Genomic DNA, 144,179 nt, shown 5'->3' on the forward strand with positions numbered 1-144,179 from the left:
AAAAATGAGAAGTCGAGAGAGAAAGATTTGCCTTGAGGTATAACGCAGATAACATGATTAAATGCCCCAACAAGGACAGCAAGTAGTAATAGAATTCGAATTCTGAAAATGAGAGATGAGGGAGCAAATATGAGGCAGCTTGTATCTAAAGTGGTAAGGCTTTTCTTGCAGGAAACCTTACAAGTAGCAATATCAATAGGGTTGATCTGGTATGACGAAAAGGAGGCTCTAGGACGGGGCCAATGAGAAAACCTTTTCAGAGCTCAGCTTGAATCAAGGCAGCAATCATCTCAGGTTCAGCAGTAGAGGAACGAAGGTTAGGACAAGAATAAGATGAAGGTGGAATTGAAGATAGGCCAGTACAAAATCAATTTTGTAGGCTATCTTAAAAGTACTTTACAAGAAGGGGGACTGGAAGATCCTAAAGAGTGAGTTCCAGGACGGGAATACAGATGGGTGTATGGACATTTTCCAGCAGTGGGACAGATGAGTGTAGTGTGGGTAATGCTGCAAAGTTACAAATGGGCATACCTTAGCTGGACAGGAAGAATGGTTAAAATTATTACAAATCTGTTTAGACAAAAAAATTTAATTGGGCATCCATTTTTGTCCAAACATGAGGAACGAGATGGAGGAACAGAAGAATGAATAGACGCAGGAAACGAGGGGGGTCAGAGAACAGAAGAGGTGGAGGAAGAGGCAGATGCGGGAGATCTAGAGCAGAATGAGCTGGAGTGAGCTGGAGTGAGCTGTAGAAGCGCAAGTCCTGCAAGCGTGAGCTCTAAGGACACTAAAATTTCCCAAGGGTTCAATTTTTGAGAAGACATGGGGTCCAGGATTTTAGGGTTAACAGCAAGATCTCTACAATCCATTCATCAGTAATCAATAAATTCAGAGCTGGCTAATTAGAGATAAACAAGATTGACATCTTTACCTTCGAGAATCTGGTGGTGGAAATGAGGAGCGCGAGCATGAAGATGAACTGTGGGTGCAGCCAGAGAGCCTGAGGCAGTAGGTGTGCTGAGGGTGAAATTTGACACAGGGATGGGGAGGGAGACTGGAGATGCTTGGGGCTGTTGTAGGAGGCAGAGTTGAAATTAAGGAACTTTCAAGCGTGCGCAGACTGGAATTGATCTCAGTTGCAGAATGAGAGAGGGGTTCGAGAAAATTTGAGAAACCTTCTGGGAAAATTAGATTTTCCGCTGGGTGGCTATGCAGCAGGAGGAGAAGGCGGAGGAGCTGTCCAATTTTCAGAGGGCAGATCTGAAGAACCTGCAGTGGAGAGAGAAGGAGGAAGGACTGGTTAAGCTGAGATGGAACTGCATAAAAGTAGAAAAGGGCCTAGATGGTCAGACTGAAGTGGAATAGGAATAGATTGGTCGAAAAGTGACTTGAGGAGTTTAGAGAGAGGCCACTCCTTTACAAAAGATGAGTCGCTATATCCGTGGTGGTGCAGCGGGATTAAGAGTGGTGTAATCCAGGAGGCTGGATACGAGAAGAAGAAATGTCAGCGACCGGCGAGAGAGGTGGATTACATTGAATCTCAGGAGGGTGATGGGGCAAAACAGCAGAAAATGAACAGTGAAGAGAATCTTCAAGATACTGAAGAAGAAGAAGGTCATTCGAGGGTGGCGGAGAATAGGCATGCAAACCAATATACAGTAGGTCTGGTGCTCAGAACTCAAGAAACCTGAATTCAAAACTTTAGATATTTAAATAGGAAAGAGAAAACTGAATGACCCCCAGCTTCTCCCCCTGAACCTTCACCTGTTGGTTTCCATTTCCTGAACTGATATCTGTACAGTTCATGCACTGTCTTTTGTAAAAATGATCACAAAGATGGAACACAAACACCTGTCAATCTAAGAGAGATTCCTTGATAAGCCTCATTTCATGATTTACTGTATCATTTAAAAACTATGTTTGGCTATAACTATAACTCCCTGACATGTTAGAAACCAGAGGTCGCAGAAACTTTAGACAGCAAGTGCCAGTTCATTCAACATACCACTGTCAAGAAGGCCTTTTTATTTATAAGCATGGGACACTGTGTTTGTGTTTCTTGCTTTTCACCAGGCTTAAAACTCAGCAGAATCAAACACCTGTTACTAATCAACTTTTCCACTAATGATGTGATTTAGTTCTGTAGAAGTCAAAGTCTCTCTGGTGTATCATAGTCAGTTAAGAATAATGAATCAAAATAATGGCTAAAGTATTTGCATAATATCCTAAATATGTATGCTTTATTTTTTCTAAAAACACATTCATAGAGTGATGAGTCTCTTTTGATGCTGAGTATACATACCTTGGAATATGCAGCTTCAGGGAGTTAATTAAAATGATTGAATTAAAAAGTTTTTCTCACAGGTTCAAGTAAACAATTACTCAGCTGTAACAAAAATACACAGAATACAGGAACCCTATGGACTAGGTCTGAGGTAACACAAAACAATCTGGGATTAAGACAAGTAAGCACGAAACCCTAGCAGAAGTAGTGCCTGTCTAGAGGACAATGAAACAAGAACGTGAAATTCTATAAAATGTGAAGACAGAAACCTTGTAGACTCAGAGCACCAGAATAGACAGACTCCTTCTATTGTAGTTCTACAGCTGTGTATATCTCCTAGATTCCATTTTGCTGTTCACACAAATTATTAAAGACAAAACTAAAGAAAAGTATATCAAAAGAAAGTTCAAACAATGCCTTATAAAAACCTGAATGCTCAGACTGAAGAGTTTTCTTAAGGTGAGACGTGTAACATTTTATTGTCAGCAATCACTTAACGATTGAAATCTATTGTTTAGGTATTTGGATCCATGGACTCAATGTTTGGTGGAAACATGGTTGGCAGCTCTTGAGTCTTTTTGGGCAAGTCTCTACTAACTTCGAACACCGGCTTAGTGTAATTTTTACCCATTCTTGGCACTTCTGAAAGATCCACTTTACCATGCTCAAAGAGATATTAAACTATGACTTGCTTTCTTGGTGCTCTCCAAAGCAGTTAAGTTGAAGCAAAGCGGTCTCCCTGCCTAAGATTTACTGATTTTCAGAAGAGGTGCTTGTGGAGCCTCTGGAGACCTCAAAGCAAGGATCTAACTGATTCTAGGTTATATGTGTTAACATAACACGTAACATGTGTATCCAACATTGAAGGCACTCCTGATTGAAAGAAACTGGTCTGACTAATGTGGATTAAAAAATACATTTGAATTCAACACTGAACAACGAGCAGGGGGAATTACATATTATGAATAATTTTTTGAGTCATCACAAATGTTTTTAAACAAATCGAGTTTATTGAAAGTAAACATACATAAGCTACTATTTCCATCACTAGTAAAAAGCCAGAAAAGCTGATTCATTTGCAAAAGAAAAAAAGCTGTAAAAACAATACAGAAAATATTTGGCCTCCGTATTTTTTTGTGGCAGTATTTACATTATATACAGTACTGTCAAATTTGCCATTACTCTGTTTCTAAGGCACGAAAGGCTAAGTAGCAGAATATTTTCGATATATTGTGCAGAAAATACAAAAGAAAATAAAGTAAAAACCATTCATCATAATTCCATGAAAACTGAATAAAAGCAATATTGTTCCAATTTGCTTATGATAATGTTAATGTGATACTTTCATGTTGGTAATCAATATATATGAGTCTGTAGTTTTGGTGTCACTGGTAGATGTAATACTTTTTAGTGCAGATTTTTCTTATATAAAGAGATCTGATACATAAAGAAGATACTATTACACCACACTGAAAGTAGATGGAAAAAGGCACATAAAAGAAACGGGGTCCAGATGAGTGCACAAAAAAATCACTGATAACTCCCTCTCATTCAAGCTTTGCCTTATTTTCCTTTAAGTACTAAGTCAATACATTTCAGGTACAGATTAGCTGTTAACATTTTTTATTCCATTTTCCATTTAACAGAAGCCAGATTAGCTTTAAAACCTATCTGTATGTACATTAAAATAGTTTAACGTGTCCATATTATCAAATAAAACCTTTGCAGTTTGACAGGACTAAATTACAAAATGTTTTTATTTTAAAATCGTATGCATTAAAATATGATCAGGTGTTGTCAAGTGCACTAGCTTGTAAAGTCAAGGAATCTGTAGTATGATGAAAACTTCACACATTGAGGAAAACCCACTAAGAATTTATTTCCTACAAGAAAATGTAACTAGTATGCTATATCTCTATAGTGTTTGGTGATTAAACAAATAATGCTTTTTAGAATATAACAAACTAAACAGAGTCTACAGCAAGACGTGCCAGGTGAAATTGGATGATGAAGTCCAATGTGACCGAAATATGTAATTTGCATCAAAATATTAATAATAAATAGAAGCAAAAACTGACCTTTCAGTGTTAATTAAACTGCAATGTTGTTACTTTCTTTCTAACATAATTTGATTTTTTTTTAATATGTAATTATTAAAAACATTGTATAGTAGTAATAAAACATAACAGTCATGGCAAAATTGGAGAAAGCAGTTAACATATTAAACACTAATTGATGAACCTAGTACAATTTCAAACTCTTGAATTTACTCCTCCTGATTTACATATCACTAATAAACATTTATGTGTTAGGGAATGAACATAAAATGTTTTCAAGTAAAGCTACACATTTTATTTCCAGAAATAATACAGAACAATGCCTGTAACCGATACATCAATGTCACAAACATGAAAACAAAATAGCAACAGGATATTCCTCCTTGCACATTACTGTTTTAAATTTTCCAATTTACAGTTGTATTTGTTATTTTTAAACAGCCTTAGTTTGTATACTCAAACAAAGAAGGCTTTCTGAATAAACTCTGAATCTAAGATTAATTCAATGTAACTATTAATTAAATAAAGAATTCCAAAGTGTCTGAAGTCCAAATATTCTGAGACTTAAAGATTTGGAGATTTTTACATCAGTGCAGAAAATTCTGTACTATCATTTTTGTCATTTTTAATGCTGGGGACAAAGTAAACTTGACAAACTTGGGTAACAAGCAAATATACATATATTACTTTTATCTCCCCCAAATATATTAATTTTGAATATACTTTTAAGTTTATTGCTTAATTGCTTAATCTAAAAAAACCTTTAACATCTCTTACAAAAACTAGTTCTGTGTTCTGAAGTCTGTTTAAAATAACATTAACATGAAAAACAGGAACAATTACAGATATCAGATGTATTTAAATTCAGTCAGTGACCATGAAACAAGTAATGTTTTCAAATAAAAGGAAAGCCTGTGCCTAAACCTCATAGTCGAAATGTGAATTTCCCAATACAAGTGAGACCCGTAAAGTTATGTTGAAATATGGACATCCATAGGAGACACCAATAAAACAGCAAGACTTAACTGTTAGAGAATAAAAAAAGTAAAATAATTGTAAATGTGTACACTTTTCAAAGATGCCTGTTCTAAGAAACATAAGTTGATATCTTCCCCATTAATGAGACTGTGGTAACTATATTTTCTTAAAGTGGCTTTGTATTTGTAGTGTCAACTAGGCATATTATTCCACTTCACAAATGGCAAACAAAAATGTTCTTTCTGGATTGGGCATGGACTCATTCATGAACTAATATTTTATAGAACAGCACAAACAGACAAATGCCAAAAATCTAAGAGGACAATTCTACATGTATTTACTATTTAAAAATGGAAACGTCATCCAATATTAACTGTATTACTAAAAACAGTACTTGGGTGCCAACCTTTAAGAGATAACTGAAAATGTACTGTACACTTCTAGAGAATTCAAATCATAATAAGTTCAGAGAGCTCTTCAACAGTGTGCATTCTTCCTTGTTGTTTCCCATTTGAAAAGGGAAAAATCTGACAAAAGTTAAGTATCAAGCAGCAAAGGAAGAACTGATTCGCTGACCAGTTTCTGTACACCAGCTGCTCCTGGAATACAAAGCAGCAACCATTAATTCTTGGTCTTATTTCTTTACGCACATGTGAAGGAAATCAAAGAGGTAGGGTGAGACCTCAGATCATGAGTACCAAAAACATTTATATCACCAGCATTATCTTACAACACCAGAGCCAGATCCCAAAGGTGAATGGTGAATACACTTAACTTCCATACCACTTTGTGACAAAAACCTTTCTAGTATCTCATCAGCATTTTCTGTTGTCACTCAGAATTTTGGTTGGATTTTACATTCTTTGATTCAAAGGATCCACAAACATTATATACTGTTAAGAGTAAAATGCCAAATTAAGGATCTTTCATTATTAAAAAGCAACATGTGGGGGATAAAAGCATTTACACAGCATTTCATTTAACATTTATTATGTTATACACAAAATTCAATTAAAGTGCATATTAATGCCTTCAAATTGATGACAAGTGGATTGCAATTAAAAAAAACTCTCTCATGAATAAAACAGGAAGGTCTGTTTTTTGGAATTGTATTTCACAGGAAGAAGGGAACATTTCCCAAACAGGCCAAACAACTAGAAGGTTCAAAATGGTGAAAGAAAGTGTATTACCAATTTCAATTTTTGCTAAAAATAGTAAGTAGATTGTTACTCAAACTGTAAATTCCTGAATGGCTATGACTTTCTTAGTTTCTATAGTTTATAAACTTCTTATTCAAAATCGTACTATCTTCTTAAGTCACATTCACATAAATGACATTGTTAAAGTACTAGGGGTATAAACAGTGTAGCTCTTATTTTAGATTTCAAACATACAAATGTTTGATAAGAGTGTTTCATGTGTTACAAATTAGATAAATTCACTTTTTCAGATCAAAATCCAGCTTTGAAACTGAAGAAAGTGTTTTTCAGGCAGCAAATTCATCATGATTCTCTATCCCGTTGCAGTTTGATTGCCTATGACTCGAAGTATCTCCCTATGGATACTGAGGTCCTGCGTGTTGATGCTTGAATCACCAACTTGCCCATCTTCATATCTGAAAGACAAGTAAAGGTGTTTTTACTTCAAAGGAATACATCCCCTAACTTTAGGTTATTAATTCACTTTCATTATTATTTTCATAAACAGATGCTTTATCCAAGGTGATTTATTGAAGCTACATTTATCAATTTATATTTTTGAACACAAATATTGGTAATTTATGAACATTTCTCAGTCCCAGAGTCTTAATTTCACATTTTCTAATGGCCAGTTCATATTTAAATTAATGTTATTAATAAATGTAACACTTGTTGACAGCAGTTCAGGTGGGTAGCTGCAACAGTATGCGTAGGCAGCAAAGGAACAAGTAATAGGTTTATTCCATGCTGAAAAAAAGAAGAAAGAGAACACAATGTTTCGGCCGTGGAGCCTTCTTCAGGTGTCTTCACACCTGAAGACACCTGAAGAAGGCTCCACGGCCGAAACGTTGTGTTCTCTTTCTTCTTTTTTTCAGCATGGGATAAACCTATTACTTGTTGACAGCTGTGAAAATAGCTTAAATAAAAATATTGTAAAAGTGTGTATGATAAAAAAATAGAAAAAATAAAAACAAATTATTTTAAAAAATAATAGAAACAAACAGGTTTTTGTTCACATTTTAGTTATTCTTCCTACTGAGTCATCAACCCCTTAGGTCCAGTCTTGGTAACATAATCCAGATAAGCTTTGGTAACTTTACCCAGACTTCATCCATATCAGTCAATGGATCTTCACCTTTTGTTTATAGTAAATATTTTAGTGTTGATTCATAATTAATAGTGACTGTTACAGTATATGTCAGATGGAAATAAGCAAAAGAAAATTTTGAAAAGTATATTTATATATAAGGGAGAATTATATAACTGAGTGTGTGTGGGCTGCTGTATGGTAAGACAGCTTTTCGAAAGGGCTGTAATATGTGTACTTAGCTGTGACTTTTTAAATGTGAACCTAACATTATTGTGTTAAAATAACTTTAAAAAGAGCATAGCTTCAAGGATAGCACTATTTTAAAAATTAAAAAGAGGAAGATTTTAAAAACTTTTCCCCTTTATTCCAAAATAACAGTACCCTAACAGGAAGCAGTATATGAAATGTACTGTATCCCTTCAAGTGATGACATTTTTTTTAAATTAATGTACTGCATGAATTGGATAGCCGATCCCCAGAATGCAGCCTACCTAGAAAAGCTGTCTGGAGAATGAGATGTTCTACCTCAACAATTAGCAGACTTGTATAGAGAAACCATAAAACCAGTTCTGTGAGGGACACACAGAAAACAGAGGGTCACCACATTGTCCCTGGAGTGTCACATGTATCTATTTGATCCATCAACTGTACAGTATGTAATAGTTTCAGACAGCAGTGGCTACAGCACGAGAATTTCCAGAAGGAAATATTAGCTAGAATAAATAGCATAAAATTCATCATCCACATCTGAGATAGTGGCAGTGGGAGTGTTTTACTTATCCACAAATACTGTTTTTTCCATTGTGTGACCACAATGTAGCTAATAAGAGTTAAGAAATTGAGAATATTCTGTACAATGGGTGTCATCATATTACATAAAAAATATTGCTGCTCTGGAATCACAAGAGAGAAGAGAAACCAGATACACTGCTAGTCTTAAATGAAAGTCTTACACTGACAGGCTAAAAGACCTGAACCTTTATAGTATGAAAAAGAAAAGTGGACCTCATTCAAGCATTTAAAATCCTTCAAGTCAACTCAATGTACTGTAGGATCAACTTTGAAGATCAAAACCGAAGCACACAAGTGGAAACTACAAATGTACTTACGTAGACTAAACTTAGAATAAGAAGCACTTTCTAACGTTGTGGGTTCTGTAAGTGGAACAAGCTTAAGTTTCCTTAATGTCTTTGTATTGGACCAAATACAAATACATGCAAATACACATTTAATTGCGCTTGTGCATATGACACTGAACTGAAGGACTTTATATCCAATGCAAAATTTGTGTGATGATGATTGCTTGGAGTTTTTTTCCCCACAATTTCTGTGTTATTGTTTGATATCTATTTTAAATTATGTTTTTTTTTAATTCAGTGAACTGAGAATTTTTTTTCTTATGTGCACCACTGTAGATTAGTGTGAATAACAGGCATGATTTAAAAATAAAATGATTTAAAAAATTATTAAAGAATACTGCAGGCATTGCTTGGGTTCACCCTGCAAGTAAATCAACCTACTTTGGTTTTATCTGTTGTGAGGAAAATGAATAAATCTCAGTAACACATTACTTACACAAAGAAAAATCTGGTACAGACATGATCTGTGTTTGGAACTACCCAGATATCGCCATGCTTGTGCAGATCAGGAGAAGTAATAACTGCAAAAAAAAACATAATTCATTTATTCAATACTTTTTTCCTTTAAATTAATAAAATCCAATTAGAAACTACATGTAAAATCAAGACTGAAACACGAACATACCTTCACATAAGGCTATGCACTTCAAATTACGGCTTTGCAAAAACTGTGGATGCTGTCCCTTTTTCTGTGACTGTGCAACAAAATAGCAGAAAATAAGTACATATTCCAATACATTTAAATGAATAGAACAAGAAGATCAGTTAAAATGAGAGCTGATCTCATTAAGCAATGGTTAAATATCTATAGAAGCACTGGTAAACATGGAGCTGCAAAATTAATTGCAAACGAATTTACAATTTGAGAATCTTGCTTAGAGTGATAGAGCTTTCATTACACACTGAAAGACAGTATAAAAATAATCAGTTTATTTGGGCTCAGGCTCTACTGCTAGTGTCCATTCCTGGAAACACAAAGCGGGCAAAATGAATTGAAGTTCCACACAACATGCTCCAGAAGACAGTATGCCAAATGTACAAGACACGGTGTTAATACCAAATACTATTCTAAAAACATATTGTTTTAGAAAGATACTGTATGTATACATGAAGATACAGTAGTAAGTACTGCATCTTTAAGGAAAAGAAAAACTTACATCACCTTTGAAAAGTATCTACACAGTCTGGTTGGGACATAAAAGACTTGCATCCATATGCTCATCTTCACAACACTCTAATAGATCAGGTGCCTATTTTCAGCAAACTACTGACATCAATACTGTGAACACACCCAGAATGACTAAAGCTGATGCCTCAAATCATCAGTCATCAAATTTAGATACATCTTAAAAATGTACAGATGCAGCCATTCAAAATGGGTGAGGTATCACATGGTATCACACGGTATCACGCAGTGTCACGTGGTTAATCGCGCGTCATTTGACGCTCTGCCAGAAACTATCCGGCGTCACCTTGTAAAACCGCCAGGGGGAGCTTAACCTCTCATGTACAGCATTTGAGCCTTTAATTTTGAACTGTGTATTACAGCATGTTAATCATCAGTCATTAAAATGTTGGTATATTTTATGAAAGCAAGATTGCTCAGTTGGACAAAAGTACACAACCTACCTTTATCAGAAATATTTATGCATCAAAGCCTTTACTGAAGATATTACTAATAGTATTAATAATGGATGACTTTGGACAAGCTGTATACTCAAAGTATAATTTCTTTAGCACATTTGTACAAGCACTTGGAATCTGTCCAAGCCATACTTTGTCAGGCATTTTGTTTTACTTCAACGGGCATAAAAACGTCCTTGCTTTTAACCGGGGTGTTTCATAATTTCTAACTACAAAAATGATTTAAAATGCGACACTTATCATTCAACTAGAGCTCAAAATATCACAAGGATTCTCAAGAGCACAGCAAAGAGTGTATTAAAAGACACTTGTATTTATCAACGCTTTCTTTTCCGTATGCCAGATTTTATGGAACCACTTCAGAAGGGTGTCAGCCAGTCAGATTCCAGGAATCGGTACTTTAAAGGAAAAATACACACCGGTATTCCATTTCTCCCTAACGATTTTAAGCATCGAAGTATTTAAATAGCATGTGAAATAGCATGTGAAAAAGTGGTAGTTTTAAGCTTTTCTGCCAATATAATATGAAATCGCGTATCTAAAGAATTTAATAACGGTATGATTATATTCATGTACTGCGACAGGGCTGTGTAGGGCTGTTTCGCCTCCCTGTTCATGTGAGTTGTCTTGTAGCCTACTGGTCTACGTGCCTGACTAACAATTGGTAGGTTGTGTGTTCAAATCCAGCTGGTGCTGGACTTTTCTTTTAACAAACATTTCTTCGAAAAAATAGAATAGCGATATTATGGACAATCCATTGACTTTTATATTTCAAAATATCACAACATGATCGATTCTAAGTCATTTTTGATAACAATGAATAGTCACCTTCTTCCCTTCTGACAACGGTCCCTGCTTCTGCTTCCTGCTTCTATTGTGTGTGTGCAACAGAGTAAATTTTTATAGAGAAATGGAGGCTGGACAGTATGCGTTAAAATATAAACATTTATATTGATTTAAATCGTGTTCTGATTTAAATCGCAAACGCGTGTTATCCTTTAATACACTCTTTGCTGTGTACCAAGACCAGCTATATACTGTATGTTTATGTTCCATAATTAATATCGTTTATGGCCTTCACACGCGTTACAGTATGCTCCTATTCTTTTTATGCTCAGCTACTAAGATTTCCCTTCAGTGGTAAAATTCAATATCTACAACGGGCACAGTAAAGACTTTTACAGTAAGTCTTTCTACGACAGACCAACGGACCACGAGTGCCCCTATCGGTCAACCAATCACGTACCGCGGTACCCAGCGTGATCTTGCGTCATGATACGCGACACCGCAGCCAATTACCTGCGGTACGTGTCTGTACCGCGCACTTTGAATGGCTGCAATTGTATGTATAAATAAAAAAGTGAATGGGGCTTGAATTTCTGCAGTCTTCTCCCAATGAACTGTTACATATAAATATGTATACTGTATCTCACCTGTCCATTCACATTGGCCTTACTGTTTGATGCAGCATCATCCTTAGAAGTCACTTTCTGCTGCTTTTTGTTCATCCCTACAAGTTCATAAGGAGCATTTTCAAAATCAAAGCTAATAAAAATTAAACACACATTAAATATCAAAATTAACCACACTTAATCGTGTTCTGTCAAGATCCACAGCTTCTCCATAATTTAATTTCTTATATGATATCCATTAATAATGAAAATAAATCATTTTTACCACACACTCCAGTGTGTGACTTAAATCTTTCTTTTGTGAAGTAGTTTTGGACTGTCACTAAACACGTTATTTATGTATCCCAATGTTTTTCATTCAAAAACTAAGTTTGGTCTTGACAGATTAAACTGCTAAACTTGCTAAACTTGTATTATACCAGTAACTTAACAGTCAATACAGAATTATGTTCCTGTATTCCGAGATTTGTCAAAGGACAAGCTTCATCATACCAACCTGAGTAACCGAAGGAAATGCTTGACAATGGGCTGAGATAGATTCCACTTCCATAGATGGCTCCATGAAGCTACACAATCATAATGGAACATTAGAACAGTCTCTTGATTGATTACTTCATTCTCCGAAAACATACTTTCTGTTGTCTTTTTCAGTAATAAAAGCAAAAGTCTCTTAGATATTGTTTACATTTTAACTTCATAAATATAAATCTTAACTCAGCAATTGAGCTATTCTTTATTTCAGTTGAAGTGGAATTTTGATTTGTCCAGGTACAGTATCTCTTGAAAGTTAACTACAATCAATAAAGACACTATAAAAGTAATTGTGTGAATCAAGGAGACATGCAGGTGTTCATCTGAGAGTATTCAGTGTCTGATGTTTGTTTTAGGACTTTAAATAACTTGATTAGTTTGTGAGACTGATATATTACTGGAATTTTAATTTTTACTTCTTCTTCATCTGTACTCAATTACCTGCACTCTTAAGAGATTTGCTGCTGGTTTATGATAAAAGTTCTACTTGACTGTGCCTACAGTATGATAAGTATTTCTAAATAAGTCCTGAAAGTTAAATGAATACTTTGAACAAAACAATTAACTTATGATGAGTGTTTTGTCAGCATTTTTTGGCATGTTTAGTTTGCACACAGCTAGTGTTGTATAATACCCGACATGAAAAATAGGAATACATTTAAATGATTTTTTTAAAGTGAATGACAAAGCATTGATGTATTACTAGCTACAAAATAAACTCCACAAAGGAGTTTGTAAAATTTGGAGTTTTATTCAAATTATCTTACCTGCATTCTTTATAGTGTGCCCTAGTTACACTTTTGTTTTCAAAAGGATTACAGCATCCATTATCAACACATTCCTAAATTTAAATTCTCTTAGAATAATTGCTTCTCATTGTTCTCTAAAAAATAGATTTATTCTCCTATGAATAGATACCCCAAACCTCCTTGCATCCAATTCTTGATAAGCAGTGGCATATCTATAATGTACATTAAACCTTTAAAATGTAAATGTTGCCTGCAAAGATTTGCCTTGTTCCAATAATTACATTTTTTCTCTGCATCATTTGCTGGATTAAATTAGAAATGAGGACAGTGTGCATTCATTTAGTGAATATGGGCAGTTGTAAATTATGTATGTTGGAAAGGACAAATCTGAACTGAAAAGGCAGTCGGTTACAACAGTGATGAGTTTTTGAACACTTTAATCATAACTCAAGTTTTTTCATTTATTTCCTGCCCATCCAAACTTAAAGAAATTGTTAAAAATGTATTTTATAGGTTAGTATTAATACAGACCATGTACAGCTGTTAGTTTGTTTTGCTGTAAATACATTTACAACTGTTGCAAATCCAGTTAATTCCTGGTTTATCATTGTGAATTTATATATATAATATAACACTTAATAAAGAAGACACTGTGCCGATATCAACTGTTAAATCAGTTACTGTATCTACTGGTCAATTAAAAAATATTTCTTGTACAGTTTCTAGTCTTGTTCTATACTCAGTAAAAACATTCCAAAGATTAAGGGATGCACATACTGTACAAGGAAAATCTAGAAGTAAAGACCTTGATCAATTTATTCCAAAAATTATGACAATACTGGTAATCTGAGGTAGCAGACAATTATCCATCTGATAATAACATTAAGCTGTAGTCTTACTATGGGGAAAAAAAGAACATAGTCAAAATGAAAAACCTAAAAACAGTATCATTCTCACTTTTGTGATAACATCATGCTACACAGTTTCTGCATGCACTGTCCATGTCTTTTCTCATTTTTCTGCCTCTATGTTTAAACATGCTTGTAACTTTCAATAAAAATGATTTTACTGGGTTTTACTGATATTCAGGCATTTATGAAAGCACTATTTTACCTGTAGTCTTGTGTTTGATGCAACTACTAAACCATTCCTCAGTATGGAGTGCCAGTTCTCTATGTGTGAACCACTGAAAAACAGAAAACAAATCCATTTTTTTTCTAAAGAATGTCAGTTGTGAAAGTATTGCAGTCAATAAGGAGACAATTTGAGTAGATATGTAATGGATATCACATGGCACATATAAGTATATGGAGTTAAGGATGTATAATTAGCAGTGGAAAAAACAATACTGAATTGAGCTAAGACATGTCAAGAGGTTGCAAAGTGGTCATATAATCATGTCTCCTTCAATTGCAAGCACAGCATGTTGATCAAGGCCATACATCATACTGGTCCAGGACATGTGATCCTTTATTTATCCCCATAACCAACCAGAGGTCTATAGGATTAAGGTCAGTTGATAGTGCAGGCCAAACAAGTTATCATGTTATCATAATGTATCATGATGCAACTGCACGTGCATGCAACTACTTTTTTAGGCTGATTTGAAAGACTTTATAATGAAAATCTTGCTCGGAGGTATAATTGACAAGACGTATATATCCTTGTGTTCATTTACAGCTGCCTATTCCTCTGCATCATGCAAATCCTTAGCTTATAACGCTGATCATCATAGTATGAGTAACAAGTCTTGTTGAATAATTAGACAAAAGGTGGCAGCAAAGTCTTACAAGAAGAGCTTTATTCCAAAAAGTCTTGGCTCTAAGCAACTATACCACACATCAATGTGTACAGTCCAATTTTTGGAAAATGTTTTTTAGTAGTTTAATTTAATAAAGATATTAGTATAATATCTTTTCAGGTAGATCAACCTTGATCGTACAAGCATACCCTGTGAATTGCCGAGATGTGGGTTAATCAGTGAAGAGCAAGCTTTGTGCTTGTTCATTGTTTTTTCATTTTTTTTAAATATTGTTGACATTTGTAGAAAATCTGAGAACTCTGATGATAATGAACTTAAAGTATTTAAATATGCATAAAAAGTTACACAAAGTTATTTTGATTTTGCAAAACAAAAAAAATGCAATTGAAACAATGGTGAATCAATTCTTTAGAGACAGGTCCAAAAGAGAAAGGTAAGAAAACCCACTGAAATGCGAAGGTACTCCCGAAGAGTTTTTTGGCAGCTCTGAAATTGGATTCTTTGGCCGGCGGACTGCTGAGCAGAAGGAACTGGTGAGGGGTGTGCATGAACTTCAGTTGCTGTCACCAAAAAAAAAAAGAGATGTTAAAACTTCTCAAAGAGCTTTGTTATTTTTAGATGTGCACTGAATCTCACACTTCGTATGACTTCAGTGTCATACTTACAGCAATTAAAAAAATGTTTGACAGAAACCAAAATTATCCGTGAAATTTTTTTTTCCTTATACGATTTTTGCCATTATGTTCTCAAATTTTGCAAAGTGTACAGGTATAGCAAACTGAAAATAAAACAAGTTGTGTATTATTTCGAAATTTTTCACTTCATCCATAACATTGTGGAGTATAAATTGTATTAGTGACCTGTATTTATAGAATAGTAACATTCAATAATAGTCTGCTATTTATCGTTTAAAGAAAAGAAAACACCAACAATTATGTAAGAAAATCCATCCATTATGAGAAAGCTGCTTAGAAAGACTTCAACCTGGATAAACCAACACTTTATTGCTGGACACATACCCACAAGTTCATAGATACAGTTTAGAGACACCAAACCAGCCTAACTTAACCAGCACGTATTTGGAAGTAGGAGTAAATCGGAAAGAGCAGTCAGAGGAAAACTACACTAAAGTGAAAACTCAATAAGGTGCCCCAGACAGGAATTGAACCCAGCACCAGAGCTGTGAAGCTGTAGCTCTAACCAGAATGCCATCCAACTAAAAAAACATTCCAGATAATATACAACCCATTCTTCATTTATTTTTAAAACCCACAGAATTGTCAAAGGTTTTATAGTGTTAAGTTTGGGTTTATAGACTTTTGGTTTTGGCACTAGCTGTTCCAATCTACTCCAAAACCAGACTATATCAGTTTTCCTCTCTTCTATAGTTTTTATTTCTTAAATTGTAGTTCTGGAAAAGAACTCCTGAGTACCTCCTTGTAACTTCCTATAGTCTGTCACAAGACTTTTTTACACTATTCACTTTAGCTACATGTTCATATGTGTTAAAGGATTAAAATAACTGAACTGCAGCTGCTAAATAAAGTGAAAGATTACCAACCCTTTTTTTAGATGTCTTGACAGATAATAAATGTTTCCAGAGAAAACCTCATTTTCATACCTGGCTCTTTGTCAGTTATAAAAACCAGGCTTAAATCCACAACAGAAGTCTGTTAATGACAAGGTTTTACTTTCTTTTCAGTAACATTTTAGCCATTAACGTCACATGAGCAGTGTCTAACAAATTCTTTGTTGAATTCCTTCTCACCACTGAACCCTACAATTATCAGAAGAAAAGTCTGATCCACCACTGCAAATTTCTCAAAATTTTTAATTTGATTCTTAATAAAGAGTTACGTTAACAACCATTGAGGTTAGTCTGTATGATGCTCTTGGCAAGAAATTACAGAAAAATGTTTCAGTTTCAAAATCAAAGCTAAACACTGCAGCTATGTAATCTTTCATCTGTATTGATGGATATTATGTAGAACTCAATAAAAAAAGATATCCAATATGAAAGAGCTTTCTTTTTTTCTTTCCAAAAAAATACTTCTTCGGTGTTATTGAATAAATTGTAATATATTCAATGCATAAACTGAATTTTCTAATTGGCTCAAAATAAACATAATTAATTTGTAATAACGAAGTAGCCTTTATGTTTCATAGCTTCCTATGCAAATACATTTAATTGTACTAGCTTTGCTTGTGCTCAAGCCACTAAATTTTTATTATTTTTCAGGGTATGCAATTGGATTCAATTTTAGAAATCAAAAGTGGAGAGCTAGCTATTACTTATTAATATGATTTAATGGTCTTTAAACACCTACACAAGTATTTCCTTCCAGATAATTATGAGCAAATCTCATGCATGACAAAACAGACAGCATTTCAATACATTACTAGCATTTCCACCTAGTAGCTTGATCCCAGAAGCTAAGAAAAGCTGGACCTGACTAGTACTTGAATGGGAGACCCCCAGAGGAAAACCGGCTGCTATAAATGGCGATGGTTCACCAATTGGTGGCACTCTTCCTTCTGGATAAGAATTTCCAAACTAAGACATCAGAATGGTGACAAGACATTGCAGTATAGATCTCTTCCTTGTCTACTCCTTGAATACTTGGTAATTGAACATCTGACAGTGATTTTCATAAGAGTAAAGGTGTCCTTGTTAAATGCCACTTCAGACTTGCACAATCTATACAATTCAAATGATGATATCTAACTTATTCATCTAAGGTGCTGTATAGTGGGTAATAATAGACTGCTAACTATTATTAGCAGTCACACCACTGTGTTCATATATATAAAACAAAGATTTACCTGGACAACAAAGTTTCCTTTGCCCAACTGCATATAATATTAAACATATTGTAGCATACAGTGATATCAATCATATATTATAATATAATAAACAAACCATTACTATGTTGATATTTAATTAATTTTATTTTGAATGAAGACAATGTTAATGGATTTTCAGTGAACATATGTTTAGAAATCTGTTTTACTTTGCTTTTCTAAATTGTTCAACTTTGATTAAAATTCTTGTTGTAGAAACTCAAATGAAGAGGTGACTTACTCTGGGTACTGGTAGCTTGACTATGTGAGACCTGTTACTGGATATCACCCTAGAGAAAAGGAAAATTAATTAGTTCACTGGATGTTCATAGGAAGATTCCAATTTGTGTCCCTTGCTTTCTCATTTAAACATATTCAATAAAGTAACAGCAAGCCTAACCTCAGGAAAAATAAGAGGTACATGAAAATGCAGAATTCAATAAAAAGCTTTTTTTGCTGAGTGGTTCTCCTCTTGCCCTTAATCTTTTTTTTTCCAATAAAAAACTCAAATGTTTCCATTTTAGAATAATTTATAAGAATAACTGTCATCTAATCAAATGATAAGTCAACCTGTTCCAAACAGGAAGAAAAAGTGTGTTTTTCTAAATAATTATCTTTATTTTACTTTTCCTTAATCTTTTTGTATGTCCTTGCATTCTGCTGGATAAAAAATAAATAAAAATGAATTTGAATTAAACACTGCAATTAATCTTGTATATCCACTGGAAATGTAAGGTAATTTAATAACACTAAAATTATTTAGCTTATTCAGTGATAAATCTCAGTTAAAGTCACTAAAACCTTTCATTTTAGACCAGGAAATCAAGACTTCTTGTCCTTCTCTGGGTCTTTTCTGTGGAGTCTTGTGGAGTAGAGTGAACTAATGAATTATGCATAGTCTTGACTCAAAGGAAATTAAAATAGTTGACAAACAACATAATTCATTACAAGGAGATATTAGTAGGAGTTATTTTCAAAGGTAAGCAGCAGTTTCCAGTCCAGGTTTTCTTGGGCCAGACCACTTATGCTTTAGCTCAGAAAGACATTAGAGAAAAAAATAACAGCAATTTCCAATACTTTAATCCACACTTTTGATATTATTTCCACAGTTGCTTTTAAAGAGTTAAACACCATCCCTTACTCCATAAAACATCACGTATGCCCTAACTTTACAACATTGATTTATAGGCAATCTCACACAAGACATATAGACCTATACACAAGATAAAGTCTTATCTACAGTATATCCTTTTATATGACTATTTGACCAATTAAAAACAGGCTTCTAGATACGAAGACAGTTTTCTACAACTTCACCAAAGTCTTGTGTTCTATAGTTGTAAGTTGTATAGTTGTTCTATAGTTCCAATGATTTCTGTAATACTTCTATAATCTGCCATGCTAACTTCTGCCACCCACCCACCATCTTCATGCTACCAACAAAACAAGACTTTTATAGAAATCTTACTGCTGTTGTAGTACTGATAGTTCACAGGGATGCAGGTTGTAAATCTAGAACTTAGCTCATGACATGCTCTGTTCCTCATCATTAGTATTACCTACTGTAGCTGCTACGTTTTACCAAGTTATGTAACAATTTGTATAATCTGTTGATTGAAACTGTAAAAATTCAAGTACCAATATTTTAAGGTAATTTTATTGATTGCCTTCTGAATAGCCTTATGCAGAGTTAAAGTCTGTCTGTTTACAAGCACAGTCAAACAAAATGATAGCTATTCACACTTGGAATCCACCTTCCCCTGAAACTCCTGTCTTCAATACTCCCTAATTTTATGAAAAAACAACAGATTTCATACCATTGTAGAAGGGGGTGAGCCAATGGATCATGTTTATCCATCTGTTTCTTTATTTCCAAATATGGTGCCTGCAAAAGAAAAAAATAAAACCTTATTTTATTCTGTGTGCTGAAAGTCTGGGCATTTTAATTATTATGTATTAAGCATTATGTTAAGTATTTGAGTATTGAGTATTTTAGTATAATTATATACAGTTGTTTATTTAGCAAGATAAATGGGTAATAATTTAAATATAATTGTATATTTACTGATTGAATGACGTGTAAATTAAAAATGAATAATTCCGCGGTAGCTATTTATCTGACACCTATTTATGATTACAGAAAACTTGTTTCTCCTCCAAAAAAAAATAGTACTACAAACACTGTATTTTGTATTTTTCAATATTTAATGTATGTTTAATATCATGTTATCATAAATGACTGATCACAGACCATAATTTTTTGTTATCAATTTGTAACTTGATAACAAAAAATGTAGCTATACTGTACATAGTAATAGTAAAGTAGTATTAAACACTAAAAACTATCGAACTATAAGTATATGAATGTTGCAGAATTACCTGTGTCATCTCTCTGATTGATGTAAGGCTATCAAGGGCTCTCATCACTCGATCATAGTCCTTCTTCTGTAATGAAAAAAAAATACATATTAGCTGTGTACAACAAGCACACAGTGTAAAAATATGGTGGACAGTATTCCCTGTCCAGTTCCAAGAAATATATTAAGTTTCTCTGTTCACAGGATAGACAATAAAGGATTACACAGTAGTTTATACGTGAAAATTGAATGGCAGCAATTTATCACTACATTTCACTATGATGTCTTTCATGAGTTTTTTAATAAAGAGTAATACACCACTCTTATAAAGTTTGTAGGAGTTACATTGTAGAAGTACATGGAGTCAAGTTACTTAGCCATTTTACATTTTGTTGTGTAAACCGTATTCAATTAATTTCAACACAACTGGCTCCAAAGTTGTAAATCTGCTGAAATCCCAAGCACAGGTAAAAATGCATGGCTGTGCCCAATCTTCTATCTTGAAGAACGAGGAGGAGGACAGAAGGAGAAGCAGCAGAAGAAGGATTATAAATTATACCCGTGGGTTGAAGGCCAGTGTCTTAGAATCATTAGGATCAACCACTGAAGGATATGGCTCGAAAATCACAACTTTCCTTGGGGATTCCAGGGCTGATCGACACATGGAGACCAACAAATCAACAACCTGCAGGAAAATCAAAAGAAAAGTGTACATGACTTTTAAGCAGAAAGTGTAACATCTGGCTTATGGCAACAAGGAAACTAAACTGAATATACTGCATTGGACTTATTTAGTATTCACATTTCAGTAAGCAACTAATTATTTAAAGAAGAGTTTATTTAATATTTATACAAATGTAGTTAATGTGTGCCCTATACATCTTAAGAATAAGAAATGACTACCAAGAGCTTCTTTATGTAAAAGCTAAGCTTTATTTTTCACTGTAAACCGCCACCAATAACATAAAATCAGCATACAAATCTGTTAAAGTTTGTTTTTTCCTGAGGAGTTGATTTTTTTCATGAGTCAGTGTGGCATAGGAAATGTAAAGAAAACAGTACATGTACTCAGGAACTGATCTAACCTTCTGAAGATCAGCTGAGAGACTATGGGATATAATATTATGATAATGTCCATAACACTATGATCATTTTAAATTTTAACACAGTCAAATTTAAAATGATCATAGTTAAAACATATATAAAACAGCTAAAATGTTAAAAAAATTAATTATATTACAGATTACTATCTAGAATGTGTTTATCTGCTGTAAAGCTGCTATATTCAAGATGTAATCTTGACAGGACACTTTTTTAAAATGTGTTTTCTAAAGAATACACACATTTCTCAGCATAACCTTGCAAAAAAAAAAGGATCGGTTTGCATCTGGTTGTTTGCTAACATTTTCCAAGTATAGATGCTTGTTGGATATTACTCTTCAGTTTGGCAGTTAGCAACACTCAAAGGTAACCATGGTTAATTTGGAGATGACTTTCATTGCCAGTATGATCATTTATGTACTGTATTTCAAAATCTATTCTTTATCAGTATTGCCAAATGCAAATTGATAAGAATAATAAAGATGTATTTGATGTATTTTGTATCTGAATGATGTGGCTTGTATACTGGCATTTACAGGATATTGCAATTCCACGTGTGCTTGTGAACTGACAGATCCGAATGAGCACCCACTTACAGATAAAAACATAAACTAAAATTCGCAAAGTGAATAATGCACCGTTTTACACATCTTTTTTGTCTACCACAGTTTAGGAGAGTAGAAATATTGTAGCAATAAGGCCTATTATTTCCCTTTTAATTAAGGGTTATTAAATATTTTTTATAATCTTTGTGTTCCTTTACCAAGCAGCCTGGAGCCTCTCTCTAAATGCACACAGAGGCCCCTCTTCATGATCTCAGTCACAGAATGGCTTAGTGTTCTTTTTTTGTGGGAAAATAAGGGAGGTGAGTTTGTCTTTTGGATAACCAAACCTTATGGTATCTCAGCTACTTACTAACTTTTGTTGCCCCTTATAAACTAACCCAACACATCTCCATTGGCTAACCACTTGCTCTCTAAATCTCTCCATCTAAATTTGCAATCTGACTTTTACAACCACGTGACTGCAACAGTCCAAGTCGGAACTTTTGTCGAAGATGCCAGGCTGAGAGAGTGTGTCCATAAAGTGCGGAATTCTATCCGATATATTCTTCCTAAAAAGAAGAAATCTTGTGTTCACGAGCCCACTGTTATTTTCGCCTGATCAACAAAATTAGACTGTTGGACTCTTTCTTTTTGTTGACCTCCAGAATATCTGAGTTTTCTGAACAAAAACTATAGCTGGAATGCATTGACTTTCCCCTTGTTTAACTTGCCAGATGTCATGAGAACAAACTGTGCAGACCGTTTTTAAAAAACAAAGTCAGCAAGAAGCTACTTTTGGCACAGGTGCCTCAGCCTACGGAAAAGCTCTCTCTCTCCTCTGTCTGCCAATACCTGTGTTGTGTAGTTGTGCTGTAATTTAAATTAATGTTTGTTTTTAAGCTTGCCACCTGAGTTACTTTATTACCAAGATGAATTACAGTAACCAAGAAACTACATGCTGTTTTACACTCCGCATTCAAATTCAAAGGGCTTCATTGGCATTAGCGATTAACTCCAGTGGTGTCAAAGCAGATGCAACTAACATAACATTTACAGAATTTACAATAAAACATTTTATTGGACATAGACATACTGGACATCATATAAAACATTATTGTGAGACAGACTGTGACAGGACATGACATACTGGGCTGCCAGCTCAATTGAGTTTCCCCATTCCTCTCACAGTAGGATTGGAAGCTATTCTTCTTTTGGCAGGTGTGGGAATTGTGGGATTAGATTTGTTATTTTAATGAAGAATGGGTGTCTAATCTCCATTCCCTGACTATAGGAGGTGTAATACTGTTATAATTTACTTGCATAGCAAGCTAGTGTCTGGATCTGATTTTTGGTATTTGCTGATTATTGGAAAATCAATACTTCTTAAATTTAAATTACAATAGACATTTTTGTCCTGTGGCAGCACAGTATCAACTTAGCCTCTTGTCACTCAGCATAAAAAATATTTTAAAAAATAATCATGCTGTACCTGGGCTCCGGTAGCAATTTCATCCGCAGCTTCATTCATTACTCCCAGTGTTTGGAAAGCAAACACACACAGCTCTCGCTCACATACTGTGGGCTACAAACAAGAACAACTGTTACAAATACTGATTAGCATTTTTAAAGTTTCTAATGCACAGGATTCTTGGTGAGAAATCAAAGCCTTTAAAAAGTTCTCTATAAACCATTCTTACTATAAAAGACCAACTAGCCCATTTGGTTGTTAGAAGCTAATCAATCCAGGGATTTCATATAGCCAATCCTTAGAAGACTGCCGTCCCAATTTCTATGACCAGTTATCAAATCTTGGTAACAAAATAATTTCATAAACGTTATAGAAAAAAAATCAAATTTTAAATTAAGCACAAAATCATGAACTTTGTAAAAGTACTGTAAGTCACCATGTTGCCACAAATGCGCATTTGAGTTCCCATGAATTGCGATGTTATGCAGCCCTTCCTGCTCACTAGTCACAACAATGACTAAAGTAATGTGATGTACAGGCGAATTCGTACAAGTTGTGCCGCAGATATTTCACTGTAGTTCCAATGTGGTCCGAGTTAACAAGTAAGTAGTATTTCTTGGCAAAACCGTCTTGAAATCGAAAGCAATATTTTTATTGGATTAAAAGAGATGTATTCACAAGCCTATTTGTTTACAATGTGAAAAGGCTGCAGCACACCATCGGACGTTTTGAAGCCTCGTTCTGAATCGCAGAACATGGCACTGTGAATACCTGGAAATGCCCTCTATTTTGTAATGTAAATTGAGGTTTTACAAGTTACTGTATACATTTTACTTTTACTGTAGTTTGAAATGCACTCATCAATGCTGATTCTTGGATTATTGGATTCAACAACAGACAGTAGTTGTGTAGCTTGTTCCATACTTCCACAACACTTGTGTAAAGTCGTGCCTCCTATTCATGGTTCTAATTACACATCCACATAGTTTCCCTAGCTTGCATTTGCCTGTATATTCTGAAGACGTCCATTGGGTTGAATTTCTATTTACATCTGGTCTTCTTTATTGAAGACTAAAAAGGTTCAGTTATTCAGCCTGTCAGAGTAGAACACCCCCTTAAACCCCAGAATGTATCTAGTAAGTTTTCTCTGCATTGATTTCAGAGCAGCAATATCTTTTTAATAATGTGTTGATAAAACTGTACATAATATTGTAAGAGATCTTACCAGTTCAAGCTTGAAAACTAAGGGAATGCAATACTCTGCAATTGTCCATAATAAAATGGAAAACATCTGGACAGTTGTATATTTACCTGGTCAGTAAATACTGTACAGTATATACAGTAGTATCTAAAATAAACATAAGTACATCAGAATCTGGATCACGGATATAAATTGAGTAGAGCAATGGATCCAGTGCAGATTCCTTTGGCACTCCACTAATTACATCGACCCAGTTTGAGCATTCACCTCTTACTTGTGGTCTTACACTTATTTTCCCAAAGATAAATACAGAGATATGTTGGTGATGCTAGGGATGTGTTTTTGAAAAGTGCACCATATAGTGAGTTAATGGAAAATTAATGTTTTTTTTTTTCCAATTAGGGTAACTATAAAAAAGCAGGAGTGTTGGTTTTAGGACTTAAAAAGACTACACACTAATGTTAAAAGTATTTTGGTACATTTTTTGTTTTTCTTAATACATCACCAATGCAGAAAATGAAAGAAAATAGTTCTCATGACACATAAATATGTGTTACAAGTATAAAAAAAGCATACAAATAGCATACTTTTTTTAGCTCTGTTGAGTAGAACTGTAAAATAGTGATGTGAAAATCTTGGACTGGAGCTTGGCAATTGGATTTTCGTGTTTGAGGAGTCATTCTGCTAATGCATTTCCCATATGGCTACACACAATATTTAATACAGTAGTAAAGATATCACACTATAATTGTTTACATTGTTAATAATTGTTTGCTAATGTAATGTATGTTATATATTTATGAATACAGTATGGTGACATACATAGTGCTTTAGAGTGCTGAAATGAAGGTAACATGCTATGCCAGTGCTTTTTTAATCCTGTCATAAAACTGAGATAATGTGTCATGAAAGATGCCGTATAAATTTAAAATGGTCACAATCACTATCAGCCTCATCATCAGCATTCTTATTATTGCTATGAAAAGAGACCCAATATCTTTTAGTTTTTCAGATGGAAGTAAATGCTCCAGTTAACAGCAATGAACAGCTGTGGTACTAATATCTCATTAATTGCTCTTTGATTGTACTCTGTGATGTCTTTGCATCACAATAAACGCAGTCTTTGGACATGCTGATGACTGCTTTGTATAATTTATGTCTGTTTGGAGTTGTGTCCCTTTCATAACTCACACAATTTTAAGCAAATTAAGTGAAATTAACAACGATACAGTTTTGATTTTAAACCCCTATGCACTCAGCATACTTCCAGATTTGTATTAAATTTTATTTTTGTATTGTATAAAAACATAATGCCAGATAGCATTATTGAGGCCTAAGATGTTAAAAAAAAGTTCCTGATCAAGCAGATAAATAAAATAAAATAAATGTGTTGATAAATATAAGCACATATCCATGTAATAACAGTAAACTGCAAAGTGCTCTGCACATTCATGTGATACTGCACAGGAAAGATAATTCATAAAATGGTTCATCGACCACCAATTACAATAAATATTAATATTCATTATTATTTATTATCATGTATTTTGGGGGGGAGTGCTAAAAACCCATGGTCATGCTACATTAGCTTTAAGATGTAAGATAGAATTAATCAATTTTACACTTCAGCTCCTGACATAAAATTAAGATAGAAGATGTTTATGACTATTATTTTGCTGGTGTAATTAAACATCAAATCACATAAAGTCTATATTAATAGAATACCCTCACACTGATGCAGGACATTGCGTTTTATGGTTTAAGAAAGCAGAAGTGGGACATTTTGACCATTCAATATACAGTATATGTACCATACAGGGTATAAATGAACAGAACTGAAATCCTTAAATAATAATAATAATAATTGCTTACATTTATATAGCGCTTTTCTGGACACTCCACTAAAAGCTCTTTACAGGTGGGGACTCCCCTCCACCACCACCAATGTGCAGCATCCACCTGGATGATGCGACGGCAGCCATAGTGCGCCAGAACTCTCACCACACATCAGCTATCAGTGGGGAGGAGAGCAGAGTAATGAATCCAATTCATAGATGGGGATTATTAGGAGGCCATGATTGGTAAGGGCCAATGGGAAATCTGGGAGTTTTAATGACCACAGAGAGTCAGGACCTCGGTTTTACATCTCATCCGAATGATGGCGCCTGTTTACATTATAGTGTCCCCATCACTATACTGGGGCATTAGGACCCTCATGGACCGCAGGGTGAGTGCCCCCTGCTGGCCCCACTAACACCTCTTCCAGCAGCAACCTTAGTTTTTCCCAGGAGGTCTCCCATCCAGGTACTGACCAGACTCACACCTGCTTAGCTTCAATGGGTTGTCAATTGTGAGTTGTAGGGTGATATGGCTGCTTTAGACTGAATAAAGAAGGCTTCAATCTGATTTTTCAGAGAAGAGTTATTCATTTTCCTGAATGGAACAGGCAAAGTCAATCTAAACTGCTGGACCCTGTGCCAGCTCCAGTAATTTTAAAATATGTTGAAAGAAGAAATAGTATCAACCTCAAAAACATGACTAGGTAGTTTTTTCCAGATTTCCACAACCCTATATCCAAGTGCCTCTCCTGCTCTTTATTATAAAGACACTTTGCCTTTGTTTCTATTTGGGTTGTCTGGTTCATTTTTATTGTTGATTCTGAAACATTCTTGGGATAACATTGATCAAACCATGACTATTTGAGGTGAAGTGAATACCTCCATGAATGCCAAATTGGCCAGTTAATCCATTGCATGGTGCTCTTTCAGGTCCTGTAACGTTATCTTCTGTTCACTTTGTCAAGGCAGAAATGGATTTGCATAACTGTAGTGTAGATTGTGGTAGTACTCCACAATATTCTTCAGGCATGAAGTCCAAATCACAGGCTTAAAGACCTTGAATAACTCATTGTTATCCACACTTAGTAACTTTATTACTAATAGCCTTGCACAGATCAGATGTCAGAAATGGAAAAACTGTGAAACATACTTCTTTAAATAAACTTAATTGTGGTTTGATATATTTGAGACATGATAACAAGAAGCCAGAATACAGAATTAAATGCCAATTACTGTTGCTACATCTGTTATTTACATTAAATATGTTGACCTCCAGATGTGAGGAATATACTCACAGTCACATATTGAGGATATGAATTCTCATTATTTTCTACAGAAATCTCAAAATACTTTCACATGTAGTCTTGTTAACCCCAAAGAGAAGTTCCTAGTCCACTGTCACTCTGAATCACTGAGTAATTACTGGGAGTCTCTTGTATTTTATCACTTATGTAAGACCTTCTAGACTGGCTGTTTGAACTGTTTCTTATTGTTGTATTGACCTGAACTAATATATAAGACTATAAGAGTATTTGATATTTATTAATTAGCTAATGCACATGCTAATGAAAATGTGAAAAGGGTACAATACTGTACAATCACCTTAGAATAGAGCACTTGAACATAACACTACGCAGACTATTTCACAAACAGCATCAAACACGTCTTTCATGGGTCCTTGCATAGAGAGACAGATGTATTGAATAAAACACTGAAGAAACTTCACCACTGCTGGTGCCACTCAAAACCCTTTAGATGACAATGGAGGAAGCAGGTTTGGTTAGGTATTGCTTTACAGCAATGAGCTTATCTGACTTCTTGGTTCTAGACATGTAAGAATTGCTTTCTAGAATACTACCATTAAGGCTCCCCTGAATTGAGTAAATCTTGATATTAAACAATAAAATTATTGTCACAAAATCTGAAATATAAAATATAAAACAGTGTTTGCAAACCTTTGTTCTAGAGAGTTCTATGTGCAAAGTAAGTTGATGAATACACAAATACATATCCCTATAATATTAAGACATTAAAAAAATCTATACAAATCCTCTGTGTTGGCAAGGAGATTTACAGATTTTTGGAAACTTAAATTCAAATATCAAGGCAATGAAAAAAGATTTCTAAACAGTTACACAAAAGAGAAAAATAAACTAAAGCTGTAAATCATTTTTTTAGTATTAGTAAAATATTTTCTATAAAAATGCTTTGGAATTACACATTTCAGTTCATCGAGATTGGTTAATGCAAGCAGACAATCCCTGCAAATACAATCATTCCAAACTCCCAACAATGCCTTGTATAAATTAGCTCACCTAAAGCACTCACCTTTCACTCATTATGATACAGATATTTACCTGAACGCTACTTAAAGGTAGCTTTAAAAGCTATACACTCAAGATGAATGTAGAATATTGCTGCTTTTAAATTTATGGGACTGCTTGTATTGCCCTGTGTCATTCTATGTCTGAAGCATTTCTTTATGGATGTTTTAGTGTATCCATGGACAATGCAATGATGAGTCAGTACAAGCTCTCTCCTTCCTGTACTAGAGGAATGTATCTTTTGTGACTCAGGAGTCCATACTGAGAAGTATGATTTTCAAAACTGGCAATGTAGCACACAGATGTTTTGGGGCACATGGCTATCATACAGAGAGACATAAATCTCTGCTTAAGTTGTGCCATAGCTCACTGGAGATGAGCTCTCAAATCTAGAATGTTGGTGCTCCAGAAGCACAGCTCCAGCAGATACTCATGAAATGCAAAATTCAACATACACATTTCCAAATTAAATAAGCCTACAATATACTTGAAGCACCAAAAAAACCTGTTGATATGCTGCACAGGCTGCCAGGGTGAACTGCAGAACCAACAAAAAAGGGCACACAAGAGGATTGTCAGGCAAATTTCATATGTCAGAAGTTTATTAACTTTTCTAAAAGCACCTTTAATAAACACCACTAGTGTACATTAGGCTTTGTTAATTGTGAATTTGCAAAACTGTAAAAATTTCCAAATGACAGGAAAATATACTGTCCATTAAAACTACCAAAACATTTTCCAATGAATCTGTGTAAAACTGTGTCAAAAAAGTTTGTGATAACATAATGGATTATTAAAGATGGTGCTAAAACATTTCATAATCATCTGGTTTTGCTTTGACAGAAATTTTTAAGTGTTTGCATTTAGGTTGTAGAAACAGTATCGGTGGAATACTGCATTTATCTCTTTAAAACAAAAAGTTACATTTTCATTCCAAGTTGACTAGTGATAATTAAAACACCTAATTTATTCAACCCTGGACTCTTGTCACTTGCACCATGGTATTTTAATGAAAATCCCCATGTCCTTGTTAGCAAAATCACTCTCTGCTCACCATGTTGTTTTTGTCACTGGATGAAACCAAATGATAACAATAGTTTTCTCATTAAACTGCAAAAAAATATATGAATCTAGAACAATTATTATAAAAATCACATTTTTCATTTCTTCTATTAAAATAATTTACTCTGTGATAGTGTGAACATGTTTTCCTATGAAAACCGAGCAACAAAAAACTAAATGAGAATTGGTTTCTAGGTTATCTAACTGTAAAGCCATCTGAATTTGTTTTTGATGCAATCAAACAGAAATTTGTAAGACAGGCCCTATAATACCCTAATAATGATAATGATACCCTATGATATGATACCCTATACAGTATATACAGTATCACTGTATGCATATTGGATCTGAGATCTAGAAAACTGTCAGTGTATATCATAGAGTTGGACAGATAAATATCCATAAAATGTAAGTTGCACTGTATATTCACATCCAACACATTTATTATGATAAAAGTACAATTTCTACTTTGTACTGTCTTTTTGTGTCTACAGATTCACCTCAGGAGATCAGTAAATGATGTTGTTGATGTCCTTGGTCCCCAGAAATATCATTATTTGTTAAATCTATTGATTCAAAGTATTAGAAACACAATCGTTTGTACAAAGCTGACAAAATGACTAATTCTGATTTATTGTAAAATACTCACTCTCAACATTGGTCCATTCTGGAACACATGTGGTTCATCACATACCACACAATATTCATTAAGTACTGGTATTCTCTGTTCAGCATATTCCATGGTCTAAAGGCAAACGAAAATATAGATGTTTTTTAACAATTAATATTTATAAAGTTAAGGCTAGTTCAAGAAGCATCATTACTAGAACTTACCTGAACAAGAAAGCCTCGATCTCTCACTGGGATTGACTTTGCTCCACAGTTTGGCTACAATGATAATGATAATATTCTCAGTCTTAAAATTGTACGACTAACGTAAATGAGGCAGATTTAGGTTCCTGTAGAAATGTCAACACACTATACATGAGATATTGATCACCACCTTCTTCATTCACTTCTTGAACTACTCTCTCACTACTCTCCGTAAAATGTAATAAAATAACTAAATATATAAACCAAACATTACAAATAACAAATGAATCTAAAATATACATCTGCAAAAATACACATCTTCTGTAGTATTATCAATTTGAGCAAGATTGAAAAATTCAGCACACTATTATTTAGTTACATTACACTTAGCGAAGACCAATTAAGACAGTGAGTTATTATTATTTAAAGGAGCACATTTACCAAATTATCGACTTTAAAACATGTTATACCGCAAAATGTAAACTAAAGTGTAGTTACAGTAATGGCTTTTGCTGAACTGGTGTAAACTTAAACAGGATATTTCAAACTTTTGTCCCAATCGATGGCGAAAACACGTTTAATTTTTGGGACAATGCTCTTTTTCAATTCTAATTAAACTTACTTTTTATTAGGGAAAATAAAAAAAAATCTTAGTTGTTTTCAAGAAAAACAAAATATTACCCATTTCCAAGAATTTCCAAATTACATTATGCTAAAAATCACAATAACTCCCTGATGGAATATGTATAAGCATGAACATGATAAGCCAAATACTTCCCAGTTCCACAATCAAATGTCTGAAACATATAGCATCTTTGTGTTTCAGTACTTACAGTTGGCTGAGAGGACAAAGATGGCGCTAGCATGCCAATAAGCCCTGAGGTAAGAGAGAGTCGCCTGCCCTCAGAAACAGGCTCCTTGAAGAGCTCGGTTTTGCCCATTTTGGTGTTGCTGGAGTAGGACCGGCTTAACAACTTGTGGTGCTTAAGTCCGTCCAGTTCCTCTGTCCGAATAGTGCTTGAGCAAGATCTGCTCAGGAGCTTGTGGGGCTTAAGGTTGCTGTTGTGCTCACATCTGGGATCTCCTGAACATGATCTTGGTAGAAGTTTATGAGGCTTCAAAGAGGCACAATCATCCTGCTTCAAAGAGGCAGAACAGGGCCGGTTCAGGAGTTTGTGGGGTTTCAAGGCCACTGTCTGCTCAGCCCTTGGGTCACTTGATAAAGAGCGCCCCAGAGGTTTATGGGACTTGTTAGCAATTCCATCTTCTGCCTTAACTGTACTTGAACAAGTCCTGCGCAACAGTTTATGAGACTTTGACACTCCATCTTGTTCTGCCTTCAATTTTGTTTTACTCTTTCCACATCCAGGCGGAGGATAGCTTGGTGATCTGGAATTGCATGATATAAAAGAGAAAAAAAAGTTCCACTTTTACAGAAGTTCCCTGCTGAAACTAGTGGTTCATCTGGTTGAACTATATCTCAGTTTTTATTAATTGTTTTTTAAATTATAAGTGGACTGAGAGCGTATGTTTCTCCCAGCTAGTACATCATGCTAGTAGTACATCATAGGGTTACTCTCAGCAATGCTAGAATTCATTTATACGGCTGAGTGGACTAGAGGCAAGCTCGAAGGCAAAACAATGTCCACAGTTGGAACATGAACCCAAAACTACCACCCTTCACAGCCCCAAATGGTAATCATTAACACTATATTAATAAATATTGAGGATAAACATACAAAAGGAATGATAAACAAGAAGTCATTTTAACACATTCTGAATGTGTTAAAATTATTTTGTCTTGGGCTGCATTACTACCCATTACCTAACCATGTTTTCTGTGTTGCTTGTTATTCCATAATTATAATTTCATGCTTAAAAGATTATTTCCCATAAAAGATATGTCACCACTGCAAACCTCCACTGAGATTCATTCATGGACACAGATTAAATTAGCCTGTTGAATTTAGCAAAGCCACAAAGAGAGAACAGTCGGCAACACAAAGCTATCACAGTCTGCAGTGTCTTTTGTATCAGGCTTTACACTGTCTGGCTTTTGATATTGAGATTAGTACTTTTGTTTGTTCATGGATCACAAGGCCTAAAACTAAAAACAAAATTTACACCTCCTGCAAAAAATCATACTTGCTTTTCTCCAGAGAGCTTTCATCGATGCTTGTAGATGTGACAAAAATGAGATTCTGAATAGTGTTAAACAACTTAAATATGCTGTAATTTTGTAAACAATATACAATTAAATAATTTTTAGAAAATATGCAAAATGCACTAAAATATTCTCATTAAATATTTTCAACTGTTGCCTGAAAGATATTTTGAAAGATATAATTAAAGCAAAGCTTTAAATGTATAAAACAGAATATTAGTACATTAAATATCTTTACCTGCGCAGAGTTGAAAAGATGTGCAGAGGAGACTTCACTTTCTTATCTGTCTGTTTTTTGCTATGTGGGCAATTTATCTTTTCTTTACTTTGATGCTTCCATTGCTGAGTGACAAATGTCTGCATTATCCTTAAAAAAATACATAATGATATTTTATATTGTTTAATAATGTTTTACATAATGTCATTTACATGACTAACATATAGATACATAGAATTTGATTTCTTAATGCTGACAAACACTACAGCTCCAAATGCCTTTTGTTATTATTGGTACTGGTACATCTAAATATTGGTCCATTTACTGTATATATATGAAGAAAATATTTTATTCCTCTCATAAATATAAATATGCTTATGTGCACCACAATGTGTAAAATATAGTAATGAAAGCAAAAGGCGGTGCTGTGTCAACATTATGGTAGTACTGTACATTAATTGTTTATGAATTACATTAGGATATAAGGCAACCAAAGATAAATAATTCTTTAAACCTCAGTCACACTACGGTAAATACAAGTGATCCTGTAAGATAATTAGCAGCTTTTTTCTAGGGTATATTTAAGAATGAGAATAAGGTCTGCACAAATGGGATATCATCAAATAAAAAGACAGAAAGATAGACTTTCTTACTTAAACCACAACAATTCCACAGACCACATATGAGGACTATTATTACTATTATGTCTAATATGCATTGAACCATAATTCATATCATTCTTTTAACGCATCATTCGATTTTGCCAAGGCACAGAAATGCAAAATATATGTTTTTAAATATGCCAGGGTTCCCTGGTTTCTTCACATCGCCCAAAGGCATACTGGTAGGTTGATATTCTGCTGTAAATCTGACCCTGGTGTGTAAATGTATGTGGTCTTGTGTTTGTATCTGTGTGTGCCCTAAAATGGACTGGCGTTCCATCCAAGGTGATCTTGTTTTGCACCTGTTGCTTGCCAGGTTACACTCCCCTACCACCCTGTACTGGATAATGTGGGTCAGAAAATGGATGAATGGTTGAATCCAACAATATTGGATAATTTTGAAACCATGCTTTCTAACTTGGTAACAAAGATAATTTTCTGCATAAATCATGCATAAACTTACTTTTTCAACTGATGTCCGAGTCCAAACCTCTCCTTTGTAGAGACCTGGAATACATCAACTGTCGGAACTGAAAATAGAGAAGTCATTATTGTTTAAACACAATATTCAGGATACAATATTTAGGAAGAATCCTCATTTAAGGATCACCTAGCACAAGGATACATTTTAATGGATTTTTTATGTTTAATTAAGCAAGCTGAGCAAGTCCATTAAACATCGATCGAACATGAAAACTTTTATTATTAAGTGAAATTTTCATGTTATTGAAATTTTCAATAGTTCAGATTCAAAATGCAATCTGAAAGTGCAGTTTTAGGGAGCTACAGAAACATTTAAATGTAATATTTAAAAACCTACTATATAGTATATAACACACTGGGATAAGTTTCACTAGGTATTCCATAATGACAAGCATCTGTGTATTATGGACTCATTGACAAATCTTTATGGGCAACTTTCAATTATATTTTAAACTTTTAACATAAATTAATCCATTAATTAATTAATCCAATCCTGAAATTTAAAGGGTTAAAATTATAATTAATAATAAGGCTTGCAGGTATAAAAAATGAACACAGGATCCAGAACATTATTAACTGAAAACATTTTTAAAAAACATTCTCTAACCTGGGCCATTCAAATACTGGGTGAGTGAACAATGTAACCGTACTATCACAGGCTCTTTCCTGATTACATCCCAGGCAAGAGCAATTTCTTCCTGTTAAAAACAAATAATTGAAAGCATTTTAAACAGGTACAGTATGCTGAATATGAAACGTTTCAGTAACATGAAAAATCTCAGTCAGTTCTCCTTTGCTCAAGAACACCACCTAAAACATATTCTTGACACAAACTGGAAATCTAAACGTGTTATCCATACTGCTTTAATATCAATTGCAATTTGATCTTTACACTAACATATTTTATAGTATGTGCAAGTAAAGTTGATTCCAAATATCACTACAGATGAAAAAAAAAAATATATAACTTACATCTAGGAAACTGACATCAATATGCAAATCAATGTCAACATCGTCAATTGCACCATATTCCCTGGAAAACAAAAACATTTAAAATAAAGTATTGTTTCATGTAGAAAGACTTTGCAGAAAGCATCGTTTTAATATTTTTAGAAAAACTATAATGTTGCAGAAGTATGTTGGTAAGAAAGTAGTGTAATTTGGTGCAGATGTGGCATTTGCTCAAATGGCAGAGGGAGTAAGAGCTTAGCCAAGGGATCCTTGATGAAGTGGAAGCTGAGGTAGATTGAGCCAAGGAGCTGTTGCACATGGGGACAGGGGATGTGAAGTGAATGTCAGGAAAGGTCAGCATGCCACCTGTATTTACATACAATTGGCTACTCAGCAAATGTGCATTTCTAATGTTCAGCACCTGCATCATCACTTGCACTACACTTGTGACACAAAGTGGAAGCAAAGATAAAACATGCTAAAAGTCATAGTCGATATTTTTACCACCACTGTGTTTCCTAGTTAAACTATGTTAGCATTTTTCTAATTAATGTAAATTATCACTTTACATTTTAAGTTATATCAGAACACCTTCAAGTTATCTGGTGTTGTTATCAGACAAGCTGAAAGCATGCTTTCTCATATGACAAACGTTTTTTTTATTTTTGAATAATCAGAAAACAGAATTAGATTAAAAAGTTTAAGACCTATTCAATTAAGAAGACTTTTTAAATCTGAATTCATTGCACAATTCAGTGCAAGAAGGGATGATTCAAAATGGATCCAGATCCACCTGAAGCAAATATATAACAAGGGACTCCCTATAAGTACTTTTGCACATATTTTATTCAAGACAAGGTTTAAAAGAGCAAAAGCAGTGTTTGAAGATTTCATAAAATCAAACATTTATATTGACACACATTTATATTAAGAGAAAAGGTAGCAATTCAATTCTGCATCATACATTTCTAACCACTTGGAAAATTATATTGTGATTTTTTCTGTACTGACATCTTCAACCTGTCCTTGGCCCAGGCCACTGTACCTAGCTGCTTCAGGACAACCACCACCATGCCAGCCAAAAAAATCAGCACCCACATGCCTGAACGACTACCCCCCTATTGCACTCACCCCCATCATAATGAAGTGCTTTGAAAAACTACTTATTCCACACATTAAAGCCTGCATTCCAAAACCACTTGATCCTCTCCAGTTTGCCTATCGCACAAACCACTCCATGCAATCTTTATAGCTTTACATTACGTTGAAACTGATGTAAGGGAACATGGTGGACTGGAGGTGAAAGATGTAAATGTTCTCATTCTATTTAATCTAGACATGTAATCTTCAAGACTGCCAAGTTCTTTGCTGTACTGCCAAATTCAGCACAAACACCATCATCAAGTATGCTGACAATACCACAGTCATAGGCCCGATTACTGACAATGATGAGACAGGGAGGAGATAAAACAACTTGCAGACTGGTGCCGAACCAACGACCTATGTCTCACCATCAGCAAGACCAAAGAGCTGATCTTTGACTTCAGGAAACAAGGAAAAGTCCACTCCCCCATCTACATTGAAGGGTCTGCGGTGGAGATGGTGAATAACTTCAAATTCCTAGGTGTACACGTCTCTAAGGAACTCACACGGGCACTCAACACCTCCAGTCTCATCAAGAAGGCACAACAGCGGCTGTACTTTCTGAGAAGCTGAAGAAAATACGCCTGCATCCACAGATCCTTACCAACTTCTACAGATGTACGGTGAAGAGCATACTGACCAGCTGTATCAGAGCCGCATCTGACCAAAAGACTCTGCAGTGAGTGGTCAAAACTGCTCAACACATCATCGCCAGTGCCATACATCCAGGAAATATACAACACCAGAAGTCTGAAAAAAGCCATTGAAATTATGTCTGACCCCACTCACCCCAGTCATAACTTGTTTGTCCCCCTACCATCTGGCAGAAAGTTCCGGACGCTCCTGTCGCAAACAACTAGACTCCAAAATAGCTTCTTCCCCAGAGCCATCAAGCTGGTGACACCCCCACTCCCTCCCATCATACTATGATCTCTCCTCACTTCTTCCTGTACCCACAATGACTGTACTCCAACACCACTACATACACGACAACTGAATGTAAGCCGAAATTGTACTTAAAACTGTACTAGTTGTAATATTTATTAATCACCGTATTATTTTTGCACTGTTCACCGAATTACTTTTGCACTGTTTTTGTCCTGTTGTTTTCTTTTCTCTGTTTGCGTATTTACACTGTTTTGATTACACTGTATTGTTATTGTGTTAATGTTTATTGTCTTGTTTTCTGCTTTATTTATATACTGCACCTGAGTGACTAATGAGAAACACTTTTCAGTATACTATGCACCTGTGTTAGTATAATTACAAATAACGTTGAATTGTTGAATTAACCTAGGGTTTTGTTTAATATGGTCATTAAGACATCACTGGAAACGAACATTAAATGATATGATTTGAAATAAAAATACACCTCCTAAAAGACTGCAGCTGGCCATCCCTGGCTACATTATACAAATTAATTTTCTAAATTTATCTAAAATCATGGTATAGTGTTTACAAATTGATAATTTAAAGAAAAAGAGTGTTCAAGTAAAATCCTCTAAAAAATAACACTATACAGGGGAATTATCACAAAGACGGCACCCTTTTCTACCAGAAGTGGCATTCTGAGAAGTAACCACTGAGAAGTAACAGGGTTCTCTACACTGTAAAGTCCTGAGGGAGAAGGTATCCTGTGACAATTTAATTCACACAAAATATTAGACCAGTGCTGCTAAGGGTAAAGAAGAAAACAACGAGGAAACTTTCTGTTCTCCTTCCTTGAGTAAGGGGCATCACTCTATGCTATTTTTCATTTATATTCTATGCCTATCACTGTTAAATTACCTGTAGGAGTGATGCACACATTGCTGCTATCTAAGTTATTTTCAACACAGCTTAGAAGTATCAATGAATTTGTACGTAGGCCATTCCCCACCCTCTCAAATAACTCTTGTCAACAGCAGGCTTATGGTTAAAATGTCATGACAGAATTATTTCACTCTTAATATCACTACATTCAAAGTGTTTTCCAAACACAATGAACAGGAATGCAAAAAGAAAGGAAAGATCTACTTAATAAGCAATCTGGTTTATATCTTTCTAATGTAATTATAGTACTAGTCTGACCATACCGTATCTAATTCTGGAAATGTAGCCTTTACAAAATTGTCACACCTTTTGAACTTACTATCAGATTATGTATTGTAAAATAAAATGAATAATTTGACTTTTTTATTAACACAGTGTTTAGATTTAAAGATGACTTCCCTATAGACAAGAAGAACACTGTAGTATGGCATGCTCTGCGGGCCCCTGTTAAATAACTATCAGTATTGATTGAGCTATTCTTATGTTACAAAGGACATATGTGATAATGGGGGACTTCAGACTGAAAATGTATTAATGTTCAAATGACAGCATATTGTAGATTTGAAGTTCAAGGTGTATAATCTAATAAGGCTTGCTGTGCTAAACCCTGTAACACAAGGACAAATCCAGGGTACCTTTATTATATATACCCAATACACCTGTTAAGATAAGATCAAAATTTTATCTGCTGTTGAGTCTTTGCCTGGTAACATAAAATTCTAAAGGCTAGATCAAGATTGTAATATTTTAGACTTTATCCTCCCTCCATTTCTGATAATAAAAACTTAGAACTAAATAAGTAATGCGAGGAAACATAAAAAGCTGAAGTTGTAGGTTTGCTGGCCTTGGGAATTTACAGGTATGTTTCATGACGAAACACATGAAACACATGATCAGACCCAGGGATTAATTGCTTACATGAAAATAATCCAAACATACCTAGCACATAACATCGAAACAGTGCATGTACTATAGAAGATGAAAAAATTAAATAGCAAAGGCAATGACAAACAATATACTGTATGTTAAAATAAATACAGAGCATATTGAATAATAAAACTAAACTAATATTATATTAAGTTCTTATCGTCAAGATCTAATAATTAGTGTTCTAAGTTTTTGTAGGTAATAACATTTGAGTTGCTGAAGCTAACATATTTCTGTGACTTCCTGGCATTTCACCAGCAGCAAAACACTATGCTTGCCAAAGCAAAAGATAAGGGAGTTTTTTTTTATAAAAGTAAAACACAGTGATAAATTACCATGTCTAAAAACATTGGGATCTAAGAAGGAACATTTACATTCTTCAATTATCAGAACAACATATGCCAAAACATTTGGGTAAAAGGTTTTGGGTAAAATTCAGATTTGGCAATTTTCAGGACTGTCCTGCAATGGAGGAGGCACTACACTTAATATCCTTAATTCCTCAAACATTGATAGATGATCCTTACACATCTTTAAGTTTTTCAGTTTATTATTTTTTTCAGTGTAATCTGTAAGGATTTTATTGCAATATTCTCCAAGATGGTACGAATATGTATCTTTTCAGGTGCATTATGAAGACTGAAAAAAAGTAACTGCAAGAGAAGGAAACCAATGCCACTGGTTTAATACTGCAAGCAGCAGTATCTCGTTCGATGTGCTACTATATATGAAATATCCTTTATTTAAACTTACATACTTAAGATGCACATGCAATACACTTCGGTAAAAAAGACACCTTCTGTATGTGCATGTGATTGCTGAACATCTAAAATGTTTGTACACTAGCATCTAAGAATGGAATGATGAAGATCTATGATACACTTAAAAAAAGGAACAAAAACTGGTAAAATAAGATTTGTGTAATCAAGCATGAAACCTAACTGAAGTAACTGAACTATGTTTCACTGATATTTGAAATTGTAGCTCAGAGTGACTGTTCCTTTCCATTAGGTCACCATGATATAGTCAAACTGTAACCGTTTCTGTTCTTAAATTCTACTCCCTAAATTGTAAAATGTTGAGTTCTTAATAAACATCACCCTTTTTTCCATCTACAGACAATTCAGAACTACACTAAACCAGGGAACTATAAGATTTTTTACTTTTTCCTGAAATGTATTTTGTATACTTTCCAACATCACTACTTTCAACCATTTGGGATCTCATTTAATTTTCAACAATCTTTTGATTTTTGCTGCAAAAGTGTTTTATTATCAGAAAAGAAATATAAGAAACAAATATTACATATATTCATACTAAAGCCTATAAGATATTCTTATATAAATACTGTACATGTAGACAAATAAGTCAACAGAAAAAGAAGCCGAGCTGTCAATATTTGGCTTTTCTAAACTTATTTGCATTTTATAATCCTGGCCCATCCATCTGATTCCAAAACAGATCATTTATATTGCAAAATCATATTGCCATAACAAGACCTCAGAATTGCATGGTGCTCTATCTAAAAAATTCTCATTTGTAATTGTTCTAATGTTATTCAAATAAAATATGCAAAATAATTGTTTGCAACATAAAAATATGGTTGATCTGAAATAAAGTTTGATGTCCTTTGTTTCAGAGAGAAATAATGTTGTACTTTGATTACCCAAGATTGAGCAGAACGCCTGCCCTGATGTCAATATCAAGGTATTAAATCTTTTCATTAAATCAGGACATTAAACTACACCATGGGTGCAGATGCATCACCACAGTGAGTTTGATGAGATGAAAAGTAGATTATATTACTTTTTTTTTTTACAACTGGAGGCATGCACTGGCTCAGTGAGATATTAAAAATGACCAAGGTCCTAAAGCTTAGCAGATTGCTTTCTGGTGTTAATTTGGCTCATTACATTTTACAGACAAATTCCCTGCTGGAAGATGAAGGATTAAGATAAAAGGTTTAACTGAAAGCTTAGAGGCTAAACAACATTTTAGTTCCATCTGTTTAGTAACTAGCATGATGGTAATCATAGTGGCAAAGATGACCTCAGTGGACTTTCTGCACAGAGCTGGGAGACTAGTGGTGTTACGGCAGGTTCTGTGTTCTGCAACCCATAAATCAGCAGCTACACATGGCAAGACAACCAAAGAGAAAGGCTGGAAGCCTGTTCATCCATCACAGCAATGTAGTACGAGAGAAAATGCTGTTGGCTGTCTGGGCACAGAAATAAAAAAGCAGGTTATCACATTCTACATCATTATTCACAGCAGTCACAGCAGAGAGCTATGCTGAAACTCAGTACCTTTCCCAGCTAGCAAGAGCAAGCAGTTTTTTACATTATTTTGTCAACTAATAATTTCATTGCTTTTTTCTGCCATGTCTATATTACGGGACAATCAATATGATATAAAGACAAAGGATACAGTTATCTGCAGCTTTTGGTCTTCCTCATTTATTTTCTTTAATATGTTGTTTAAGGGACACACAGCCATGGTTAAAAACTCAATATACAGTACTTCCATTAAAAACAGCAAACTGTAGTACTGGAGTTTGACAGCTGGTTAGAATTTTGCCGCAGGTATACAGCAGTCAAATGTAACCATGTGTTTTACCTCAAAATTAAATGAGGAAGACCAGAAGCCACAGCTAACTCTATTCTGCATCTTTATTTTCCCTAATTTAACAGTTTTTAATTAATTAACAGTAATGCTACCTGTTACTTCCACCTCTGCCTGAGACTTGTAACAAAGAGTAAACACAATCTAGAGTAAACAGTTTTTTTTTATATTCACTTATCACTTATTAATAGTTTAATTGTTTCTTTCAGCAACAGACCTATAATGAGACATTCAGTTTGATATCTGGGTGTGTAAGACAACACGGCAGAGTGCAACAGACTTTCATTCTGAACAAAACTTAAAACAGGAGACACATATTTACCCCAGAGAGTTGTAGGAGTATGGAACAAACCACCCAGCCATATTGTTGAATCTGATATGCTAACGTCTTTCAAGAAATGGCAGGAAGAGATCCTTTATTGAATTAGTTACTAATTACGAAATGAGCAAGATTACCAACCAGCCACCTCTTATTTGTAACTGCTGTTATGTTCATACAAGTATATGACCTGACACACAAAAAGGTTGTCCCTAAAATGCCTTGTTTATGAAATGTGACATGTGACTATAAAGTTTAAGAAAAGGGTAAAGGAGATAATACACCTCCTTAATAAGGGTGACAAGAGTGGAATATATCTGAAAAATACCTGAAAGGAGGTAAACATTGTTCAAAGGCCACAAAAGATAGCGCTTTAAACTAAATTCTTTTATATAAGTTGTTTGCATGACTAAACAGTGAAAGTAATCCTAACATAGACAATCCTATCTTAACACAGACAGGTCAGGAAGGGATACTGTTTTCCCAAATACAAATATATATATGGTACAGTATATGCAGTAGTGAGCAATCAGACATTCATGTTATGCATGGGCAGTAGTCTGCAGCAGAACTGTCAACTATTTTTGTACATTCATTCCTAATCATCTTTCTTAACTCACTGTACTAGATTAGGTCATACAAGGTGAATTCTTCACAACTTCCTGTCAATCTCATTATTTAATTTTTCAAGTTACTGGGAACACCAATGTATCAATTTTAAATAGTTTTAGTAGTTATTTTTAAATGTCACATGCTATAAAACCAACTCATTTTTATAAACATTTCCATTCTGTTGGCCCTGTCATTGGGTCCATACAATTACACAGTCTGTATGATTTCCCACTAGTCTATACTGTATACGTGACGAGGCTCAGTGCAACAAGCATATTACAGAAGTGTAGAATTGTGCTGTGGTGGAGAACTCGGTCTTTTGGCACAGCACAATACCCGACTGGGGAGTAGCATAGTGAGCCTGCAAGTTACCATGATTTAAAAAAATAATTTGCACAATCATTTCCATTCACAGAGTTCATTATTCAGTAAGTGCAGCATGAATCTTAACAATTCAAGCAAATCCCAAGGCTGGTGTGTTGTGTTTTATTCTATTTCTTACAATTCAGTCCCTGCAAAATAAGTGAATAGGACATAATTAAAATGATATTTTCTAGTGGTACTAATTAAGTTTGACCTGATTGTTACATTTCATTGTAAAATATGAATACTCTGAGAGGTGGATTGGAACCAAACACATTTTTTGCATTTTAATGCCTCTCACAATTTTGAGTATTGTAACATTACCTTGGCACAAAACTTAATCATGCATATCATGTTTTATTAAATAGCACTTGTCATAAAAGAGTAATTTATTTTCCAAAAGTGCATTAAAGCTTAAAACAATGCATGGAACACACTTCTTTAACCTCAGAAATGTTCATTTCAAACAGTTCATGAAGCACTGTGAAATGTTTATGTGCTTATTTGATACATACATTAATGTTATTTAATGTGAATAAATTATACATGTACTGTACATTACATGCAAGGATATGTTCTAATAATCTTTTAGCAGGTTTCATTTTATACACATCGATTGTTTATGTCTTTAGCTCACACCATTAATCCCCATGCTGTCCCGCAGGTGGAGAATGAAGACAGATGACATGTTCCTTGTTACTCATCCAGCAAATCCTTTATGTCCAGCTACTCTCAGCTCTACCCCTGGTGATGCTCTTCCAATTGTGTGCCACTGCTTGGGTAACCACACTCACCATTAGCTAGTAACATGAAGCAAGTCTCAAACCTGCACCTCCTGGGCTATTAAGATCAGTCTACACTTTACACTTACTGTTTGAAAAACTCAGAAGTCCATGAAAATCTTTACCAACCATAGCTGTTTGTCAGAGTCTATTACATTCTTATTTTTACAACACTGCCAACTGAATGATTCAAAAGGCATTTATCACTAATAAAAATGAGTACTGTCTTCCTTCAATTATTAAGATTTATGGGACTTATAGGTCTATATTAGTATATGCAGTATGAGAAACTGATGCAATAAAAAAGCTATATTTTAGGGACAAACCATGTCACTCTATTTTGTTGTAGAAATAATGAGCAAAAGTATGTTTATTATGGTGCAATGATGAAGCTCTAACAGCACATAAAATCCAAACCAATCACATTTGCAATTATTGCTTCTTCTTTATTCTTTAAAATATTCTTATATACTTAAATATTCTTAAAATAATTTAAAAATATCTTGAAATTACTTTGAAAAAATAAATAGCAACATAAAATTATTTCATTCAAATAACACTATTTATTGAATAGGTCTTAAACATCAGTAACATTTACAATCAATTGCTTTTAGAAAAAAAATATTCTCTTAGCAGAAGTTTTAGAGAGAAGAGAAAACTTTTACTTTTTTTGTACCTGAGAGATACTGCATGAGGTCCATATATTTCTCTCACTGCTGCTAAATCAGCCTCAAGCTGTGGATGCTTGTGGAGTTCTCCATCATAGTTAACCTGGAAAAGAGACGGGAGATGAGATGACTGATGACGTTTCTACCTTAAAGTTACAAACCCTCCACACACACAAAAAACGCAACATGTGTAATTGAAATTGGCTAATTGTTTAAAACTCTTAAACTGCACTTCCTGTCCTAGCAGAGGATTAAAACAATAACAGTGTTTTAGTAAGCTTAAACAGAGCATGAATAGTTTTTAGTTATATACAGCACAGAGAACAGATAAGTTTGAAGCATTCTTAGCCTCATTTGTAAAAATTACAAAAGATTGTATAGAGCTACAACATCAGTGCAGATATTACAGTTATTCAAAGTGCAACATTTATTTACCACCTATATCCATCTATACACAATACAGAAACCACCATCACAGCCTTGATTGATGCACTGCTGGAAAAAACTCTTAATGTACGGATTACATCTTGCCATCTTACTACAGATCTTACTGGTCATTTTTGTTCTGGTTTGTTATTGTCTTGAACTATCAATGATCTGTTTTTCTTGCCACATATCCAGCCCTTTGAAATTTTAGTCCCTCCACTTTCACGATGATGTCACACACTGTCAGTTCCGCGGTAACACTATAGCTGCATTGCTGAAGAACCTTATGTTCCAGAAAGCTCACATCATAATAAGCACTGATACAGCGGGAATTAGGAGGTTAAAGGGAAGATGATAAGACTATCATGATTAACAATTTGGTACATTGTTGTTATTTAAAATGCTATTTTATAAAATCCATTAAATTTTATCAACTGCACTGCACAAGCGCAGTATTCCTTCATTTTGTCACTGTTGGCAAGAATAGTCCGCAGCATGGACTCGGCAAATTCAGCTGTGCAAATGACACCATATTCTCTTGCTCCTCTCACACCACTTTTTCACATCACATTTTTGTTCCACAGTAATAACTATCTTTTTCTTCAGTACCACTACCACCACCAGAATGCTTCACATCCTTGCCACTCGTTATTTTAATCAATAAATCAATTACTGCACAAAACAAAAAAAATATACGTGGTATATCACAGTCCATGATAACATGGGAGATATGTATAGAAGCTGAATAAAGACTGACAATCTCAGGCAGAAATATGGTCCAGTTTACTGTGACTAGATTCTGTATTATTGTTTATACTCTAATTCATGCCTGCATTGTAAAAAAAAAAATACAATTATTAATAAATTCTGTTCTATACAATTTGCACTGTGGAAATGTATTACAGCAGAACTGAATGCTCTAACTAGGTTCTTACACATTCATTTTACAACATTCCATGCTTTTTGGATCATACAATTTTCTGTGAGTATAGATGTATTTAATCTATGGTATTTTATACATACATTGGATTCAGAGTACAACTTCACATCTATATGTTATTGCAAGCACTACATAAAGGTTGAAGTGTTTAAAACATTCCTTCAAGCCATCAGGTAATTTTCACATTTAGAAACACACACAGTCTTCTAAATCCAAAGCACCCCAATTCTTCTGTTTTTTTGGACAGCTGTTTTCTGTCAATTATATTGATTAATCCAAATACATGGAAGTGCTGTTCCCTTTTGGCTTTGGGAAATATTTTGGAGTTGGCCTGTTCAAAGAAATGAATAGTTAATAATATAATGAATAATTTATGGATAAGCTGCAGAATGTATCAATTAAATCTACTACACATACAAAGAGGATCATGGAGTACAGTATTTAGTTTTCATTATACCATTGTTTTTCATTTACTTTATTAAGCATCCTGTGTACTGCACATACTGTGCAACAAACATACAGATACGCAACTTAGACCTTTATTCATACTGCAGTAATCATTGTTTTTCCTATCCTGCTACGTATGGGAAAACTGTCATTTTTCATGGTGAAAGACAGTGAAAAATGAGTCACAGAAAACTCTAATCAGCAAGAATTCTAAAAAAAATAGCTGTATAATAAGTTCTCTGTTGCGCTTTTTCAGATTCTGGATTATTTAGGGTAATTCACCATGATGCCAAAAGTCTTAATTGCATTCAGCAAGACAATTATTAATGTGCCTTCTGTATACCTTAATATTGCAAGTTCCCATAGGTAAACTTTTGCAAATTATATTTTTGCAATGTATTGCACCTGCTATTCAAAATATGTCTCCATTACAGAAAATTCAGGTGATTGGTCTGTTTGCTCCAAATATATGCACCGTAAAAAAGATCACTTTGACAGATCACTGACCAAAACAATGACATAATAAATCTGCTGCACTTTGACAATCAACTTTAATTTCGGAAAAATAAAGCTGTTGTATCTTTATATAAAATTGAAATGTGATGTTCAAAAACCACAATGCAATTTGCCTAAATTAAATTACCTAGATCTGATTTACAGAGTTAATAATATATATTATGTAAATTATATAGTTACAAACTGTATATATAATCATCTACTGTATATTCATATAGATACACATTACCTACAGTACCACTTCACATGCTTAGATGTTTTTTTAAATGTCTTGTGCGTGGAATTAAGGTGAAGTTAAAAAGGATCATTTTTGCAATTAAGTACTGATAAAACAGTCCAAGCTATTAAATTTAAGAGTCTCAGGAGAATTATAAGAAATGAGTAGATACCAGTGGAAAAACCTATGTTACTGTTACAAACTGTAAGCAGTCCATCACAATTGATTTAAATTTATTAAATCAGCAGTCACTTGCCACATATTGCTATAAGAATTGCTGAAGTCAAAAACAGGATGAGAAGATAGTAAAGTCAGTAACTCTGCAGAGTCTTTACATAGCATAAGAGATGGATATGTGATGTCAGTGGGGGGGTTCACATATACAGACTTTTTTACACTCTGTTTAGATAGCAAGCCCATGTGGGTAACATCAAACTTGGACTCTTACCTTTTGCTATTCTGACAAACTGTAGCAAAGGCTTAGGATTCCGTATCATATCTAACTAAATGCCAATGGGGGAAAGATGGCATAGGACAAAACCATATTTGGGATTCTTCCAAAAAGTAACAGCACTTGCTTTCACATTTATCTGTTTAGAGCACTCATAGAACTTGAGAGAGAAATAAAATCTTCACAAAGCAGTTATTTAAAAAAATAAATCATCATAGAGCATACAGTATATTGACAATTTTATTTGATTTTTTTATTCTAGTTCCTCAAAAAAGCATTTTCATTCCAGTACTGTAGCTTTGGGGTGATTCTGCATAGCATAGTTTAACCTATATTTAACTGAGATTTTTGCTTCATAGTATGATTATGGTTATTGTCAAGTAGCAGTTGCAGTGCATGCATTTATTCATTAGTAAGGCCCTAAGTGTTGTATGCTGGCAAAAGCCTTCTTTCAACTTTCCACTCCTGGCATTTTGAAAAGGGCCCTGTTTACAGTATGTTTCTCCACTTCAAAAAATTATTACATAGCCCAGACCTGAACAAGCAGGCACAAGCTCCAAACGTATTGGACTGTCTTAAGAAGGTACACAGGGAATAATGCTATGTTTTTTGTTCATTTAGTCCAAATTCCCAGCGCTGAATTCTCACTTTAAAAAAGTACTCTATTCTCAGCTTTATGAATTTCCCAAAATCAATATTAAGAAGTAAACATCAATATAACAGGAAATACCCTCAGTTTCGAGGAAGGCAAAATCAATCTCAAATCTATGAAAGTTCTTTATTTAATGAGCAAGTAAAAGCATTTCTTCTATTTTCAGCATAGAAGTAAGCTTGACTTGTTCCTATGCAGCTAATGCACACTGACATGGCTCCCCAACTTGAACATCTTTATTTAATACAGAGCAAAAGCAGAGAATAACAGGAGTACTTATAATCAATGTTCCCTCTAAGCTGTGCGCATGTGTGCGTGCACACAGGTTATGAAATCAGTGTGCGTAGGAAATTGAACTGTACACAATCTTTTTTTTTAATGATAATAATAAAACAAACACGGTCGTCAACTGAAAACTGATAAATTGACCCCATGAGACTGGCTGCGAAAGGCCCAACTTGGCTGTGTGCATTATTATTGCTACTTGATAATCGATATCTATGCTCTCGTAGTCTTGTACCTCACTGCTCATGCTCGCTCGACACTCAGTCTCTATGACTGGGCTTGTTGAATCGCTGTCCTGGTCTTTTGGATCTTCATGCTTATATGAGGATGACTACATTAACACAAATAATTGAATGTTTACAATATTACATACACTCAATTTAGCACGCACACGTTTTTGTTACTGGGAAAAAAATTTGCACAACTTGAAATTTGTGCACACACAGGCCATTACAAATTAGAAGGAACATTGCTTATAATACAATTTTCTTACACTTTCAAAAAAAGTAACTAATATCAGTTTACTGGTGGTGCAGCCCACAAGTTATACTTTGGATGCAATTTGTACCCAATTTACATAAATGTTAGGCCATGACATACCAATTGTAATCATCTTACATTTTAAGATTTTAAAGCAACATAAATTTTAGAGTAGTAAAGAAAATATGGTAGATAGATCATTAAAATTAAAATCAGGATGCAATCTCCTTGAACTTTCTGACCTTTGACTTGTACCAAATATAAAATCTCCAAAATGTAAAAAAGCAATAGGAAGGCAAATAGAATGTTAGGTTATAAAAAGTAAAATAAATCAAGGAAAGTAATGTTTGGATTATAAACCAAGACATACATAAAATACTGTTTTTAGCTTTGATCATCTCACTTAAAATAGCCACTATTATGATTGAAAAAGTATAACAAAGGTCAACTCTGCTACTTGTAATAATATAATAAACGGCATGTGTTATTTGAGGGTCAGTTAAAAGAATGACATCTCGTAAGTGCAGAACAAAATCAGGTAAGGCTGATTTGGCTGAAATGCATAAACTCCTGAACATCCTACAGTAGGTGACCTGCAGTTACTTGTCAAAATTCAATATAAACACTAGGCCCAGGGAGAACCAATGGAAGACAAGTTTAAACAGGTCTAGAGCAGAACACAGGAAACATTTCTTTACACACAGAATTACAACATAACTCCTGGGTCTTAAAAAAACAGATAAAAGCCAGAGGCTAGCATTGTGCTAATAATGCATAAAACAATGCATTCAAATTCTCAAGCCCAACAATTTGCACATTCTAATATTTCTTACCTCATATCAATAATCTTTTTAGACATAAGTTTAAGCTGTACTGATAGGAACAGTAGATTCCTATAAATTAAGGAACAGGGAAGGAAAACAGCTTCTATAACAACAGAACAGGTACAACAGCAATGTTGGTATTGATCTGTAGGAGGTACTGTGAAATCTTTCATCACTGCATGAGACAAATATTCAGAACTATACCAACCTATACTTTTACAGATGCAGCTTTTCAGAATGCTCTAGGCATAATGTGCCATACCACAAAGAACTTGCCACATTACACCGCATGGTAATGGCCAACATCTTTTTATTTTTTCAAATTATCTGACACAGGACTGCACTACTTTGTAAAACCACCAAATTCTTATTTATTTAATAATAAAAATGTGTATAAATCCATTAATGCTTTCCTGAGCTAGTCATATTGTACAGTAACACTAACTGACCCTTTTGTTTCCTTTTCATTAAATCTAGTATATAGAATTATTTGTATTTGTGTATAAACAGTCATTAGAAAACCATTTTGATTTATTTATTTGGCTTTAGAAATGTTTTATTTAAAAGCAATATGTTAAAAGATAATCTGTAGTTTTTTATGACTCAGAGAATGATTTACTATACTGTAACCCTGTCAGTATGGGGCATTGGTGGTTCAGTTTAAGAATTCTGTAAGTCATGTGAAACGCCTGGGTTTGAATCCCAGCCAATGCCCAGCCTAATGGAGATAATTTTCTCCTGTAATAAAATTAACTTTGTATACTATATTGACATATTTAATAATTTTATACATACCAGTTAAATATTAAATTAATATTAAAAACAAATGTAGGGCTGTTTTACAAAAAAATATGAGTCAGTCAGATGTATAAAAACAGCTTTGTTATCTGTACCATGATGTTTCTTTCAGGTTTACATATACATTGAAATAATCTATATTTGTCTTAATGCTAATATAAGTAAAGGGTAATTAGGGAAAAGACACTTTTATTTTAGATTTTGATTATTAAAATAAATTATACACATACTGTAGAGGCTTTAAAACCATACAGTATCATACTTTATCTAAGAAAGAATATGTTTGAGAATGAGTCTTGTTAATGTATTTTGTGTAAAAAATGACATCTCAATCTTCAAAGTCACATGGAGCATGACATTTCAGACTTCTTTGTGTAAATGTCTTTCACGTATGAGAGGTTTCCCCCATCTGAGCCCAAAAACTAGCCCAAGATTTACTTGCATCTGAATGAACACTGTAAATGAACGAAAACACCGTAATGTGTTTGTTCTGTTTTAAATGATCAGTTTAGATACAGTTATGTTAGAATGAAGCCTCTGGACCTTTGTAAACTAGTTAGTCCGCTGCTATAGGCTGTTTTACTTTTTCTTTGTCACCAAATTAGAACATCAGGAGTTCTATAGAGGCTCTATGTGTGTGGACTGGACATATTTCTATAGATGCTCCTGTGGTTTTGTTTTCTTTCAAACCAATGTTGTTTAAAAGATGGCTATTTGTGACTTTCAGAAATTGTATTTAATTTTTATTACTTTTTATTACTTAAATACAGTAATATCTAATTGTATTTTAGAATGTGGTTACATTAAGATATAGCAAACAGATATAATTTTACTACTAATGCAAACACACAGAGAATACTGGTATTCCAATGCAAAACATTCATCTCCACCCTCAGTATTTTAGCAGCCATATCACTCTGCAATTCACAACTGGCGACACACTGAAGCTAAGCATGTGTGAGCCTGGATAGTACCTGGATGGGAGACCTCCTGGGAAAAACTAAGTTGCTGCTGGAAGAGGTGTTAGTGGGGCCAGCAGGGGGCGCTCAACCTGCGGTCCATGCGGGACCTTTGTGCCCCAGTATAATGACGGGGACATTATTCTGTAAACAGAGCCGTCCTTCGGAAGAGACCTAAAACCGAGGTCCTGACTCCCTGTAGTCATTAAAAATCCCAGGGTGTTTCTCGAAAAGAGTAGGGGTGTAACCCCGACATCCTGGCCAAATTTCCCATTGGCCCTTACCAATCATGCCTTCCTAATAATCCCCATCTATGAATTGGCTTCATTACTCTGCTCTCCTCCCCACTAATAGCTGATGTGTGGTGAGCGTTCTGGCGCACTATGGCTGCTGTCGCATCATCCAGGTGGATGCTGCACATTGGTGGAGGTGAAGGGGAGTCCTCATTACCTATAAACCGCTTTGAGTGGAGTGTCCAGAAAAGCGCTATATAAGTGTAAGCAATTACTATTATTATTATTATTATTATTATTATTATTATTTTAAGACTTAACATACTGTGATATATACAATTTATATAAATCTCAATATAGTATACTCATTATTTTATTTTAAGTGTATATCCAGTTTAAATACTAATACAATACGTGTACAAAAGAGAACAATATTTAAAAGCAAATACTGGAAACATGTTGGTCAGATATGGTATAACCCATAACTTGTGTCACCAAATCTTTTTTCACATTTCCACTGTCATACAGCTCTGTGATGTTGACCCAACACCACCCAAGATATAACTTTATTTTTTTATTTATATTATTACTTTATTTAACTCTATTTCAGGGTGTGACATTACCACTTCTTTTGATCACAATATCCTAAACAAACAATTGTGCTGTTTGAAAAAGTTCTTCCAGGGCTGAGGTATTTCATTAATGATTTAGTGAAGTGTGAATAACATATGGCAAACCAACAAACACCAAACATTTACCAAACCAGACTTTGTTTTTTTAGCTGTCTCGTGATTATTGCGTTACTTATATAAACTCTATAGAAAAGTCTTTTTTTTACATTCATACATGTTACATTTTAAGTGCACAGTACAAAGTAGCTATATGCAGAATGTAGATAGAAATTGAATGTATACTAAAATTAAAAATATTGTCAATGCTATGAGCTATTATGACATGCCAGTTAAAGCTTTTGTGTAAGAAAAAGCAATCATTTGCTAATATTCTCTTTTTAAGGCTGAAACAGGAACTTTTCTGGTTACAGTATGGTATTGGAGACCGATTTAATTTTTACTGTTCACACTAAAACTACCCCTTTCTTTCACTTCTCCAAGGGGGGAAAAAGGCAGGAAGATTCAAGGGAGATGCAAACACACTTCTCTAAATAATAATCAATTACTGCATTTGCAATTCATTAATCAAATAAGGGTTGGAAAGTTAGAGGTGGGGAATACTTAGCCAGCCACCCCCATCTAAACGTGTCTTTAATAACAGATGCTTGCTCCTATTCTTTGAGATTCCTGTGGTTTATAAAACTCCCATTGTGCACACTGAGAACAAAGGAAGAAGATCTGCCTCACTGCTATCTTCAGTCTGATTCATTTTTGGGACTGTCCTGGCCGCTTGCCTCTGATCATAAGAGTATCCATGTGGCATTCTCTGTGGGGTTCTTAACTGACTGTTTTTGAAAAACTGTCTGCTTGCACCCTAGGCTGAAATTTGCAGTCAATTCCATTGTGGTTGCTTGCCTGTTTTGCCTTGCACGTCTAATTAATAAATGGATATCATGATCCTGGAGTATGCACTGCAGTATACCCACTGCTGCCCTTTGCTGATCATAATTTTCTCTTGGAGTTCCATAATAATTAATAATAATTATTGATATTAATAATAATTATCCAGAATAATTATTATGTATCTCTAAGAAAGATGACATCACAAGAAATGATAATGAAATTACCTTAGAAACCACCGTTCATGAAACATCCGCAAGTTGAGTGGTCTTGTAGATTGGAATTCCTGCTAAATGTGCCATACAGTAGCAATCACACCACTTGCAGCCATGCTAGCCATAATTATACAGCAGGCAGCTAGACGTATCCTTTAATACAGCATTTTACACCCTAAGCATGCTGGAATGTTTATTGCTTCATAATTATCAAGTAAGCCACAACTTTGTGGAAGCTCTTGCTTTTAATACTTGGTGACAATCATTTACCCAGGTGTTTCCAAGTTTTTGTCCTCTATTAATATGGATGCTAAAATTGGAGTCAACTAAGTATTTATTTATTTTGGATACTTTATCAAATAAATCATCTGACCACTATAGGTTTAACTACAAAGCGCGAACGCTATTAAACAAAGATTATAAGCCAAAAATATAAACTCTTTAATAAGCTTGATGTGTGCGCAGCAACTACACACTATTACAAAGTCACAGTCATAAGAGTGAGGTTAGATGTGAGTTGATCTTCAGCCCACTCACCTGACCACCGTAATAAAATTCTTCTGAGTCATTGTCCCCTTCAGAATCTTCCTCTATGGCATTATGGCACTAAAAGACAAACATAAGTGATTAACTCCCACACAGATCTAATAAATATCAGATATAAAATGCAGAACATAATTGTTAAACATATTAATAATATATAAATATCCATTATTTGCCTTCTTTATTTATTTTGGTACTTTTAAGTTATGACTTCAAGTAAATGGTAAGAAATAGAGAATGTTAATTATTCCACAGAAATAATAACACCAACTAAAATTCCAAAAGGAAAGTGGAGTTGAAGCTTTTCAGTTAACAGCTGATTAGAATTATAATCTGAAATATACTGGAAAACCAATACTTCACAATTACTGTACTGTTTGCATGTTGTCAGAGAAAGTAAGACATCAATTCATATGTATATATTAAGAGAAATCAATGTTATAATACACAAATTTTGAGGGAGGCTAATAGTTATTTTAAACTGCTCTACCAAAGCCAATTAAATACCCCAAGTTCACTTCAGACAGAACAAGTCACAGCATCCGTTCCTCTAGATTTTCTGAGATGACTGTAGGGAAACAGGATCATTCAGTATGTTTTCATAAGACATAAAATATGCCATCTGTCAATTTGGTTCAATAGTTTTGTGTTCATAACTGTGTTGGTGTTTTATTTGCTAGCCACTCCCTGCAAATCCTGAAGACTGTCTAAATTGTCACATTACTGAGGTTTGCTGCTTCTTGTGAGTTCTTATACATTATAATTATTTCCAATGCCACAGCACACAAAGGACATACCACTTGCTACTTTGAACACTACATTGAACAGGATGGGTCTTCTCCAGTGGAACATAGTGTTCTATAATATTTCTGTATAGTAGTAACATGAAGAGCTGATCTCTGCCTGAGAGGTACAGCTTGAACATGACATGGCACATATTTCACAAGGTTTGGAAATATTTACAGCTTAATCCGATCCCATTCTTCCTGCAAGATCATCTTCATGCAAAGTTGTGGTGATGGTAATTAGGTGTGACACTGAGCTCCATGTTTCCCATTTTTTTTAAATAGGACTGAGATCTAAAGATTACACTGACCAGGAGAGGTGACAAAAATCTCATGCTCTTTAGGTCAACCAGACATTGCCTTTCTCTTAAGATGTATAACACCTGTACCTCTTTTTACAAACATAATTAGCTCCCCAAAAACCTTTGTATAGTGAATATTTGTAAAAAATACCTCTTTCCATTATTTTTTATGGAGAAAAATTATAATCTTTCCAAACTCCATAAAATGACACTCCTACTATGTCTAGTAAAAAAGGATACACTTTTTCTATGACAAAAGAAACAATAATAACATTCATATTGTCGTTTCTGTTTTTAGTAATAAAAAACACTGCTTACCTAAATCATTAATCATACCTAAGTACTGTACAGTAACCACTCCATTTGCTTTTGTATAATTACACACACATACTCACAAATTTCATTTTCTTAACGCCTTAAGGTTCTATGATAAAGGCTAAACCACAAATATAAAATATTAATTTTGTATAATAGAAAAATATACAAAAACTAAGAGTGCACACAACAGAAAACAACACACTGCAAGATGCAGTGAACTGTATCAGATGTCTCTTCTGCCATTCTGTAGGCTCTGTGCTAGCTCTCACCCATACTAGTTAGTACAATGTGATGTGAACACTCAATATCAAACGAGTCGTATGACACCTTCCTCTTCACTCTCTACCATTTGACGGAGGGTTTAAAATTTTTCTTTATAGTTTTGAAGTTGGCTTTTGTTATTTAAAATGTGGATAACAGTTCACATGCTTTGCAATATTGAATTTTAATAAAAAGTAAATTTGTAAAAAGAGGTATGGGTGTATTCATTTCATTGGGGATTCACAGTCTTCCAGACAGTGATCATATCTGTGTGTCTTACAGAATTACAGGTCAGTTTTCTCACCTGGGTCCTATCATTCTGCTTCAGTTTGATGGATAGGCAGCTGGTGGCATCATTGCTTATTCTAATTTCTGTGAAAAAAAAGTGCAAACATGAAAGGAGTAGGTCTCTCATTAAAATTATTTTAAAATCCTCTTAATTCATTTCTAAAGACCTTTTGATCAATATAAATATGATCTTAGGAGTATTCACTAATACCATTGGTTATTTATTGCTTAACACCAGATAACAAAAATAAGACAGATTATCGTACACACGTTTCAAGTTTTATAAAACAATGTGTTTTGAAAAACAGTTTACCACTGAGAATCAATGTTACATCACATTTTATTAATTCCCTACAGCCCGCAAGCCAGACAAGCTGCCACCTGGCTATTCCCTAGAAAGAATATATAATTCAACAAGTAACTTCTAAAATAAATCTTACCTTTTAGAAAAAAATATCACAATGAACCTTTAGAGTATAACTTTATTGAACATATAACTTTTTATTTGTGTAGACACTCTCTATTTACAATACACTCGAAGAGAAAACATCATAATTACAGAGAAGTTTAGCTTTGAAATATTTTTAAACAAAATGTTAACCTAAACATTCTATTTTATTTTACAAGAGTAAACAGTATATATAATGTTAATTTTGTATTTTTAAAAATATAATTATTTCCAAGTATATTTTTATGGGTAGTGTAAATACGAATATTTGTAAAACGGCCTTTAAATTTAGCTTTGGCTATAAGAATATAAGACAGGTTCCAAACAAGAGGAGTATGCATCTAACTTATGTTGTTGATGTTATCCAGCTGTTTCTTAAAAGCCATAACTTTAACAACATGGCTGAGTAGCTTGTTCCTTACTCCCACATTGCTTTGGGTAAAGAAGTGTTTTCTGTTCTTGATCTGAACTTGATTTTCCACTTGTTATCTCTGGTTTATGGTTAACTGTTCAATCTGAAGTACTTTGCTACAACAACTTTGTCAGTGCCTTTGAGGATTGTGAACACCTGAATCTGGTCTCCTCATAATCTTCTATATTCAGAACTAAAAAGGTTCAGTTCTTTAGTCTGTAAGACGTTTCTGTACTGATTCCTGAGCACAATTTTCTTTGTGGGGACCAAAATTACACACGATATTACATGCAATATTCTAAATGAGGTGTTACTGTCTTACATAACACACCTTGATTTAAATTCAACATTTTTAACCAATATGCTAAAATATAACACATACTTAGATCAACAGAAGCCTTTAATAAATTCCCTCATAAAAGAATAAATCTTAAATTTCAGTACAGGCAACCTTTCGCATATGATCTACAAGCAGAAGAGAGGTATTAACACGCATCTTTTCAATAATAAAATCTGCCTATCAACAGTCCTACTAAAGTAATGAATATTGTCTAGTCCTGCAATGGTATCAAACCATTGTCTAGTCCTGCAATGGTATCAAACCCCATTATTTAGCTTATTCCTTCCACGGGTTCTGTGAACAGGTTCATAGAAACACAGATAAGGAGCTAATGCTCAAAGTGGAACAAATGTAATGACAGGAGCATCAAAGGAATCTGTATTGGTATAACCAATCTTCTTAATTTATATCAATGATTGAAACTCCATTATAGTTAATAATTTACTAAACTATACTAGTGACATGGCTGTTTCTGCTGGTTTGCATTCCCACTAAGATCTAAATCTCTTGATCTACATTGTGCTTGTTCTTTTGGTTCAGTTGTTTCTGCCAAAGGTACAAAAACATCCAACCATTCTCTTATTTTTTCCAACAACTTCAGCATACTGCATTTTAAGAAGCCTTTTTTTTCTTATGAACGTCCAGTAAGTTACATTTCCGTCATCACCCCTGCATAAGTAGAGATGAGCTCAGTTCTACCAATTAGCCATAAATCAATTAGAAGTTGGTTTGAGAAGTAACTAGAAGAAACTGTGGTCCCTCACCACCAGGTATGGAAACCACTACTCTAGATAATATGTCATTAAAGCCATTAAACTCAGTTAAACATGGCATGGATTTGCTCTTACATTTAGGAAAAATATACTTGCCACAAGAGTAAGTCTGGTATCCTTTCTGCTAAACCCTTTAGCAAATTTAGAAGCACTCACGATCAGAAATTTCAGCTACATAATATTAAACATCTACAGGCAACACTTTTCATCTGTGGTGTCCACAAAGAGTCTTTATTTTTTCTTTAGCAAGTAATTCAGATTTTATTTTCCATGTCTTCATCTAAATGAAGGATTGGCATTAAAAACTGATTCAAATTCAGACAATAGCATTCAGTAATTTTTCTGATTTGAAGTCTTCAAAAAAGTATTTCTGCTGCTCTGAGCATAAATTTCACTGAAGATGCTGCTAAAGTGATTCTGTTTGTTGCTGAAATGGCACAGTACTGGAAGATGACAGATTAATCTTGTCTTCCTGTTTTTATAAAAAGCAGTCAATGATAAGACCACAACAATGTTTAATCTATTGACTGACGTAATGGAACTTGGTTTCAAAGCTTTGCATACTTATATTGGTATTTACTAGGTGTCACACTATTGGCTAATGGTAACAATACTTTTTTTGTGATCGGTTGGTATATAAAGACCATCTACTGTATATACAGTATACTTCAAAATCTTTAAAATATTCCAAAATAATTTGGCAAAGGCAAAGCCTTTCTAAGGCTTTCTACCTGGTGCACACAGAAGCTAAATCGTTCTGTGGTTCTATCACACATATCCCATACTTTGTTTTTCCTTGCATTTTTTCCCTTTCATGATTTACCCTACTTCTGCATGTTTTTGAAGAATCTTAGAAAATAAGAACAGTTACATTGAATTTTATTTGGCCTACCAAATCAAAGTATTAATTAGTACCTAGCTGTTCCAAGGATCCCGTCCCTTCACTTTTTGAAAGAATTCAGGATATCAACTTTCATAACATGGCTAGGGTACTTATTCTATACCTCTATTCTATACTGTTCTTTATAATAGCATCTTGGCATACATGATTAACTATTTCTTCAAAATGGCCACAATTTACCTTCAATTCCTTCACCGTGATACATACAGAAGCAGCCATTCAAAATGCACGGTAAAACCCTGTACCACGGGAAAACATCTACAGCCTACCGCGGTATGTCACTGGCTGGCCAAAATGGCAGTAGCTGGTAGTGGTAGTTTAAATAAAAAATACACAGAAGCATCCCACTTTCTTTATAAACATTTTATGCATCAAAGTCTTTCACTTGGTCACTTATTGTGGTTATTATGAAAAGTTTTGACGTACTCATTTTGACAATATTAAGTTTACATACTTTATAAAAAGCTGTAATGATTTAATTTTTTCTATGAATACTTGCGCTCGTAATTGCAGTAAAAAACTTATACTGCTTAGAATCCTCTTAATATGGAATATAATATGGAATCATATATCTAAAGAAATGAATAATGATATTAATTTAAAGATCTAAATGTAACATTTTTATAGATCAAAGTATTACCGTATTCTTAAACATCTGCATCAACTTCTTTCACTCATTCGCTCATGACTATGTTTCAGCACTCTCTCAAAATGACTGCTTGAGATTAGACGCATACCTTTAAACCCAACGGCCAGTGTTTGATTCCCACTCAAGGCACTTGTTTCTCTTGCAACAAAAAAGGTTATTTTTTAAAAGAAAGTAGTAAATATTATGTACATTATATTGACATTTTATTTTTATATATCACAATGTGTTCAATAAATACATTGAAAATATAAATGAGTAAATATAAATACTCGCAACAATGGGAGTAAAAAAAGAGTTCAACCGGTTCAATCCAATTAAAAAATACTGGATCCCAATTCTAGACAAGCCTTTACAACAAGTCTGAAAATGAAACTGTAGTGAATGCAAGTTCTTAGGCTTGTGCCCTCGCTGCTCCTGCCCCAGTTTGTCCCTCACCGCATGGTCTCAAACCCGGGTCTCCGGCATCACTCAACAGGGGTGTTGCCCACTGAGCTGGAGAAAGCCTTCTCTGCCCCGGGCAGCCAACATCCCTGTCATGTCCGGGGGAGGGCGGTGACATCGCTGCGCTGCCCCCGTCTTGTACAACATGTACTGTATGTCGGCCATTCCGTTACAATATATAATTATAATCGAGAATAACAAAACGATATTTAAAAATGGCACCGAACTATAAAACGTATCTGATCATTATTAACAATATTAAATTATTAATAATAATAATTTCAAACTGTGTGTTGTTCAGGGTCACTTGTCGTTGTTCTCACGACCTTCGCTTTCTTAAATTCCTATTTTTGAGACAGGATGCTTCAGATGTTAATAACTCTGCCAACAAATTGCACAGAGCCTTCAAACCATTTTTTTTAAGATTGCGATTATGAAAATGTTCACAGCTCTTATTTAAACAATATCTAGTACCAGGTTGCATATTTAGAAACCATAGTTTGAATAAAGCAGGTCCCATATGTAAGTGAGCTCATAACGCGAGAAGGCATTAGGCTACATTTTTATGCATCAAACGTTCAGAAGTCTCTCAGAAACATAAAAATCTAACATAATATTGTATGGCACGATGGCTGACTGATTCTTTCAATTTTAAAGAAAATCAAAAATAAGAAACAATAATGTGTGCCTGCCTAAATTAGACATTCATGTGGGTAGCTGCGTCAGCATGCATAGGCTGCAGAGGTACAAGTTATAGGTTTATTCCATGCTGAAAAAAAGAAGAAAGAGAACACAACGTTTCAGCTGGGAGCCTTCTTCAGCCTCCTTCTTTACATCTGAAGAAGGCTCCACAGCCGAAACGTTGTGTTCTCTTTCTTCTTTTTTTCAGCATGGAATAAACCTATAACTTGTTCCTAAATTAGACATTGCGTGACTTTAAAATCTATAAAAACTGGTTTAGTTAAAAACACTTTTTCTGCATGAAAAACTGGTGATTTTTCTTCCCCGCGATCAGCTTAGAATCTTAGTGTAAACTGTAATTTCTTTTAAAGTTTTTAATTAAACATTTTAAACACTTTAATTTTGTAAATGCAACATGCATTCCATACAGAAAACAATCATGTTTTCCACTGGTGTTAAGCAGATCAGCAGGTTGCTGACAAGATAGTGCACTGCCCACTAACCATAAACAGTTTTGCAGCTTCTAAATAAAAAAAATATAAATGTTTCGTCTATACAAATACCACAGACTATTCTCGCTCATTTTTTTCTGGATATCACACTTAGTTCAATATTTTATTTACATCTAAATAAGAAAGTCATCAGGTGTTAGCATAAACTATTAGTAATCAATATTATAAAAATTCACAATGTAATAATTTGTTACACTTCTTCGACATCTTGTAAAAACATTAATTTACCAGACTTTGTTCAAATATACGTTGAATCTGACTATCAGAAAATAAGTAAAATACAAACTTATAAAGTAAAAAAAAATTCTAATATAATTTGAAATTAAGACAGGATTCACTTTTTTCTATATGTGTCTCTTCCTACTCTCTCACACCCCCTTTGATTCAGACACAAAAATGGGAGGGACTGTTTTGTGCCAGCCAGCGCATTATCATCTCACACCAGGGGGAAGGGGAAAAATGCTGGTAGTGCTTGTGTCATTTTATTTCAGTCTTCATCACTCTGCCCAACCCCCCCATTCAAACGGGTGGAGTGTGTTAACAAACTCTCCTTATCAGAGCCACTTGTAAAAGCAAGGTGACTTTCTATTAATTTTAAAAAAGCTTTCTTATTTAATCTCCTATTTTTGAGACACGATGCTTCAGATGTCAGTACCTCCACCAAAAATGATACAGAACCTTCAAACCACAGGCATTTTAACATTGCAATATATGAAAATTTTGTAACTTTTATATAAACAACATCCTGTGCCCGGTTCCATTTTCAAAAACCTTATTTTGAATAGAGCTGATCCCATGTGTAAGCGAGTTCATAAATCCAGAGTTACCATCTCTAAATCTGCGAAACACCTGACCATATACTGTAAAGCTTTCAGTGCTTTGTTTGTGTATATTCCAATACACTGGCGGTTTTATACATTTTTCACTTAAGCGTATGGAGGAGTGTCAGATGTCAAGGAGATGCCCCCCACGGACAGACTAACAAAGCAATTGGGAAGTTTATTAACCACCCATTGCAAAGGGTGCAACCACAAATAAATACAGTTAAACTTTTTTCTTTTCCTGATCAGAATTGTAACAAACTGTCGTGTTTCACTTCCTTGCGTAACAATCATGACGTTGTCACCCAAAACAAGGTTTGATTTTTTTTTTTTATTTCAAAACCTTGGCTGGTATGCTTCACTGACTCATTCATGGAGTAATTCAAACAAAAGAGCTACTGGGCGCACCGTGATCTTGACATGCAGGTGTGAAGTAGAGTTAACAGCTTCAGTTTTAAAAGGTTATTAATAATTTCTTCCGTATCACATTAACATTGGAACATTCTTACAAGTGTAAATAGAGGCGATACACAACGAGTCCCCCAGAGCCACACACCATCGTCCAACATTGCTCTTCTTGTGTCTAATTTCCAGGGGGTAATCGCGGTTACCAAAGGGAACAGTGCATCGGTCCTTGATTGTGGTTAAACAGTACATATGATGTCTGTTGGAGTTTCAGCATCACTTTTCTGTAATCTGTTCAGATGTCTCATCAATGTTTGGTTCAAATAAACAGGGGGACTTCACGGACTTCATCTATGAACTAAACTGCACTCCAGTAAATGTACAGTTTATCACCTTCTGCAACATTTCTAATTTAGAAGAACTTGCACGATAAGCACATTGTTTAACAGGGATGGCATTACCCATGTCTATATCTCTGTATGCCACAGGTGAGTTGGAGTGTCTGTTAATAAAACAGAGCACCTTCTATTAAATTTAACTACTGTATGATTTCTTTTTCTGTTTCAGCAAAATGAGGGGAGTAAAAAACCAAATGAGTCATGATCTCAGAGTTTAATTAGCGAGCGCTTTGGTTTAAAATATTTTACGTCAACATCTAGACTGTACATAAGTCACTGGCTCAGTTAAAGGTGTAGCACATCTTCAATGTTATGGTACATTTTTAACATATTGATAAACTGTTCTCTGATTACTAGCAGTTGTAAATATAACCCTTCTTCCCTCCTTCGTTTAACTTAAAGAATTCAGTGAAAAAATCCTTAACAAATTATAATAATTCATCCAGATACACACACTCGTGCCAGAGCCAATTTTGCCAGAAACAACCTTTCAGGGTAAGTCTCTGGACTGCACAGTACTGTACAATACAATATACGGGTTGGCTGATTACTGGCTGCTGAAATTTGGATTAAGACAAAATATAGATTCTCCCAATTTGGGTGTAAACCTGAAAGAGACACATACTATTTAGCTATAATAGTAAACTATTTTTTTAATATATTAGACTATGTAAGAAACAAAATGAAAGTAATTCGTAGATGGGGCTTTGAACTGCCTGGGTGCAGCGCGCTACATTACAGTCCATTGGCCTATACCACTATAAGGACACTTATGGTCCATTTGTGATATTTTAGCTGCTTGGATACACGATTCAATATGAATATTATTATCTAGTGTTACTAAATCAGTATAACATGTATCTTTTTACAATAACAACAAGTGGTGTTCTTACTATGTATTCTAAGAAAAGGATAACATGTTTTAACTTTTTATGAAGTACAGTAAATAAGCTTTATAATGTTAGAACAAGCACATTAAAACCACAACTCACTGTAAGATACCAAGTTAAAGTCTTTGATGCATAAAGTATTTATGCATAATTAAAATATTTATGACGAAGGTGGAGGGTTATGTACTTTTGTCCAACAAAGCAATCTTGCTTTTATAAAATATTCCAACTTTTTAAACAGTTTAATGTTTAACATGCTGTGATAAACTTAAAATTATTAAAAGTCTAAATAGTATACACCGTAAATTTTGTCATTGGAAAAAAGATTATGCCTCAGCATTGACCGGAATGATAACCTCAGGCTGTCAGGCTTGGAAACCACACCTCCGGCACACTAACTCTGAACACTGGGGTTCCCCAGGGGTGTGTGCTTAGTCCATTACTCTACTACCTCTATACCCATGACTGTAAGGCCAAACACAACACCAACTCCATCATCAAGTTTGCTGATGACACCACAGTTGTTTGTGATCAGGTCTGATCACAAACAATGATGAGAGGGCCTACAGGGAGGAGGTCAATCTTCTTACAATGTGGTGTGAACAACCTCACCCTCAACGTCAGCAAAACCATTGATTTCAGGAAACTGCAAACCGGACATGCCCCTATCCACATCAACGGGACTGAAGTGGAAAGGGCCAGTAACTTTAAATTCCTTGGCGTCCATATCATCGAGGACCTCACATGGTCTCTCAACACCACCTGTCTGATCAGAAAAAGCGCCTGTACTTCCTAAGACGGTTGAAGAAGGCTAAGATATGTCCCCAGATCCTCACTAACTTTTATAGATGCACTAAAGAAAGCACACTGACAGGTTGCATCACAGTGTGGTATGGCAACTGCAGTGCTGCTGACCGCAAAGCCCTACAGCGGGTGGTGAAACTGCCCAGTCCATCACAGGGGTTGCCCTCCCATCTATACAGGACATTTCCGACAGACGGTGCTTGAAGAATGCTCTAAGCATTATCAAAGACCCCACACACCCCAGCTACAGACTTTATGATCTGCTACCATCTGGAAAACGGTACCGGAGCATTCGGGACCGGACTACCAGACTCAGAGACAGTTTTTACCCCCCACTATCAAACTATTAAACTCCCAGCCTCTCTGACTCTCACCTATGATCTGAACCTCACAGTGCCTTCTTTCTTTCTTACCAAAAACCCAAACACACATTGAAAATCTACCTCTACCATACATGTCAAAAGCTCACTACCCATAATTTTTATCCCTTTATTTAATTCTGTTGATGCATGTTTTTGCACATAACCTGTTACCTTTTTGCTGTTTTGCCTCTGTTGTCTCTGTCTTTCTTTTGTTATACAATTGTATTGTTGTTGTTGTTGTTTTTTCTTTGTACTACTTATGTCCGAGAGCTAGCTAAATAGCATTCCGTTATACCATATACCTGTATATGAGTATAATGACAATAAACTTGAACTTGAACTTGATTCGAGACGTTTTCTGGCAACAGCCCAGATGCTGACATTAACCTTTCCCATCTCCACCTGGTGGTTTTGCAAGGTATTTCACCCTATTTAATAAATATATATATATGTCATGCTACAATTTCTGGTAACAATACTACAGCCCCCCCAAAAAATTAAAATGAAATCGCCTGTACCACAAATAAAGGGTCTAATCAAAATGAGATTATTCTACAGTCTACAGTTTATACTTACCTGTTGTTATTCTGTGGAAAATAACTGGGATAGGATCTCTTGTAACTAGTACATCGTCATCATTCTCAGAATTAGACAAATATGTGTTATCTAAAAAAAAAAGGAAACGTTAGGAATTTGCAAAAGCGTTTCAAAATAAAAATGCATGTGCTCAGAAAAAATCAACTTACACATAAAATAATTAAATATTGAATTGAAAAAATAACAATATATATGTATAATATTTGCAATTTATTACATTTTTGAATGTCTTTGAATGGTAAAAAATAAAGTTACAGGTGAAAACAACATTTTCAAAATGTGCTAATTACAAAAAGATGTCTAGAACAACTTGAAATATAAAAATGTTCAGTAATTTAGGTATTATTGTTAAGTACCATAGACTCTTTGACAGGGAACGTGATAAGATACTGTGCATGGGAAGCTAAAGAAAATTATGGTTCACAGTTTGCTGCAGAAAGAGAAGGTGAAGGTAATTTACCCCCTGAAAGGTGGAAGATGAAGGGATAGATCTCCAGCTGTGACCAAGACAGCCAAAATACTGGAGTCCATCTGAGCTAAAGAAATTAGCCTTCATTTTAAACACATCCCAGGTTTTGTATTTTCCTAGACACTATCTTAAGATTGGATTTATTTTTCCTCTAGGGATTTTGAATAGTATCTCCTTTAGCGAAAATAAAAATAGTACTCATCATTAGGTCTGAAATGTATGTTTTTTAACTTTCATTAGCAAATTATTTAAAGTAAACAAACATTTGAGCTTAATAAGCTACTGTTTGTATTTTTTGAAACTGGCATACAAATCTGCATACAAAGACTGGTGTGTCTAAAGACTAGACACTTGAGAGTTCTGGAAAGGGGTGTTATTGCTTTTCAGGTCTTCTTTTTTCTGAATAATATAATAATAACAGCAGCTTTATGGGACATATTAAATAATTACTCATTTTAAATAATATATATACATTCTCCACATTCTTTCATTAACAGTAATATTATTTGGAAATCTCCATTTCTGTAGAATTGTAACTTTTATTTCTGAGAAACACAAAACCAGAAGAACAAAAAACAAACCACGTGCCTTCCACACACGGTTTTGACAACACCACCTGAAGAGCCATAAATTACATTTTTCTCTGACTTGAGGACTTTGCTCAGCAGAGTGATTTACCAAATACTGAATCAATAATTATGTTGTGATATGTGTATGTGTGCATTTCATGAAGAGCATATTATCTTGATTTAATAAATCAAAATTTGTTTGGAACACCAGCTGTCCACTGCTTCTCTTTGAGAGCATCTGAGGACCCTGTTCCATTGACGACATCCAAATCACTGGGCTGTCGGGCTTTTTTTGATTCTCGTTCTCTCAGCCCGAAACAACTCTGTGCAGCAGCAGCCTGGATTAAACTCAAATTCTTACAATCCCTGCAGCTACATACACTTTGAGCAGTAATGAGGCAAAATAACTTTGTTCTGGCAAAAAAATAATTTGAATAGAGCTGTGAAGTCAAAGCCTAGCACTAAAGGAAACCTGGCACAGCACAGAGTTCTCAGGGCAAAAATATGCCAACAAATACAAACTTTGTAGAACAAATACCTGAGCGGTGAAATAATCTTTATCAAATAATACTATAGCATTGCCTTGGTTGTTTCCATGTTTACATTTTTATTTTCTTTCAAATATGCAAATACCTTTTGTTGTTTGTAATTTAGTATTGTGTTGAAAGTTTTTTTTTACTTTTTTTAACTTGAGAGGAGCTGATAAAGAAACAGAACCTTCTTTATCAAGAACAGAGAAGCAAAAAAGTATCCAAGACAATTTACCCTACAACAACACAGACCAATTTCCCAGAAACCAAATTATCTTCCAATATGTTTTTGGACTAGAAGAGGGAACAGGAGCAGCCGGAAGACACCTGAGCGAATATACAAACTCCACACAGATACTGTAGCACCCCAGATACGGAATTGAACCCAGGGCCTCAGCCCTGTGAGGCAGCAATGCACTGTACTACCATGCTGCCCATTAAATGGAGAACATTCTTTAAAAAAAACAGTTGCAAGAGCAATTTGAAAGAGGAAATACAGCATGTGACCAACATGGTTAAACCACAGGCCACTGCAACAGACTTTTTTCAGTAAAATAGGACGAGTGATCAGATATTAGTATGAAGAGTAACACAGGCATTAAAATAAAACATTATTGAGTTTTATCTTTAAAATCCACCTGCTTAAAAAAAATCAGCAAACACCCTCTTAATCACCTAGTACAAGAATAACTAACAATTTGTTATATTTGGACATTTATCTTTTAATCATTACTTCGTATTCATTTAGTGAAATCAAGAAGTTAAGACAAAAAAAGGCAGGTTAAAACTAACAAATGGCATTTTCTCTCAGTTCCAGAAAATGTGTTCAGGTGAATGGGCTAAACACCACATTAACAAATACAAACACTTGACAGAACAGAATGGTTTAAATGCTTATGTCTGCATTAATCTGTCAGTACTATACTAGACTACAGGTCAGGATGATAAATAAATGGAATTTTACTATTGGAATAATAGTTTTAAGAATTCATTACAATACAGGCAAGACACACTTTCAAACAAATTGCTCCTTTTATGCTCTACATTAGTGGAAAAAAAAAGTCTAAAATAAGGCTAGTTTTCCAGTGTACTGGGGATGGGTCGGTGTACAACAACAAGTTATGCTATCTCATTATCCACCTAATAGAAAAGGGGAAGGTACTGAATTTCCTCTTTTTAGAAAGGTTACAAAGGCTATTTGGCCCATCTAGCTTGTATGGTAATTAGTAGCTGAATGATCCAAGGAACTCATTCAGCCATTTCTTAAAAGAAGCCAGGGTATTGGCTTCAAGAACATGGCTGGATAGTTGTTTGTTCCATACTCCCACAACCCTTTGGATAAAAAAGTACCCTCTATTCTCGGTTATCAATGAGCTTCCATAGTTATCACTAGTTTCATTTTTGTAATCCAAGCAGAAGAAGAAGGAAACATTTAAGTTTAACTTAGAAACTTTTCACATCAAATCTTTTCACTTACAACTTTTAATGTACAAGTACTTGCATTTGGGAAACTACTTTTACTCTTTAAAAAAATACTCTGTTTTTTAATTCACTAAATACCTGTAATACCTGCATTATCGCAAAATTTTTGACAACTTTTCCCATCTATAAAAGACAAAAGCACCTTCCATGACACTTAAAAATAATTATTTTGAGGATCTACACTACAAATGTTAATTTCCTGTGCTTTGTATAGCAATATGTTAATTCCCAATCTACCTCAAAACACAATACTCAGGTAGAATCTTACCTGAGACTATTCTGCCTAACTTTTTTTCCTTTTTACACAACTGGTTTTGTGTGCTTGACAACAATATCACTTTTGAAGCGAAAGACAGAACAACAATAATTATTGTTATTGCAATTGGTATAGACCATGATCTTAAACACTATTAATCTGAAACCATAAATCACTCAAGGTGGGACAAAAAAACATTCTTTTATCAAGGTGGTAGAAATATTTATATTGCTGTTAAGAGCTTAAACAAACACCCGCTGCTATTAACATTGACGGTATTCTCCCTAGCAGTAATTAAATCCCTTACACTACCACCAGCAGCTATATCACCCTGCAACTCACAACTGGCAATCCACTGTGAGTGTGTGAGTCTGTGAGTGTGAGTCTGGTCAGTACCTGGATGGGAGACCTCCTGGGAAAGCTAAGGTTGCTGCTGGAAGAGGTGTTAGTGGGGCCAGCAGGGGAGGCTCACCCTGAGGTCCATGTGGGTCCTAATGCCCCGGTATAGCGATGGGGACACTGTACTATAAAAATGCATCATCCTTCAGATGAGACATAAGACCGAGATCCTGACTCTCTGTGGTCATTAAAAATCCCAGGGTATGTCTCGAAAAGGGTAGGGGTGGCCAAATTTCCAATTGGACTTTACCAGCCATGGCTTCCTAATAATCCCCATCTATGAATTGGCATCATCACTCTGTTTCTCCTTCCCTCTGATAGCTGATGTGTGGTGAGTGTTCTGGTGCACTATGGCTGCTGTTACATTAAGTGGTGCTGAACATTGGTGGTGGAGGGGGGGAGTCCCCATTACCTGTAAGGTGCTTTGAGTGGAGTGTCCAGAAAAGCACTATATAAGTTTAAGGCATTATTATTACTATCCTGATTCCTTATGATAACCAAGTAATTCTTTGGTGAATACTGATTTTGTATTGATAAAAAACTATAGATGGTCAATGTCCTTTTTTAAAATGTCTTTGCAGACACAAACTGCTAAACCTTGCAGTACTTAAAGTAGATATAATATGTATTTTTAATTTTTAGCAGTATATCTATGCACTAGAAAGCAAAAAATAAGAGACACAATATTTTTGAATTTGAAAGACAAAACAATTCCAAAAAGCAGCCAGATACACTAAGACACGGGAAAAAAACACAACACAGTACTGCTTACCTGGATAATCTTCAGATACGTGCACTGAGTAGGACACCCTGAAGAAATAAAAAGTCAGTTACTGAATGGTAATAGTATTTGATCATTTTTAGCATAATACAAAGACCATTTACATATGTCACAAGTGTTCATATGTAAAAAGTTTTAAAATAGCGTATATTGCCACTATGGTATGACTGATAGTAATTGAAATGGTATTATTAAAGTCATTAAATTGAAATAGCTACTACCACTGTGTCTGATATTAAACACAATGAATTAAACACTACTAATATGGCTTAAAATAGTGCAAAGTGTTAAATCACAGATACAAATATAAATATTCACTAATGATGTAGACTATCTGCATCTAATAATGTATCATGTAATTCTAACGGAACAGTATAATATATGCTGTGTTTATTCATGAAGTTCTTGTATAACAAAAAAGATACACTTTTCTGATATAGTTGTAAACAAGGCAAAAAACATCTAAAAGCAAATGCAGAAAACTGTTTTAAAGGGATAAATCTGAAAGTGGAATTTCGTCTTGTACTCTCCAAATTTAATCCCATAATGATGACCTATGTATAATTAACCCCACAAATCTTTCTTCAAAACAAAAATCTTCAGGTGCAAACAAGTCTGGTTTAATCCATTTAAACTGCATCTCTGTAGTAATTTATAAATAAGAGTTACTTTGCAGAAAACATTAATTCAGTTTATTACAAGAACAAAATATTAAAGTTAAAAATTAAATATGATCCAGTTATTAAGGCTTTTAAGAAACTTCCATACAATACAGAAGCAATTTTGGAAAAATAAAATATGGGTTAAATGTTAGTAGCAAGCAAAGTATGTATAATTGTTAATACAAAAATCATGGTGCACCAACAATATCCTGAATACTGAAGCAAAGCATTGTTACAGTTAGATGTCTATTAGCATTACAGTACATGTAATTGTTATGTGTCAACTCACAAGTGACCAGAAAGACATCTGCCTCTTTCTGAAACTGATGAGTGACACTATGTTCAACCACACACAGTTAGAAAGTTCATAGTCACAAACATATAGCAGTAGTCACAAACGGCCAGAATGATATGGTCAGTAGGAACAGAAGCAGTCTGCAGTACTGTCTGTTTTGAAATGCTGACAACTCAGTGCCGATGCAAAAAATATTGCAGCAACTTCTGAGGTGCAAATCTGAAGCAGATCTGGGAGCCGATGATGTCTACCATGTGACAATTCAGTCAGCGGAGCACTTCTCAATAGAAAGGAGTTTGAACTTCAACAAAATGACAGCCAAGCAGCATTCTCGCTTTGTGCAAGATTTCCATTTCTCCATACTGTAATTTTAAGTTCAACTGAATGATAACCACAAAGTTAATTGACCAGTCTTTGAACAGGAGCAGAATGTGACACAGATCACATATTGACAACAGGACAAAATGACAGTCAGACAGTCATCCTGATTTGCACAGGAAAACTTAATCTTGCCACATTCCAACCTCACATTCACTTCTGATCCTCTAAAAGCATCAAATATCTAACACAGATTTCCAGTGATCAATGTTTTGCATTCCCATTGTACTTATCACCCTTTGGTGTTAGACGCATACTTACTTATGAATTGGATGAATTGCTTATTTTCAGTCTTTTGCACATCCCTTCTCCCATCCACTCCTTCCTGCACAACCATCAACTCTGTCATGATTTTTGTAAATTTTTCCTCCAACCACAACTACGGAAATTCTGCAGGACATGGGAGAGGAACTTTTCCAGGATCTCCAATCCTGGCTTGGCCACTCCCCCATTCTACTCACAACCCCTTCTTCAATCTGCACTGGTCTTAACTGCTGAACACTTCCCAGCTCACCTGTGGCTCCCTAGGAAGCCAGTAGGTTTCATCCCATTGGTTATTCCAGCAGCCAGCTCCGCCCCTCTACTCACAGCTCTTCCAGCCAGCAGTTTCTCATGGCCTGCTTACAGCTTTCACCGCTAGTAGCCTTGCCTTGCCACTTGTCTAGCTCTAGTACGCTGATAGATCAGTTTGTAATCACCTCTATTGCTGTGCTCACACTTTCCATAGCAGCCAACAATGCCCAAATCGCCATCTTCAAACCAGCCCTTCCCCATCTGCCGACGGACCTTCAGGAAGTTAAACAAGCCACCATCCTCATAACTGTCGCAGACCCTGGACTCACTGCTCCAACCACGATTCTGCCAGTACTCAGCCCTGTCACTCCAACTAGACCATCCCCTCTGAGACACGGACAGTTGCTCTACTGCAAAACGTTTTGAAAGGACCAGGCTGTTCTTTTATCTTAAACAGCAAGGTAAAGTTTAAAACTCTTTTTTTGCCACAGTATCTTGTCAATCAGCAGCAGCCGTAACAGCCTGATCGGTCCCTCAGCACATCCTGCTGACGTCACACCCTCTGGGACTGCAGGTCTAGTCTGGACCCCTGGGCTGTCCACAGCACTGCAGCACTATCCCCTGCTTTTTCCTTTGATGGTGTTACTTACTTCCTCTACCTCCCACTCACACTATGCCTGTAATTTCTCATCTCATCCTTTTTTTCGCAAGTTTCTGTCCCTTCTAACCAACATCTGGTTCAGTTTTGCACTTTAGAGATTGCAGTGATACTATATATGTTCAAACTGGGTCAGGCACCCCATAATGCTAGCTGTTCTTCCCCAAAGACTGTTTGGCCAATTAGCCACAGAACACATACACAAAAAAAGAGAAAATACAGTTGCAAAACAGTGAAAGAGGGATTCTGCATCAACTTAAACCATTTTGGTCTCTTGATGAAACAAACTTTAGAACCTTTCTACACCCATAACAGGTCATTGACTATTTAGCAAACAAGAACTGAGCTGCTCACTTCTCTTCTTCAAAAACTATTTGGCCAATGAACTGAGAAATCTCATTTAACGTTCAACTTAGTTTACCCACCCTGTGAAAATGGAATTTCATCTCCATGATGCCACCATCTATCAAGCTCTACAAACATCCTTTTTTTTATTTAGGCAAGATTTATATATAAGTTTTAAATGTTATTGCTTATAAAAGCTGTTTATGCAATGTCCATTTGGATTGGTTAGGTGATTCTATAACCTACATTGAGTCGGACTGTAATCATCAAGCTTCACTTCCTAATCATAAAAAGGCACAAATCTGCATAATGAAATCTCCACATTAAATTACACTACAACATTTTTTTAACAACTCTATTTTTTCACAGCATAGCTGACTGCACGGCAACCTTGGTGAACAGGTGTCCACACTAGGCCAGTACAATTTCTAGAGGTTAGAAGTTATAAGGTGATGCAGAGAACGTTTAGTTAGCACAGTGCCATGGAATTATGATGATACTGAAGTCATGATGAAACAAAGGCATGTATCATTATTTCAGAACAAGGATCTTAACCAGGTTAAGCAGGTTAGAAGATAGATACACATGTGACAATAATATGTGCTTTAGATGACAACACTGAGTCGAAAAATAAGCCCAAGGTTTAATCGTCAATTTCAGTTTTGACACAAACGTTAAGCAGAATGTTCACAATGCGGATCTTGATGAAGAAGATTAACCAGAAAAACAAACAAAAGCAGAAAGATCACCCACAGCACAGACTGCATGGATCATACCCAATTGAATGTCTACATTGTATATACAGATAGGGCTGCAATGAACTGGAACACCATGTTTTGACCACAAAAATAACTGAACACTGACAAAAACCTGAAATATCTGTGCAAAAAGGAAGTTTTTATTTTTTATTATGAGCTGCTTGTCTTAACCACATATCAGTATGAGGCTGCTGTGGTTAATAATGTTAAAATATACATTATTTAAAGTGGTAATTCACACTTGGGAATACAAAACATTCTGCTGAGTCAAATCCCAATGCCATGTGCACCATTTTTAAAGTGTCCACTACTCTTGTGATGTATGGTGCGTGACAATCAGTGAGTGGGGATTTAAAATAATATTTTTCTCAGTTGGTATTAAAAATCTCACTATTTTATATTACTGATCTTATTCAAAGTTCAGGTAGTAGTATCATAAGTACAGTAATTGTAAAGGTACATTTTGTACAAATTAAAAATCACAGTTAGTACATTAGCCCCCATAGATTTTCACAAGAGTAGCCAACAAGTTGGTTTTCATAAAGTATCTGAACTCTTGCAAATAATTAGAAGACACACAAACTCAAAGCACTGAAGCAATAAACATTTTGATGGTGATTTTCAGGAGCAATGCAAAATCCACTAAATCCACTGTTACCAATAGTAACACCCATAATGAAAGTGTCAAGAATTATCACTTTTTTAAAACAGAATATTAGAATAGACAATTATTTTTGCTATATCTTGTTTTGGTTTGGAAAAGCCGATTGAGTGATTCTTCTCATCAATGTAGTGAATCTACTTCATCCAAACAGCCCAACCTCAAGGCCCTCGTTTTAGAGGTTCAGCTCTGACTGGAGAAGAGATGAATCTCTCATCAAAAGCACCACATTCCTGCAAGTAGTTGCTGAGAGCCATGAGAGCACTGGATCCCCAATCACACCCTTCCCCTGGTGGTGCTGGTTGAGTCACTCAGGAGGCCCCAAAGCTATCAATTTTAGATCAATGTAAATTACAGTGGCTGCCAATTACATGCAGTGCCATTGCAGAAGCATTCAGACTCTTGCCCGGTTTTTACATTTTGTTGCTTTAAAGCCAGTAGCCATGACACTTTGAAGGAGCAACTAATAGTTTATACACACACAACATACTCCACACATTCAAAAAAATAAAAAAAGAAAGAAAGAGATCATTTATGAAATAAAATCATAAGTATTCAGCTCTGAATTAATTTAAGTGTAGACAATCATCTTAATGAACCGATTAGCAGAATGTAATAGTGGTTAATTACAATAATAGTAGCCAGCAGCCATATCACCCTGTAGCTCTCAACTGGCTACCCACCGAAGCTAAGCAGGGTTGTGCCTGGTCAGTACCTGGATGGAGAAGACCTCCTGGGAAGCTATGGTTGCTGCTGGAAGTGGTGTTAGTGGGACCAATGGGGGTCATCCACCCTGTGGTCTGGGTGGGTCCTAAAGCCCCAGTATAGTGGCGGGGACACTATGCTGTAGTGGGTGCCATCTTTCGGACGAGATGTTAAACTGGGGTCCTGACTCTCAGTGGTCATTAAAGATCCCTGGGCATTTTCTCATAAGAGTAGGGAGTTATCCCAGTGTTATCCGGGCCAAATTTCTCCCCTCGGCCTTAATGGCAGCCTCCAAATTGTCCCCATGTATGACTGGCTTGCACTTGCCCTGCAGTGGATTGGCGCCCTGTCCAGGGTGTACCCTGCCTTGTGCTTGTTGCTTGCCGGGTAAGCTCCGGCTTCCTGTGACACCGTATGGTATAAAGCAGTTTGGTGAATGACATGACATGACAATAATCGTAGTTGACATGATATCAGAATAAATACCCAATACCATATTCAAGCAAGGATTCAACCATGAAAACCAAGGAGCTTTCAAAACCGAGACCTTAAGACAACAATATCCCAGCGATTCCACGGTGGGGGTTTGTATGGAATTAAAAAATAAAATCTTCAATCTCACATTGGTTTTACAACAAAGCAACTACAGTTTTACGCAAAAGCTTGGGCACCCCTGGCCAAATTACATGTTTTGTTGATTTTCTAAGTGAAAAGAAGTTAACACAGCCTCTGCAGCGAACAAACTTAAACTTGACATATTTCTGCAAATTTTAATGCACAAGTTACTATTTATTTACTGAATTTAACAGATTAACAAAAAAATAAAACAGTTAACGTGGCATGTGCAAAAGTTTGGATCCAGATGATCCGCTAGGTTATAAAAACTTTGCATACAATTGTATATGATACTGCAAACATGTGGCAAAAGCTTTTAAGTTCACACAAGACAAAAATAGAACTTTTTAGTGTAAACGCAGAGTTTCATCTACCACAAACCCATTATAGTGCATCACTCAGTCAGCACCTTCTCTACTGTTAACCACGGTGGTAGCAGCATTGTGTTGTAGTTCTGCAGGGACCAGGAAGCTAGATAGGGTAGATAGTAACACAGATGGAGCAAAGTACTGGCAAATCATGGGGGGAAAGCTGCTTCAGGCCTTCTGAGATGACTGGGCAAAATATAAAAGGTAGGTTATGGAATAAATAATTGTAATATAAATATATAAAAATGAATATAATTTTGGGGAAATGTTTATACAGTATGTACCTTGCTTTCACTTTATAAGATTTATGTAAAGAAATAGCCATTTATTTTATATGGCCTATGCAGAACTGTTACACAATACATAGCAAGGATTCCAATTTTTTAAACACTGTGCATATCATGAAAAAAATGCACTGAAGTCCTCTATAACTGAAATGTGAGGTTATTCGTGGACTGCAGCCAGCAAACGCTTCATGAAAAAAGCAAAACTCAATTTGAGTAATATCGTGCAAGATCATACTCTGATTACTCCAACTTTTCATTCAGAAAAAAAAGACTGCACACACAATATGAATAAAGCTTAGCTATCATTTTTTGTACCACTCACTGCCGTTTTTGCTGTTTCATCTGTAGAATGTGTAAATAAATACAAATTACTTTATACAAATTGTTACTATAAAGGGAGAGATTGAGGCTCCAGCCAGCACCTGCTGATGACAGGCTGACCATTGCCCACAATTATAAAACAGCCAGTGTTCAGTATCACCTTTGAGCCAGCTTACAGCACACTATAAACTTGCTATTATGACCATCATTTTAACAAACCAATGTTCATAACACAGGTGAAAAGAGCAACATGTTTACTTTTAGATCTTTAGATACTTTTAGACCAGATATGCTTCTGGCAAATGAAGGCATTCCCTCTATTTTTATGTCGCTGTAAATCAATGAGACTGCCACCAAAATATACCATAAAATCAGTCATACAACAATACATAACATTTCTCTAAAATAAATTAGACTTCCATTTTAGATTGAATGTTTTAGATGTATGAGTTTGTGTATATACAGTAAAGCCAACATCTGCATGATTTAGAAGCTGTGGAAAAAATGAAAAACTATCTAGGCAGGGCTTATTCAGAGATCATGTTATTAATTGGAAGACTCCTGCCACTTGGATCTGCAAAGCACGTCATTATTTGTGAATTCTCTAGGCCCCGCTCCACTCTTCCTCTGAATGACAAATTAACTCAAGCCCTGTCCTGCCACCATAGCCTAGGCTACACAGTTGCTTTGAAGGCCCTTTCAAAGACAACAGCAGAATTAAAGGCCCATAAAAGCACATTGGGTTATATTACTTTGTTGCCTACAAGAAACACAGTTGATTGTAAAGCCTCACCTGTTTAATAATTTATTTTGAATACTGACTAGAAAAATGAGAGGTGATAATACATCAAAGCCCCAGACACACACACTCACTTCACTTCACTCCACACTGTGGAAGGGAACCGGAACACCTGGAGGAAACCTGTGTGAACACACACACTCCACGCAGATAGCACCCCAGGGCCAGAATTGTACCCTAGGCCCCAGCCCTGCAAGGCAGCAATGCTAATCACTCCACAGTGCCAGCCTGCCAAGTTACTTGCCCTTTACAAATATTAAACCAACTAATCAAATGAGGTTCATTTTGCATTATAAAGGCTGAGCAGGAACAGAAGGCAGCTGCTCTGTGATTTTCTTAGTCATTCGGTAGTCTTTCCTTTTTCAGTCACGGCACCCGTAATTTGAAGGAAATGCAAACTTAGCATGCAAAAAGGTAAAACCCAGAATGGAAGTTTTGAATTCATCGATCAGTGGTTTTAAGCTATTCATGTTTACTATAATCTCTTGCATCTGGTGATTTTATGTGAAGTCTTGTCTCAACATAACTCAGCAAGTATAGCAAAAAATTTTTTTAAGCAGAATTTCTGTCATAGTAGAATTATTTTTGTAATTATATATTAGCTGCTTTGCGATAATGGGTGTAAGGATAAAAAGTATTGTAATAGTCTCCTATGTATACAGGTATTTAGTTCAATCATAAATTTAGCTAGGAATTGTATATCACAAAAATACGTTGGAGAACAATTTAGTATAATTACATTACATAATAAGAAAGAGGCAATGAAAATTGGTCTCTTTTAACCTAAGCTTAATACTGATTTTTATGTAATTTTTGCAATCATCTCTTCAAATAGATAAAACTAATTTCCAGACAATAATTATAACTTATATTATTATTTTAATTATATCATATATCTGGCCATGTAGGACTAAGGTATTGATTGTATACAATGTATTTCTAAAACATCAGTGCTTCTTAGGTCAAACATAACATGAATTGTACCCCCTTTTCAGACTTATATTCCAGTTGCACCTGAAACAAGTTTACCTTGATACTATTTGTTGATTATTTCCCTTTTAATACAATGTAAAATGTATTAAAAATTTAATTTCAATAAGGTTTAAAAAGGTCTTTGGATCCAGAAATCCAACAGTGAATGTCATTTCAATTCTGACATCAAAGTCGCATCAGATGATAACTGGAGCATCTTCTCTTGTTCAGCACAGATGAGGCCGTTGGGTATTCCTATGACATCAACAGTAAAGGTGTTCCTGATCCACTCTGGTGAGGCTTCAACTAGAAAATACTCCAAGAACTGTTCTTCCAATGACAAGGGGTGCACTGCAATCACATCACAAACAGCAGCATCAAGTGCCAGACCATATATGTGCAGATAGTTCTCCACAGTTGGGAAAGCAGAGACATCACTTGCATTGATTCAATTAACAAAAAGCTGCAGCTTTTTCTTCATAGCAGTGATCTTGTCAGACATGTCAAAAATTGTTAAAGAGAGAACCTGCAGTCCCATATTTAGCTCATTCAAATGTGTGAATATATCAGCCAGGTAGGCTAATTTTACCAGCCACACTGGATCATCAAATAGACTTGTCAAGGGAGATTGCTGGTCATGCAAAAACATCTGTACCTCAGAGTGCAGTTCAAAGAGCCTCGTGAGCACTTTGCCCCTTGATAACCATCTCACTTCAGTACTGTATGTAGCAAAAGCTGCACATGTTCACTGCCCATTTCATTACAAAGCACACTGAACAGCATAAATTAATTCTTGATGAATCAGCCTTGATAGAATTTACAACTTTGACAGCAGAGTCTAACACAGATTTAAAATCCTCAGGCATTTTCTTGACTGCCAAGACCTCGCGGTGGATTCTGCAGTGCGTCCACTTTATATCTGGAGCGAACTCTCCAATTCATGCAAATTCACCGCTGTGTCGGCTTGTCATCGCTTTAGCACTGTCTTTACAAACTCCGACGCATTTTTTCCAGTCAATGCCATTCTCTTAGATGAATTCATTAATAAGCTGAAATGTGTGCTCTCCTGTAGTTCTTGTTGGTAGTGGCTTACAGAACAGAAAGTCCTCATGGGACGTACCCTCAAACTCATATCTAACGGAAACAAGCAAATTTGCCAAATCAACGACTTCTACAGACTCATCTAATTGCAGTGAAAAGTATCTGCTCATCTTAATGCGCTCTGTTAGCGTACTTTAGACATCATCTGCCATATCAATAATTCTACGAGTGACTGTGTCATTCGAAAGGGCCACCAGGTTGAGCTGTTTAGCAGCTTTTTCTCCACACATACTACGTGTCAGCTCTTTTGCCATCGGTAAACAAGTTCTTCACCAATAGTGTGGGGCTTACCTGCTTTAGTAATCCTCAAGCTTGCATAGTAAGATGCTTCTTGGGCTTTGGAAACTGGAGTGACACTGTTCCTTATGGTGGACAATCAACAGGCTTAGCCTTCAAGAGTGGATGTTTCGTGGCAAATTGCCGCCTCAGATATGCTGGCTTCATGCTTTAATTGCTGAGAATCTCACAACACACGACACACTGTGGTCTTGGCCCTTCCTCCATCCCGGTGTTAGTTAATCCCAAACTTAGATAATTTGGATCGGACCGCCGTGAAGTCCTTTTCCGACGCTTGCTAACACTAGCAGCTTCAGCAGCAGAGCTAGTGTCGGCGGCCGATGTATAATCCTCCTTGTTCTCAACAGTACATGATCTATCAGAGCAGGTATCATTACTCTTGGTGTCTATTCCTTTCAGCCATGACGTAATACTTGATTTTTGCGAGGTATTCATTTTCAATCAATTGTTCTATTGGCGAATGTGGCGCTGTTGGATACATTTCTCCCTGTTCACCCTTAAAGGCAGTCAGGAGTCCATCTCAGAAGTTAAAAGAAGTTTTTATTTCATGCGCATGGGAGTGAAACAGAGATGCTCGGTGTATTTTTCTCAAACTAACCTAGAACAGTCCTTAAATATTTTTCTGTTATCTATCATGCTTTCCTGTGCCCACAAGATTGGCAGTGTTCCAAAATCACATTCTCCTACCTCCCCATTTGCTGGAGATTACTTTTTTAAATAAATTGGCCACTTATGTTCTTAGCACGCATTCTTATTCAATGGTATAGAATTACATAGTAGCTCTTGTGTCTTCATAAGTATTAACGCGCACTGTATTGTCATAGTTAAGTACGTTGGCTGTGTATTTGACACATAAACTAATTTTATTAAAATAGAAAATATGAAGACCTGTCCCAATTTTTCAGTGCACACAACAAATTTCCAGGGTAATCTGGCGTACCACCTTGGGGCGCTTCACATATAACACAGTTTGAGAACCACAGGAATACAGGAAAGCTTGCAGAAAATGATCTAGTCATCTAGATCTAGTCATCATTTGATTTCAGTGAATAATGAATGTTTAGGTCAGTGGCTAAAGTAATTTAACACTATGGGTTTAATCTAGCTGTCATAAAAATTGAACCTAAAAATTAAGATGAGAAACCTCAATTGTTTATTCAGCCATAAAAGAAAAAACAGCAGTGATCTAGCAAGGTTCACGAACCATAACCGTGAACGTTAATTGAGAAGGTACTGAAATAGAGTCACTTATACTCTACATTTCTCCAAGGCATCAATGATAGAATGTGTAAGTACTGGTAAAGTGAAGTGAAAGCATATATTAAGGAAGAACTGCTGTTGCTGTTCACTGAACTGACAGATATTACAGACAACAGATGGTTTATAAAGATTGTAAACCCTCTTTGAAATAGAAGTTTAAACAGCTGGAGTTTCAAAGCAGCGCAAACCAAAATCACCTGTCCCGCTAACATACTTTGTTATAAGCTGCGTTATTATACAAAACATGTGGTATGGCAAAGGCTGCTTTTCTTCAGACCAAATTCATTAAATCAGCAGACAAAAAAAAAAAGTTGTTACAGAACAACTGCATAAATAAATGGTTGACTACTACGTGTTATTTACATCAAACCTTTAAATCAAAGCATTGCAATGCATTATCAGGGAATATAATTTGGTCAATTGCACTAAACATTTTTTTCTCTTGCACAGAACTTAGAATTACAGTAGGTACCTAATGTCAAATCCACAATCACAAACAATGTGCCTACACAGTTCATTAAAATTATTTGCAAAGCAGATAACCTTATCCAAGGTAACTTCAAATGCTTTATATGTGCAAGGCAGAAGACAGGGCAAACGTTTTGATACTGCTATAGTTGCTGTATTACATTGTCCCTAGTCTTTAATAGATCAATGAAACAGAAAATCTACAGGATAGGTCATTATTGACATTTTCACAGCTCATATTTTAAGAATATATTTACAATGATATATTTTGGTATAGTAACATCAGATACACCTTGCTCAATAACTAGATATGGTATCAACAATAACTACTTATATACAGTTTGGAATGTATGGTCCCTAAAAGTAATTCTTCACAGCAGAATTAAGATTGTTCTAAAACATTAGAATCAAAGCAGGCATCAGAGGATTACACAGGCTATGCTTCAGATATTGTAGAACGCATTACAAATTCACATGTTTTAGAGAATGTAATATGTTTATTTTTAACATTTATATAAATTTAACATGGTGTGGCTGAATTTTGACTGTAATATGTGAAACATATGTCTCCATATCCAGATATAGTATAAAACTCACTTATGATACTGTATGTTTAGAACATAAGAAATTTAGTAATACTGACGCTACTCCTGAGGTGAATACCAATATAAGTTCTTTATCAATGCAGCTATAACCTAATGGATACCAGTATGAGTCCCATCAAGCACCCTGTGACCCTCTGTAATGATACATAAGAACACATCCCACCAACAACTTCACATGGGGATGCACTTCAACTTCATTTTGTAGGACTTTCAAAATCTTCACTCACAGCTTCAAAGGGTCAATGGCAGCTGAATGGTATAGCATACAGGTGCAATTATAATTTCAGCTTACCACCTGTTGAATCTGAAAAACAAGGCCAGTGCTCCTATTCGGTTTTCTTGAGAAGGGTGAAACTGATGCCTAATAACTCTGAAATTAATGTTCATTAAAAATTCTGCATTTTACATTTAATCATTTCAGTACGTTAAATATATCCACGTTCCATTCTCCAAAACAAACGATTTGTGATGTGTCCGATAATATCTCTACCTTAACACTGATTGCTGCATGAGTTCTTCAGTTAAACAAGCAGTACACAAAAAATAAGCTTTAGTGAAATCATATTTTTGAAATATTTGATTAAATGTTGCAACATTACAGTATTATTATTGTATAGATTCCTGAGGCATTTACTACGCTTTTCATATGAAATAAGAAAGGCAACATCACCTAAAGAAGGAGGGAAAAATGCTTGGCATCAACATGAGAAAAAACAGATTCCTGAACTATGCCAAGCGATTGTTGTACCAAGGGGTTAGTACTTCCACCTGTACATGTTTGGGTCTCATGCCAGGCTGGTTTCCTTCTGGACATTCATATTTAAATCTTTCTCCACAGTAATGTGAACTAATGTTGAACCCAATCCACTTATAGGGCTTTTTGGTCTTGTGCCCAGTAACAATTTCCTGACCAATCTAAGGTCATGTTCCCTAGCTTTTGCAACTTTACCTGCCAGACAGCAAATTTTGTTCAATTGCAAGTAAGCTGCCTGACCTTCACCAATACAACTTGAGCTCAGACAGATAAAACATATTCAATGTGGCACCATTTATAGCATTTATTTATTCTATAGCTGTTTGGATATTTAATTTTACTTTTGCAGTGAACCATTGGTTTTTCAAACCGGTAATACCTGTCCCACAATACTGATTGCTGTCTGTATAGTCACTTTATAGTCAATTGCTCCTTCATGAGTGCCACAGAAAATACTGGGTTAATTGCATCTCTTTTGATTGGGCCATACTGCACTTCAACAGAATTCTGTTGTGAAGAGCAGGTAACCAAAATAGTGTGATTTTTTATATGGCAGGGCAGGTCAAACCCACACCTAACTCATTGATTTGAATATCTGACTCCAATTACACTCTTTTCATTATCCTAGAGGTTCAAATACCTTTTCTATTAATGACCTTATTTGTTAAAACCATTTGTTCAATAAACATATGGCAATGTAAAATGCTGTGTGTGTTGTTTGTTAAATAAGACTCTTTATTTATTATTATGACTTAGAATTTATTATTATGACTTTATTATTATGAAGATCAGATCACATTTTAGGACAAATTCATACAGAAATCCAGATAATTCCTAAGGGTTCACAAACTTTTTCTCACAACTGTAGTGCATCTATTCATCCTTCCATGCTTAATTTATTTCTGAGATATACATCTATTTTGTTGTTTAATCAAGCATATATAGTTCTATATTTATATATATATATTTATTTGAAGAATGATGCACACATGAACCATTTATTCATTTGGCATAAAAAATGAAAATCTTTTAAGTTCTACAAGGTATTGTTTGATACAGAAATGGAAGCAACTGTATATAATGTTCTTGGTGAATGATAAAACACATATAATTAAAAAAACAGTCTGAATGTGGTGCATCCAAGTGGACTTGATTTTGGATGTTTATTTTCTCATTTTTACAATTAGTCTGTTTGGAACGGCCTTTGGAAGATATCAACTATCTTCTAAATCAAAACTTTTGATTATATGTTATATTCTTCATTATTATGAATAAAGAATTAATAATGTCAAAACAATTTTGGCTGACAGATTGTTTGAATTTTCATGGAAATTGTTATTACAAATGTAATAAAACAAGTCATTTCTGTGAAAACATATAACTATATATAATTGTTAAAACACAAAACTAAAGATTGTGACTCTGTAATATGAGAATACAAATACTTTTTCACTCCAAAATGTAAACTTTCAAATTGTGCTTTTTTAATTTCAAATAATTAAAATTACTCAGAAGAGGCCTGTCAAATTAATATTTATTGTATAGATGAATGAAAGCAGATGGTTTATAGAACTAGGTGGATATTTATTATGTGTGCTTAAAGAACAAACTTCTGTCTCCTTACCTGTTGCTTCTTTTATAGAAAATAGACAAGATCACAATTTAGCTAACTGTTGCATATAATTACTTAATATAAAATGTACTTCTATAACACCAGCTCTGAGAATACTCAACAACACTCATGTAGTAAAAATGTCATCTGGTTTGAAATAACTATGAATCAGGGAGGAACTATTGTTTACAATGTAAGCAAATGTAAGCCTTGTCACAAAATGAAAAACAATTTTAAAATAATTACAGTTCTTCAGAGTGTTGTGTCTTGAGAATTATATCAAACTGCTGAAACTTTTATGCTTCACAACACAGCCTCCCAGGCTATTTCAAAATAAACGGGTAACAAATACAATATTGTATGTCACTGACTATATACTATGCATCATCCAAATGCCATAATTTAGTATTATATAGTGGAGCCATTTACATATGTTCATAGGCAAAAATAAAAGTCTTAACCTTTCAATTGTTTGCATAAAAATTTCAAATGGAATGAAGAAAAGTGAATTATATCAAGAGTAAATTGAATTGTTAAGCTCACATCAGATAAGGGATACTTACAAATTTGCTATCACACTGCGGCAACTTAATGCCTTACTAATAAGATTACCTATAAAGAAAAGTTCAAATAAAGTTTCATTTCTCTATTGGTTCCAGCTCTGAATTGAAGCATACTGAAGGGTACACATTGAAATCTATTTCTTTATTACTTTAGATATTCAGTTAGTCCTCTGACTTTATATCAAAAACAGAAACTGTAAATGTAAATGTAAGCCTTTAAAAAAGGGTGTAAAAATTATTAAAATGTTAATGTAGCTGCATAAAATTGCAAAGCCTGGGGCACCATAACATTTTTGTAGTAGGCTTTATTTTTGCAATCCTTAGTTAGGCAGAATTAATTTGTTACCTAGACAAGCTGAAATATTTTTTTAATCCAACTAACATTAATGGGAGATTTTAAGCATTTCTTTAGGACAGGAGAGGTAATTACATTGGAAAAGACTGTGACAAAGCAATTGGTTATCACTTTACAGTAATCTGAGGACAGGATAAGAAAAGTACACACCTAGAAATTCAGTGAATTTGTCTGTCATTATGCCATTGTATTAACAGTTTATTTTGCAAATGCAAAAAAAGGCATATTTAGGCAATATTAATCCTACATTTGACTCAGCCCTTACAGTTATAATCTCAATTATCAGTAGAATATAATAAAAGTAACTATAACACGTACAGTAACAAAATCACTATGAGTTAATTTAATGAAACAGTAGTACATTCAAATCTCACTAACCTCATTAGAACATTACATATGGGTAAGCATTGTTTTTTACACCCCTAAACACCACAAAAACCTAACCTAAGCCACAGGATAATTTTATTCATCTACAAATTACCATTGAATCAAAAATAATTCAATAATGAATACCAAGGCAATTATAAAGCTCTTATCAATTCTGTTTTCACAACTATCTAATGTACACTATTCATTTTGGGTGTTAGAGGAATATACTATTTTAAGGCACATAAATATAAATGACAAGATTTAAAATTTATCTACACATGAAAAGTTCATATTAGGCACAAAGACTACATTCCCTAGATCCTGTAAATGTCTTAATACATTGCTTAGTTCAATGAACAATGTTCACCTGGTTATCTTGTATTACGAATACCCCATGTGTAAATCAGTGTATTAAGCTCAACATTGTTACTGTGTTTCTTCTGTCAAAACTACAGCTACAAAACAGGTACTGGCAATTATTAACCATACATTCATACGGTATATCATTCTATTGAGATCTGTTGTCTTCCTGTTAACAAAGCTGATTTTTAGTTCACTATTTTAAAGGGATCATGGTTTGATTGCTCTGAAGAACAAAAACAATGTTTTCTAATCAGCTATACGATAGCCTTTACAATTTGTTTGTACTGGAAAATTCAAGATTGCATTTTAATATACGACTGTCCTAATTGAAATTCTGTCATGCCTTTCCTTATAAATGAATTAGCATTCATTTGTACAACAGCAGTGAAACCAACTGAACATTCAGCATGGCATTATACCCTTCATTTAAATTTCAAAATGGCAACTGATCAAAATAAACAGCAAAAAATATTGCATTATTATACTGTCCCTTTTTGTTGAAAGACAATATTGTATGTATATGTGTATATTCAACACAGCCCTTTCAAGGAAGGGAAACCAAAGTGGTCTTTTAAATTCAAAGGCCCACTGCGATCTACTAAAACTAAATCTCTAGGTATATAATATAATGTAATTAAGGCCTATGCTATAATGAAAAAATAAACATTCCAATTGCATTTAGATGCTTATATAAATCAGGCTTTTATATAGTTGTACACCTTATATTCAAGTATGCTAGGGGATCACCAAAACATATGAAAGATGAAAAGTATTTCTGTGCTTTTACTAAAGCATGCACAATTTTTTATTAATAGTTACCTTCTATTTTATTCCCATGCAACTCTGTAATTTCCAATTCTTTATGTCTCAGTTTCAGAGCTACAAATCCCCTATTACTCTAAAAAATTTAGGACTTTTGGACATGCTCCTCTGTCAGATAGACATGCCCCTTGTCAAAGTCGCACATCAGTTGACACCTAGTGAACTCCACAGTGCAATACAGGAAAGTTTGTTCCAACTGGAGGAGCCAAACATTCTAAATCCACTGCAAATTTGCAGGAGGATAGCAAGGTTCCAGAGTCACTCAGTTCCAAAGAGAACCCAACACAACAAAAGCCAACTTAATGCTGGCTGTGCTCAGACAGTTGTGCACCACAGCTAAGGGAATCCTGAAATCACATTCAGCTAATGATATTGTCCAGGCACATATACATTTCTTTATGAAATGTGCTTCCTGAGCTAATATTATTTACTGAAATATTTCCAAATTAGGGCAGCATGGGGGCACACTGGTTAGCAATGCTATCTCACAGGGCTGGGGCCCTGGGTTCAATTCTGGACCTGGGGTACTATCAGTGTGGAGTTAACATGTTCTCGAATGCAATGAGTTTACTGTGGGTCCTCTGGTTTTCTCCCACAGACCAAAGACATACTAGTAGGTTAATTGGCTTCTAGGAAAATAAACAAATAAACCCTGGTTTGTACAGCATTTGTATTTCCATGTATGCCCTGCGATGGACAGGGGAGCTGAATGTGACACCAGTGTGAAATTTAAGTCCTTTAATGTCCTTTTAAGCTACATAAGAGGCCAAACAATTTTCTTTCATAACATGTGACAAGGTAAGGCTAAGTATCAGGTCTTTGCTTACCGGGGTTCAGGACACAAGACATTATAAGAATAGCTCAATTTAAAGAAGAAGAAAACCTGAAATCTCGCATTTCCTTCACAAAAATATATCTAAGGTAGATTCACCTCCATTGCATGAACCACAATAATAATTCAAGAATCAACAGATGCCTTTAGATACCTATCAAACAGCTTTGATTATCTTTAAGTAACCTTAATTGTACCTCTGTTCTTCCCTTCACAGCCAATTAGCAAGTATTATTAAACAGATAAATATGGTCAGGACAAGCAATTCATTGCTATCATCAGTGGTACACACAATCCACTTACACTGTAATTCAAGAACATAATAAAAGTTTTCACTGATGCATGGTTACTGTTAGTTTGTCACTGTCATTATTCTTTCTGAAATCTTTTTCGTACAGAAGTCCTCCCGTCTGCAAATAGCCTACCTAATATTTAAAGATAGTTTCGGTTCCCATTAACTATGTGTTAGTTTTGGTTTTTTTTCAGCAAAGTGGGTAAGGCCTTTCCAACAACGAACATGTCTTACTGCAGTTGCAAATGCATCCCCACTTTCATTTGCATCCCATCACATGGGAGAAAAGAGTCAGAGGCCATTCTGCACCTTACTTAAATAACTTTGAGATAGTGGTAATTCTTCCACATTCATTCTTTAATATCACACTCTGCAGAAAAAAATGTTTAATTTAAACATACTCACATACAAATAACAAGTCACCTTCTTTCCACAACATATAAATAAAATGTATGCTAATCCTATGCTATTATTCAAACAAGTTCCTATTTTTAAAGCACCCTTTGATACAATGGTATCATAAAAATATTTTTCAGATTATTTTTAGGTCTTCATAAATGCTTCACTTGCAACATAAAACCACAGTCTCAGAACGCGTATTTTATTATAATGAAGCATTAATCAGTTTTTTCAGTTTAATGCACCACAGAACATCTAAAACAGGTCAATGGATTTGATATAGGCCGATCATATTCATACTTGCCTTGACAGAAAACCTTAGTATTTAAAGCCTTACATTCTATATTAAATTTTAAAAATATACATTGTTTATACATATATAAGCCTCTTGTCACAAAATTATTTACAAGACAAAAAGCAATTTTATTATGGATAATGTATACTGTATATTCCTCCCACATGCTTTGGATTTTAAAAAGTTGTATTGAGTGAAGCCTATTAAACACTGATCAAGGCATACTAATACACTCTTAAGATCAACATGGTATCACTTAGTCAAGATAGTTCAGGATTTTTCTTTTGTTTCCTTCTTTTAAGTGTTTTTTACCATTCACCTAAAAACAGAAAGTAAAAAATTAGGATATTTTTAGACGTGATTTAAGATGTGCAACGTGAATGCTAAAGAATGCTTACAAAGCAATCCAAAGTTCTTTGCAAGAGAAAAAACCTGTATTCGCAAAACATCAGTAACTATTATGATTTTATCTCCTTTCCCTCTCTTTTCTTGATAGGAATTGTGGGACCTCATATGAGATACACCTACCTTTTTAAACTTACTGATAAAGGCATATAACATGTCAGATGGTTGTTTGTTTTAAGGTTTTATTATGTAAGACATCATAAAATAAATGTGTTTTTTAAAACCTATGTCATTTTTTAATGATACATTTTCTATATTAGACACAAATTACTTATTCAAACTACTCCATGAGGCAAATACCCTGTGCATTAAGATCTTAAAAACTACTTTTCTTTCAAGTTTGTTACTGCAAGAAGCAAATCCAATCCATTCTTAAATGTAAAGCTCAAAGTATGCATGCTTTGATGTACAGTAATGGTTGCACATCAACAAGGAAAACTGATTAACAACTATAGAATGAGGAAATATAGATAGGTATCATAACTTGACATTCAAACATTGCCTGAATATGTTACATTAAGGCACTTAGAGTTTAAGAGAACATTCAAAACATCCCAAAAATGTCTGACATTACAATCTTCAATGCAGAGTAACAATTCTTTCAGAAGTGAAATAACGGACGTGGATTTTTTTTCCATCATTAACATCACTAGAATACAGTACTAAACCAATTAATACATACTGTACAGTTCTTAATTTTACAGCTTGAAAGATTAACTTTAAGATTGTCAGAAAACATGACATTCTGTGCTATCATTATAATAAAATGTACTAATTTTAGTGCTTATATAAATAAATTATATGAGCAATATCTGAGGTTGAGAAGTTGTCACACTAATATTGCAAAGATTTTAACTATATTTCCCAACAACTGCATAATAGAGTTTTGATTCAGACAGAATATCCCAATCATAATACAATGAAAACACAATATACACTGAAAATGCATATTCATTATTTCATATAGGTCACTAACATCTAAACATACTGACACGCGAAGAAGGCTCCACAGCCCAAATGTTGCGTTTCTTTTCTTCTCTTTTCAGTGTGGAATAAACCTTTACTTGTTCCTTTGCAGCCTACACATGCTGGTGCAGCTACCTACTTGAACGTTTCTAAACATATTTCTTCCTTCATTACTTCGGGCTGTTAAAAGGGAAGTAGTTAACTTCCCATTTTTAGTTTAAAATTAAGGATGACATTGATGCCATGATTTGTTTTAAAAATTCAACTTACTCAAATGGTCTTTATGTTCACAACATTGCTGACATTTGTAAAGTGTAATAATTCAACCAGGGTACCATTTTATCACTTTTCACCCTACTTTCTTCAGTGATGAGCTCATTACTTTCAAAATACATTTATTTCCAATTAAATCTTAATAAATATATTTACATAAGATGTGAAGCAATTCATAAAGCAAAGAGAACTTTTATGTTTTAAGAACAAGTGACTACATTGAATTTTCAAGTTCCTCTCTGTGACTTATACAAAGTCTTACAACATATTGTTATTAGGACAGACCCTAGAAAAAATACTATCACTGTGGCAGAATTTAAAAATTCAGAAATAAGTTTGCTTGTTTCTCGTATTCACTGGCAATGAGGTTTTCATTACACAGAAAAGAAACGGCTTTTGAAATGTAAAAGAGGTAGCCAATCAACAAGTGTTAATTAAGGTTACATTCAGTGTTTTTTTTGTGCTTCAGCTGAAAGGGGGGTTTTCAGACCACCTACAGTACCTTTTGCTGACCAAGGGAAATGCTTAAGAAACTGACAAAATCAATATTCAAGGATGTTTTTACCCTGGATTATTAGAAAAGCAGCTTAGAGAAATGAATAACAGAAAAGCTGATCCACTCAACATCAGCAAATTAATTTCCTCATTACAAAACAATAATATCAAATGTGAGAGCTCAGCCTCCATTGTTGACAAAAGAATCTTGATCACTGGTCTCAACAAATGCCATACGTATACAAATGAAATTGGAATAAACTGTACACTTTCCATCCGGAACAAATTCAAACAACTTGGATGAGATGAAGAACAGGGGGCAGTGTAACAATGTAGGGTATGTCAAAGATGCTACATGCTACATTTCAAAGGTATAGTGTTGGGAGTATGATACAGAACAATAAATACATGTGCTGATCATGAGTCAGCACTGTTTAATGAAATTAAGAATCAATGTGGAAAAGCAGAATTATTTCTTATGGGAGACTTCAACTTTCCCCACATAGACTGGGAAAGACCTATAGGAATGTCAGCAACAGAAACTGAAATGCCATTTGAGGTGTTAATGGTAACACTTATCACTGCAAGCTGATTATCTTTTATTACGCATAATGGCATTCATTTCTATCAGAGTAAAGCAGTACAGGGAATTAAGTCTCTTGACTTTGCTGACTTTTAGGTGAGTAAATTATTTATTTAATGTTAGTCCTAAATGCAGATATGTAAATACAATTGTAGCTAGAGAAAATGTTTCTATTGAAATCATATTTAATAATGTTGCACTATTTAAAAGGTAACACTTACCTCACAGTAGTGTGTACCACGTCAATTGTGTTATTTGTATTGACTTATATCATTGTAGTCTCATGACATGGTAAGGACTTAAGGTACAGTAAGTAGTTAATTTCTTGGAGCCCTTGGTGTATTTTTAGTTACTTCTCCAGTGCAATAACCTCTTCATTAAATCATAGGATAAGATCAACTTTCTCTCCCACCTCTATGGCATAGACATATTGGCATAGAAGAGGCAGAAGCGTCTCTGGTACTAGAAGCATTTAAGATTAACAGAACTCCAGGGCCTTATAGTACTATAATAATTGCACTCAAGAGTGCCTGTGATGCTACCCATATGCCATTAAGAAAATTGTTACAATAGTTGCTGAAGAGAGGGGTTAGTGTCGCTGTACCGTAAAATTGCTAATGCTGTGTCCATCCATAAAAAGATACAAAACTGACCATAAATATTAACAGATCAATACATTTTACCTATATTATATGTCATGTCAGAACATGAAAATTATAATTAGAACTAAAGTATAGGATCCTAGAGGATAATGGTTAAGGATTTAGAAATAGTAATTTGTAAGAAAAACTAATTTGTAAGAGTTCTTTGAACTTTGAAGATTCATCAGTAATGGACACATAGATCATACAATCCAGTATATATCAATTTTCACATGGTTTTTGATAGTTACTTGTAAAAAATTCTAAAAGTACAGGAGACAGGCATTTATTGTGTGTTTCTGAATTGAAAACTGTTAATGGAAAGAATACACATATAGGGGGATTGGGATAGATGAATTAGTAGAGTAATAGATATCTGTCCTTGGACCACTGTTCTTTCTAATTTATAACAATGATCACAATTCAGGTAATATTAGAAAACTAATTAAGGTTACAGATCAAAATAAGAGGACTACCATATACTGAAAAATCAAAATAAGATTTAAATACAATTATAAATTGGCAAATGTCTGGCAGATGACATACATATGTACATACAGATGTATCTATGTGTGGAGTGTTACATGCATGAAACAAAATCAAATTCCAGGCATTTTACTACAAAATAGTAAAAACACTTAGCTTGATGAGGCTGCTTCCAAAGAAGCCCTGGCTGTTTACATCTTCTAGACAATGGGGGGTGATATAGGAAGTCAAAGAATATGAAGGATATATAGTTAAAACCACACAAAGTACAATTTTGACATAATGTCACTTGGTTTAAAATGTAGTAGCAAAAACTAATTGAGAACAGTATGCAGAATTTTGGTGCTCTGAATCTGTCCAAAGGAGAGCAACCAGACACAAGATTTAAAGGAATGTTGAATACCGACAAACTAAGAGAAAAGAACACTGAACATTTTTAAACTTAAGCAGAGAAGATGAGAGGATCCAGTCTAAGAAAACAAAATCCTCAAAGGAGATGACAAAATCAGTTTAGTGGGACTTTTTCCAGAATCACCAGACACAAACTAGAAGTTACAAATGGAAACTATGTGTAAGTGCATTTAAAACCTGGAACAGTAGGTCCTTTGTGCAAAAGATTGTGGGAGTATATAACAAACAGTCTAATGATGAATGAGATTCTTAGATCAAATTGGCTACATGGGCCAAAAGGCCTTCTGTGTAACTGTTAAATTCAGTGAAGTGTAGCACCCACCTGGGTGATCTGCAGCAGCCACGGCACAGAATTACTAAGTGGACAAGTGAGAAATTGCTTTGCTAATCAAATTAGGGGGTTGATTTATGCAAAAGAAATTATGACTCCATCAGTTAATACAGTACCAAAATTTAATTTAAAAAAGTGCATGTTGTGGCCATAAAGGCCTTCATCAGGCTCATTATGCACAGTAAAAATATTCACCTTGCATTCTGAATGACAAATTAATTATTTTTATAATTACTGGAAGCTGCTCAGATAAAGAGAAATTCAAAAGCTACTTTGTCTTTGTCTGTGCTAAAAATACTGTAGCTGTATATACCATAGATTTAGTGATCTATTTTCGCAAAACATACTATATTCCTTTTTTAAAACAAGCTCTCATTTGTTTCACATCTTCACTGCAAAGAATGTTGTAACTACAGTATTTATCAGTATTTACGATAGAAGCTATCATAATTAATGGAATAATGCAAGTTCACTGTACATTCTCTGTCCATAAAATTAGTGCTAAATTGAGGTGAAAGAGACTTTTAATTATACTGCTTTGCTTTCCAGTCTGTTATGCATAGTTTTGCGTAGTATTCTGCCGCATCCCCAAACAGAGAGATTATATATAAATTATATATACAGTATAAACTTTGATACCCTTATTAACCCATGTACTTCAGGTGGGTAGCTGCATCAGCATGTGTAGGCTGCAAAGGAACAAGTAAAAAGTTCGTCTGTGGAGCCTTCGAAACATTGTGTTAACCTTTGTACTGTATGTTGCTGCATGGCTGGAAGATCTCCAGGTGCAGGAGTATAGCACCCTGATGGACTCAACTCAGGAGGGCTCATGGCAATATAATGGGATAATCCCCACTTTAAAATTCCTCCCCCCACTGCATGGAGAGAAGACTTTGGTGTTACATTTGAATTACATTTCTGTCACCATGAACTTTTGTAGTTAAATAAATACAAACTGTGTTTCCAAAACAACTATTTGAAGACGCACTTCACCTCTTGCCACTGTGCATCTCTGTCAAGATGAAAATCAACTCACATTCTTGCTGAACAAATCATGCAGTCATGTTTGAAAGTCTTAGACTGACCAGCTGCAGCAAGGCTGGATCACATCCATACTTGCATGTGTGGCCTAGCAAACAATGAGGTGCAGCGAGATGCACAGTTGGTTATTTTGAGAATTGTTATTTATTTTTAGACTATTTTTAATTTTATGTTTTACTGTGGCCTAAGTACAGATATCAAAAATATTCTGAAAACGCAAGCTCTAGGAAATGCATTTAAGCATGAGTATACAACTTCATTTGTAAAAGTTGTCCAGACGTAACGGAACAAAACTTAGTGAAATGAGAAGAATGGTGCTAAAGCCCATTAATTACCAGCCCATTCATTTCAATGTGAGTATCTGCTCCCTGACACACTAAAATGCATAGGTACTGTAGCACTCTTGTAACCTAACAAACAGAAGAAAACAATCATTTTAACTTTTGTTACCTAACACAAAAACCACACATCTGACTCACCTGAAGTTCCTGTGAGTGGCTAACTCAACTGCAGCATCCGGTGCCTTTCCTACTCCTGCCTGTTAATCCTAATATTCACGAAAATAAGTATAATCTTCTTGTTTCATTTTTGACCTCTGGAAACTTTATACCACGTGCAATCATGCAGAAAAAGGGTTTGCAAAACTAGAACAAATCTACCAACACAATGAACATGTCTCCTTGCTTATGTCTAATTCCTCACAACATGACTAAGGAAACCTATGTGATATATTTCTTTATCAGGATGACTAAGAACTCTGATTTACCTTACTCACTTGCACTGAAAAAGATGCACATGTTCTACAAGGTGCAAAGTGTCTACAATGCTGATGGATCCATCACATTTCTCCCAGCACTACTGTTTTCTTCATCTGCTTGTTTATCTACCCAAGTCACATCAATACTGGAATGCTACAAAACATAAATCTCTGCAAGCCGCTATTCTTGGCACTGCTTGGGACAATTTTAAATTTGTGTTCTTGAAATTAGGGAGGGAAAAGTCATATGAGGTTGAATAAACTTAATAGACCACTGCCTATGCTCAGTGGGAGAAAGTTGCTTGGATGGGGTTAAGTCCCCCAAGCTCTGGTGTTTTAAAACGACTACTTTTCATTACATGTTCCAGCACGTGGCAGATTTTAATTTTTCTGTGGTCCCCATGTGAAGACTCAAAGTTTCCTCTGCTGCTTAAATTGATCAAATTATAAAATAAGTCTAATTTAGTACATACTCAATAACTATATCTCAAATGCATCACCCTTTGTTCATCCATGATTTGACATTTTTTAATGTCACTGACTCAGGAAGGCTCTACTTCATTTCATGGTAGTAAACAGTCGAAGTGGAAGGCTTATTTATTACTAGAAATTAAATTTCTGATTATGGATTGTTTGCATGCTATCCTACTTGTTGATGTACCAAAATGAAATAAACATTAAGTATAAAACACTGTTATAGAGAGAAACCGGTGATTGCATGCAAGTCATTTTATGACAAAACAGTTTTTATTCCACCATCTAATGAAAAATCTCTTCATGAACTCATGAAACCTTGAAATTATGAAAGTTCAAGACATGCATATGGCAAAGATGTATTTCCAGCTTAGTTTATACAGAATACTATGCCAATGAATTAAAAAACGGAGAGCTTCAAAAAATATATCACTTCTACTTAACATAAATGACATAGGCAAATGAACATATTGATTCATCACTAAAGAGCACTTTACTACTGACAAGGAGGAGCATGATATATTTTGTTGTTTTTTTCACCAAATCTGGAATTAAGCTTATTGCTGTATATCCCCTCATGCCCAATCACCTCTCTCACTGATGAGGTATTTAATTAAAATATTATTTTTAACAATGTAATGTGTTTTTCAATATTGTGAAGTTTCACTTTATTACAGGTGAAAAAATTGTATGAGGGATTTTAACACGTTGAATTGCGATTCCAGTACCTCTAACCCTGTTTTCCCCATAAGGTCTCAAGTTGTATGAGGGATTTTAACAGGTTGAATCGCGATTCCAGTACCTCTAACCCTGTTTTCCCCCTAAGGTCTCAAGTTTACCAAGTGTGAATTTACATACATTTAGGGTTTTCAAAAAATGTAATTATTGTATAAAATTTAACATTACACTGCAGATAGCATGGTTTTATGGAGGAATATTCTTTTCTAGGTACTATGTTCTGTAAACCTAAATTACAGAAAAATTAATTCAAACAATTACTTGCTGTTCATTTTTTATTTATATATCTTGTTAGGGCTCACTTATCTGAAGTGGTGCCACTTCACTGATCAAAATTATTAAACAACTTACTATAAATAAGCATATTTATCACAATGTTCAGGAGTGGTTCAAGACTTGCAATTTGAGTATAGAAATAAATTGATGTAAAAGTATGGATTTATACCATTTTAAAAACTACACTGCTCAAATATGCTCAGCACAAGGTTTGAGTCAGTGATTTTATGTTTTATATACATTGATTGCTACAGATAGAACAGAAAACAGTCTCTTTCCCTTAAAGGTTAAAGAAGCTTCTGGTGCATTTCTAGTGTATTTTCTAAAAGAAATCCAAAAATTGATAGAGGAACAGAGCAAGGGACTTAATTAAGGGATTAAACTTGATGCTCAGTGTATGGCAAGTGTATCCAAACTAGAGTTTGTTTTATGAATTGAGAGAACACTTATTACCACTAAAACCATACAGTGGAGTTGCACTTGCACTTTCACATATTTGCAGAGACAAGGTGCACAGTGTGAATGTGCATACAAAAACATGTGCAGAATCACAGACTGAGTCATCTTTGTGCGGCAATTGAAAGGCCAAAGGGTACACAGCTAAACACATGAACATCTCTGTCAGTCTCAATCTCAATTCAGATTCCAACAAACTTGAAGCGCGATGTGCACTATCCAGCTGCTGGTCTCTCGAGCACTGCATGGAAAAATAGTCTGTATGGAAAAAGTTCTTAAATTGTGCTACTCTTGCCTGCCAAGCCATGGTGCAGCAGTCATAATTGAGTTTCCAGTGGACTATGAATGTAATGTGGTTATTTTATGTTAAGATAGTTACGACTTTGCAAATCCTAATACAAAAGTCTGATAGTGTACACCCTCTCGTTTATACATTGTTTATAGTGCATGGACCTTATTTTTACCTAAAGTTTCCTTGATATACAACTTTTATATATGACTTGAACAGCATCTGAGGTACGACATCATTTGAATCAGTATGCAAAGAATATGTAATTAAAATATAGATGATATGAAAAGAATTGTGAGTACACAAAATGTAAAATACAATTTAATATGGTCATTAACAAACATTTTGCTTAGGTGATGTTTATTTCCATATAAATATTTGCACAAAGCAAAATAAATTTCAGAAATCATGTCTGTGATATTATCATTTGCAATCATCAAAAGACCCTAAAAGCATGTGATATACGAGCACCAAATACAAACAGTAGCAGCGCTGCAGAAGTGTGTGAATCATTTTCGATTTTGTGAAATCCAGTTAACTAAGTTCATGTTTTGACGAGGAACTGCCTTCTGTTTTGCATTGCAACAGGCCACAGCCAACCTCTGCAGCCAACACACACTTTCCTTACATATGTGACTGCCGTTTTCCCCCACATCCAACAGCAGCACAACGACTCTTACTGCGGGTAACAAATACAGTAAGTCAGATGGGTAATGTTAATGGCCACCAGCTCAATTTGAAATCCCTTCCAACTACTACTTTGACTGTTACAGTGGTTTATATTTTGAATCATATCTGCTTATAAAACCCCAGCAGCAGCCTGGCTGATGATTTGACAGTGTTTAGAGCAAAAGAAGACATTCAAAGTCATAGATCATATTTTATATTCACACACTTTGACCATTTTAATTCCAAAAGGGTGGCCAACACAAGACAAATTATTACTCTGCATATGTTCACTTTAGAGGCCACTGGCAGACAAATCCTCATTTGAACAAACACTAAATAAGACATGAATATAAGACTGAATAAACAAAACGTCAGAAACATTCCATTTTAAGAGGCTTTAAGTATCTTCAAAGAGGGATCCAAAGATTCTCTCATTTATACCAGTATAATAATACTTTGTAATGAGAAAAAAGTCTTAAATGACTTATTTTACAGCTTGAAAAGCACATCATTGAACAACATTTTAATTTCATGGCTCAAGTAAATCTGTCGACACAAAGATAAAAGTGAAAATCTCTTCCTGATCTTCCACCAGAAATAACTATTTGTTATAATTCCAGCTATAGTTCAGTGAATTCACAAGGAACTCACATTCCTATGGACTGAACATTATGTTTGTATTATACAAACAAACCAGTAACACTGAAACAGGACCTAAACATAAGGATTTTTTATACAAAAACAATATATCTACCACCCTGTATTTTACAAATACAGAAACATGAAAATTTGATTTTATGTTAAATTGTCATGATAGTTTCTATATTTGGGTATTATAAATATACTGTATAAAGCTGTGGATAGTTTGGTACTCATAATTGTTTAAACTGCCACATTTTTTAATACTTAAACCACTTTTTTATTGTCCATTGTTCTCTTCTTTATTTCAGGTTACACTGTGGTCCTTTACCCATTGTAGTTACACTGTATGTGTTCAATTGTTTCTGATATCTATTTTTTTCTTGTTACACATCCTTATATCTGACCTAATTTGGGCAATATTTATTGCATATACAGATTTAATACCACAAGAGGAGGACAGCAGGAATTTTTCATCATTTTGGGTACCCACGACATCTCTAAAGCTTTGCATGGTTAAAATTGAAACAGAACATATTGATAGAAAATAATAGGATTAAAATGAGAAACATCAAATCAAAACCATTGTCATCATCAAAATTAGGTCTTGCTTTGGAAGCAATTTAATAAAGGTTATCCATTATACACCCCATTCCCATGTCAGTGACAAAACAATAACAGTAATAACTAGGCAATGAAACTTACGCATTTATTAATTCATATTTCACTACTACAATTAGGGCTGGGCGATAATTCGATATAATTTTCCTCGATATAATTTTAACAAAAGTTCGATAAATGTTCGATATATATGTTTATGCTCTGCGCATGATATGCGCATGCGCACAAAATATTGCGTGAGTGCGCATGCGTGTTGCGGGCCGGGCAGCTTACGTGGTGGTGTTTACCCACATGGTGGTGGATGACGGGACTGTAGTTAGAGTGGAGAAATGAGCGACACTGAAGCAAATGTAGTGCTGCCAACGACCAGCTCGAAGGACGATGACATCGTCGACAGAAAAGGTCATTCAACTTCGGTAATTTGGAGATATTTTGGCTTTTTACGATCAGACATAAAACAGAGCAATTTAAACTTTGCAGTCTGTCTGAGCAATCTTCTTCGTGTGTTTTATCACACTGCAGTATTTAATTTTTCTATTAAGATATTTATTTTGTAAATTTTACTCATGCATATTTTGACATAAAAAAGACTTGAATACTCTCTACCTCAGATTTGTTTAATGCTTCTGCTGTTTGGCAAGTGTTTGTTGTGTTCTTAAAATAAAGAGTAGTTTAATTTACCAGTTAACTGTCTGGTTTCTTCAACTTTCACTCAGGAGAAAAAATCTGCCTTTAAACTTGAAAGAAATAATGATTTGACATTTATCGTGATAATTATCTATATCGACTGATATGAAAATTTTTACCGTGATAATGTTTTTGGCCATATCGCCCAGCCCTAACTACAATGTACAGTTATTTACAGATCCACGAGAGTGCCGCCTTCTACATACATGGGAACAAACTTACCAGCTACTGAAACACAAATACTGTACAAGAAAAAAAGATAATCTGTTATCTTGTGAAACAAAAGATCCTACTTAGGACTGAATTTCTCTCTAAAATCGATACCAAACAAAAGGGAACCTATTTTCCTGTCCATAATAATAAGGCAAAGACATTTCTTTTTATTAGGTGGATACCACAAATACTAAAACAGTATTTCCACAAATATAAAACAACATTTCCTTTCTTAAAGCCTATAGTCAGACTCTTCAGCGCTGAAATTACCTTCTGTAGGGCTGTTTTGGCTTCTACTCTTTCTTCTGTTTCTTCTCCTACCATTATAAATTCCTGTTTCTGGATGCTCTTTTATTTTGTCGTAGAACCTGCTTTGCCTCCATCGCTGATCTAATGATTTAACAGCAGTGATCATTTTAAATTATAAACACTGAAAATCTGACAAAAAGAGAGAAACGGAATAAAGTAAACAAAAGGATAAAATTTGTAAGGTTTCTTTCCTTCAAATGGTATGACGGCACAAAGCAGGAGGGCAGACAGTACACTGCCTGAACTGCTGTCTCAAAAGACCCGAGGCAAGTCTTCCACATGGCCAATCCATTTCTTTCACTAATACCTCAACTTTGAAAATACATTGATCCATATTTTAAGCATACTGTTCCTTCAGACATGCGCACTATTTTTGAGATCCCTCATGCTTATATACTATGCCAGGACAATAGCCCCAATATTCTATGACCTTCCATGTTTTACTGTAGACACTACATACAACATCAAAGTAATAAATATGTAATTAGCACAATGGCTCTCTACTTTTTTTTCCCCCATATATGGCTTCCTTCTGAAGCTGTGTTTATCATACATACTTATATAAAAAATATTCAGGAGCAAGCAGAGCATGTGTTCCAGCACATTTTTCATTATAAATGGGTACTGAATCCATTTCAGTATGCACCCTCTTATCCTTATAGTATATTCATATTCTGTCACCACCACTCATGGTTTCCCAGAGCTGCACACGGGCCAGGCGGGACACCTGGTCAAATAAATGTGTGAACACAGACAAAATGAACACAAGACTACGTATTATTCATAGTAACACACCGCAAGATCATTTTCCATCCAGCAACCACAATAGTATGTAATCGCGTAGCTCTCAAGCGAGCCCTTCTATTGCCTCAATGCATGAAAAAATAATAAACCGCTCCTTAATAACAGAAGAAAACAATGATGGCTTGATTATACAAAAGACAGGAAATAGCACAAAGCTCTTCCTTGGGCAGCATATATAATAAAACTTCAATTTTTACTGTATAGTTCATTTGTGGTCATTCATTTTCTTGTTTCCTACAGGACACCCTGTCAACGTTATTGCACTGCAGTCTTCCCATAGCCCTACTTAAAGGGCAACTGCAGTCCCAATTTTTATCAGACCAGTTATTAAATTCCAGTAACAAACTGACAGTATCGCAAAATTTGACAAATTCTGAATTAAGCACAAAATCGTGAACTTTGTGAAAGTACTGATTGGTCTCCATGTTGTCTCATGTTGTCTCACTACGGGCAAGAGAGTGAGTTCGGGAAGGTTTTATGTCACAATTCTCACGCTCATTAGTCGCTGTAATGACTAATGTAATGTGATGTACGAGCAAATAAGTACAGGTTGTGCAGCAGACATCTCATCGCAGAAATGTTCCAACGTGATCTGCATGCTGAGTTAACAAGTAATAAGTACTTGTCGGCAAAACGGTCTCGAAATCGACAGCAATATTTCTATTGAATTGAAAGAGATGTATTCACAAGCCTGCTTGTTTATAATTCACCTCACCGAAGTTTTCTTGCCTCATTCTGAATCGCATCAATGATGGCAACATGGTACTGTGTGTACCTGGAACTTTCGTCAATACTGTTCACTGCTACAACTCTTTGTGACTATGCTAATTATACTCCTTTAGTACGCTTCATGGTGCCATATATCAGAGCCTCAGCAAGTCTATACTGAAACATAAGCAGGTCTTTATATTGCACAGAAATCAACTCCAGTGCAGAAATATCACCTGCTGTTATCTAACAATAAAAATTCCATTCTAGGACAGACTTATCTAAATCGTAGCCCAGCAATTCCAAAAGACAAGCATAACCGTACATCTTGTTCATTTGTGCTTCATACTCATTTCCACCATTACATTCAAATACATTTCCATTTCAGGCTTTTCCAATGGCATTCTCACATGACACATTTTTCAAGCTCATTCTTTTCAATCCACACTAGTTTCTTGCCACTAGGTTCTTTATTGAAGAGATTCAATGAGGAAATGAAATCAGCAGCATAGTTAAGGTTGGAATTGTGTCTTGGAATCTTGATCTATCAGTCTTGTTTCTCTTTTAATTAGTTTTTCTCTTTTTGCACTGACCACTTTTGTTTGCATGGCTTGTGGGAGTTTGAAAAAAGCTCCTCAGCCATGTTGATACTCTATCTTTGTTCAAGAAAAGTCTGGATTAGATCTTCAGATCAAGAATGAGCAAATGGCTCCCTCTTGTTTGTAATCATTCTTATGTTCTTAGCAGTTCTAGCCATTGGACAGAAGCCATAACAGTCAGCTTTCCAAACAGCTATTGCTTTTGGACACAATTTTGTAACACATGTCTATATATATAAAGCATTACATTGAATGCATAAATCAAATGTAACTTGCCTAGAATGAAGCTCCATATTTTTTTTTGTAACACAAAAAATAATGGAATGATTATTTAACTGCAACTTAAACAAAACTCTGGCTTCTTTCAAGAAATAGCTGGGTGAGATCATCAGATCAATTATCTACTAGCAACCAAGTAAAGCAGATGGGCTAAACTTCAATCCTTATTTTATGTGCTTTAGGAAATGCTGACTTTTTGTTTATGATTCTTCCGCCTTGTATAGGGTTCTTGGATAAATGGATAAATGATCAATAATGAAGGCCATGGCAAGTCTCTCATTCTACACACATTTGCTCAACCCTCTTTGTGCCTTCTTGCCAAAAAGCACCACAGGCTGACTGCCCAGGGAATCTGGCTTACCCAATGATTCCACTCAGCTCTGGAATCTCCAGTAGACCTAGTTCTAAAAGCTAGAATAACAACAACAAATTAAAAAAAACTATTTATTTAAAGAGGAACTGCAATGCTATTTTGACACTTCAAGAATATAATAAATTGGCAATTCACGAGTGCATTTCAAACCCACATCAAATTCAAATTCACATCCCAAAAGACACGCACTTTCCATGTGCGAATAGCTCCACACTGCCGTCACTGGCATTGTCTGCAATTCAGAATGAGGGAACAAAAATTCTGGTGATGCAAAAGTGGCCCTATCATTGTACGCTGTAGTACACTGTTAACATGCCTTACACCAAGCAAATTAATTTGACATATTTTCATGAGTCTGACACATACAAGGCCGAGTTTTTTACTTTATCCAAGTATTGCGAAAAAGAGCCACCTGCCAGCCAACTAAAATACACCCATATTCAGTTATGAGTTTTGCAAAAATGCTCTTTCATTTACTTTTTAAGTGTGAATTACCATAAAATCACCACCAAAGAAAAAACTCTATCAGGACTTGCAGTATATTTTTGGAGGACTTGCTGTGTCATAGCTGGTGCCATCACCTGAACAGCTGATTTGAATGAGCAATTGAATCAAATTCACCATATCAACTTTGAGGTGGTTAACTCTGCACGAAGATCACAATGGGATGAAATGTCTACAGCACAACCTGTACTTATGCAATCATAAATTCTACTTATGCAATCATACATTCTTCTGCCTGCATCAAAATGGCACCCATTCAATACTTCACAAAGTCTTCGATTTTGCACTTAATTTGACATTTGTTAAACTTTTGCAATACCGTCAATTAATTTATTTGGTACCAAGATTTAATAACCGGTCTGAGAAATTGGGACTGCGGTTCTGTTTTAAAGAAATGATTCAGTTGAGGAAAATTTGTCATTCACTGTGATGACCTGGCCTACAACTGGCTTACACCAATGTTGCACAGTTGACAAAACCATAAAAAGAAAAAAAAAGAACAACAAAAACACAAGTAACATAAAGCACAGGTCAGTGTTAACAAGGGCAAGTGGCAGACAGAAAGGCTTTAATCATATAACCAATAACACTATCACTTCTGAAAGTGGATGGTTTCAGCTTCTTTTCAGATAGCCTTTATACCGAGATGGGGAATGAAAGCTCGGCAGCAAAAAGTTGCATGGGTCTAAATTGTGCTAAAATGTATCTACTGTTGCATTGTGAAATGGATAATTAACTTTGGTATTAACCTATGGTTAACATACAATTTACAAGCCTCCCCTTCAGTGCAGAATGGCAAGAAATCAATGTGGCAATCCACAGGAAAACAGCAAATGAAATAACAGTACTGCTAAATTCACATCAAATAATGTGCATCAACAATTAATACAACTGCAGTAATAATTTATCCATTCGACACTCAGATACAGTTCTGAAACTGAAGAAGCTCCTTTCTTGCTCTTATATTTTCAGAAACATAATTATCTCCCCTTAAGCAGCCATCCACTGTTGCCGCGTACCCCTACGTTCCTAATTATTTTGCGCCCAAGTTTTGCTTTAAAAGGAATGTCACTCGCTTTTATTTTTTCTATATCAAGAATATGACTCATAGCATTACATTTTAAACAAAATGGCAATTAAGCAAGCATGAACAGCACAAGAACTAGAAAACTGTGGGAAATACAGTCACAAATGTAAAAATTGAGAGAATTCTGAATGGAAATTGTAGACTAATTTTAATGTATTATTTTATACTATAAAAAACAGGCATTTCTGCATGTGTGTTTCAAATGAACAATGTCACAAAAAAGCAATGTTGTGGTATTTATAATTTTAATAATGCAAATTAAACAAAAAAAAAACAAATTAATCTACAATTTCCCAAATGGATTTGTTTTATACACAGAATAAAAAAATGTGGTAATAATTAGCCAGTTTCTAATGTGGCTAATTTCAATAAAAATGCTAAAAACAATTCTAAGCAATTATGAGCTTACCAAACAAACTAGATCGTGTAGTATCAAAGTGTCAAATGCAGTATTACTGTGTTATTAATAAACATGCACAAGTCAATTACTCATCTTCAGAGTTCAGTATTCTCAATTACACTTTGTGGACCATACACTATAAAAACAATTACCTTTCTAATCTTAGTGTACTGTTTTGAGACACACATAAGTTATAGAACGTAGCATTTGCAAAAGGGAATTTGCTCTTAATTGGATTGATGGTCACCTGATTCAATTTTAGGTTTACATGTAGGATATGTTAATTAACCTAGTTGTGAGCACAAACATTACCAATAAAAAGTAGATCAATTTTAATGATCTATCAAATTCTCTACAAAAATCCAAACAATTTAATATCCCTTGTAGTCTTCACTACCTTCTTTAAACAGGACCATTAAGGTACAGAAATGTATGTTATCTTAAATACATTGAGTACAGAGGGGCATAACTAGGTAAACAAGGAACCAAATCCTTGTTTTACTTAATAAACCAAACTTATTTAACATTATCAAGCAAGCAGAATAAGTGAATTTCACTCAGAGTAAATGAGGTTTCAAATTTATCCAAGAACCACGTACTGCTGTAAACATCAGGTAGAAGAAGCTAATATTTGAAATGTGAAGACAGTTATAGTACAGTAGGTACAGAGGAGGCAAAGCCAGAAATGGAATATTGTGTCAGTTACAAAGTTCAAGTAATTCAGTGAGTTGTTCTAGAGATGTTTTTAGATGTACAGAACAAAGCTGGCCATGATCAGCTACAGTAGCAGATGTGATGTGCTGTGAAACTTGGACCTTAAAGATATGAGGTCTTCTTTCATGACAGGCTACAGTCAGAAAATCAAATTATAACCTGTATAGCAATGGGCTAACATGTGATCACTTCTATCACCAGCCTGTGGCCCTGAAACGTGGTACTGACAGAAAAGGCTCTTCAATTGACAAAAGGTGAAGCTTGAATGAAAATCATTCTTGTTTTTATAATTTTTTTCTTTTTCATTGACAATGGTGAATATCCTCTACCTAGACTAACTAACAAATTCCAAGCAGACAAACAGTACTCCAGGACAAATGGGCCTATGAGATCATCTGAATTCAGTCTTTTCTACAACAGGCTTGAGATACTCTTAGAAAATGTTCCACCACTGGTTTGTGATAAGTTTAGTGAACAAGTACATAAGAGAGTATCAGCTTGATTAAATGAGCATCGCATTGTTATGGGTTGGCAACACATCTTAGGATGTGTGAGTCTTTCCACTACACTCTTCTGCTTATCATTTTATTTGGCAAAACATCCTGCCAGTTGGTAACTTTCACTTTTGATGGCTCCTGTCCTGAACATTTTTGTCTTCAAATATGTCAGTATGGCCATTCATGACATAGAATCACTATCACTCAGCTGGAAAATATTTTCTTATTTCCATGCCTGGTAATGAGGTGATTCTTGATAATGTTTCCAAGAAGTCAGTTCATGCAATATACACCATACAAATAGTGACATTTGTGAAACAAAGAGACTAACCACAAGGGAATCATGAAAAGGTACATTGATGCTAGATGTTATGTTTTGTTTAGTGCAAAGCTCAGGATTTTTTTACCCCATATAAGATTATCTTTAAATATTAGCATCAATTAATACTAATTAATATTAGAATATATTAATAAATAACATATGGGGGGGGGGGGGGGGGGGATTTCGACACCCATGTCTGTTCTATAAAGTACCACTGCTCTCTCAGTTAAATAACACCACGTCCGAAACTCATGAGCAGTCGTCAGCCTTAGTTATCATGAACTTTTTGTGCAATATACAGTGGGTGAAACCTACCGAAGTAGCCTTGCATTAATAGCAACTTGGACGACTGAAAAAGACATAATTAAAACGCAGCGTTAACTTGCCTTTTAGAGCCCCTTGAGTATGTGAACGTAAAGGTGGAGTCCGAGTATCGGAAATCTGAAATAAAAGAAGAAACGCCCGTCAGGTAATAACGACAGGTACAATCAATACAGTACTCACAAAGGAAAAGAAAGAATACAACCGCAGGAAAAGTCCCTTTTCAACAAGTGCAGTTGCCATGGCAACATCAGAAGGGATTTCCACTGACAACGGATGAAGAGAACTAATAATGAATATTCACGGAATAATTCTGTCTGAAACAGTATTCCATATGGAATTCTTTTTTTCAGTCAATGTGTTTTTCACAGAATGCTCCAGCTAACTGATTGTTAGAAGGCACTGTATTCTATTAAATGCTCAAGCTAACGTCATGACTAGCATGATAATGTTTTCTGGTTGTTTTCCATCTATACATTTATAATTACAAATTAAATATATCATTTCAACACATTCATGCATTATTATATAGTGACATTTTACTTTGATTAAAACAAGAACAAACAGTACAGAATTAATTCTACATTGCTTTATCAGATCTTACGTTTCCTTTTAAAACCATCACTTTGCATTTTTATTTTAAAAAAGAACAGAAAAAAACATCTTTTTTTCAGGTCACGATGTGGCAAACGATAAGTTCATTCCTCTATATCTTTGGTAAAATCATGTAATATGTATATATACGTAGTTAATGTTTTTGCATGTAAATATATAATGGTTAGTAATACCCACAACGCAAAAGTAGGAAACTCACCAGAAAACAGGCAGTCTTTCTCTGCCTTGCACCTTTGGATCACGATGTCGACGTCTTTTTGAATTCTCTCTTGCCTTGAACACATCCCCATGAAATAAAAACCCCTGGGATGACTTGTTTTATTATTTACTGTAAAAAATACTGTCTTCCCTTTCAGGATTTATACATTCCAAAAGACTGTTTTTTTTTAGAAAGGCAGAGCAATATTCATTAACTGTGGCTGTTTATAAAATCCCAGGTGTGTCAAGCGAACCTTGCTTCTGTATTTTCTCTTGCAACAATAGGTTCACAGATGAAAAGCACCAGAACTCAACAGCACCCTCTCCTCGATGTATATTGGTGATAGCTTTTTATACCGGAAGCCACAACCTCCACTCCACCTCACACTGCTAAACCCAACAATGGCGATTTCGAAAGCTATAGCAGAAGCTAGTCTTAAAGTGAAACTGACGCTCAAAATCCGTTATTTCTAAATGACCTGTTTTGAATTTATTATCACATTGGTATATTTGAACTGGTGCTGAATACAATCTGCAAAATAATTGAACTGCACAGGTCAGATGTTATACTAAGTCGCACAAGTGTCATAATAAGTCTCCAATAATTATTATGTCATGTACTATGTAAAAAAAATAGATTCATGCCTAGAACACATTTCTTGCAATTTTCTTGTCTTTGTGGGTTTGGTTAGGAGATTTTTTTTGGATTTCTTCTGATTTTGCCCAAGTACTAGAAAAGGTTTGATTGATGTCTGTTAATCAAATCTGTAATTATAAAAACAAACTGTGAAAGAAGTGAATATTAGACAAATCCCTACAACAGTGTGATCTCCCATTTATTGCTAATTGGAGAATTCAAGCAACATGTAACAATAGCAAGCACTCAACTGCTAAATATTAAGATTCAGAATCCAAAAAATCACTTATTGTTAAAGCATTTCCTGGTGCTAACCATGATAACAGCTGTGCATTTTACTGAAAGACTTATTTATTCAAAGAGTTTACATTACTCTACAATTTTTATGTCCCCACATTCAGTAAATAAGAATATACTAAAATCCCAACTACAATAATTAAGGTCATCCTTTGGTAGAGTTCACTATGCCTTTAGCCATTTCTTTTCCACCTGTCTCAGTTAAGGGCCTTGCGCAGGAGACAAACAGAGTAGGATTCCTCTGCCGACTGTGGGATTTGAATCAGCAACCTTCTAGCCACAGGCACAGATCTTTAGCTACAGTGCCACCACTCCACCCCTTTATACAAATGGGAAAAAAACTCTTCCTAACATAATCTTCACAAGATTTTTTTCTATTCTTTTAAACTCCACCTATTCAAAAAATCTCTTTAACCATAAACATTTCTAGACATTAATGCTTAACTTGCCAGCAACAAATGTTCCTTCTGACAACCAATAATAATATACAATATAATGCTGAACTTCACTGGAGTATTGGCAAAGTCAACCAAGTGGAATTCCTCAGAATAAACAGAAATACGAGCCAGAGGACACAAATGGAAACTATTTGGAAATTTATTCAATACCAAGAACAGGAGGCACTTCTTTACCCAAAGGATTGTGGGAGTATGGAACAAGAAACCATGTTGTTGAATCCAGTACCTTAGCAACATTCAAGAAACAGCTGGATGGGATGTTTGGATCAATTGGCTGCTAACTACCAAAAAAACTAGATAGACCAAATGGTTACCTCTGGTTTGTAACTGTTCTTATGTTTCTGTTCCAAAACACACAATACTTTGGCAGCAATGTGATAAGAAAAAAAACTACAGGATGATGTAATTACTGGCCCAGAGATTGATATTATCCCAAGTAGTTTTAATTATAAAGACAATTATTGTTTCAAGACATTTTTAAATGGGCTTTTATCACCTAATAAATGAAATTCAGTATCAGGACTAAAATAAAGTTCTAGCATTTTATGATTATCTTGAAGTACTATATATATGTTTTTTCTTTATGAAACAAAGTGGTGCCTAGTGCTTGCCACTCACACTGAAAAGGATTATATTATTCATTGATGTACACAATTCATTCTTGCACAAATACAATATTTTCCATAAGAAACACGTGAAGACTTTGGAAACAAACTGGTTACAATTACAGGAAAGCAGCCTATGAAGAGAACGGACGGCTACATTGTAAAGATACTCTGCTTGATGCACAGAACAGGTTCATCCCTAGGATGAGAAAATGAAAATCAATTAATAAAAGAGAAATAAAAATAAAAATGAACAACAGCACCTATCCTGGCAAGCAACAGGCACTAGGTAGGATACACCCTGCATAGGATGCCAGTGCACCCCAGGGCGCACACAAACTCACACCAGGGCCAATTTCCCTAGAAACCATTCATTAGTCTATGAACATCTCTTTGGAGTTGTTAAAACTGAGACTGTCCAACTGTCCTTCGGCTTATAAAAGAACAGTTAAAAATATGAGACGTATGAACCTGCGAAACTGCGAGTCTGAAACATGTTTGGTTTTCAAACACTTATTATACTTCTGTGGTCTTGGTGGGATGTGTTATCTCTGTGAATTGATATTCTGTTAATTTTATTTGATTATCATCCAGCTCTTGCAAGGCCCTGGCCATTATGGTAAGTGTAACAAAGCATTCTTTCAGGACCCTATGCAGTCAACACAATCTGGAATGAGTAGGGGAAAACACAGGGAAAAAGCATGCAGGATACGGGGATGAAAACAGGGGGCGTGTCTTGGTGCGCTGGTGTTCAGGGGAGGTGTGGCCGAGGCAAACAATCCAGGAAGAAGTCCAAGGGAGAACCCAAAAGGAGGCAAAAGTCCAAAGCCGGGCGGTCCATCCTAGACAAATGATTAAGAACGGGAACCGGGTTGGATCCGGCACGGGAATGGGAACAGGAACTAAAACCTTAACGGGACCAGGCGCTTCCAGGTCCTGGACTCTCATGGTATGGAAACCACAGCAGAGCCCAGAATGGAGTGAGCACCTGGCTTTTAAGGAGAACTGAAAAGGGGGCTGGAACAGGGAGCAGGTGTGGTGGATGAGTAGAAAACAAGGAAGGGCTGGAGTGTCCTTAAGAAGAGGGGTTTACGAACGTGACAGTCAGTTAATAGATGTAGATCTCACCAAGGGAAATGGGTGTAATTTAATTTATTTAATGATCCCCCTTGTGCATGCATTGTGAGTGTAATATTTTTTTATAAAAATAAAAGTCGTGATTTTTTGGAGAAAAAAAATGTCTCTGGAGTGCTGGAGAAAACCAGAGCACCTGGCGAAAGTCCACAAGAAAATAGGGAGAACATCCAAACTTCATGTAGATAGCACCCCAGAACTGAGCCCAGGCCCCCAACACTGCAAAGCAGTAATGCTATTCACTGTGACCACCTGCATTTGAGACTATACCATAATAACTGAGAGAGATAGAAAGGCACATTACAACAGAGTTTAATGTATTTTTTCAGTATTTCAGCTGCTAAAGAACAGTAAAGGTGATGTGACGTGTCTAAGAAATATTCACAGAAAAGCTTGAAACATTGTAGCAAATACCTACTATAAAATTATTGTCTTATTCAAGTGTTTACCAGTGATGAATCTGACAAATTGTCTCAGAGTGAAGAAAGATAAAGTTCTTTATATGAAATACTATTAACCTGGCAAAAGCAGAAGTTTTACGGTACTAGAACCACAAAAGATAAACAAATCTCTGGAGTCCAGTGGTGCTCCACCAATTGTACTACGGAAATAAAAGCTGTTATTCATAGACTACCCACTGACAGGAAAATTGCTAATGTAGCATCCATTCACAAATGTGACAAAACTGGATCAAGCAATTATAAACCAATAAATCTTATTTATATTATGTGTAAGGTTATGGAAAATATTATTCAGAAGGCTGTTATGAAAGAATAAAAAATATACCTTAAATTGCTAGTGGTAGGTATTAAAGATAATGCAAATTTAGGCTTGAAAACTAGTTAACAGAGATAAAACAGTACATATAATGAATGGATTCTCAAACAGAGGTTATATATACAAGTAGTATTGTATATACTAACAATAAAGACTGAATTGAAAGAACTTGAACTTGAACTTTATTGCCATATGTAACTGGTACTGGTACAATGGAATTCTTACTTACAGAAAGTCTCTCGATTGTAAAACAAGTGTAAAAAACAAGACAAAGTGCAAACAGTGCATCAAGACAATGTACAAACAAACAATAGACCATGTGCAAGTAAACATGTAGACAATTTGAATGTAAAAACACTTAGATAATTTATATGTACAGTATATTGACTGATGTACTGGTATGTATATTGACATATTAGTTTAATCTCTTGTTCCTGTCTTTTAGTTTTCAATCTGACTGAAATCTGTTAGTTTGACTCATCAAAACTCTAAAATTGGAATGGAAAAATGGGACTGAGTTCATTCAGTTTTAGAACTGTTTTACTTCTTCAGTAATAGAATGATGGTATAAATAAGCAAATAATCTGTGCCAGATTGGCGGTTTCAGATCTTCTCTGACATTCTTCTTCTCTAACAGCTTTATTGCTTCAAAGAATGTGTTTAATTTGACTAATGGTTTAGTCAATGGTTTAAAACATTTATAATATGAGTATTTGACAGCAACAATAAGAGGTATTTAGAGACCTGTAGGGTAACAATAGCTTACCAAGATGAAATTATTATCTCTATATTTTTGTATATTAAATATATAAGGAAGATTACATGTGAGATTAAGTCCTGAGTGCAGAAACAAAAAACAATTAGTTCAATTAAAAGATCAGTAAACATAATCAAAGAGCTCATGTGGGATAAAAACCAAAAATATGCAGGTGTACTCTTGGATCAGGTCTGGAAACCACACTTCAAACCATTCCATCCTATATAAGGATGTTAGAATGTATAGTTCAAGGTGCACAATTTAAATATGTTAAACATGTGTAATGCTCCAGTAACACATCATTTAGCACTGTTTGTTCATCGCTATGCTTTTTATAGAATCTTCTGGGTAATCCAAGTCCTGTAGGGCTGGCATATCTGCAGAGTTTCTATATCTCTTCAAAGCACTAGCACTGAAAGAGCTGGGAGAAGCTGTTAAATTGAGCAAACAATTAACTGATTTCGTTTGGTAAATTAGAAGTGAAAGCCTGCGGATTTACTGGTCCTCCAGGACCAGTATTCTATTAATTCTACTAACAACCTGAAAGTGACTGAATCTCTTCAGTCTTGACAAGAAATAAACTACAAGTGGAACCGATTCAAGTATTCACAATACTCAAAGATATTAAGATAGTCCCCCACCAGAATCAACAATAAAACATTGGCAAAGAATTAAAGCTATCAACAGACTGTAGGAGTCTGGGACGAGCTATTCAACCATGTTGTTGGAGCTGATACCTTGGCTTCTTTCGAAAATAAGCTGGATAATCAATGAGGTACTAAAATCTAAAAGGACAGATTGGCATCCTCTCATTGATAAACTTCATCTTGTTGGTACTTTATCTCTCTTTGAGAGAAGACAACAATAATTTGTTTTTCAAAAACAAGTTTTGCACTGTCAGTTTTTTATTATTTTCATTCTTGCTTTTGTACACATTTTGTACAGTATATAAAAATCTACAGTATTAAATGGAACATGTAAAATGTAAAGAAAATGTTGCCTAGTATAAATCTCCCACACCCACCAAAAAATGAATGGAATGCTTTTAAAACTGCAACTCTTTTTTTGAAATGGAACATGCAAAGTAGTGCTTTATGAGAGCCCTGTAAATAGTATCATGAGTCTTATTGCTGGAAAAATAGCTGCATGCATGATTGATTCCAGCACTAAGATGGTTTTTGACACTACACCCACGAACTGTGTAAGAAGAAAAATGTGGACGAGCTGTACTACAAGAGCTTTGTACAAACACATTCGGTAATCATAAACATTGAATGGTTTATTTTTATTATTGTAAAAAAACTCATAAAACATATCTTACACACTATGGTTTGGGGAGAAAAATAAATATCTAAATAATTTTAACAAATAAAAAGCAGAACATAATTAGGTACAGTATATGTCACATAAAGTCCTTTATTGCTTACAATGAAATATGCTGAAATACTTCAGAAATGCAATTATTTTAGTTAATTATGAAGCACCACCCAAGCAGCCTCTTAGTCATATTATAAGAGGCTGGCATATGCCTCTGTAAAATACAAGTGTTCAGTCCCCCCTTTTGCATTCCTCATTACATAAATAAGTGTGATAATGTGTTGTAAGAAGTGTTAGTGAGTGTGCAAAGTGCAAGAGAAATGTGTGCTTAGGGAGCAGGGAGGCTCACTGGTTTTAATCACACTGGAAACTTTCCAAGACTTACTGGTAAAGAGAGAGAACCATCATAATTTGTAAGGAATTACATTATTTTGCTGGCATAAGTCAGTGGTTTTGTAAGACCATTGAAATCAAGTTTAAGAGCTGGCTTGCAGTCAGTCCTACAGTCATAGTCCAGTATGTCATAGTATATTGACCAAAGTTTCAAGCTTATGCTGCACCTGTTGTTACAAGGGCTGTATTAAATGAAAGCATGTAAGCATAACATATGCCAAGACAATCCTTGAATCTTCGTTATACTGTTTTTTTACTATAAAGTAATGGCCAACTAAAACTTTCTGAGGTAATCATCATTCAATGGCAGCAATATCAACACAGTACTCTGGGAATGACTTGGGTGGGTATCAACATTAAACATTAAAATGATGACACTGATCTAGCAGGTGCTTACAGACTGAATATATGGACACCGCTGTCTTCCTTGTGCAATGTACTGTATGTGCTTTCATGTTTGTGGGTAATCTGTGTTGTATAAAGATATCTGACATGAAGGTGACACATACCCCATGTGACCATCAAACTTTCTTACAAATGACACAGTAGCCAAACAAACTTAAGTTTTATTCTAATCTGGTTTGTCTATGGTGTTTCAGTATACATTGTATTATGTGAACATTACTGGACTAACACTCTTTGGCTATTCAGAGGCAAGTCTCAGATGAACAAAGGAAGAACAATCAGCACTGATGTTTGGAATGGTTGTGGCCAAAACATTTTCTTAAATAATGGAAATCCATCACTGTGTATGCTGTTTAAAGAGCTGACTCAATGAGATGTTCTCCACAATTACATGGAGAAAATGTGTTTCTATAGGACAGTCACTCTGGAGTGATTCCATGGAATCCCTTTTTTAAAATGGTTGAAAAAGACTGAGTTGTGTACCTATCCCTGATTCTTATCATAGCTCTGGACTCTATTCTTATCTGAACAAGAAACCTGTAAAACACCAGAAGCAAGTTTGAACTTTTAGTTCTTTGTCTGGCTGTTGGTTCTTTATTGTTTTCTGTGAGTTTGATGTATTTTGTTCTGTTTTTGTGTTTCTTTTTAAAAAAATATTAAAAATATTTTGCCAGAATGTTAAGTTCTACAAATACCTTGCAATTATCTGAAATACAGCTATTGGACAAAAGATGGAAACACCAATGTAAAGGGAATGAGAGCGCCCAAAGCATGCCAAGGAAATGCACCCCACAACACTACAGAACCAGACCGCTTCATTGTTATAACCAAACCCTCAGGGTTGTAGAGTTCTCTAGATTTGTGCCATAGTTCCCTCATCCATTGTGAAGTATGATTCTTCTGACCATATCACATTACTCTTCGTACAACTGGATGAAGCGTGCATTCTCAGGTGTAATAATCAGTTGTGCACTGCAATATATATGGGGCAGTGCGGTGGCTCTGTGGCTAAGGTCTGCACCTGTGGCTGGAAGGTTGCCTGTTTGAATCCCGCGGCTAGCAGAGGAATCCTACTCTGTTGGGCCCTGGAGAAAGGCTCTTAACCCCAACTGCTCCAGGGGCACCTTATAACTGGCTGACCCTGCACTCTGACCCCAAACCTCTCTCCTTGTCTGTGTGTCTCATGGACAACAAGTTGGGGTATGTGAAAAGACAAAATTCCTAATACAAGAAATTGTACTGTATATGGCCAACAAAGTGATCTTATATAACATGACTATTGTATCCCTCTCAGTGGAGACAAGCTAGTTATTTGCACCTTGTCAATTTGCTGTCACTTGCTCATCAGTTGTTTGCATGTTTTGCCTTTCACTTTAAATTAAAACATGTCCTGGTGTATGTGCTTCAGCTCTCTGTTTCCCTTTGTTGATGATTTCTTTCCCTTGGATTTGGTCAAATTGGAATAAAGACTTGTTTTTAACAATAATAGACTCGCTTCATATATTTAATATCTGATGTTGAAGCAGCTGGGTGGCACAATAGTTGCTGCCTTGCCCTGTCCTGGGCACAGTTCCTGGGATGCTGTATGTGAGGATTTTGTATGTGCTCCCCATGTTTGCTTAGGTTTCCTCCAGGTACTCTGGTTGCCAACCCACAGTCCAAAGATGTACTGGTAGTTAAACTGAATTCTGAAATTGGCCCTGGTGTGAACACGCGCATTTTTGTCTGCGTGGGCTCTGTGATTAATGTCCTGTCCATGGTGTATCCTGTCTTGTGCCCAGGGTATGATGTAATGATTTGGTAAAGCAGCTTTGAATAACAATGAATAACTGTTAAAGAAGTCCAGGAAGGGTACTTCCTACCAGAATCTCCCTTGTACCATTTTAAACCAGCTGCATATTCTCAGAACTCTATGTCTCTATTGACAAATAATGTAAATTCTATGTTTTAAGGCAACAAATCTACAAATAGTTTCAGTTTTAATTTAGTTTATTTAGAATAGAGGCAGTTTCCAGCTTTCCTCAAAACTGCCAACCTTAATAGAAATAGCACTTTTCTCAGCTGCATGTTCTAAGGCATAATGGAATGCTTGTTGCAGTGAAGTTTCATCAAATCCCCTCAGTTTGTTAGATTCAGTCCAGTAGCGAATTTTAATTATATAATTAACCTTGAATTGAACCAAAATATATCAATAGGAAATACTCAGAAGCTGAAAGCAATGATATTTTACTACAGAGTAATTGATAAGTACATCAAAAGCCTATTACAAATCCCTATAAGTACAAATGGTTATGGTATCTCTCATTTATTTTTTCATTTTCAAAATGTTTGTTAACAGTAAAATGTAATCCTGCATTTAAAAAATAGGGTCCTATTTTTAAAATGTGGCTTATTTTTTAAATGCAAGATCTTTATTTCAAATACCTCTTTCTTCACAATCTAACGATGTACAGTATATCCATGAAAATTCTACAATGTTCACAGAGGAATGATATAAGATTCTTCTGATGACTCTCAATTTACTTCATTATGTGGCTTGTTTTCATAATATTTTGCCTAAAATAAACCTTAGAAGTAAAACTACAGTATTTCCTTGTGAAAATATGAAAAACCTCCTACAGAAAGGTAAAGTAAAGGTATCCAGAACAGTGTATCATCTATAGACTATTTAGTAAGGATCATTTTATGAAAATGTTTTCTGGTTGCACTATGCATCAGCTTGCTACAGGGGTGCCATTTAAGTAAGGGAAGCCGAAAAATATCTGTCCTGCCTTATTTCATATGTAAATGTGACTGAAAAGGGCCATTATTCTTATCTAATTAAAAAGTCACACCCTCAAAAACGTTTGTTTTAAAATATATTTTAATTCACACTACAAGCATGCATACTTTACACAATGTGAAGTATGGAGTGTTTGCCTTATTAATCTTCAATGAATGATACTGACATACTGTATGCAGATTATATAATAAAATCTCAATTAACATTATGTGCATTAAATATCTTGTTACCATCATGTTTTTTTATTGGTTAACTCATAAGCAATTACATTTATATTTTAGATTGGAGGGCTGTTCCAAAAGCATATTCTAGAAAATATAACAGGGGCGAGGTAGATGTTACTGTGAAACAAAGCAGTGGTAAATAATAAAGGTAGTTTAATGTGTCAGAAGATACAGTAGCAAAATGTGTCACTAGCTGCAACAACATCCAATTATTGCAAAACATTTCAGGTGCCTTTAGGTTGTATAAGAGTTGTTAATCAAAGCTATATAGTTTAGTACACATTATCTCTGAGGTACTGCACCTGCTGTTTCTCCTTAAAGTTAAAATATGTAATTTAATCAGTTGACTTTGTACTCATTTGTACTCATATGTATTCATGATTTTGGTAACTGATTTGACTGTTTTGTTTTGACTGTTCTAATTTCAAAAACAGAAAAGGGAATAGTTCTGCACCCACATGTAATAATTCTGTGGAGCAAAGTTATTTGGGTAGTTTGGGGGTGTAACTGTAACAAAATGAAATCCACACCTGGTTGTTGAAAAGTACCCTACAATTTGCCATTTACAGTGATACAACAGACACTGTAGTCCGATTGATAAGATCTACTACATTTTTAATAGTTCCTGTTTTTCAATGAAAAGCAACAGCAGATATAAAATAAACCCATACAGAGAATAGAATATCACAGATTTAATAGTACGGTTAATAGTGGGTTAATCAAGCAGGTCTAAAAAAGAAAGAATCTGACTATGCTCCTTATGGTTTTGCACCAACAAAATGTAGCCAGTCACACTTCTTTCTGTAATCATTTCTGGATATGTGACAAAGCGGCATAGAAAATAGGAAAGGTGACCAAATTGTGGAGCACAGCCTTGCTCATTCAAGTGAAACACTGCTGAATGTGACCTGGTGAACACCGGAGGACCACACAGCATTTGCCGAAACAGAACTTTATATAAAACATCCCTTTGTATCTGGATACTGTTCTCTGGACTGATTCCAGAGCAGCAATATTTTACATGCAACGGAAATGAAACGTATTGGTCTGCAATTACTTACTTAATTACTTAAGTTTTGTCACCCTTCGTATGGATGAGCAGTACATTAGCTATTCTCCTGTCCATGGGTATTACCTTGTCTTAAGGGACTGTTGGAAAAATTGCATCTTCCAAGATGATAATAAGACTAATAACATCTCTTGTTTCCTTTAGTGCAATTGGTAAGATGCCACTGGGCCCTGGAGGAACAACCAGGAACTCCCTGGTAAAGTAGTGTAGACAGAAAAAGAAAGAAGAGGAGCGGTCCATGTGATATTTTTACAGTATTTCACAATTCACAATTTTCGTGAATTAATATTACATAATGTGGCCTAAGGGAATATCAGCCTTTTTCCAACCTTATAAGTTTGGCTGCAGTTAGAACCGTCAACAAAAGCCTAAAGGTTTATAGTAACTTGAGTCATCATTGAGAAGCAGTAGTTGGTGAGTCAGAAGCACACAAACACTAGTCACATCAAAACAAATATTAGTCATAAACACGCAAGAGACTGTATGACAGGATAATGCATAAATATACAGAAAGGCAATAAGTACATCCTGAGTACATCTGTGACAGAGAGTGGAGTGATCTTCATGTGGAATCACAAGTATATTACTGCATACAGTATATTTGCAAGATTCAAACGGATAAGGTTTTTTAGAAACCTAGACGACAACTTAATCAAGAGAATATTCCATTTGTCTTCTATATAGGTACTGTAAATGGGAGATGTTTGAATTTAGATGAAAAATAAACTCATACCAAGAAGAGTTTTGACCCTTTGTAGTAAATGTTGAATCAAATATATCAGCAAAAAGACAAATTCGTAATACAAGAAAAATTGTTTTTGGGCAATAAAGAGATCTTATCTTATCTTATATAAAATAGGATTACCAAGAGAGGCAAAGATGAACTCTCCCTCAGATCCTGAAATGTGCGTAGGCCTTTGCCATTAAAACAAGACCATTATTATTTCAATTTGTCACTCTATACTGTGCATCAATATAAAGCTTATGTGTTGTTTATTATTGTTTGTATTTTTCCCAACTTGTAAGACTTTATATAAATTTTGGTGCACTTAGCACTGTTCAATAGTATCTAACTACAGCAATCTATGAGCTAGTAAAAAGTGAAAAACCTCAGCCAAGGTACAGTACCTTTAGTGAATTTGAATGAAAATATACAGACCACAATGTGCAGCTGACATTAAACCATTAAAGGTTATGTTGTCTGGTTCTGGAAGGTTCTGCAGTTTGTTTCACTATTGCTTGTGTCTTACATGTTACAATTAATAACAGTTTTCAGATGACTCTTTCTCATTACCAGATCTGCAGTTCGTTCCTGATGAAATACCCTTTTAATGAGAACTTTCTCTCTTTAACTAGGTAAGCCTAAGAAATGAAACTGAAACAGTGATATGAATATATTAAAATAGATAAAGAACAGTAAAATAAACTGTGTGAGAAGGTAATCAGTAACTGAAAATAACCACATTGCATAAATACTCTGTAGTCACATTTCTACTCCAGATATTCCACACATACCATTGTGTGCTTTAAGGTCTAGCTTTTAGTCTTTATATATACTGGAAATAGACATTAAACAAGCCTAGTGAGATGGAATATGTCCATGAGGAAATCCACTGATATATTAATCTCGTAACTTGTAAAGTTAAATTCAGATGCTCTGGTTCTTTAACTCAGGGTGGTGTTCTTCGGAATGCAAATATTGCTGTATTGTTTAAAATGTTCACTTATAAACAAAACTGGACTGTAAAGTTTACAATAAATGCTAAGAATAAAACAATTCTTATAACAATTCTTATAAATCTCAATCAATCAGCAAATAAGTTGCATACAGAAGATAATGAAGTCACAAACTTTTCCAACCTTAAGAAAGGTTTATTATTTATTTGTAATGTGCTGCTTGTTTAATCATTTAGACTAGCATGAAGTTTATTTCTCTGATAAAACTGGCAGCTAAATTTAAAATATTTAAAAAGTCATACTCATTTAAAATGAACTTTTATAGGATGTACAGGACTGAAATAGAATTCACAAAAATGAGAAGAGTAAAACAGCACTTAAATCAATGCGTCTGAGGTGAGGCATTCTTTATTTATGTATTTTTGTTTTTACAGTTATCACTTTAGTTTAAACAAATCAATGAAAATAACAGCAATAAAATTAAATTAAAAGAACATTTCTGAAAACAAATCGGTCTTGGCTTTTCTATTGTTTGCAATGGTTAAGTGTCAGAGTCAAAAATGGGAAGATGTAGCCAACTCTATTATAAGATCATATGAGCCACCCATCCTGCGATAAGTCTATCAGGAAACAACCGTGACACGGCTTGTGCAGGAAATAAGATGTGGGGCAGCTAGATGAAATACTCACCTCAGAAGTGGGTCTGAGCATTTTGTGAAGTAGTAACATGCTGTGCTAAGGTCAAGCAAAGCAATGATTCAGTCAGTGACCTCACTCACACCTATTTCATACAACAGTGCACGTCAGCTGTATTCCCAGCACATCTGACTTCCACTTACTACATGTACAATTTCATCCCCTGCAGAGTCCCAGCCACTCATTTGGTAGTTAATAAACAGCAGTGTCCAAGTCTTTCCAACCAATCCCTTGTTATTTTGAGTATAAAAATAAGTACTGGATAGATTGTCTTTTTGCCAAGTAACCTCTTCTACTGTATCTCAGTGTTTCTCAATTTTTATATATTGTTTATTCTTGCTGTGGTGCATACAAAACAATGCACTTGTCTACATTAACCAATATCTGAAAGGTATTTGCCCAGTCTTTAATTTTGTCTAAATCGTTTTTAAATTTTATGTACGGCTTGTACATTGTTTGCTAATCCTTCAAATTTTATATCACTATGCAAATTCGCAAATTTGACAAGATTGAAAAGATTACTAAATATACCAAAGTCAAGATTATTGATATAAAGCAAGAAGAGCAGTGGTACTATTATAGATCCTCGCAACACTTCAAATAATTACAGTACTCCAATTTGAGTGTCCACCCTTTTTCTCTGCTCTGTTTTCTATTTACTACAAAATCAAAACACTCCTGTTTTCCTGAATGTCTACCACCTATCTTTTTGCTTGTCTTGGGCTGATCTGCTGTAACACCTCAATTTCCCTTCGGGAACAATAAATTCTTATCGATCTACATCTGACATAAAAGTTTTTTTATGATTTTTTGTTTAAAAAATCAAAATGCTTCTGAAAATCTAAATACATCATATCATATGCTCTGGGTGAATCCATTATTGATGCAAATTGTTGCATAATCAAAGTACTCAATCAAGTTATCTAGTCCAAATCTGCATTTTCTAAATCAATGTTAACTATTCCCCATGATATTGTTCCCATATTGGTATTCCACTAGTATAGGTCTTGATTTTCTCACTCTTCTTACACATGGGCACTGCTTTAGAAATTCATCAGCTCATGGGTGCAATCCCTGTCTTCAGAAACTGTTGGAAGATATGCATCAGTTGAATAACATCTTGTTCCCTTGTGTGGAATTGGCATCTGGCCCTGGACGTTTATTAATTTGAGTGCTTCTAGTGTCCTTCTGCCTCTGTAATACTTATACAGTTTAATACAGAACTATGTCCTTCCATTAACTGTGGTTGACTGCTTCCTTAGTGAAAACCTGAGTGAAAATTGCTTTTAGTCTATCAGCCATTTCACTTGCATCATCTATATGTCTGAAGAATTAAAGTATTAGCTAAGTATTACAGCAGATGTGCTGTTTCTCTACAGCCGCTTGAAAGCTGTGAGCCCCCTTTTCTAAAATTAACACCTTTTCAACTCCTCTGTGACGCTGACATGCAAACTAGTCTAACGGACATCAGTTAAATAAAGGGTAAATTACAGTAGTTGTGTTTAAAGGTGAATTACTGTACTGACTAATTCCTGTCTGGTGAACAAATTCTTATCCAAGCAGAAGAAAGACTTGACCTAGCTTGGGTCTTCCCCACTCTTGATTTCTCCCTTGATATATACTATGGCCTTCAAAACTGCTGCTGTTACCCTGTGCCAAAAAAAAGCCCAAAACAAATATGACTGGACAATCTAAACAATATTCACCCTATATCCAACCTCCACAATGTTTTTCTTGCACAAATTTTGGTATAAATGATGTTGCAATTCAGTTAAATAATCATCTCTACTATAGCTCATAAGCTCTGAAATGAGTCATACGCATCTGTTATTCAGTTTACTGAAAATACATAAATAAGCGTGATTACATTAATACTCTCATCACAAGTTTCATTCATAGTGAGGATCTCTCCTTTTTCTTCACAGTTCCATAACTAAGGAAACAATAAGTAAGAAAGTCATAATGGCCATAATGGTAAAAAATATGAAATCACTAGAGTCTGAAGCCTATCCATTTTTAAATAGATAGAACAGAATACTGGAATAAAATACAATACATAACTTAAAAAGAACTGCATTTATTTTTCAAAATGAAATGAAACCAGAAGCATTATTGTACGAGGGAAAGTAATATTCAGACAAGTTAGAGGACATTATCTCTTTAAAGTCATACAAATAAGACTTTAGTGAGATATGGCTAGATCTTTCAAATTCCTGCAGGGAACTTAAAGGTCAAATAAAGGATCATTGGAGTTCAGTGATACTGTGTCTTCATATTTATCATCTTCCCTCTTTAGCTTGAACCTGCATTTTACACCCTTGGCTGATTACAAATATCAAAGCCTGCATGGCATTTTTTAGAAACCATTTACTTTCAAAGGCAAATGATGGAATTGAACTAAACCTTCATAGTATCTACAGGTGCAAATGTGAAACATATTTTGTTTTAAAACATAGAATTATATATTTTATTAAATACTCACTAATGTATTTGTATAAAGAGATTAGTCAGAGACATAAAGTTACTAGGCATACAGACTCTTAAATGACTTTGTTTGCGGATCGGATGAAGAAAGAGTGAATTTCATATACTGAAAGAAAACTTTGGAATACACTCTAAAGGAAACACCAGTTAAACATAACAATATGAAAGCACTGTTTTCCTTACTAACTCTACTACAAATCCCAGACAGGAACAAGCTAGTTATGACAGTGTATCTAAACTTTCCTTTGGCCATGTATTAGACTTGGCTACCTTGACAGAACGAGAAATGGTCTGCTTTGAAAAGTGATTTAGAAAACAGCTCTTACACAAAGTGCTAAACCGCCAGATAAAAAGTACTTACACATCACAGCTTTGTTTTATCATCTCAACACTTTTCTTAAAATAAGAGAAGTGTGAAGTCACCTGACAGTTGTGGGTTTCCTTGTGAGGTTTTTTATGCACGCAAACTACCTTCAGGACTCTTCTGAGAACAAGAACATTAACTTTGTCCTACCCCCTTTAGTGTATGAAACCTTGACTTTCCATCACTTGCACAAGCTTGAGGGCAAGTGAGTTTTGGCCACTTTTCCATGGAGGCACAAAGCAGTATACAGTAAATCTTTAACTGACACTATGTACATATCTCAAATTAAGATAAAGAAGTATCCTTCTTATTGCTTCCAGTCTACATCAATCCTACAGAGTGTGCTGGTTAGCCTCTGATTTAAAATTCCCCATGAGCAGCGCTGCTTGCATCGATACATTTTTGCCCAGAACAATATACAGTAACCAGTTATTATTTTATTGTCACTTAGATGAGAAAGCCATAGCCCTTATTGTAAGGTAAAGGGCTGACAAAATCACAGAAAAGGAATCTCTGAAGTAGTGTGCTCTCTGAAGGCACCAGTTCTGTAGGGTTTGGGCATTTACTGGGACAATTATTAATTGTAGCAGTAAATCACAAAATTTATTCTTTTGATGGCTTTAGAATCCAACCATGCGACATAACTCAAACAACGTACACACACAGGTACTAATACACGAGGATACATTTATTAATACATAGAATATGCATATAAACCTAACAGATCTTATCGAGAGGGTTATCAGAATACAAAAGGTATATATTCAGTCAGTTACAAAGTATTACATGTATCAAGAGGACATACGTTCAGTATATCATTCATTAAGACCGTTTCATAAATGAACTTGGTTATAACTTCTACATTAGATACTCAAAACAAGTATATAACTCTTAGGAATTAAATTGATATCAACTGGTTGGGATAACAATTGAATTCTCGAGCTGTAATGCATTGAAGTTAAATACTCATCCAATCTCTGGGGATTCAGATCTCCTGCGGGCACAAAGAAACAGTTGCAGGCTGTTGCTGTCCAATCCGCGCTCTCTGGCTCGGTGCCAGGCTGTGCTGTGCGGCTTGCGACGGTGTGCTGCAGATGCTCACTAACCGGCTAGTTAGTGTTGGCTTTAACTAGCAAAGTTTGCACAGGAGAAAAGATGACTGTGGGTCCCAGCAAGTCAGGAAGAGAACCAGTTCGTTCCTGATGAAGAGCTAGTTCTGAATAGTGATTCAGCTGTCCACAGTTCCGACCTGTTCACGAGGCCTGCTGCTGGTGCTAACCTCAGATGGATCCTCTGGTTACTCTCTGGCAACCTCCGCTCTAGACTTTTAGAACAAAGGAAAGTTCTGGCACTCAGACACACTGGCTGTTCCGTGGTTGTCCGGGCTGAGTCTCAGGATGGTCAGGAGGCGCGCTGTGAGAATGTCCTGCCCTTGGGAGCCTTCTGCTCCTGGGCCGTCCTGCCCTGGAATTCTCCTTTGAAATCCCTTTAGAATAGTCCACAGAATCCTATCTAGAATCTTACTGAATCTCACCAGGCCCTCTGTGTTGCCTGTTTTTACCTGGAGGAACTTCAGCTCGTTGATTGGCTGAAAGTTCCATGGGCATCAGAGTCCCACGTGGGTTACTTGGCCCTACCAGTCCCTGATTGGTTGATCAAGGTGAGATATGAGTCACTTACTCCTGACACTTAGGAATGCGGTCCAGATGTCCATCTGGCACTCCCTAGACAGATAGGCGCCAATGGATGACCATTGATCATGATAGCCAGGCTAAGCTAAGTGCATCCCCCTTTGGGAGCTGTCCTAGGAAACCTTATCAAAGGAAACCTTAAATCAGCCTGCATGAATAGTTTCTCTGTGGCTGCACCACAATATTCACATGATGAACAGAGAGATGAGGAAATTTGGGAAAGCTCAGAAACACTTAATTCTTTCTTATTAATAAGCCTCGCCGCTACAAAACCACTGCAGATTTCTTCAGTGATGGAGCTATTGGTGTCTGGTTTGATCACATTGATGCAGCTATACAAGGAGTCACAGTCCTTGAACACTGATGGGAGAGTCTGAGGTATACTGTGGAGTGAAACGGAACCATGTATGACGCAGGTGACGGAACACCAGTCAGTGAAGAAGGTGGTAGTAGAATCAACAAACTACTAGAAGGGATATTAGGGGGCCAGAAGGGGGCACTCACCCCACGGTCCCTGTGGGTCCCAACGCCCCAGTATAGTGACAGGAACACTATACTGCAAAAAGGTGGCGGATGAGATGTAAAACCAAGGTCTGGACTCTCTGTGGTCATTAAAAAAATACCATGGCATTTCTCGAATAGAGTAGGGGTCTGCGCTTTGAGTGGAGTGTCCAAAAAAGCGTTATATTGGTGTTAGGAATCATGATGATAATTAGTAGTAGTAGTAGTAGTAGTAGTAGTAGTAGTAGTAGTAGTAGTAGTGAATAGCCACTTCCATGTCTGTCCAGGCAGAACAGCTGACAGAAAGAAGCACAGAGTGTAATAAGATTAAAGAGACATGTAAGGCTAAGAGTGGAATTGAGCTTGATGAGCTGAATCCAAAAGCACTGAGCTGATACCACAACTGAATGAACAAGGATGGATTTCACGCAAAATCTCCCAAAGGAAGAAAAAATAGCAGCATTTTGGTAAAATGATGGTCCTGAGGACAAACTGAAGTCCAGTTAAAGGCTGACTTTGTGCCAGTTGGATGACAACAGTGGCAGTGGGGGGTCCAGTGAGACTGATGCCGTGTGATCTCACCCTCGGGACAGAGTGAGTGCCAGTGACTTGGGGGAGTCCAATGGAGACAGCAAAAAGGAGGATTGGGGAAAGAGGAGAGGTTGGACACTCGATCAGAAGCACGGAGAAATGGTGATAGAGATCAGAGCTATGAGGGATAACAGAAAAGGGGAAGGGGGCAAGGGACAGAGGAGAGGTGGCGACAGCAGAGTTACCAAAGATCCAGGGGTCGTCAAAACATCAGATGAACCAGAAGAGAAAAGAAGACGTCATGGCAGGTGCAGGGGGGCAGTTATTTTCCATGGAGAGGCAGAGGTCAAAGAAATGCTTGTTCGAATTGGGACAAGAAAGTGACACTTCATCCTTGGAGGAGCAAATGGTGAACAGACCAGCAACTCCAACTGTGCTAGGAAGGCCAGGAGCTAAACAAGGAGCAATGAAAGATCAAAAGGTAAGGCTTAGCAATGCCAAGTGGCAAGAGACTAGGTCTCAGCAGGCAAGATATTTATGCAAAAGAGAGCACAGTTTGGGACTGTAATTTTCCTCCATTTGGATCAAATGTGTAGAACTTTCTGAAAGAACAGAACATCCAACCATTCATTTTTCAACCACTTTATCAAATGCAGGGGTAGCAGGGGATCCGGAGCCTGTCTCCGGAATCAAGTGGTGCAAGGCTAGATACACCCTAGATGGGATGCCAGCCCATCACAGGGCACACACTCAAACCCAGGCCATTTTTCCCAAAAGCCAATTAACCTACTTTAGGAGCATGTCTTTGGACTGTGGATCTGGGCCGTGGTGAACAGTGGGAAAGACGCCCTGTGGAGAGTGAGGAACATGGGGCTGTTCAAAGGCATCGAGGTCCCAGTCAAGGCAGCAGGTAGCCTGGCCCTGTTCATCACCCGAGAGAACTATTACCTTAGAGATCTGTGGAGAGAAGGGAGGGAGGAAGCAGAAAATCTGTGGGAAATAGAGAGCATAGGTCAATATCTCAAGAAACTGTGAAAAACGTTATCATGTTTAAGTAAAGAATGTGATTTGGACCAGAAAAAAAGAAATTGTTGCTATGTAACTGGTACCGTGTCAAAATGTAATAAGATGTGATCATATATACTGTTTTAAGTATGTATATTCATGTAAAGCTTTCTAATTTGTGATGTCCTGTATTTTTTTGTGAAAAAAAATTAAGTTCTTACAAATCGGACTGTGGAAGGAAAACAGAGCACCTGGAGGAAACCCACACAAACATGAAGAGAACATACAAACTCCATGCAGATAGCACCCCAGGAACGGATCCTAGTGCCTTAGCACTACAAGGTGTTTAAAATCTCTGTATCCCAGTAAATCACACTGTTTACTTTACTATGATGAAATGTATAAAAATAAATTTATCAGTTGATTTTAAACAACTATGCCTCAACAGCAATCTCACTTGTCTAAAATAACAAATAAAGGAAACTCATTTCTGAAGGTGCAATTACCTATGTTTCAAACTATTTTAAAAAGGTGTGCTAATAATCACAAATTTAATAATAATTATATAAGATCTAATCGGGGTATTAGGCTGATTTGTCCATGAAAATGAACAGCTTTAGCCATCATGCATTGGATCTGAACAAGATTTAAATACCCACTAGAATTTGTCTTTGTTTCAGAAAATGTTTTAAGTCTGTGGATTATCTTTTTGATGAGTCCATTTATCATTCCTGAGTTTTCATTTTTTCATTTGTATTTTTAATGATGTGATTTTTACAACATTCTGCTGGGCTGCAGCTTTTAAAATATGCATACATTGTGATTGACATACATTGGGTTGACTACTTCATGCTGACTGCTGCTTTTTTACCCTTGTGATTACCTCTCTGACGATGAGAGTACATCGAACTTAATAATGGTTCTTATGATTGATTAATGTAATTATAAATGGGGTATAACATTTCCCCAATTTAAGTATTTTGTGGCTTAGAAAAGAAAAACCTTATTGTTGATTGTATTTTGTGGTCCTTAAGAGGACATTGCATATATCTAAATCTTTATTTCCAAGACACAGATAATTTTTTTAAGGCTATCGTATAACTCGAAATGTGATTGTCTACGCGTTACTGTTGTTTTTAAAATACATATGACAGAATTTCTGTATCACGGCCATAGGAAAAATGATCTTACTATATTTGTTTTTGCATGTTTCCTTCTACGACACACTCTTGAAACACTAAGACTTAATTTAGGAACTGCACTAAAAATGAAAACTAGAACAAATTGTTTCTCCCCTATGTGAATAAAAAGATAATCTATTTAAATATTTTAAATACTAAGTTATATCTTTCCTTTGAATTCATCTTTAATCTGTAAAGAACAATCACTATGAACAATGTCCTTTCATCTCTGTTAGTCTCCTGTCTCAAACTTTTAAAGTGAATCGCTTGTTACTGCTGTTTGACAGCTGCGGTTGAATTGACCATATGTTCAGCTAGCCCGTGATGCATTTCCTGATCACATGACTGAGCAGCAATAGCTGAAAAGTTTTGACAACTCTGTAGAGACCTTTGAAACTGTGACATTTGGAAAATTGTTCAACACCCACACACTGCTCTTTTTCTCTTATTAAAAAATATAATAGAATATTTCCAGGTTGCTAATTTTTTTTTCTTTGACATCTCCTCTAAGGAAAATGTATGACATCGACATTAACATCTACTTTCCCTCCATTTTCAACCACTAAATAATAGAAATATTACTCTCTTAAGAATCTCAACAATACCAGGTACAAATCATTAAATGAATGTCTTGGACATTTGTTTATTTGAAGCATTGCTACTTTTCCAAACATGTGTTATGCTTTTTTTTAATTAAAAAAATTGAAACCGGAACAAATTAAAACTGATGAACATTTTATTAAAACAACATTGCATTTCAGCTTATAAGAAAATAAAGATCCTTAGAACATTTTCTTAACAACCAAAACAATCATATCAAGAATATGAAAATCTTGATGAAACCTTAGTGGGAACCTCTTTCAATATTGTAACAAATAAGGGGTTACGAAAATAGTGGATATGAGAAAAGACCAAGCAAATTAATCAGTAATTAAAATAATCATTACCCCCAACTTGAAAAGATTTTCCCAAGAATCTACCTGAGAGGTTTGTTCAATTAGAGGGATTGGCAGCTTTGATGAAAAGAGTAATAATTCAGGCATACGGGCTTAAACAAGTTTAATTAATAATGACAAAAACACACGTTACACTATGTACAAATTTGTTAACATATCCAGAACAATCCCATACTGCTACCAAGTATTCAACTCTTATATAATGCCTACAAAGGCCAAAAGAAGAGGAAGCTCCCTTCTGAACTAAACAGAATAAGACCTACAGTTAAACCATCTCTCTAAACCTGGATGGTACAATACAAAGATAACCCATCTTTCTTATCTAAAAATGTACTCACTAACTAGGAGATGGACGTTTTTATCCGAGGGATTCTCTATACAGGAAATCAGAGTTCCCAACAACAACTGAATGGCAGGCTCTCTTAACCTGGCTTAAATACTTAACTCCAATCTGGTACTTATGAATGATATACACAAGGACCTCTCGCCTGCCACACTCTTTATTTTCTGTGTCCTCCTGTCTCCTCCAGTCACAATACATATTTATGCAGAGCACCCTTTGCACTTTTTCCAAGTACTCCTCCACCTCATATTCACTCTTGCAGCAGCTCCCTGGCTCATTCTTCAGGAAAGGAGTCTCACGCCCTCTGCAGCCAGAGGGCGCTCCTTCTCTGTCCTGTCCCTAGTTTCCGGTCTGCTGTCCTTCCTGTCCCTCTCTTTCCCTTGGGCTATATATTTCCGGGTCTTGCACTCTGTCCTCGCTCAGCATTGAGGTTCGGATGTCCTGAGACCCGCCTAGCACCAGGGCGCCCCACGTCCGCTCCCTGAGGGCATAGGTTTCTATACGGCATTCCTGATCTCTTTGCACTATGAGCCCGGGCCTTTTTCCCGTCTCGCCGCTACGCATATGGGTCTTTTTCCGCTCTCCTGCTCCCCACGGTTTGTCCCTTTGGACGTCCGTGACAAGGAGGAGAGGTCCTGTCCTGTCTCCACTACTCAGTAACTAGAATTTGACAAAACTACTGAAATAGTATGTAACATTAAGGGATGCCTGGAATATAGAAGATGTGTGTCACATCATACTGAAGCAGATTAGATATTTTTGCTAATTGAATAGACCAAACACGTTTTTTGGAAGAGAGATGTTCCAAATTATTTTACCAGTTTACAGTGCAGACAGCATGTGATGGAGCAAGATGAAGCTTAGTCAAACCCTTTTCCTTTACCGAAGTAAATTGGACACACCTGCCTTAATTGACTGATGAGGTCAAATGACTGAGCAGGTGAGGTGTGCCAATAGGTCTCAGAAGAGATGGGGAACGTGCATCTTCCAGTGAAGAAAAGACTGGCTTTGGAAGGGTGAGTCCAACTGAGTGTGCCAGGGGACAGGATTCTTCCAGGTAAAAGTGAAGACTGGCAATTGATGGGAGAGGCCAGTTGAGTGTGCCAGGGGTTCCAGGGAATGAAACTAATGGGTTAAAGTTGTCACGGAAAGAAAGACAAAATTCAGGATTTTGTCAGGAGCTTGTCTGTTCCAGCTCTCTCTGTGGAATAGAGGAGTGAAGAGCTCTTCCATGTGAGAAGAGGAATTGTGAGAAGAGGAATTACAGATTTTTTGGGAACTAATATCTCTAACAGTGAAGGACTGTTTTTTGCGACTAAGCAGGGACCACTGGCATATCTTAGGCATCAGGAGGGGTTCTAATGTGCACTCCTAAAGTGGATGATATGCTGGCTAAGAGCTACGGTCTTTAGCTTGGAGTTTGGCATTCATCACACAGCACCTCCAAGGTTTTAAGCAAAAAAGATATATTTAATGGTTTTTATATTATATACATTGTATTATATGATATGTAATATGATGTGATAATCATTTATAATATTCATCTATAAAAGTATCCAATATATGAAAATAGCTTCTTAAAGCACATTAAGTGAACAATATTTTTAGTTTTATTGAACAATTTATACAAACCTTTCAAATACCTTATTACCTTATATTAATGTTGAAAATACCGTTCTCTGAAATTCCGTGTTTTTGAGAGAAGAGAAACACAGTTGGCAAAATAGTAAAATACCAGATGGCAACATTTTACAAAAGACAAACATTGGTTATTTGTGCTTGCTTTCCAAATATGATGAATCAACTGTTTTCTATAAATTATTAATTATTTTAAGTTGGAACATTTTCACAATGCTGTAATAAAATCTCCAAATCATTAACACTTGGTCTATTTATACTTTTCAAAAATAACCCCCAAACTGATATATTTCAACACTGAATGTTGACTAAGTATATATTTAGTTTCAAGTGTATTTTGCGCTGCCAGACACAAATGTGTTGCCATATTTTTAAAAGCTTACAAAACCTGTGAAATTGCATCTGATATGTAGAAATGAAACAAAGTCAAGCAGCTGTGAAACTTGCTCTCTACATTTTTTTTACAATAAGTTAACCTTTTCTGAAATTAACAGTGAAACCCCAATGTCATTGCATAACAAGTAATGTAAATATTACCATTAAAGTTATTAAGTAGCTGTTATTATTAATTATTGAAAAAACTGGTAATTATTCACAATCTATGAGGCACAAAAAAATTGATTTTCATATTTAGGAGAAGGTGCATCTAGAAATAAAGACTGAAAAGAATGCAATTTGATCAGATGTTTTGCATTTGATATAAACTCAAAAAAAAACTATTGTAACACTCAAAGTGAGAATATGAGAATATGCTCACCATGAAATACAAACCAGATTCAAGGTCATCTTTAAAAAAGATTAAAGTTATTTATATTTATATTAGGTCTGACTGAAGTATAATTTCATAATTTCTAAAGCTATTCCAGATAAGAAAGACTAAAAGAGATGTTATATGGGCACCCCATCTAAAGCAAATTGTACAAATTGTATCTAATTGATTGGCAGATGATACATTGCTCCGGGTCTGAAATATAGTTCTTTGACTCAATTTGTGAAACAACTGTAAAATAGGCAACATCATTTCTTTGTGTTGAAACTAATCTGCATATTTATTCAATTCATCCTTCAGGTCATCAGGTGATTGGCTGGGATGAGTTCCACTGATACAGCAAGTCTTAGCATAGTGTCAGTACTCTGGAAGAACAAACATTATTGTTGTCTTGAAAAGTAAAAGATTGCTTTGATTGTATGTAGCTGTAACAGGGATTTTAAAAGCTATACGGGACTGTGAAACTATCATTGACAAAAAAAGACAACTTCTAAAGTATGCTTATACTTACCTGCTTAATTTGGACAACTGATGGAAAATTTTACTTTATTTATTTATAGGTGGCATGGTGGAAAAGTGGGTAGCATTGCTTCCTGGCAGAATTGAGGCCCTGGGTTCAATTCCTGGCCTGGGGTGTTATCCGTGTAAAGTATGTACTCCCTGTGTTTCTGTGGGTTTCCACTGGTTACTCTAGTTTCCTCCCACAGTCCAAAAAATACTGAGCTTCGGGTAAAATGTGGCCCTATTGTGAGTGCATGTTTGTCTGTATCTGTCTGTCTGCTTTGTGATGGATTGTCCAGGATGTAGCCTGCTTTGTGGCGTTGCTTGCTCAGGCTCTGGTTCCCCTGAGGATTTAAAGTTGAAGAAGTTGTTGAATGGACTTCATCATATTTTTCATCACGCATGTGTCATATGTATCTCACACACATTTCTTTTTTTTAATCGTGAAGATAACTTAAGCTGCCTACTTGTTTTTTTTTTCTCAATTTATACATGTATAATATTCTGTGTTAAATTAAATTAATTAATTTAAGACAATGAAATCACTTGTTTAACTCAGACGAAAATGAATTTCGGCACGCAGTTTCACCAATCATGTATTTACTTTCTGTCTGGCATAATCTTAGGGTGGCAGCGACTATGCAGATTGCAAAGTGATATGTGATATTGTGTAATAATTGGCAAGTATCAGGGTGTGCCATTTATTTATATTATCTTGTGTTTTGTATATGTACCTCATTTCGAAGTGGTCTTGTCCACATCCCAGAATCACGATCCCTTACTGTGCACTCAATTGGCACCCAGATAAACAATGAGAAGATTTATACAATGCACTTATTAGAGTAAGGAAACAAGAGCACATGGATTATAAAAAGAAAAGCCATGGAGACAAAATAAAGATTTTCTTCTAGAGTTTCAGTGAACAGGTTGGAAGAGAGCACATCTTGTTACTCTTTCCTTGATACAGTACAACTACAATATAAGCTAGTTTGGCTTAATGGACACGCGCTTCTCAAATCTTTTTGTTGACTTGTATTGACCTTATGGGGGGTTAAACCTGTTGTTTTTCTATGTCATCGATATTATACTCAAACATATGACTGAATGAAACAAACAGATTTGTTTGCTAAATCTAAGCCCTGCAAGTCAACTATAATTCCAGCTGGAAGAAGAGGATCTGGAGTGTGGAAATATTTCAAATATGACCAGCAAACCAAGAGAACAACAAATATTAAGAATACCAAGTTAATTGTAAAATATCAAGAAACACAACACAGCTACATTATGAGTGGAAAAAATACAATTAATTTGAAGTACCATCTGAAGCAACAGCATCCCGATATCTCTGAACTGGTAAGAGACAATGTTTCCATTGTAGCTAGTCAAGTAAACAGAAATCAGTCTGCATATTGGCGTATCACTAGGGTTTTCTTGGCTAGTGCTAAACGTACGAATATAATTACTCTTAAAATGTGAAAGCTTGCCATACACATCATGTGCATCACCTTAATGGTGCTCTGTCAGATGAAAAATAAAACATTTTATTTTTATTGCTTACATCTTATTTCAAAGTTTCAAAATGTGTGTGAGAAATTTCTGTACTCTCATACATTTAATAACATTCAGAAGTCATCTGCAAAATATTCTTTTAAATGTAGATTTAGCTACATCATTGATTGTAGCTGCCTGGATAGTTAGCTAATGGAGAAAATATTATCAGAGCGGCAACTTAAAAAAACTAAGACATTTTGTGCATTTTTTCTGAAGAATATACGTAGGGCTAGTTATACTCTTTCAACAAGTTAAAGGATTTAGGATGCTCATCCTACATTATTTTGATTATTTACTAGAAAACTCATGCAGTATATTGAATTCTGTTCAGAATTGGCATCGGCCTCTGCTGGCTGAATTAATGATAGCACTTTTTTTACTTTTAAAAGCCTTACAAATGCACAGAATTACAGTATTAACTGTGCCAATATTGATGTACTTTTTACAAAAGTCTCATTTGATATCTCTGTACAAGATTATTTACCCTTTATTGCTCTATTTCTTGAATGTAGCCTTTGACCTCTCTGACAATAAAATCTTGTACTTCCTGATAGACTTATCACATGTATGAATTCAAGTGGTAGAAAATTATCATAAAAATTCTCATTTGAACCATTTTTGGCATTGCAGTACTACTGAGAGTTGGCATTATTCTGTGATAGTCTTATATTTTGTTTTTCCCTGCTCATTGTCAGATCTGCAGTACGGAAGACTGCAGACTGCAGATCTAAGATTAAAGAAAACAGCCCACATGTCCAACATATTTATTTCTGACAACACAGTACAAACTAGTTTTAAGCGAGTGGCTTATAAGCGAAGCTGCTATTGTAAAGTGGATTGGCAGGATCAACTCACCATCAAGAACAGTGGAGGATGGAGCATTCCGAAACATGATACAAATTTTTGATGAGAAATAAGTTGTTCCAAAGAAGACCCAAGTGGAAAGTCATGGAGAGAAACTATAATGTGATGAAAAGGAGACCTGGCTAGTGCTCAGCGAGTTACCATTGAGTTGGACATCCAAACAAAAAGGGGTATGACAGCCTATTTTTTTACAATTAGTGCATGTTTTTTTCTGCACTAAAGAGAACAAACCCAAACATGTTATGCTTTCCCTCAACAATTTTGCCCATCCTCACACTGGACACTTGATAACAGAATGTGTTGATCACTGTTAGTGGCCTGGGAGTCACACAGGAGAACTTTCTCACAATCACAGAAAATAAAAGTAACAAGGTTGCAGCTTTCAAAACCCAAATGGATGACGGTCACAGCACAATTTCAAGGGACAATGAGAATTCAGAGGATGGTAACAGAGGATGCTAAAGGGGATATAGAGCACATATAGAGCTGCTTGGAAAATACCTCTTGTGTGCTTCATACCCTCAAGTTGGTGGTAAATATGATTTGAAAAGATGACCATTTGATTTATCTACTTGCGAAAGCTTGCAGAATATTGGGGGTTTTCAAAAAATCCTCTAAGCTAACAGAAAAGCTTGTAGACGTTTGCTGACTGTGTCATCATGGACTGCCCAACAAGATGGACTAGAACATACAATATGATTACCTGGCTGCTCCGGAAGTAATTTGCCAGTTGACCAGTCAAGAGGAGTGGGATGGTCTCTTCTCTAGTTAATGGCAGACATTGAGCTCATTTAAAGTTTAAGTGGGTAGCTTTGTCAGCATGCTTAGGCTCCAAAGGAATGAGAAAAGGTTTATTCCATGCTGAAAAGAAAAGAAACACAATGTTTCAGCTGTGGACCCTTCTTCAGGTGTGGAGCCTCCTTTCCCATCTGAAGAAGGCTCCACAGCTGAAATGTTGTGTTTCTTTTCTTCTCTTTTCAGCATGGAAAAAAACTTTTCTTGTTTTATCAAAAGAGTTACTATTACCATTTGCTGAGCACACACAAATCCTTCAGAGTGACACAATGTCACTTTCGCTGCTGGTTCCAGCTCTGCTGGATCCCTTGCTCACTTGGAAGAATTCCATCGCAACAGCAACTATGGAGACGTGGCTGCTTTGTCCTAGAGATTAAAGACTGATATTCTGATAAATGGAGTTTTTAATGAAAGTTCGGGAGGAATGAAGGCAGCCGCGCTCATTCGACACAGCTGCTGCAATTCTCACTAATCCCGACGTAAGCAACCGGTCTCCATAAATATCAAACGTCACCCTCTCCTCTTCCTCGTTCGTTTTCTGCATGGTTTGTTTTTGCCTAGTTCGAATCCGTGCTCCCTTCTCATGGATCTACAAATCCGCCGCTCCGATGAAGACCTTTTCTGCAGCGCAGGAGACTCTCCTACCCTTCTCGTCCAGTCCACCCCCCACAGCTCCCCTCACCTCCGTCTCATCGCCTCCTTCAGCCGCCGTGCCACATCAGCGCCGCTCATCTCCCAGCCAGTCCTCACAAGATCCAGCTCCTCGTCGAAGACTGCGTTCCGCCGTCGTAGTCCCTCTCTCATTACAAACCCAGCCTTCCCGTTCCTCCACGGCGAAATCTCCAAATAACCCCCGCTTCTCTTGAGGATGTCCCTGCCGCCGCGCTTCATGCACATCGGCTCCCCCTTCTCCTGGATCATCTCTCGCGATTTCCAACCGGACCGTAGCAAGCCTCCAGAGGATACTTCGAAAACATGGCGTCCATTTTAAAAGAAACGCTTCCAAAAAAAAAAAAAACTTAACCGCAGTCTACACAAGGAAACATCAACTCCCCAGCTTCCCCCGGCGCTCTCTGATGACATCACCCGCGCCGCCGCCACTCATCCCAACGTGAGGACCCCGAGGCCGCCCGCGCCTTTGCCTGTCGCATCTTCTGTCTTGTCTTGTCCTGATATATCCGTGTCTGTCTCTTCCCCCAAGCAATCCATTCCTCTGCTGAACAACTGCACCTAGCCTCTCCCACCCAGCCTCCTGCCCTAAACTCCTTGCTGCCGAGTCTAAGGCCCCAGGCTCACGCCCCTCCCCTCCCCCCCCCTTCTCCGCTTAATCTAATTTCTGCACTCTCCTGTCTCTACCTCCGGCGTCCAACACGGCTCAAGCTCCACCAGCTTGGTGCCTTCGGCCCCGGTTTCTTTTCTTTTGGCCCATGCTGCTGTCTCCACGGCCCGAAGGCCAGCTCGTAAACGACCCCCAGCTCAGCTAGCAGGCGGCCCCTTACCCTCCCCCACCCCCTGGCGTCCAAATCGACTCGGCAGCCTCCTCAGTCCTTAACGCAGCCTTCGCTCCTGCTTCAATTCCCAGCAGTCTTCGGCTTCCATATCCCAAGCCACCGAGCTTCAGGCCCCAGATCCGTCAAACCCCTCCTACCACAATCTGCTTTCCGCTCTTCTTCTCTCCTCATCTTCTCCCTTCCCCGGTGTCCAACACGGCATCCGTCATCCCATGCCTTCGGCCCTGGATTCCAATCTCCCCTTTACTAAGGACTTTTTGTCTGAACAGCCGTTCCTCTCCCAGCTCCTCCTAACACACTAAAGTTTAGTCCTCCTCCCATTCCCTTTCCACTCCGGCAGCAAATTCTGAGGTGCGGACGTCAATCTAGCTCACTTTCTCTCTTCCTCCACTTACAACTCCGATTCTAGAACAGTCGACTGCGGCTCGATTTCCATTACTCAAATCTTCTGACCCTCACTCTGCTTCAGTCCTTCGAATTTCCGACTTCTGCTTGGCTTTCAGCATTTTCCACAACATCACGTGCTCCGCCTTTCCCCAACGTCGTCAGGAACTCGACGATTACATGCATAGCATCCCCGATCTATCCGTCCTTTTCGAGGGCTCCCTGTCCTACGATTACCATAAGCAGTTCTTGGCCGAGGCCGCTGCCCGCCTACTCCAACGGAACCAGCGCACCTACTGGGGAGCCCTGGACATTGAGCTTTACTGTCGCACTTTCACTGGTGTCCAAGCTCTTTCCTGCGACTTCTGTTCCTCTTGGACACATTCATCAAATCTTTGCCCAGGTACCGTCCGCAAGCCCAACCTCGACTCCGCCCCTTCTCCCCCACAGCATCTATTCTCCCGCCAGGTCTTCTTCAAACCTTCCCGGTCCAAAGATGTTCGCAGTCGCCCCATCGTGATGATCAGAGGCCAACAAATTCCCAACATCTTCAATTCCTCTACACGTACCCCTCCCCTTCGTCGCTTCCTTCACATTCGCAGCTTCTGCGGCGAAGCTCATGCTCGCTCCACCTTCAGCGTTCCCAAAAGACTACTGGCTTTTCTGTCTACCCCAATTGATATCCCCGCTCTTGTTTTTCGGCCTGCTCCATCACCCCGACCCCTCTTCCACCCACATCTTACTCGACGGCCTTTCCTTCAGATTTTCACCAGGCCCGTGCACACTTCCTTCTTCCTTTGTCTTTTGCAAAAATAATTTTGCAATCTGCCACCGCCGATCCCCAGTCCGTTGATTCCTTGCTAGCATCCAAAGTCGAGAATGGTTTCACGATTTGCCCACTTGACTCTTCCCCATTCCCTGCATACCACATCAATCCCATTGGTATAGCGGTTCGTCTGGGCGCCTGGCTCGCTAAGGCCAACATCTCCAGTGCCGTTAAAATTATGCCTCCTGACCCAGACCTCTGGCACCTCTTCGGAGTTCATTGGCAGAACAAGTTCTTTGCAGTCCGCCTTACCTTCGGACGTAGGAGTAGCCCAAAAACATTTTCGGTACCTTAGCCGAAGCTCTCGGCTGGATCCCCTCGAATAACTATAAGCTTCCTTTTCTCGTCCACCTTCTCAACGATTTCCTTACCATAGACTTTCCTCACACCCCACTTGCAAGACCCTCCACCACACTTCTTTCCGTTTTTAGGAAACTAGGGGTACCCCTTGCCATGGACAAAACAACTGGCCCCTCTCATATAATCCAATTCCTCGGGATCACCCTCAATTCCATCAATTTCTCCGCTTCCCTGCCTCGCGACAAAATCGACAGGATCCAGATGTATATTTCCATCTATTCTTCTGCCAAATTTCGCACAAAGAGGGAACTTCTCTCTCCGCTCGGCCACCTCAATTACGCCATGCGTATCATCCCTCAAGGACGGTCTACCTTCTCGACCTCGCCTCTTCCGTGCCCTCTCTTTACCACCACGTAAGCCCTTCAGCCAACTGCAAATCCGAGCCCAGGCTTTGGCAGCTTTTCTTGGCCAACTCGAATGGCATATCTCTTTTCTACGATGACCTCCTCTCTGACACTGAAGATATCCAGCTTTTCACAGACGCAGCCCCCTCAGTCGGTTTCGGAGGCTATTACAAAGGCCAATGGTTTGCGGCCCCTTGGCCTCCTGATTTCTCTCCAATCCCTCTCGCCAACCAGTCATCAGCCTTGTTAGAAATATTTCCAATTGTCGTTGCTGCTTCTCTTTGGGGCCACAATTGGAAACATAAACCATCCTCATCCATTCGGCCATCCATGCAGTAGTTCATATAATCAACAAAGGAAGGTCTTCATCCCAATCCATCATGAAATTCCTCTGCCGCCTTAAATGGATTTCTCTCACACATCAATTCATTCGCGTAGCTGCTCACATTCCAGGTCACCTTAATGAGATAGCTGACTCTCTCTCTCGCTTCAGGAACTTGGCACCAGATGCAAGACCGAACCCGTGCACAGTATCTCCCTATTCGGAACTCACGTTCCTCCGAATTATCCTTTCCATCGCTATCTCCAGCCGGCCCAGCAAACTATCGCCCCTTGAACTCTCGATTCTTACTGCACTGCCTGAAAGGGCTTCCAATCCTTCCACCTCTCTGCGAACATAAAATTCTGTTCTTTCGACATTCTCACCGCATCATCCTTCGTTCGCTATCGTAGAAACTCACTCAAGGTACGAGCATCCACCACCAAAGTATACCTGTGCGGCATCCACTCCTTTTCGGCACGATCCGTCTATCCCTTATCCACCCTCGAATCACTCTCCTTAAAGGCTTTTCAGTGGCTTGAAAATCACTTCCGAACCTACGCGCACCACTTACCTCAGACATCCTCGAATCCTGCATCAACGTCGTCCGGTTACCACTCACCCTGGGTCGACCGCCCTCTTGAATCTTTATTCTTGTTAGCCTTCTTTATCTTCCTAAGGCGCTCTGAAATTACCGCTAATTCCACATCCTTCGATCCTTCTCCTCAACCCTGCTTATCCAACATCTCCATCTCATCTTCCGAGACACTGACCTTCTATCTCAAGAAAAGCAAAACCAACCAACTCAGATCTGCCACTCTCATCTATTATTTCACACTCTGTTCCTACATAAGCCCTTACGAGCCTCTATCCCATTACGCACATCTTCGCACCTCTGCCGGAGCTTTGCCTACTGCCCCTCTGTTCGCAAATGAGAAGGGCCGTATCATGATACCCTCCTAAACAATTCTCCGGGCACTCCTTTAGATCAGGGGCCGCATCCTCCGCCGCTCACCAAGGCATACCCGAGTATCTCATCAAGCAACTCGGCCGTTGATCCTCAGAGGCTTACCATGCATACATTAAAACTAACCCCGGTATCCTCAAGCAGGCACTTTCTCCCCTCAGCTGAATTGGTCCAATAATCTTTTGTTTTTGTTTTTTCTGCACTGGTGACTGGGGGTCCCGCTTGGTTCTTTTGGGGGTCCTATCCTCCCCGTCCAACGGCCGGGAGGTTGGCCCTCAGCCAAGCGGGTTACGCCAAATCTCCACATCACAATAAATGATTCTAATTTCTCCCAAGCTTTCAGCTGCTGTCATTCCTCGTGAAATGGAGTTTTTAATGAAAGTTCGGGAGGAATGAAGGCAGCCGCGCTCATTCGACACAGCTGCTGCAATTCTCACTAATCCCGACGTAAGCAACCGGTCTCCATAAATATCAAACGTCACCCTCTCCTCTTCCTCGTTCGTTTTCTGCATCCCTCCTCCACCCCCTCTCCACCTTTGCAGCTACCCCATTGGTCGCATGGGGGTCCTATCCTCCCCGTCCAACGGCCGGGAGGTTGGCCCTCAGCCAAGCGGGTTACGCCAAATCTCCACATCACAATAAATGATTCTAATTTCTCCCAAGCTTTCAGCTGCTGTCATTCCTCGTGAAGTCTCTAAATTGGAGAGTTTTTGCTGCCTTGCTGCCAAGGCTTGCCTCCTTGTCCTGACCATTGCAATAGACACACTTGTGGAAAATGAAGACCATGACATCCAGGTGGTGCCGAAGAAAGCAGAGAGTTATATAATCTCCACTGCTTCAGTTTCCTCTCACAGTCCAAAGAAATACTAGTAGGTTAATTGGTGTAAAGGGAGCCTGTCCAAGCTCTCGCGAAGACTAGTTCAGGACCCTATGCAGACGGTATAATCCGGAAGTGGAGAAGGACAACAGGGAAAAGATGTAGAAGATCAGGACGAGTTGACAGACAGGGGGGCATGATGGTGGTGAGCTGGTGCTCGGGGGGTGTGGTGCAGGCAAACAAATCGAGACAGTCCAAGGGGGGAATCCGGGGTTCAGTCCAGAGTCCAGGAACCGGGGAATCAATCCGAGACAAACAAGATTAAAAACCGGAATGGGATCTGGAACAAGATCAGGGAATAAAAACCAGGGTAACGAGGCCAGGCGCTCCGAGCCCTGGACTCAGATGGTCAGGATGCCGTGATGAAGCCTATGCTGTCGGGTCTCTCCTGGGCCCGCTGGTAGGCGGGCTTCTCGGCGTCCATCTCCCAGTGCTGAGCCAGGAATAGTGGGAGCGCCAGGCTTAAATATTAACGGACAAAACATGGGGCAAAGGATGACAATCGTGACAATTGCCTTCTTAGAAAATTGGCCCTGTTTTGAGAGTGTGTTTGTGTCTGTGTGTGCATGGACTGATTAAAGTCTGTAAAGTCCATGTCCAGAGCGTATGCCACCTTGTGCCTGTTACCTGAAGGGATAGGCTCTGGCTGCCCTGCGACCCTGTTTTGGATGAAGCAGTTAGAAACTGGACGGATGGAATACATTGAAGTCATAGGAAAAAAAAACAAAAAGCCTAATAAAACTGCGAAAAACACCTAAACATCCAAGACATTTGAAGAGTTAATATTTAAGAGATATGAGTAAAACCGACAAAGCATTATGATATTGAATAAAACACACAAAATCCTTACATATAGTTTTTCATAGCCTGAAAGAAGCAAGACTCCTTGATAGAGTTTCTCAAAGAAACCATTTCTAAGAAGTTTTTTTTTTGTCTAAATACATAAGGAATAAAAGGTTTCAAACAAGAGGAACCCATTCTTCCCACCTTACTTGTCTGGTTGCTATTTAGACTAGTGTATTGTCATTAACAAACACGACGGTTACTTGTTCCACAGTGCCACAATTTCCCTCTTTCTGTCAAAAGGTGCTCAGTTTGTGCACTTGTGCTCAGTTTAAAATGCACTTGTGTTCACTGGTTCCTGTATCACTGCTGATTGTGAAGAGGCCCATTGGACTGCTTTTAGAGTGATTTTCATTTGCAATCATGAGAGATTGTAGTATTCATTAGCGCTTCATTTGTTTAATGTTATAACACATTAAACAGTAGATTGCAAATTCTTGTGCCCTTCAAAGTAAAGTTGGAAAGTTATAAATTAAGAAATAAAAAAAACTACAGTTCGTAATGCAATAATACTGCTGCCTGACATTCAAGTTAGTTCCATGCACTTCAGTTACAAAGTCTGCCACAGTGTTTTGGGACAACAAATGTGAAATGTCTTATTTGTCTGAAATGTCTCTTTTTGCAATTAACCAAGGAATCCTTCTGTTATATACTGTATGGTGCAAATGAAATATAGTTTTAGATTTCAAAAGAGCAGAATTCCAGAAGAATTCCTACTTTTTACTATATCATCTCTTATGTCTTTGCAGAATAAAATACTACTAAAACTCCTTGGATCTCCCATTTGAAGATTTAATTAATCATGCTAATTAATTAGTCATATAACAGTTGAAATATGTTCAAGGATTCAGTCTTTGCTAACGAAATGTGTAGTCCTTTTCCTTGTTTTTTGTGCTTTCTCTCACTTTAGTGTTATTCTTGGGATATAAAGTATATTCTTTTACTGTTCAGTATTTCAGTTGTTTGACGGGATGCGTTTAAGAGAAAATTCATCAAAGACATTTATTTTTAAAAATGCTGAAAGAGGAAGAGTGGAGTCTGATGAAGTCAGCCAAGTTGGCTGGTAACACCTGGTGGACTTGGCAGGGAAATCTTTTGGGAATATATCTGCCATCTGGACAGGGAATGTGGAAAAGATCAGGAAAACATTTAATATTCACAGTAAGTAAAGATAATACATAACAAAGACTTGGATACCTTTACTTGTTCTCAATAAAATGCTTTGTTTTCTCTGATGTAGGTTCTATTTTGAAAAAGGAACCATTTATCTGCATTTTAACTTTCTAAAGAAAAGTGCCCATCAGAAACAATAATACAGGTTTGTATCATACATTTCATAGGAGAAGCAGAAGACAGTAGGAAGTTGTCTGCTCTCCTTATCCAGGTTTACAGGCTTCGTTTCCTAACTAGATCACATTTACTATTTACAGAGATAAGGGGTCCCTTCTTGGAAACAGAAAAGGTGTCTTACTTTGATTGGAGTCTTACACACTCTTGCTATTGGGGTGCAGCAAAGGTAAAGGAAATGGCAGCAGACCTATGAAATACCTCTGTCTATCTCTTCTCGAGTAAATTTGATCTCTCATTTCAGCTGCCTCATTTGTCATATGGCTTCTCACAAACAAAGGAAGTAGTTGTTATTGTCAGGCATTACAGCTGACAAAAGGAATGAATAGACAAAAGTTATTCAGAAATAACTGAAAAAGAAACAATGTAAAAAGTTACATATATTCAGAAAGTGAGTAATAAATAAATAAATAAATAAATACTGGGCTGATACTGTATATTATCAAACTTCCTGTGAGCAGCCCAACTACAAAGGGAAAAAATATGATGTTAGACTTATGTTGAAACATCTGCACAGTACATTTTGCAATGATGGTTGCATACACATCTCTAATATCTGTTCATTTTTGGGTCAATGTTTTTTTTTAATCAGGATTTTAA

At 35.9% G+C, this 144,179-nt stretch overlaps 1 protein-coding gene and 1 pseudogene across 1 annotated transcript; one reads left to right on the plus strand and one right to left on the minus strand.

The window, feature by feature from the left end:
• Nucleotides 1-3,275: 3,275 nt before the first annotated feature.
• On the minus strand, nt 3,276-107,769 carry parp8 (poly (ADP-ribose) polymerase family, member 8). Its single transcript, XM_015365111.2, has 26 exons — nt 107,401-107,769; nt 106,652-106,706; nt 69,486-69,523; nt 64,988-65,077; nt 55,591-55,658; nt 53,615-53,683; nt 44,132-44,226; nt 34,897-34,957; nt 34,532-34,622; nt 33,905-33,971; nt 32,801-32,929; nt 31,232-31,787; nt 30,420-30,473; nt 30,235-30,330; nt 23,182-23,274; nt 20,606-20,731; nt 20,069-20,134; nt 19,507-19,574; nt 17,931-17,979; nt 15,296-15,408; nt 14,200-14,272; nt 12,303-12,372; nt 11,828-11,904; nt 9,376-9,445; nt 9,187-9,271; nt 3,276-6,937 (listed from the first exon to the last, which is right to left on the minus strand). Exons 1-26 carry the CDS (start codon nt 107,489-107,491, stop codon nt 6,835-6,837), a joined length of 2,553 nt encoding a protein of 850 aa, XP_015220597.1. The 5' UTR covers nt 107,492-107,769; the 3' UTR covers nt 3,276-6,834.
• A 28,900-nt stretch (nt 107,770-136,669) lies between these two features.
• LOC138237808 (uncharacterized) lies at nt 136,670-140,050 on the plus strand (annotated as a pseudogene).
• Nucleotides 140,051-144,179: the final 4,129 nt, after the last annotated feature.

This window comes from Lepisosteus oculatus, chromosome 3 (assembly GCF_040954835.1).
Source record: "Lepisosteus oculatus isolate fLepOcu1 chromosome 3, fLepOcu1.hap2, whole genome shotgun sequence".
NCBI classification, from domain to species: domain Eukaryota; kingdom Metazoa; phylum Chordata; class Actinopteri; order Semionotiformes; family Lepisosteidae; genus Lepisosteus; species Lepisosteus oculatus.

Excerpts from the sequence above, each read along its gene's own strand:
- parp8 (XM_015365111.2), bottom strand. The coding sequence starts at position 107,491 with ATGGGGATGTGTTCAAGGCAAGAGAGAATTCAAAAAGACGTCGACATC. Across the intron at positions 44,227-53,614 it reads AATTTTATTACGGTGGTCAG|GTTAACTATGATGGAGAACT; the intron begins GTGAGTGGGCTG and ends TCTCTTTTCCAG. Across the intron at positions 14,273-15,295 it reads GGGAGTACCTTCGCATTTCA|TGGTTCACACATAGAGAACT; the intron begins GTGGGTTTTCTT and ends TCTGTTTTTCAG.